The 144,179-nt window shown below is 42.6% G+C and overlaps 2 protein-coding genes and 1 long non-coding RNA gene across 4 annotated transcripts; 1 reads left to right on the forward strand and 2 right to left on the reverse strand.

Annotated features, from left to right (window-relative positions):
* Positions 1–17,814: 17,814 nt before the first annotated feature.
* Positions 17,815–119,728, reverse strand: PAX3 (paired box 3). Of its 2 annotated transcripts, none has more exons than XM_061386289.1 (9): positions 119,294–119,728; positions 117,750–117,985; positions 116,288–116,414; positions 114,986–115,120; positions 51,545–51,750; positions 41,717–41,882; positions 40,344–40,558; positions 19,843–20,089; positions 17,815–19,348 (listed from the first exon to the last, which is right to left on the reverse strand). In XM_061386289.1, the coding sequence occupies exons 1-9, from the start codon at positions 119,376–119,378 to the stop codon at positions 19,314–19,316; spliced, it is 1,452 nt and encodes a 483-aa protein (XP_061242273.1). In that variant the 5' UTR covers positions 119,379–119,728; the 3' UTR covers positions 17,815–19,313. The 2 variants fall into 2 exon arrangements, with proteins under 2 accessions (XP_061242273.1, XP_061242263.1); XM_061386279.1 differs by having other exon boundaries at positions 116,288–116,417; positions 119,294–119,727.
* An 18,975-nt stretch (positions 119,729–138,703) lies between these two features.
* Positions 138,704–142,016, reverse strand: LOC133229667 (RING finger protein 225). The gene has a single exon (XM_061386305.1). It carries the CDS (start codon positions 141,473–141,475, stop codon positions 140,450–140,452), a length of 1,026 nt encoding a protein of 341 aa, XP_061242289.1. The 5' UTR covers positions 141,476–142,016; the 3' UTR covers positions 138,704–140,449.
* A 12-nt stretch (positions 142,017–142,028) lies between these two features.
* On the forward strand, positions 142,029–143,044 carry LOC133229668 (uncharacterized). The gene is made up of 2 exons (XR_009730608.1): positions 142,029–142,459; positions 142,854–143,044. It is a non-coding gene; the product is annotated as an uncharacterized LOC133229668 (long non-coding RNA).
* The last annotated feature ends 1,135 nt before the right edge of the window (positions 143,045–144,179 follow it).

Genomic DNA, 144,179 nt, shown 5'->3' on the forward strand with positions numbered 1-144,179 from the left:
TCATATTTTCTCTTCAGTTCCTATACAAACAAAACGGGGTTCTCACTTTACTCCCAAGAAAAGGAAATGCTTTTATAAATTTCTCGGAAACTGAAATCCTGAGCAAGTCAACCACATGGGGACGTTTCAGATATCTTTTTGTGTGGTTTGTCCCAGATCAGTCCCCTTGCTTGATATTAGTGACCTGGGCTTCTGTGGACACCAGCTTCCTATTGTGTTTTATCAGCACAGCCTCCTAAAGTAAATTGTTGTTCTACAAAGTAGTGAAACCCAATCTTGCCTACAAACACGCTCAAACACACACAAGCCTTCCATCTCTGGACAAACGACAATCCCAGCTGTTTCTGCCTGGGATCCGAGTTCTCGTGGCCAAGCACGCCCTCTTTGAAGTGGAGAGCACCTCTGCTGACCTGCATTTTGCAAACTTTGCACTGTTTCTCTAAGCCTGACCCCTGAACTGATTGTCTGATGACTAATTCACATGCTAAGCTCGCGGTATATCAGTATCACTGGTCTGCCTGCGTTTGTCATTAAGGGTTTGTAGTAAAAAGAAAGATGAAAGGGAAAGGTGTAATATTAGACCAGCAGCCAAACATCTTATGAGTGTGTTTTGAAAATGTGACTTATAAGAGAAATAGGCAACTCATTTTAAATATGTCTTTCAAGTTAGAAGGAAGACCTATATATTTTTAAGTTCCCAAACTTTCATTCCTTTCTTTCCAAACTCTTGGCTACTGTTAAAAGTGTACCTTATGCATAAATAATGTCACTGCTATGTGAGTTTCAAAATTGTGTAAGAAAGTAAAGATTAATTCAATAGTGCTTGCATTTGAAACTAAACTGCCCTTCTGCTCCATTTGTTGCCACCAAAGTAGTCTAACAGAAATTAAAGATGTATATGGATGCCCCTGATTGAAAGAAAAAGCTAAGTGACTTGTGAATTACCAATTTTTCTGAGTTGTTAGGATAACTTTTGTCTTGCATGTATATTCGGAAGGTGAAAAATAGAATATATTTTAACGTTTCATCACAAGAAAATAATTTCATTAAGCATCATTTTGTCCACAAGATTTATGTGCTATTAATACTGTGAAAGATAGTCTGTTGAGACATCTTGGCAAGTGTTGCAATGAAATTCTTTAGAGAAATAGTAGGGCCTCTAACTGTGGATAATGGCTCTTTGAACAGCCTCTGAAGAACCATTTCCATAGACTGGACCGATTCTTTTAAAGGAGTACATAACGAGAAGTCAAATAAAAGGGGTGGGGCAAAATGAGAAGATTAAAAAGAGAGTAAAAGATTAAAAGAGAGAAAGAATATAAGGAAAATTCAAAAGGAAAAAAGATCAAAAAGGGGATTAACCATGTTACTTGTTGTTTTTCAGAAATTAAAAAAGTATGGTGGATAAGGAATTTGTTTCCTTTTGGCCCAAGAAAAATGCCAATTATGGTAGCTAAACGGCCTGGATCACATATCAGCATGCTTTGGAAATGTGAGAAATGGATGGGAAATATAAACATGGAGCAATAGCTTACAGTTATGTTATGAATTAAGCCAGAAAAATATCAAGATTTAGTCACTGAATAAGCTGCCAACGTTAATTTTCCCTGATGAACTTGAGCAAGATCAGAATAGAAGCGATAGCACTGTAGTTCCACGTTTGTGCGACACCCCCACTGCCTTCGGGAACCAAATTCTTCATTTTCTCATCAAACAAACAAACAAACAAAAATCTCAGGCAAAGAGAACACAGTCAACAATAATGTCATGAAATCCCCTTTCATTTCTTGATTTTTATTTGATCAGTGCCCTAGGTTCTGGGTTGAAATCTCTGATACAGTGAAACCAGGTAGCCAACCCTGCCATGTAGAGTCATTTTAATAGTGGTCTTTGTATATTATTACCTTTTGGCTTTTTTATTATGTCATTTTGATATCAGGAGCTAATCACTTAAATTTACTTTAAAATATAGAAAGTGTTTCAGATTGTATTAATTTTATATCAAATTGATTTGAACATCTTAAAATGGAGTATTTAGTATATCATTAAATATGTGTAGGTATTAGACTAGTTGATTTTAGTCCTGGTGAATTCATTGGCTGTTTTTTCATTATGTTTTTCCTGGTCCACATATTTGCTTTGGCTTTTTTGGTGGTTGTAGTTGCTGCTCCTTTAACTTCCGTTAACCGAAAACTAAAGATTTTTTAACCACCAAATCCTAATTGCCAAATACTACTTGCTTGAAAAATACAAAAACTAAGTAACTTAGAAGCTCTAAAAGATAAAACTGAGAACTAGTAAATCATGAAAGAGAAGCCAGGATGAAGAGACAAAATCAAAAAGGTTATTCTATTACCCTAATGCCAACTGAATTCCGATAAAAATACAGATTTGAATTCTAAATCATTTGGTGGAATTATTTAAACAACCGTTTGTGGCATTTAGGTGCTCTAATGGTGTATTTCATATATTCCTTCTCAAACACTCGGGGGCATATATTCCAGCAACACAACTGAATGGGACTCGAAGCAGCAGCACTTTCCCCTCCTCTTTTATGAATGAACTATGTAAAAATTTTCCAAACTTCCCCATATGTTTAGTTTTATTCAAAGTTCTCTTAAAGGCAGGTAGCACAGAATTACAATCCAGAAAAGCACATGAATTTCATATTAATTGCCCTCTTTGTCAGTGGTCAAAAGGAGCACACTGCTTCTGAGGTGGGGTCACTATAAACAAACAGCTTAGGTCAGGAGCCACAACAGCTACTTTACCTCCCGCTGTCGCCATCTTGTGTGCACTTAGGTGGGGCCGTTGGGGTGGGAGCCATGACCAAGCTAAGAAAAGAGGTCAGGCCTCCTTTAGCTTCACTAGAAGGACTGATGTTGAAGCTGAAACTCCAATACTTTGGCCACCTGATATGAAGAGCTGACTCATTTGAAAAGACCCTGATGCTGGGAAATATTGAAGGCAGGAGGAGAAAGGGACAACAGAGGATGAGATGGTTGGATGGCATCACCGACTCAATAGACATGAGTTTGGGTGGACTCTGGGAGTTGGTGATGGACAGGGAGGCCTGGCGTGCTGCAGTTCATGGGGTCACAAAGAGTCGGACACGACTGAGCAACTGAACTGAACTGAACTGAAGCTACTGAAGTGTTGGGACACTGACTGAAAATGAAGTAGCTCACCACAGCAAGCCCATTTCTAGAAATCCACCCTATAGAAACTAAAGTGCCAATATGGAAAGAGATACAGATAGAGACAGAGGTGATAGAGAGATAAACTTACCCCACTATGTTTGTGTGGAAGCTATGTGCTCAGTCAGGGGCTTCCCTGATGGCTCAGATGGTAAAGAATCTGCCTGCAATGTGGGAGACCTGGGTTCGATCCCTGGGTCGGGACAATCCCCTGGAGAAGGAAATGGCAACCAACTCCAGTATTCTTGCCTGGAGAGTTCCATGGACAGAGGTACCTGGTGGGCTACAATCCATGGCATTGCAAAAAGTTGGACACAACTGAGCAACTAACACATTATGTGAAAATGATATAGTTACATCAGAAAATGGTGTAATTAATTAAGATAGATCCACCCTCTCCAGTATTATGCAACACATACACACACAAATAAAGCACAGTAATGCGCCAGAAACAACTCCATATATGCAAATATAGGCTTATACGTTTGTGTAAGCATAAGGAATAAGATTGTCGGGAGAAATATCAGTGACCTCAGGTACGCAAATGACACCACCCTTATTGCAGAAAGTGAAGAACTAAAGAGCCTCTTGATGAAGTGAAAAAAGAGAGTGAAAAACTTGGCTTAAAGCTCAACAGTAAGAAAACTAAGATCCTGGCATACAGTCCCATCAGTTCAGTTCAGTTCAGCTGCTCGATTGTGTCCAACTCTTTGTGACCCCTTGAATTGCAGCACGCCAGGCCTCCCTGTCCATCACCAACTCCCAGAGTTTACTCAAACTCATGTCCATTGAGTTGATGATGCCATCCAACCATCTCATCCTCTGTTGTCCCCTTCACTTCCTGCCCTCAATCTTTCCCAGCATCAGGGTCTTTTCAAATGGGTCAGCTCTTCTCATTAGGTGGCCAACGTCCCATCACTTCATGGCAAATAGATGGGGAAACAGTGGAAACAGTGTCAGATTTTATTTTTTGGGGTTTCAAAGTCACTGCAGATGGTGACTGCAGCCATGAAATTAAAAGACGCTTGCTCCTTGGAAGGAAAGCTATAACCAACCTAGACAGCATATTAAAAAGCAGAGACATTACTTTGCCAACAAAGGTCCATCTAGTCAAGGCTATGGTTTTTCCAGTAGTCATGTATGGATGTGAGAGTTGGACTATAAAGAAAGCTGAGCGCTGAAGAATTGATGCTTTTGGACTGTGGTGTTGCAGAAGACTCTTGAGAGTCCCTTAAACTGCAAGAATATCCAACCAGTCCATCCTAAAGGAGATCAGTCCTGAATATTCATTGGAAGGACCGATGTTGAAGCTAAAACTCCAACACTTTGGCCATCTGATGTGAAGAGCTGACTTGTTTGAAAAGACCCTGATGCTGGGAAAGATTGAGAGCAGGGGGAGAAGGAGATAACAGAGGATAAGATGGTTGGATGGCATCACCAACTCGATGGACATGAGTTTGAGTAAACTCTGGGAGTTGGTGATGGACAGGGAGACCTGGCATGCTGCAGTCCAAGGGGTCACAAAGAGCTGGACACAACTGAGCAGCTGAACTGAACTGAACTGAAGAAATAAGTGGAAAGATACTGTTAATTTGGGGAGCTGGAGGGAGCTAGGCAGAATCTAGACTTTTTATAGAGGTGCCTCTTTCTAGTTTGGTAATAAAAATTATAGAATCTTATATACATATACCAGAGAAGGCAATGGCACCCCACTCCAGTACTCTTGCCTGGAGAATCCCATGGATGGAGGAGCCTGGTAGGCTACAGTCCATGGGGTCGCTAAGAGTCAGACACAACTAAGCGACTTCACTTTCACTTTTCACTTTCATGCATTGGAGAAGGAAATGGCAACGCACTCCAGTATTCTTATTCTTGCCTAGAGAATCCCAGGAACAGAGGATTCTGTTGGGCTGCCGTCTATGGAGTCACACAGAGTCAGATACGACTGACGCGACTTAGCAGCAGTAGCAGCAGCATATACATACACTAATAGATGATCATAAGAAAAATATACTAGCTTTGCTCCCCATCCATTTTTTTAGATCCTTTGTCCTAGAATTTAACTTTTTGAACCAGCCTTTAGGCTTCTGAAAATGACAAAGAAAATGGAAAGTTTCTAAGGAAGGTTTCTAAGTAGGTAAAAGAAACTGAAGGTGCTGAATATCTGGATGATTAATGATCCAACACAAATAAACAGCAAGTGCAGATGTCCTGAGGTGATGGGTGCTTGGAGTGCTAAGAAACAGCAAGAAAGGCAGTGTGATTAGGGCTGAATTAATCGGAGAATTAGAACAAGAGGTTGCAAAGAGATCCAGAAGCCAGATTATAAAATTGAGTTTATATATATTTTTTTCTATTGCAACTCAAAGTAAGAAAAAAGCGTCTGCATCAAAAAATAGCATAGGTTTAGATATACGTACCACACAGAAACAGGCACACACACACAGAGATTACAAACCAGTTTGAAAAACACTGAACTTTGTTCTAGGTGTGAGAGAATATCACTAGATTTGACCTGCATTTAAAATAATCACTGTGGCTGTTGTTTGGAAAACAGACTAGGGCAGAGTGCTAAGACTGGGAACAAAGATCACATTTGAAAGGTATTGAGGTAGTGGTTCAGGCACTGAGAGAGAGCAATGACTGCATTAGATTGTTAACAACAGAAATATTAAGAGGTGATTAGATTTGAGATATACTTTTAAAGCTACTACAATGTGCTGATAATTTGGATGTGCAGCATGAGAGAAAAAGAGAAGTCAAAATGACTCCCAATTTGGGGGCATGATCAACCAGGTGAATAGTGTTGCTGTTTACTGAGATGAGGAGCAGTAACTGTAGATAGAATCAGACTGTAACCAAAGGAGAATAAAGAGTTCGCCTCCAGATACGTTATGTTTGAAGTGAGAAGGACCATGTGACTTGCTTTGGCTACTGAAAAATGACCAGAAGTGTGTCACTCTGATGAATGTGTAAATTCAGGTGGCATCACAATTTACATGGTTGGCAGTGTGTGTGTTCGTCTCTCAGCTGTGTCTGACTCTTTGCGGCCCCATGCTAGCAGTAATGCTATGAAACAGAAGGAAGACTGAGGGCAAGATTTTCTGAATTAATTGTGGCCATAAAATTAGTGTACATTTCTATTGAAACCACGTGGACTACACAGTTATAGGACATACCCCAGATTACATAGCATGGATGTGCTAGATAATTATGAGTTCATATAACAAACTATGAAATTCTGTTTATTCTTGATCAGAAATGGACTTAAGTTAATTGATACATTTTTAATAATGAAAACTATTTAAGATTGGCCAAAAAAAATTCAGGTTTTATACAATAAAATAGAAAAAATGAATGAGAAGACCTCCATGGTATTTATACATTTGAGTGCTTACTAACTCCTACCTACTATTCTAGTACGATTCCATATGAATAATCCTTTAAATTCAAGTTCAGTGACGAAACAGTCACACATAATTTTTATTGAAAGGCCATTAGGTTACAAGAAATTATCTCATTTACTTCTCACAAGACTGCTGTAAAGGATGCATTAATATCTCCTTTTCATAGCTGAAAAAACCAAGATGCATGAGGCTTGAGTTGCCTATTCAGGTAATCAGTGGGATTTAGGGTTGAAAACAAGATCTTTCTGAAGCCAAGACAGGCTTGTTCTTATTACACCACAGTAGTTTCATCGAAGTGCACTGTTAGCACTGCTGTCAAAGGAGGCGATTGGAAACCTCCTACCATCAAAAGGGAAGTGATTAAATGAAATGGTTGGATGGCATCACTGACTCAACGGACGCAAGTCTGAGCAAGCTCCCCGAGTTGGTGATGGACAGGGAAGCCTGGTGTGCTGTAGTCCATGGGATCGCAAAGAGTCGGACGTGACTGAGCAACTGAACTGAACTGAACTAAGTGAAGCATGGTACATACAGCAATGGCCGCTAATGCAGGAGAACTATATGATATTTAGAGAGAGATCTTTAAAAATATGTAGAAATAAAACAATCCAATAACCAAGAAAAGAAAAGACAGAATAGCATTTATTGAATATTCTTGAGTATTCTTTTTGGGTAAAAAAGGATGCATGCATACATCTATATATACATTACATATATTTTTATATGAAGAGAAAATTTTTGAGCATGATATATCAGAGTCTGTAAATAGTGGAGAGGCTGGAATGAAGGATTGGGAGTCTAGGGTAAGACACAGAATTACTTTTCATCATCTACCAAGTGTGATATTAACCCACATTATCATCACAAGAGCTCTAGTTAGAGTAATTTCTTTCCTCCATCTTTTTTGAGATTAGGCTGCATGGCTTGCTTTGGTCAATTAAATGTGAGCAGATATAAAGCATGTCTCAACTGAGCAGAAGTTTTAACAGCCAATGTTCAACTTATCTTGGCCCTTCTCCTGCCCCAGGTTTGTAGAAAGTATGTGCAAAGATAAAACTTCCATCAGTCAGGGCTCCTGAGTGACCACGATGAGCAGAGCTTATTGGACATATAGAGAAAGTTAGAAATAAATCTTTATTGTCTTCAGTCATGAAGAAGAGACTTATGGGCAGCACTGTCCAGCTTCTCCTGGCTGATACGACATCAGAAAGAAATCCTGATGTAAACCTAATAATTACATTAGTTCTTTTTAGTATTTTTAGATGTTTAAGAGAAAAAAAAGATGTGTTTGAAAATATAAATCAGTTCATTTATTAAACTAGGCAAATATTTATTGAGGACCAAATATATCCCAGGCCATCACAGGCACAGGAGAAGTACCATTAAGTAGGAGAGACAAAATCCCCACTGTCACAATTTACACAAACAAATGAGTGAGCAAGAAAATATCAGGTAATCGGGTGCCCTTGGATGAAAATAAACTGCACAGTGTTGCTGGGAGGTCCAAGAGGCCTCTGGGAAGAAACCACGTCAGCTGATGGTTGCCGTTGTGATGACAGTTCTCAACCCATAAGGAAGTTTTCTTTTCAACGTCTTTGTAGTCTCCAAATTTTCTCTGCATTTCATTTCAAATCAGAACAACACCATAAAATAAATAACAGGAAACGGAAGGATGGGGTGATAGAGGCGTCAGTGAGGAAGCCTGGGAAGGACAGCCCTTATTGGGAAAGTGAAGGACCAGATTCAGTTACACCTGCAGATGGAAGCGATCGAGTCCTAAGTGGATGCAGAAGCCAACGTTGGCACCTCTCTAAGCGGAGGAGGCCACCAATGAAAATGTATCCCATAAAACATCAATCAAGATAGCAGTAAAAGGGGTGAAATGTGTACACACGTAAAAACAATTGAAAACATATTTGCCTAATTATGTAGACAAAGATATCAAGATGAGTGCTGAAAGGGGATGAAAACGTAGGAGACGCAGAATCTCTGCTCTAATGGAACCCAACTCCGGGGCTGGTAACACGGCCTCAGGGACAAATGCCACCAATTACAACAACATTAAAGAGTTAATAAGGCCTGTGAAGTGTTTCCAAAGAAAGGAGGATCTGAAAGAAGGAAGCCACAAGTCTGCTTTTATCAGCAATTACTTTTTCATATTTTTGTATCAAGCTAACTTTATTAAATCATTCTGCAAAGGTCAAGTGGGATGTGTCTTTCCTGAACTATTTTCATATTTCATGACACAGACTGAGTAACTGGATAACATACACTGTATTTCCAAAGACTGGAAGACATTTACGCCCAAGTGCTGATTTCCTGTGGTGTGCTATTGGTCACTTAGACAATGGGGTTTTAGGCAGTGCTGTGTGTGTGTAGTAACTCAGCCAATTCCTTTTTTGTGCTTGAAAATCTTCCAGTTACCAGCTGTCAGAAACACAATTTAACTGCTTATCATTACAAAAATGAATTAATTCCAATTCATCTCTGCAGCAGGAGGGCATCAGATCCTCAGGTTGCCATAGTCAACATTTTTTCTTAAATGAAAGAAATTATTTACAAGGCATAATATCCATTTAGGTGCTAGGATAATAATTTATGAGATACCAGAGTTCTCTTCCTCAAGATGTCTGCTTTTCCCTAATATTGAAACAAGGCTTGAGGCCCTAAAATACTGACCAGTCCAAAATAGAACCCCAAAATTTAAATCTTTACAATAATTCTGAAAGTGGCAATGAAACAACAGGGCGTTATATTTGTGTAGAATCTTTCATCCAAAATTTTTGAAACTTTTCACAAATATCTCAATTTTCTTTTAGCCTCCCCAACAAGTAGACACTGTCTGCCATATTATCCTCAGTGCAAAGAGGCTAAGAAAACCAAAATATTACCAGTGGTTATGTTTGGCTTCTGTTTCTCTCAGTTAAGTTCAGTTCAGTTGCTCAGTTGTGTCCGACTCTCTGTGACCCCATGGACTGCAACACACCAACTCCCGAAGCTTGCTCAGATTTAGGTCCACCAAGTCAGTGATGCCATCCAACCATCTCATCCTCTGTTGCCCCTTCTCCTCCTGCCTTCAAAATCTTCCCCAGCATCAGGGTCTTTTCAAATGAGTCAGCTCTTCACATCAGGTGGCCAAAGTATTGGAGCTTCAGCTTCAGCATTAGTCCTTCCAATGAATATTCAGGACTGATTTCCTTTACTATTGACTGGTTGGATCTCCTTGCAGTCCAAGGGACTCTCAAGAGTGTTCTCCAACACCACAGTTTAAAAGCATCAATTCTTTGGGCTTCAGGCTTCCCTGGTGGCTCATCTGGTAAACAATCTGTCTACAATGTGGGAGATGTGGGTTCGATCCCTGGGTTGGGAAGATCCCCTGGAGAAGGGAACGACTACCTACTCCAGTATTCTGGCCTGGAGAATCCCATTGACTGTATAGTCTGTGGGGTTGCAAAGAGTCAGACACAACTGAGCAACTTTTACTTTCTGTTAATTTAGATGGCCTTTTTTTTTTTAATCTTTCTACTTTTCTATGGTTTCTAATTTTTTTTAATGGTCCATTAGTATTTTTAAAATGAAAACATAATTTTTAATGTTGTGAATACTAACAGACATTGCTACCCCTATAATAGACCAGGGGCTTCCAGGTGGCACAGTGGTAAAGAGTCCACCTGCCAATATAGGAGACCCAAGAGACACAGGTGTGATCTCTGGGTTGGGAAGAACTCCTGGAGGAGGAAATGGCAACCCACTTCAGTATTCTTGCCTGGAAAATTCCATGGACAGAGAAGTCTGGTGGGCTGCAGCCCACAGGCCCGCAAAAATGTTGGACACAGCTGAGCAACTGAGCACATACATGTATAATAGACCAAGTAAGGAAAGCAGTAATAGCTTTTCTTTGTTTTACTTTCATCAACCCATTGGCCTCAATGCCACACACACACACAGACACACACACACACACAGACACACACACACACACACACACCTTCACTAAGAAGTAGAGTATCAGGTCCTTTATCTACTCCCAGTGGGGACAGAAAAAGAATTAACATTTCTTGGAAGTTCACTCTATGCAACAGTCTGTGTGGAAACACATAGAATTAACTCAATTAATCTCACTATCCTATGAATTCTTATTCACTTAATTTTGAAAATGGCAGCTCAGAGAAGCTATTGCTTGGAGGGAATAAGTAAATAATTATAGGAGATTGAATCAGTATTGAAATCCACATCTAAGTATTCACACAGGACAACACATGCAAGTTAAGTCTCACTATGTTACCTCCCAAGATCTCCAGTCCTGCATCCCTCCAACACGTCCTCCACGAAGGATGAAGATTAGATAATGTCCTTCCTCTGCTTGAAAGTCCTCAGTCCCTTCCCACTGCATACAGAATCAAATCCAAGCCCCTTACTGTGGCCTATAGGGGACCTGGCATGACCCAGCCCAGGCCAGCCTCATTTTTCCGCTCCGCATACCAGATGAAGGACCTAATTTCAGTACCTCAAACAAGCAAAGTTCGTTCTCAAACCCAGGCCATCACAATTGCTGTGCCCTCTGTTTAGAAAATTTCGCTGTTCCCTTCCCAAGAGTCACTGTTTCTCATTTTCTGCCAGGCCTTCCCTAAAGGCTCAGTCTAAGTCGGTCCCGTTAATCTCTCTTTGCATCTTATTCTTTTCCTTCCCAACACTCAGCACGATTTCTAATTATATGTTTGCTTCTTCTTTATTTATTTCGGCTGCACTTGGTCTTCGTTGCTGCGTGTGGGCTTTCTCTAGTTGTGGCAAGAGGGAGCTACTCTCTAGTCGTGGTGTGTGGGCTTCTCATCGTGGTGGCGTCTCTTGTTTCAGAGCGTGGGCTCTAGGGAGCCTGGGCTTCAGTAGTTGCAGCGATCGGGCTCCACTGCTGTGTGGTATGTGGGATCTTCCCCGACCAGTGTCCCTTGCATTGACAGAAATGGATTCTTAACCACCGGACTACAAGGGAAGCCCTATATGTTTGCTTCTTTATTCGTGTAGATCTACCTTCCCTACATGAGCTTCTGAAGCCAGGAACCACTGTTTGTTGAACAAAACATCATAGACAATAAAACAATTCCTGGCTGGCAGAAGACTCTCAAAAAGTGTTTACCAAATAAATGAACAGAAGGGTTAGAACTCAGATCTCAATGGCTCCCAGTTCACATTCTAACTGTTAGCATAATACTGAGCATTTGCCTCACTGTCATCTCAAGAGAGTGTCAGTGGTATTGCTAGAACCCAGTGATTCTTCCCTCCCTATCTATGCCCTGGATTTCACTGGGTTCTACTGACCCCAGTATCTGACTGCAACACAATTGAAAGAAGTTGGGGCTTTTTCAGCAAAGAAGACAGATGGGAACCACCATTTAGGTAGTCAAACCTGCCCTGGATCATGAGGTTAAGAGTCCCCAGACTTGTGCCTGCAAAAAATCTACTCACACTTTCTCCCCTGACAAATACACATTCCTATAAAATCCAAACCCAAAAGAACTAGAAATGCTTCTCCCGCCAAACCCCTGATATCCCCAATAACTGTTCCTCACTGCCATCATACACTGCTAAGTGTCAGTCTTGCAATGAGATAGCCCTCTGTGTATAAACATGTATTGGAGTCTACTGTCTCTGACTGACCTTTACTGTACTTCCTTTGCATCTTAGAAACATGCCTGTTTTACCATGACGAAAATTGCCCTGATAAATGAGCCATCATCAGTAAGAATTTTTTGGAGCAGAGGTCAGCTTATTATTTTCTTGTTTGTGACTTCAGCCCCATTATTTGGGGAACTCTCAGTGGTAAGAGAGAATCATTTAAAAACCATGACCATATATGGCAAAGAAAAAAAGAAACTATGAATACGTCTGCTCAATAAGTTACATTCACATAAAAGAGCTATTTTCTGACTTCTCTATTCATAGTCATTAAAAATAATTCCTCATTATTTTAGCAACTTGGCTAGGTTACTGTGGAAGTTAAAAGTCCAGGAGCACATTTTATAATCTGCATATTATGACCAAGGTGATTAACTAATAATATCAATAGCTAAAGATTTATTTATTGCCCACCATCTGCCAGGCATGTTCAAGATACCATTTAACCCTCTATAGAGTCCAATAAAGAAATCATCACCATTTTTTGTTCTTTAGAGTAATTTAAATTAGTTTAGAGAAATTAGATGACTTATTAGTAGCACAAATTTTAAAATTGCCCATGGAGAATTTAAAACCTAGGTCTAGCGTTCTTAAAATCTATAGCATTAGGCTACACTGCCTTCAGAAAACTACTTTTAGAGCAGTATGTCATTCTTAAAGACATGAGGATGCTAAGGCATAGGAGAATGGTTTTCTCAGAAGATTGTCCCCTATACTTTGTAACCCTGTCAAGTCTAGGAGCTTGGGGTCCATTGTATCTCTGAAATCTCTAGGCAGAGATGTCATCTCTTCTCTGGTGTGCAGTGGATCCCATTTCAGTTCTCATCACCAGCACCAAACGGCAGCTTTCCAAAATGATCTTTCCAACAATGTATGTCTAATTGTATTTCCCCCTGCTTTAAAATACTACCATGTGTAAAATAGCTATTTTATAGGGAACTTGCACAGGGAGCTCAGCTTGGTGTTCTGTGATGACCTAGGGGAGGGAGGTTCAGGAGGGAGGGGAGATAAATATACATACGGCGATTTACTTCATCATACAGCAGAAACTAACACACTGCAAAGCAATTATACCTCAATTAAAAAAAAAAATCCTAGTCTAGCAGTCTCATAGGTACTAAGGAGGAAGCTCTTAGAATGGCCTTCAGGGCCCTGCAAGACTTAGCCTCTTCCATCCTCTCCAGCAGCCTTTCCAGCACTCATTCCTAACTGGCGATGCCGCAAATGCCCCTAAAAGAACCAGTCCAGTCTCCAGTCCACTCAGTCCCCGTGCGTGAGCCACCAAGCACAGCTGAACAAAGTCATCCTGCCCTCTCCTGGGTGCTCAAGGTTGCTCCACATCCTGTCTGTGTCCCACGACAGGTCCCTCACTGTTGCACTGAGGCTGTTTTAAATGTCTGCCTCTTCCCACTGTGTTCAACTTCAGAAAACACAGAAGCAGCAGAGGTGAACTCCTGCAACTTCATAGTCTCCTCATCCACCCACCAACATGTCTATATTCTTCCTTACTTCCCTTATTTAAGTAGAAAATGTTTTAAAAGCTGCTCTTTGTCCTGAATAAAGCCTGTCCCTAACTGATTCCATTCCTACTATAATTCACACACCCTTGAGGTGGAGATCCTCCTTCAGAAGATCACGTTGGGATAGTTTGAGACACTCTTCATTCATTTATGTATTCAACAGGCAGGCACGGAGTACTCATTTGGGGACACGCATGGGACTAGGTACTTGGGTACCTATCAGAAATACCAAGGAATGGGTCTATGACAAAGAGAGAACTCGCTTATATCACTGGCATTTAGCAAGAACCCTAAACCGAGTTCTTTATTCCTATCTTCTCGTATATCATCTAACACTGACTGAAGATCCATGAGTGCTTGTCCAAGGCCAAGGCTTGTCCAAGACCTCTGGATCTCCTTGCATAAATATTGCCACATGTCACTTTTTGATGTCTGATGCCAGTTCTCCTTACTCCCAGATGGCGCTAGTGGTAAAGAACTTGCTTACCAATGTAGAAGACCCAAGAGATGAACATTGTATCTCTGGGTCAGAAAGATTCCCTGGAGGAGGGCATGGCAACCCTCTCCAATATTTTTTCCTGGGGAATCCCATGGGCAGAGGAACCTGGTGGGCTACAGCCTATAGGGTCACAAAGAATCGGACACAACTGAAACGACTTAGCATGCTCCTTACTCATAAATGATTAAACATCAAAAAACCAGATTCTCAGAATGGTTGAAGCCCAAATCTTCACCCCCAAAATGGATTTCCTTCCAAAGAGATCTCAGTTCGGGTTCCATGCAGCAATTATATAGTTTGAGGAGAGATTCATCCATGGTATGTCCACACAAAGGGCATTAATTAATCCGTCCCGCCCCCATTTAAGTCTCTTTCTAAATTCACAACCAGTGACCTGGTCAATTACACTGGTTCTGTATGCCAACACTAATGAAGATCCCTTCTAACAAAGGATGTTCTCCAAATATCTAAGTGTGTGTAAATATGCATTTTCAAATTGGGCTAATTAAAAGCCTAAAGCAATATGTTTGTTTCCATCACAGGCACAAAATGTGTCAGTTTCTAGGAAAATTGCCAAGGAACGACTCAGCAGTTAACATTCATAATCCACTGTTTAATAATTTTAAGTTCTAAATTTCAGTTTTTACATTTAAGGTTTTTAGATCAAAGTGTATAACTACACGGACAAAGGGGAAGCCCTTCATACAAAGTCAAGTTTGAACTCAGTTGAATGCTGAAAGTTCAAAGTCCTGAGGGCTGCCTGTCCTAGAGGGTGAGAGTAGAGACCCCAACTAGGGTTAGGACTGGGGGAAGTCAGAGCCCCAATACCCTGGAGACAGATTAGATGCCAAAAGAAGTCAGGGGGAAATGATCTACAGAGACTTTCAACATAAGAAATACAAGCAGAGTAACAGATCTCAGAGACATGTAGAAATAAGAGAAGGGCATAAAGAAGTATCAAAAAGAGGTATGAGCCACATATGGCAAGTTCTGAGATCAGGAAGGAAGGGAAAATGATATGTAAGATCAGTTTCTATTGAGTAACCCCACGGCCTGGTAGCATTTCTCTCATGTGTTGGGAGTGAATGATTTTTCCTTTAAATACTTTGTTTTCAACTTGAGTTTGGCATGAGGATAGGTTGACATCAAGAAGTGAGTACCGCAAGCAGGATATGCAGAGATATAGTAATAAAGAGTTCCACCACCAGATTGAATGGAAGTCAAAGTCTGCTTCTGCTATTTCTGATGGTGTGACCTCACCCAAACTAATGAACAATTCTGGACCTCAGTCTGTTTATTTATAAATTGGGGCTTATTTTGTGAAGATTAAGCTAGATTACAAGAGTAGGCATTCAGTAAGGATTACCTTCCTCTCCTTGTATTATTTTTGGAATAAATAATTGTCAGAAAAGGGGAAACATATTGACTTGGAAAGATGGGTGTCCATGCTTAAAAGACCTTAAGGCATTTAAAGAATTTGGACATCTTTATCTACAGGACTATGAGTCCTTGGAGTTTTTACCAATGAGCTCAGGTGGTTTGTTCTCAGGTGGCACTAGTGGTAAAGAACCTGCCTGTCAATGCAGGAGACATAAGAGGCGTGGGTTCCATCCCTGGGTCAGGAAGATTCCCTGGAGAAGGAAATGGCAACCTTCTCCAGTATTCCTGCCTGGAGAATCTCACGGACAGTGGAGACTAGTGGGCTACAGTCGGACATGACTGAAGCAACTTAGCACACACACAGGTGCTTTTAGATCAGTGCTGAACAACAGAACATTCTATGATGGCGGGATGTTCTTTATCACTGCCCAATATGGAAGCTTCTGGCCACACGTGGCCCTTGCACACTGGGGATGTGGCTACTGCAACTGGAATCTGAATTGTATTTACTTTCAATTACTTGTTTAAATTGCCATACATGGTTAGTTGTAGCTTCCCTGGTGACTCCGATGTAAAGAGTCTGCCTGCAGTGCAGGAGACCAAATCTGATGATATTCCTTTATTATAAGGTTCTCTCACAGCAGTCTGGCCTTGGGGAAGCAGAAAGAATGAGTTGAAGCTCACAGGCTCTGAAGTTGGATTGCTTGGGTTTACATCCCAGCTGTGCCATTGGGTGATCTTACCTAAGAGAAGAATGCTAATGACATCACCTGCCTCAAATAAGATGTTGGAAGGAATAAACACAAGTCAATAAAAGTAAGGGAGAAGGCAATGGCACCCCACTCCAGTACTCTTGCCTGGAAAATCCCATGGACGGAGGAGCCTGCTAGGCTGCAGTCCATGGGGTCGCTAAGAGTTGGACATGACTGAGCGACTTCACTTTCACTTTTATGCATTGGAGGAGGAAATGGCAACCCACTCCAGTGTTCTTGCCTGGAGAATCCCAGGGACAGCAGGGCCTGGTGGGCTACCGTCTATGGGGTCGCATAGAGTCGGACACAACTGAAGCGACTTAGCAGCAGCAGCAGAAGCAATACAAGTAAGAGCTTCAAAGAGTATTATGATCATTTCCCCAGTAAAGAGTCCTCATGCTTTACTACAGCCATGTATTTGCTTCTCTGTCTCATCCACGAGGTTATAATTACTGCTGTAACACCAAGGCCAAGTACTTGGCTGGTGCATTTAGACTCTCATTAAATAAGTGTTTAAATAAAGTGTTGAGGGAACAGAGAGAGGGAAAGGGAGGAGGGGGAACAGCACAAGAGGAGGAAGGGAGGGAGGGAAGAAAAATGAATAAAATAGGCAGTAATGCTTTTTCATGAAGAGTAAAGCAAGCTTCCAAAACAGAAGAACAAAATACGAGAGCTTTCAATAAAAACCTCAGTGGACATGACTGCTGGCAATGAAGGTGGAATGACGTTCTCTGCGGGAAAACACGTTTCCAAGTGACTATGAAGGGAGCTGATAGCTCTGAGAGAACCAGGGGGATAGGAAGCTGGCCTCGAAGGGATTGTCTACGAAGAGATTCCACACCTATTAAAATACAAACTTCAGTCCTTAAAAGTATTTTCAACCAATCTTCATCAAGAAAACAGGTGTGGGTTGTGTGACCTTGTATGTCCATGTGGTAGTCTAATCCAGGGGTCCCTAAACCCCCAGACCATGGACTTTTAAGATCCAGGCCTCATGGTGGGAGGTGAGTGGTAGACTAGCAAGCGAAGCTTCTCTGTATTATAGCCACTCCCCATGGCTCACATGACTAAGTTCCACCTCCTGTCAGATCAGTGATGGCATTAGATTCTCACAGGAGCATGGACCCAACTGTGAACTGAGCATGCAAGGGGTCTAGGTGTGCGCTCCTCAAGAGAATCATCCCAAAACCAAGCCCTCTGCCTACCCACCCCGTGGAAAAATTGTCTTCCATGAAACCAATCCCTGGTGCCAAAGAGGGTGGGGACTGCTGGTTTAATCTAAAAGGCAGTAGATTAGAAGTGAAGCATAAGCCTTGATGGTTCCACATTTCCACGTTATTATTAATACTGCATTCACCAGTTCCCCCCAAAAAAATCAGTGTTGGGCAAGTTTTCATAACTGTTTATTCATTATAAATAGTAAATATTTACTGCACTTTTTTACAGGAAAGACATTTTTACAACACATCGTTGTTGGTTGAGGCTGCAACACGAAGATAGCTCTTCTCTCGATCCATCACCCCCTAAGACCAACGTAGGAACTAAACTCAGTACTATGTCTAGTCTCGCTAACTCACTACATCATAGTTTTTAACTCTAAAAGGAATGTATTTGTGCCTACCTCATTCATGGTTCCAAGAATAGAAAGAAATAAATAACACTGCCTTCCACCGTCCTGTTCCTCTGAACATCTCAAAAAACAAATTTATTGACATTCTAAAATGTCACCACACAAACATATGTAAACCTCAGTTCCTATCACCTTTCCATATTGGATATTATTGTATAATTTAAAAGTACATGAGAGCCAACATGGACATCGGTATTGCTGCCCTGCCTTTCATAGAAAAGAGAAGAATGTAAACGTAGTCATTTAAAAAGGATTATTCTCGAACATGTTCTCTCATCAAAAGGGGCAAGCCGGGTGTTGGTTGTCCAGCAAATGGCAAACGTCACTGCATTCTACCACAATGAATCATGGGCTGCGAAAAATAAAGCACCTGCAAAAATAGAATTCTGCTTCTGTTTCTAGGGCCCTGGACTTTGCCAAAGCGTCCGTGAGGTACACAGTATTGCACTCTGATAAGCAGCTGTGGGAATGCACACCACTTTTTCACCCCACCCCACCCCCCACCCCAGGTTGGCTTCCGAATGAAAATAAACTGGGCACATGTCACACACCTCTTCCACACTGAGAAAGAAAACAAGCTTTCCTCCTGGATTTCCCCACCCTCCCGTCCTGTGACAAGACGTGTCCACCCAGGTAGTATATTGACAACCGAATTACAGATGAGGGTAAGATAACAAATAATTTATTGGGGACGTCCTTTACATCTAGTCTAACTTCCTAAAAACGGTGGGACTTATTCTTATATCCATTTCCAGTGTGTCAAAGACTCCTACGTTCCTGCTTCATGGAGCGAGCAGTTTTAAAGTTGTAGAAGTGTCAGCATCGGACGTCAAACTTGTTCTACTTTCTTCTCCGACTATATTTTCAGAACGTTCTGCTTACCCAAACCAGTTAAAATAAATCACACACACACACACACACACACACACACAAATGGAATGTTTTAGCTCCTTGATCATCTGCACTAGAGTTGGGATATTTGATATGTAGCCATGTTAAATCATTGCCTTAAAATGTTGCATTTGTCTTTTATTGTTCCAGATCTTCCTTTTCTCCACTGCTTTTGTTCGACACGTTCAAAAGAATTTGAAACCAACTACTGGAGAAAGAAAATCAATCATTCTCCTTTGTCTCCTGTCGAGATTGCCCCCCCAAGAGGGTAATTTTTTTTTTTTTTTTTTCTGAGAAGATTCTTCATGTCTAGGCCGTGGAGACCGGATACAGGGCCAGTTTACACTCCAAGTGGACAGTTCACTTATGCGATATCTGGCTTGAGATAATGAAAGGCACCTGTAAGGAAACACACGCAGCTTTTCAGGTCAGGCTGGGACAATTCACAGCAAGGGGCAAAATCAGCTACAGGCTGACAATGTCATATTTAATACCGGGGTATCAAAGGATCGAGACTAATATTTTTATTCCTGAGACAAGTTTGACAGAACTCTGTGTCCTGGGGATTATACCCCGTATGATCCTTGGGCTGACCTCATTAAGAACATGTGTTTCTAATGCCAGGGGTTATTTCGTTTGGGCCAACACTTGTGTTCTACCTAGTGGCAATCAGCTTTCACGTCTCAGCAATTAATAACCGCAAGAGGTTGTTGACATCAGTTAAGAAAATAATTATACAAGGAAGCCCTTGCTGGAACGACCAGCTGGCTTTGCCACAAAATTGATACCGGGATGGAAGGCTTAATCATGTTGGCAGCTCCCCTTTCTCCAGGAAGAGTTAAAGTGTTTCACTCTTCCAGGAATAATCACTCCCTAGAAAGTCCAAGGCTTACTTTGTCCATACTGCCCATATTGATAGCCCGTGACAGGGTCCATACTGTAGCCCGTGGTGCTATAGGTGGGTGGACAATAAGATTGAGAGGTCGGCAGACTGTCCAAGCTCTTCATATGGTCTAGTCTCTGACTGCAGCTGGCCGACACCGTGGTGGTAGGTTCCAGGCCCCCAGTGAGAGGCGAGAGCGCGTAGTCAGTCTGGGGTTGGTGGGGTACCCCGCCGTGGTTGGTCAGAAGTCCCATTACCTAAAATAAACAGGCAGATGGGGAAGAAGTGAGAATGCAGGGAGGACCAGACCCTAGCCTGAAGCTGAAGGGATAACTGGAAAAAGCCAAGTTTGATTGCTTTGGAAATCTGCTGTGAGAGGGCTGTCCCAAAGAGGGTAACCTCAATTCAAAGTGGCAGAGCTATTACATCATGCCCAGTGATAACATCGGATTGCAGTTTCAGAAAGAAGGAGAGAGGGTGGAAGAGAGCGGACACCATGCCCCTAGTGATAAGATCAGGCTGGAAATTCAAGGAAGGAGGGACACAGGGACACAAGGATGGAAGGAGGGAGAAATTGTAACTGTTCATTTTGAATACTGTTTAACCATGTTATAACTGGGAGTGTCACGTGTCATTTTAAACAGGCATTTGCTTATATTTTTTTAAGTGACATGAATCTAAATCAAATTCTCTTTGTGTATTTTGAGATCTCTGTCTTTTTTCATAGAGTTCCCTCTCAAGAAAATTACTCTCCTTATGTTGGCCATCCTTCAGTAGTTACAAAAAAAGTACTCCTTCTCTGACATTCCCTTGTGTTTTCCCCATCCTTCTTACTGTGCAATTAATACTTGGTCACCTACTTTGAATTGTGAGTGTTCTGAGAGGAGTGAACTACTGAGTCTTATATTCTCAGCCCCTAACAGTTCTTAGCACTTATCAGGCAAATGATTCTTCAAATAACTTCCTCCATTTACCTAATCCTTTCATTTCTTCTCCAAACTAACATTTTCATAAGAAATGTCAAAAAAAAAAAAAAAAAAAAAGCCTGAAATGCAAACATATTATAAGAAGTCCGTTTGGCTTTTTAAATAACCCTGGAGAGCAAGCGAACTTTTAAAACAACAAAACTGTAATAACAGAACAACTTTCTGATTAGCACGGTGATGAGTTTCACAAACTCAGGCTCGCTGACCCTTACAACACACTGTGATGGAAGCAAGTGGATAATTAATTTTGCAGCTGGAAAACTGCCACCCAAGAGAGGAAGTGATTTTTCTCAACTTCGTACAAGTCGGTGGCAGGGCTCAAAAAGCAATCGCAGAAGAAATAGACTGCTGGGTAAAGAGCTTCACCTGCTCACAAAGTATTTCAACGCAGGGGCCCACCAGGGCACAATACTTCCATCCTAGTCCCGCTGTGTTTTAGGAAGTCTGAAGCATATGGAGATGAAAATGCACAAATAAAAGCAAGACGAGAGGGCAGTAATGGAACTCAATCTTGACTGGAGGCCTCTGTTACCCACTAAGGTAATTCAGGCCACAGAATCCTGGATGGAGGTGCACCAGTGAGGCAGGAGGGAGGGGTGAATCTTGCATTCCAGAAAGCTTCCTAAATTAGATTCCAAAACCAGTGAGGCCACAATCCCCTTTGGGAAGGGTTTGCATAATCCTCATAGCTAAACAAAATCTTCTTGAAACAAAGCTTTAAACTGATCCATCTTCAATTAGCCCCAAAAGACCAAAAAAAGGGGGGATGGGGTAAGAAAACAAAAGAGAATCTGTTCACCACCTTCTATGGATTACGCATTCTTCCTCCAATCCTTCTCACCTCCCTCTTCCCCACACACCCAAGTCTCTGTTCTCCATTTCCTTGTCTCCCTTCACTTGAGTTCTTGTATAAGATGTGTGAGCAGATGGGAAGGGGGGCCAGTGTAGGGCAAGCAACGCAGTTGTTCCCAAATTTTAAAAGACATTCCAAGGGATCTAAATTTTCTTGAGCTTGAGATTTTTCAAAATCTCTAAAATTATATTCAAAAAAATAATTATATGTTTCAGAGCATAGTTCTGTTTTCTTGGGGATTAGAGAAAATGAGAGTCACAAAGTACAGTAAGAATCAATAGGATTCCCAGCTCTAGGAGGATGAAAGTCACCAGAACTTGGGCTCTCATATAATGCTATTTACAGTAAGTTGATTACTTCATTTTCTCATTTAAAAAAACCTAAACATAATGCAAAATGCATTTATTTCCTGAATGTTCTTCCACCTATACTTTTTTTTTTGCCTTTCTTTGAGCTCATATAGGTGATTTTATGGTATATGTTAGGAAAATTTGTAAAGGTCAGTTGACATACTAATTTATTAAATATTTTCTTTCAGCCCAAATTACTAATGTCTATTAGAAGAAAAAAGTCTTTAAAATAGAAGTTGCTCAGTACCAAACACAAACCTTTCAAATCAGGAGTACCTCCCTGTATACCAGCCTAATGGACAAGAGTGGATAAGGAAAATAAAAATACTAAAAATGTACCATTCTGGGGAACCCTCCTACACTGTTAATGGTGATGTAAACTATTACAGCCACTATGGAGAACAGTATGGAGATTCTTTAAAAAAAAAACAGCAATCCCACTCCTGGACATATATCCAGAGAAAACCATAGTTCAAGAAGATACATGCACCCCAGTGTTCATTGCAGCACTATTTACAATAGCCAAGATATGGAAGCAACCTAAATGTGCATGGACAGATGAACAGATAAAGAAAATGTGGTACATATATACAAAGGACTATTACTCAATTATTAAAAAGAATGAAATAATGCCATTTGCAGCAACATGGATAGACCTGGAGATTATCATCCTAAGTGACGTCAGAGAAAGACAAGTATCAGATGATATGAAGAATCTTAAAAAATGATACACTGAACTTATTCACAAAACAGAAACAGACTTACAGACTTAGAGAATGAACTTACAGTTACTAGAGGGAAGTGTGGGCAGGGAGGGATAAACGAAAGTTTAGGATTGACATATACACACTGCTACATTTAAAATATATAACCAACACAGCCCTGCTGTAGAGATCAATACACTGTAATAACCTAAATAGGAAAAGAATTTTTAAAAGAATAAATATAGCTATAGGTATACCTGAAGAATTTTGCTATACATCTGAAACTAACACAATATTGTTAATCAACTACACCCCAATAAAAAATAAAAAAATTTTTAAAGTATGATATTTTTAATGAAAGGGGATTTTAACACAGGGCACAAATATTTTACTGTGTAAATAATCTGTGGTAAGGTTTTTTCAAAAAGCACTTAGGAAAAGCAACTTTGTAACTATATCAAATCAGAGAAGAAAAATATACAGTGTTACTGGATAAAAAAGAAGTATATTTTTAATAGTGTTTTTCATGAAGCTGCTGCTGCTGCTGCTAAGTCGTTTCAGTCGTGTCCGACTCTGTGCGACCCCATAGACGGCAACCCACCAGGCTCCCCCGTCCCTGGGATTCTCCAGGCAAGAACACTGGAGTGGGTTGCCATTTCCTTCTCCAATGCATGAAAGTGAGAAGTGAAAGTGAAGTCGCTCAGTGGTGTCTGACTCTCAGCGACCCCATGGACTGCAGCCTACCAGGCTCCTCCGGCCATGGGATTTTCCAATTCTGTTAATGGTATATCACTTTAAGGAAGAAATGGTATACTCTATGTACCATTACAGTTGAAGTGTAAGAGCAGAATTTTATTCAAAACATGCCCACTCTCCCATGAGCTATATGTACATTTTTGTGATAAACTTTTTTAATCCTCTGCCATATATTTCTTGTTTGCAAAACTCTGAAGGCAGTAATAACTTTGTCCATGGGGAAAAATACATGAAGACCCTAAAAGAGAAGAAATGAGTCCTTCCGAGAAGCAAAATTCAACTAATGCTGTTTATGTACCAACTTATTGGAGTTGCTGAATTAGAAAATATCTTAGGACAGGAAGACCTTAAAACATTATCTACTGATGGATGGAGAAGATAGGGTACTATCTCCAAGGCTGTATTCTAGGGCAAGAGAAACAGAGTTCCTTAAAGGTGCCAGGGCACAGTATCCTGAAGACATCCTGGGTCCTGATCCAATCAGGAGGAGTGGCTGCTGTGTGAATGGAACAAGAAGGATTCTTGTTAGGTCTTCTTGTCGCTATTACCAATGTCACACACCGGAAGCTAGTGACAGCTTCTGTATCAGCAGCTGCCCTTAGCTCAGCAGCCCAATATTTCCAGAGGCTAATGTGAAGAAGTAAAGAGGACCAGAGACCCATTATCCCTTTGACTTCCCTGAGCAAGCCCAAGAGACAGATAGTCTCCCATGAGTTTTTCTTTCCATTGAGATAGTCACACATTGTAACCATGACTTCTTTCTCAGGAATTGTACAAGGATGGAGAAAGAAACACTAATATAACCCTACATTTGCTCTGAAATGGAGTTAGTGAATGATGATAATTAACACAATTAATTTCAATGTTTCATGCTGAGAAAACATGAGATGTATATACGTCATTTTACTAACATATTTAAAAATCAAAAAGGAAATCTGTGTTAGGAAAGAAAAATAACTATATCAATACAAAATGTATTACTTTCCCCTAACATAATTTAAAACCTCAAGTCTCTATGGAAGGGTCCCATTACACTTTTATGTACGTTTCTTTGAAAGCAATTTTGCTATTCCATGTGGTTCAAGGGAAGCTCTGGAAATTTCTTTTTGCTGCACAAAGTTGGGAAAAGAACTTCTTAGAATTCCCCAATATGGCCACAGAATATCTTCCAGTCATATTTTAAAGAATGTTGTCAGGATCTTTTTTATATATGTTTTTCCTAAAGCAAATTGTAGTTCAAAGCCTAAAATAAAATCTTCACTGGTTGCAAAGTGGGGTTTTTTCCTCATAAGCCATCAGTAAGGTATTTCTGCTGCTGCTACTGCTAAGTCACTTCAGTCGTGTCCGACTCTGTTCGACCCCATAGACGGCAGCCCACCAGGCTCCCCGGTCCCTGGGATTCTCCAGGCAAGAACACTGGAGTGGGTTGCCATTTCCTTCTCCAATGCATGAAAGTGAAAAGTGAAAGTGAAGTCGCTCAGTCTCTATTTTTGCCCGATTTTATTTTTTAATTTGAGATAGAAGAAACACAATTGCCTGGTTTTCACAAATAATTTCAAAGGAAAAAAAAAAACTCAGGGCTACTCAGTTCTGTCAATTCAACACCAGTCATATTCTTATTAAATGTCAGATAAGTCCGGGAACTGCAATGAACAAGAAAATTATTCCTTTTATAAAGATATCTGTCTGTCTCCTTGGGAAGGGAGATAGGAGGAGGATATTTAACTTTTAGTTGAGTACAAATCTAAGGTGAAGCGTATAAAAATCTATTAAATATATTGGTAAATATTTCTCAGATGTCATTTCTAAATTGTTTTATGGACAACCTTTAAAAATAAATTCAAACCTTAGAATCGTCAACCGGGACTTCTGCTGGTTCCTTAGTCATTCCCATTATTAGAGGCCTTTTTGAAGATCCTTTTAAACTCATTCTCAAGTTTCAGAATTCCAAATAGGTTGTTTATATCTTGATTGGAAGATTATATGGTTCAGGAAAAACTAACTTTACAATTGCTTCATGCCATATTTCTTGAATTAATTTTAAATATAAAAGATAAAAAACTATGAGCCAAATTAAGATTTACATTTAAAACAATGTGTCTGGAAAATATTTGTCTTGGCTTACGTGTTATGATTTTGCCATCAGTTAAAAGTGCTTAGAGCTTATCAGAAATCTAAAATGATTTAGCATATTATGGTGTACGTCTAGGTACTTCTTTTTTTCCTTAGCAGGAATCCTGGTTCATGACTTTATTTTCTTTTTTGCTCCTAAGTAATCAGATGCTCTTCTAACTTAACATTTACTAATACACATTTAGTTGCATTTTGGAAAACCACTGGGAGTTACAGCTTTGTATGATACAAAGAGGTTTTATTTTAATAGCTTCTACACTTTTCTTGAACTCCGGGAGATGGTGATGGACAGGGAGGCCTGGCGTGCTGCGATTCATGGGGTCGCAAAGACTCAGACACGACTGAGCGACTGAACTGAACTGAACTGAACACGTTTCTTAAAAATCTAATGATTTTAAACTTTTAAAATCTGGATATAATTTATTTCCAGAACCAAACAAAAAATCCAAATGTTTATGCAAGTGTATTTTTCAATACGGGTGCTACTGAAGTTATCTGATAGTTAAATTTCAGCAACTATATTTTTAAGGCTATACCTAAACCTAAACTTGAACAGTGGAGACTTTCCCGAAAATGTTATCTTCAGATTCAAATGCCTTAGGAATTATCCTGCAGTTGATTAGCATCTAAATAATTAGATTTTTTTGCCCTCTCTGTTTGAAAGCTGTAAGAAGGAAGTTGCCTTAAGGCAGAAGTTTCTCTTAAGGTAAGAATGGTGACCTTCTCACCCATCCAGATTTAGGGAAGGGCATGGCTGATCTCTGCCTAACCAGAAAGAAAACTAGTACATGTAAAATGTCCAGCCAAATACATACTTAATGTGTTGGCCAAAAAGTTCGTTCGGGTTTTTCTGTACATTTATTTAAAAGCCCAAACAGAAAACCTCAAATGAAATTTCTGGCCAACTCAATATTTTTCTTTAATGCTAATCCTCAGCTAACATTTTTAAGTAGCTCTGTTTCATGCATGATGAAAAAGTATGAGTGCCAGACAAGTGTGGTTCACATGGTACATACATTTCCAAGATTTATTTGAAAAAAGCACTGTAAGTACTGTATAAGCTAAACTTTTAAGTGTTACATGTGCTTTAATCTCCAACTCTGTGATCAGTTACAGAATGATTTTTACTTTATCAGTTCTGTAGAATACCTCTTTCTCAATAGACCTAAACTGTCAAATGGACAGCAACAGAGATTTCTTTAGACACTGATGACTAAAATATAAATCTAGGCAGAAAATTCGGAGAAGGCAATGGCACCCCACTCCAGTACTCTTGCCTGGAAAATCCCATGGACGAAGGAGCCTGGTGGGCTGCAGTCCATGGGGTCGCTGAGGGTCGGACACGATTGAGCGACTTCACTTTCACTTTTCACTTGCATGCATTGGAAAAGGAAATGGCAACCCACTCCAGTGTTCTTGCCTGGAGAATCCCAGGGACGGGGGAGCCTGGTGGGCTGCCGTCTATGGGGTCGCACAGAGTCGGACACGACTGAAATGACTTGGCAGCAGCAGCAGGCAGAAAATTAACATAGAAATGGCTTGCAAGAGACATATATACATATACACATACATATAGAGTGTATTTCTAGACCATGATGGACAATCATATCATGTCCATCTATTATCAATAAAATAAAGCCCATTAAGAAAAAGCTCATTTCACCTAAATGAACACTTATGGTTAATACAATTGCTATTTGACTATGTTAGACCCACCATGGGCTGTAATAAAATTCTCGTATGTTTTAATTCATTTACGCATGCCTGCATTTAATATGCTTTGTGACCATGTCTACAATTAATATGATTTATGAGAAAAGAACATGTGTGATATTGGGGGGGGAGGGGATAGCATACACATTTTTTCTTCTATGAATGAAAAATACAGCAAAACGGCTCAAGGAAAATTGTGGGCCGTTAGCATATTAAGATGGACTGACAGAGCCCTGAGTAAACTTGAGGGAGTTAATGATATCCTCTTATCTGACCCTGACACATTTGCAGCATGTAATTTACAGAAGCTCTGTCCAGGGAATCTTGACAAATGCTCCTAACGATGTCAGGGCAATGTTCCATTCTAATGTAAAACACATGTGGGTCAGATACCCTCATTCATCACTTAGCACAGAGAGTCTCCCACTCTTTCTAGGAGGAATGACATTACCTGCTGTTAACTCTTCTCCTTTCAGGAAATTTCTCACCACCACAGTAGCCCTCTGAAGAGTAAGTACTCAAACTTATCACTGTTTCAAAAACCTGTCTAAAAAACATGACTGTGGAAAATCAAGCATATATCTTGGTTTAATTTCATGACTACTTCTGGACACGTTTGCTAAATATTAATCGACCTTTTGAGACCTAAGAAACCAAATATAGACAGGGAAAAGCTCTACACCTGGGCATTCCACAGTCCTTCAATGAAATGGCGTTTAAAATTCTAATTGCCTATAAACTATGCCTGCATTCAAGGACATGCAGGGCTGATGCACCCTAATAACCATTCATAAATGCACACCTTACTGAATCCTAACTGCCCAGTTTTGTTTGAGATTCTCGTACAACCTTACAATAACCTAGCATCCACATTACCTTTTAGAAAGAAGGGCCTCAACACTGCCCCCTCTGAAGCAGAAGGATGCTCGGTTATACTACATCTCCAATCCCCCCACAAACTTGGAAGGCAGACATTCCAGGCTACTAAGGGAGGAAAAAGTTGCCCAGCTCAACAACGAAATTCCTTCTTTCTTCCAGACCATGTGTGATGTAGGCAAATATTTTTGTGGTTGCCCAAAGCCCGTGTCATAAGACTCCATCTACTAAATGCCTAAAGACTACAGAAAAGGACCTTCCGATATGGCCTCAGGACAGAGAAAAGAGCCAACTGAAAAGATCAAGTGATACTGATTTAACAAGTAGGTATCAGGGAAACTATTTCTATTAACCATGGGAAAGCAGATCCCAGCCTCAAAAAAGTCTGAGAATGAACTTACCCTTCAAGAAGAGTTTTCTGGCCTGTTTCATAGGTTTTCGTGTTAAGGCAGAATAAACTTTCATTTAAAATGCTTGGAAACTTGTAACAACTGTATACATATGAGACAACATCTGAGAATGCAGTCTTCTAAGAATCAGAAGCTACTATTCCAGTAAGCTAAAATCCTACCTACTTTAATTCCCCCACCTTCACAATGCCAGAGACACTGGACCAATAAAGACATGGTGATGCTTTTTCACATCTAAACTTATTTGTGTCCTTGATTATAATAGGCAGGGGCTAGATATGCAGATGACACCACCCTTATGGCAGAAAGTGAAGAGGAACTAAAAAGCCTCTTGATGAAAGTGAAAGAAGAGAGTGAAAAAGTTGGCTTAAAGCTCAACATTCAGAAAATTAAGATCATGGCATCTGGTCCCATCACTTCATGGGAAATGGATGGGGAAACAGTGTTAGACTTTATTTGGGGGGGCTCCAAAATCACTGCAGATGGTGACTGCAGCCATGAAATTAAAAGACGCTTACTCCTTGGAAGGAAAGTTATGGCCAACCTAGATAGCATACTGAAAAGCAGAGACATTACTTTGCCAACAAAGGTTCGTCTAGTCAAGGCTATGGTTTTTCCAGTGGTCATGTATGGATGTGAAAGTTGGACTGTGAAGAAAGCTGAGTGCGGAAGAATTGATGCTTTTGAACTGTGGTGTTGGAGAAGACTCTTGAGAGTCCCTTGGACTGCAAGGAGATCCAACCAGTCCTTTCTAAAGGAGACCTGGGTGTTCTTTGGAAGGACTGATGCTAAAGCTGAAACTCTGATACTTTGACCACCTGATGCGAAGAGTTGACACATTGGAAAAGACTCTGATGCTGGGAGGTATTAGGGGCAGGAGGAGAAGGGGACGCCAGAGGATGAGATGGCTGGATGGCATCACCAACTCGATGGACATGAGTTTGGGTGAACTCTGGGAGTTGGTGATGGACAGAGAGGCCTGGCGTGCTGCAATTCACAGGGCTGCAAAGAGTCGGACACGACTGAGCGACTGAACTGAACTGAACTGAACTGATGTCTCCTATTGCCCAGGCAACCTGAAGTAGCTGGCAAGATTCAGAGCCCATGTACATAGATAGTTCTTTTATCTACAGAAATGAACTCTGCTCCTACAGATCTTGACAAAATAGAATCTGTGTAATTTAGTGATAAAAAGAATACTCCCCAGTCAGATAACTCAGAATTACTTAAGGTTGTCCTTTACTTTCTAAAACCTTTCTATTGTACCTGTTGTTTTAGCTAACTTTCTCCTTTGCTGGTGAGAGAGTATAGTTCATCAGATTCTCCTGCCTTTGAGGTATCTAGTATCACAGAAGCAGAACCACTGATTTTTAAAAAATGAGTTCATGTCACTATTGCTTGCTTACTAAGTCACTTCAGTCATGTCCAACTCTTTGCAACCCTATGGACTGTAGCCCACCAGGCTCCTCTGTTCATGGGAGTCTCAAGGCAAGAATACTGGAGTGGATTGCCATTTCCTTCTCCAGGGATTCTTTCCCACCCAGGGATTGAACCTGTGTCTCTTGGGTCTCCTACATGTGCAGGCAGCTTCTTTACCACTAGCACCACCTGGGAATGTCAGCATTACATTTCAATAAATCAAAACAAGAATAAGAATAGGAAACAACAAGACAACCCTGTCCCATCCCTACTCTTAGCCCCATGTAATGAAGGATGGTTGCCTCTTGTTTTCATTATAGTGCATGCTCCGTCACTGAGTCATGTCCAACTCTTTGAGACCCCATGGACTACAGCCTGCCAGGCTCCTCTGTCCATGGAATTCCTGACAAGAATACTGGAGTGGGCTGCCATTTCCTCCTCCAGGGGATCTTCCCAACCCGGGGATCGAATCCACATCTCCTGTGTCTCCTGCATTGGCAGGCAGATTCTTTACCACTGAGCCGCCTGGGAAGCCACAGGTGATCTGAATTACTCAAACAAAACTAATTTTGGTACAATGTATGTTGGGGCAGTATCATATCCCAAGTATATTAATTACAATGACTGCATTCTGAATGGACACCACTATGAGTCCTTGGGCCTTTAAAATGTGTAAGTAGAATAACTGAAAATACCCCAGTCACCAAGAAACTGCTTTTCCTTTGATGGTATTCAGCTTCCACATTTGCCTTCTTCATCAGAGACAAACAAAAGTATGTTTTTTTTGTCAGAGGCCCACATGATTTTTTTTTTAAGTAAACAATAATGAAAGCTCTATTGCAACAAACAGTATTATCTCTTGACCAAAATGCATTTAGTTCTTTTAAGTACTATGTTTCTCAGCATAGCTCTATAAGGTGATTCTTTTTCAACACCTTCCAAGTTTGACAAGAGAGTGGAACAGAAGATGAGATAGTTTAAGCAGCTTGCCCCAAGACACACAGCCAGTAACTGGCTGTCAAGTATTGCAATCTAGTGCTTTTGACTCTGGTGTTCCTGCTTAGATCGATGAGTTACACCCACATGGCCATCAATTCACTAAACAGGAATTCTCTGTATTTACTCATTTTCATACCTATCGATATTATTAAGCAGTTTATAGCTTCTTTTCTAAAATTACCCCTTTTCCCCCTAAGGTCACCTACAGAGGACGACAATGTATTCAAGCAGAAGATAATATCAGACGTTAACAGAAGAAACATTCACTGGTGAAAAAAATGTAAAGAACAATTCTAGAAATGGACAAATCATGAGTTGGGTCTCTACTCTCCACTGCTTTCATTCAGCACTTCCTAGAAAATGTTCCTCAAAATTTGGTAGTCTGATACTCAACAAAAGGGATCCAAAGTCAAATTAGAAAATGCCAAGTTAAACATGTTTTTATACTGCAAGATTTGTCAGAGCCTTTAGTAGGCTAACATGCACTGGACTCTGAAAGATAAAGGGATATAATTTGAAATATTTACCAGATTTTTGATTCAAAATCTTTTTTTCCCAAACCACCATTCCACAGAGCCCACTTTGGGAACAAGCCTTTATTATGAGACACTGTTTGGCTTCTAGGCATTCAAAGATGATTACTACCTAGTATCATGCCTCTAGAAGCTCATGGTCTGAGGGGGATGGATATATTATAATACAGTGTGGTATGTGTTTTAACAAGGCATAAACACACTACTGTGGCATCAACAGAGACTAAAGAAATTCTGCCTAGAAGCATCACAAAAGGGTTGACATTGAACTAGAAATTTTCCCATGGAATTGTACATATAGAGGGGCATTTCTTTTGAGGATTTTTACACTTCATCTTAGCCAAAAGGCCAAGAAGTGATACAGACTGTTTCTTTAATCTATAACTATCTAATTAGATTTTTTAATGCAAGCAAAGCAAAATGAGATATCAGTATTTCAAGGGGGGTGGGGGGGAAAGACGGTTATTTCTTTAAATAATGCCTGCATCCTTCATTAGTTTGGTGCTGAGGACTGCCTGCCCAGTCCTCTCACAGCTAAGAAATATTCCCTACAAGTAGGAACAACTCTTTGATTCTACAAAATGCACTGTTTCAAAGGGTCTCCCAAATTTATCATCTTTTCCATTGATCAGTGGAGACAATGCAATCACTAATCTCAGAAACTCTAGTTCACTGAACTCTAGCTAAATGTCAAGAGTAATTTTTAAATATTACACTACACATTGAAAAATATACACCTCTGATGGAACCCAGACTGTTTTGCAGAGACAGATTCTTTAAAAAAAAAAAAGAAAAAACAACAAAAAATAGTACACAACTAATGACTGAATCCAGTCTTCTGCGTCTGCAGTACAAAGCACACATTCAGCCTCTAATTGAATAAATATGCAAGTATTCAGATTTCTGTAGATATTGCCGTTTTGCGAATGCAGTAATAAATTAAAAGCTTTACGTTGCATTCCAACCACATATAAAGGGTTGATTCAGACCGTGGCCTCACACTAGAACCCAGCACAGCTTTCCTATGTTTTACTGATTACAAAGAAAAACTTTTGATTCTAGTAGCTTAATTACAGACCAAGCAATCACACTCAATTTTTTCTCCTCGATGGCTAACAGAATTCAAATGGGCCTAAAAACCATGGGGTTGTTACGTTTGATTTGTTCAATGTACAAGAGAAAGTAGCTGATAGAATTTCTATTTAAATCAATATAATTCACACACACATACAAATTTAATTCAGCAAGAAAGGTTTTCTCGTGGCTCGTTTCAGTGACATGAGTTAAGATTCAGTCATTGGAGGCTGCTGCTCCTTTCTTCTCCTAAAAAGGGAGATTTTGGCCAAGGACTTGTTTCTCTCACAATTCTTCAACTCTGTATAACTAACGCAAGAGGCTGTGGCTAGAACTGATATAAACCAGTGCTCTCCTCATACTCTTTAAGGGTAGCAACCACAGCCTTCGGAGAAAAACCCAAGGCACCATGTCAATTACAGCCTGCCTTGATTCAACAAATGGATTAGCAGCAATGTTTTCACCACCAAGCAGGACATCTTGAAAACCTAATATGGCAAAATGGAAACCTGCAAATGGTCAGCGGCTACTCTGGTGTAGCTGAAATGGGCTTATTGATGAGCATAAACATCCTTGAGCCTTCATAAACATGTAAGGCTTCTGCACCTCACGAATTGCTTTAGAAATGAAACAGAAAGAGGCTGAAGCTTCAGAGAGGTTGCCACTTTCTCTCTCCAGGCTTTGTTTGACACCCAACCAATCTCTTTAATCAAAAGCACTCTTTTCCGTCCACAGATGAATCTCTGGAAATTGTAAAAAAAAAAAAAGAGAGAGAGAAAAGAAGTGCCTCTGTTGGGAAATGAGTTGGTCCAGACCACCTGCTTGCCTGCTCCTTCATGATGATAAAGGTAAGTTGAGGGCAGAGGATCTGCAAACTTGTGTGTGAAATGGACAGAACAAATGGCCTGGCATCAAGTAGCTTCTGGATGTGTGCCCAAAATGTCCAGAAAAATAGCTCTCCTGAAACAGGAGCTGCCACGAGGGTAAGTCTTACTGCTTTCACATGCATCAACAGTACAAAAGAAGGTCAAGGAATTGCCATGCCACAGTGAAAGGGATATTCTTTCTATAGGAAACAGAAGAGTATCCATCACAAGCATTCTTAAGGTTGGTACCCCATTCACATAACAAACTGATCTGTAGTAAACCCTTACACCTTCGATGGACACAGATCCCTCATCTTGCCTTGCAGCTAAGGAATTTGAGATAATTAGGAACACTGTGGTCCAAGAAATGACAAGCAAAATCAAAAGCAGTCTTGAGTTTGGTGTATACATATTAACACTTAAATGCATCTCCCTAATAAGTTTCAGGATTAACAAATGTTTGTCAAAAGAAACTGTGCTGAGCAATTGAAATCTGATTTGAAATGGAACCACGACAGTCTAATACATATATGCATGAAATGGAGAAGCTGCCTAACAGGCGTAGCAGACACCAAATATGCAATTTACATACATTACACACTAATAATCTCAATTTTAATATTATTCTTTAAAAGCAACTGGATGGGTGGTGAAGTTAAAGGGTTCCTTTTGTAAAATGTGAATAAGAACAAAAGTTGATTCTGGCGTCTTCTGCCATTAACCGCAATCTCATTAGTATAAAGATCTATCTGCTCTTTCTTGGGTCTGTTTCAGAGACAGCATCTCATCCCCACAAAGCTGTGATGATTCAACCAGACTTAACAGAGGTATGGTCCATAAACTTGATGAGATCTGCAGACCTACTCTTTGTTCCTGAGGTGCTGAGTGGTGAGCAAACATTCAAGCATGTTGAAGCCTGGTACACAAATCTTTATGAGAATTTTTTTTCTTTCCTCAGTAGATTACCCATGAAATAGGACAGGTGTACTGGTTATTCAATTACATCTTACCCAAGACCTGGACAAAATTTGCAGTGAGGTCTGTGAGCATAGATCTTACCATGGGGATTTATTAATAACAGTTAAACGTTGTCTAAAACAAAACGTTTTTTGTAATTTAAGCCTATTTTCTTATTTTATCATTGGTTTCACTCATAAAACCAGAAACAAAAATCACTCCATCTGTTCTAAACATAAAATGTGTTCATAATAATCCAGATTTATACCAAATGTATTTTTTTAAATATTGCTGAATTGAGAGAGTACTCAAAATTTATAGCCTCTGAGGTTGCAAAGAGGACTTCCTCTTTTTAAGGAAGAAAATGCTTAAAATGAACACAGCAAAGGCTCAGAAAGCTTCTTGGATATCAAATGGCTCCACAGGAAAAAAAAATGTCAATGATATAAGAGTAAATGAATCAAAACCATATGGATCAAATTTTCCCTAAAATACACAGTTTGAAAAATTAAGGAGGAAAAGTGCTTGGCAAAATGTGTTTTAGGTTTTACCAAACCCAAAACATTTGAAGAATCATTTGCAATGGTTGATGAACTCTAAATGCAGCCAAGTTGGCCCATTTTTGCATACTACATAACAACAACCAAAAAAGCTTCCTAGAAACCTGTAACCCACTGATACTGTATTTCACTCAAGAAATCATTAGAAGCTGTCACCAAAAACTGTGGAGTTTTGTAGGATTTGGGTCGGGGGGGTTGAAATGATATAAGTTTGCTCATTTTATTGGCCTTGTTTTGGAGGTTTAGCTATGTGCATTTTGGAGGTGGGGGAGCAGTCAGGGTAGTATTTCTTGCAAAGGAAAGTTAATTAGAAGAACATGGGCCAAATGTTAATTAGTCTCACGTCTCGAGCATCTGGTTGTATTTCCTTGGCTCCATATTCCAGTCGGCGTTCCGTTTTCTCCACTGCACATGCAGGAAGGTGCTGGGAACATACCAGCTGGGTTTGGAGGGAAAATACATGGTCTCTATTTCCCTGTTTTCTTTCCGTGGTGTCCCCACACCAAGAACACACAACTTTTCAAAAGAGGGCGCTACTGCAGGGTATAGTGAGTTGAACGGTTTTCTTAAGGGGTGTTTTGTCATTTGTTATAAAAGCCTCATCTTCTAGAATGGTTACATAGAAATTCAGAAACAGCAGAAAATTTCAAGGAAATTATCCTATTCTCCTTCCACCCAACACTGAGAATCTCAAGATATCTTAACAAATCCAGCTCTGGAGGGAGTGTGAAGCCCAGTCATTCATCTGTGAAGCCTTTCCATTCTTCCTGCTGGAAAACCAAGTTGAATATCAGCGCTGGAGCCCATGGAAAACTTTCTACGACATCATGCCTCTTTGGCAAATTAAATGTGTAATTTGGTTTATTAAAGAACTAGTGAAACTGGAAGAGAGACTTCTCTGGCAGTCCAGTGGTAAAGAATCTGCCATCCAACGCAGGGAACGTGGGTTCGATCACTGTTCAGGGAACTAAGATCCTGCACCACGGGGCAACTGACACTGCAAGCTATAACCAGAGAAGCCTGCACGCCACAACTGGAGAATCCCATGCACTGAAACCAGTGAAGCCCACACACGGCAACTGGGAAAGCCTATGTGCCGTAATGAAGACCCAGCACAGCCAAAAAAACCTGGAAGAGACAGACCTGGCTTTTACCTCTGCCGGTGACTCTGACTGTGTTGCCCTGGCCTCAGCTTTTCCATAAATAAAATAGATACAGTTATGGAGTCCCTCAGAACAAACTACACTTGCCAACAATTCAGTAATGCACAGACACTTTAAGCAACTTGAGGAAGGATATGATCAATGTCTCTAAAAGTTTCCATCAGGATTCTGAGATTCAGAATGTCACACGTTTGTCAATCTGTTGCTACTCTCATCTGACCAACTGGACAGTGACCTTTTCCTCAGTCCCTGCTTTACACCCATCCCTCCGAAAGCTGAGAATTTCTCTGAGGAAAGCACTAAGGGCATCTGAGAAACACCCTTTGACTTATGGCTCTGATGCCAAGCCTTAAAAGAATCTTTGTTTGAGGGAGCAGATAAATATGTTAGAGGCCTCAGAGGAAAATCAACTAAATCCCACACACAAACCGTAAGGAATAATTTGCTTATCATAATGGTGTCTATTAATTCCATTAACTAGAAAGCTGATTTTACAATAGTTCACACACATTCTAACGCATGATTTCCAAGTCTGAAGGACAAATGATACATCAACATCAATGCCACTAGGAAAAATATCAAATAAGATGCACAAATAAAATGGCATCTACTAAAGAGATCTACAATGAACTGATCATAATGACTCAAAAAACTTTAGATCCAATTTCATTTAAATTAGTAGATAAGAAAAGACCTATGATGAAATGCAAAGGCAGGGAAAAGGCAAGATGGAAGCTTACATATTTTATGAAATAGTATATATATACTATCTCAATTATGTATGTATTTTTAAAGCATAACACCCAAAAAGAGCTGGAAGGTAAAATGCAAAAATATTAGCAGTGGCTGCCTAGGGGAATTTTTTCCATACTCCAGAGAAAGGAAATCTTAAAAAAAAAAAAATTTTTTTCCCCATTTTCTACAATAACCAAAAAGTACTTTTTATTACTAGGGGAAGTTAAAAGATTGATAAGAAAAATGCATAAAGCAAAAAAGCATTTAAAGAGTGCATTAGAAATGAGTGTTAATTAACCTAAATGCAAAAGTTTAGAAAACTAGATTCTATAAAATGATTTTAAAATATGAATAAAGTCCCCACCTTTATTTTTTTTTAATCTGTCTTCTCTCCACCCAACTGGGTGCTGTAAGTAATGAGGTTCTAGACGAGGAGCCAGGAATTTTGTCTAGTCCCAGCTCTCTCACTATCAGCAATATGGCTACAAGTTCTCTGAGCCTCAGTTGATTTGTCTGCATATCAGGCTTTCAGCCAGAGACAGGAAGTGCAAGAGTTGGAGAAGAGGAGAAATGGCAGTTGTAGGATTAGTTTCTTTAAGATATTTTTTTTTTTGATGTGGACTATTTTTAGTGAATTTGTTACAATATTGCTTCTGTTTTGATTTTTTGGCCCTGAGGCATGTGGGATCTTAGCAACCAGGGATTAAACTCCCACCTCCTGCACTGGAAGGCAAAGTCTTAACCATCGCACCACCAGGGAGGTTCCCTATATTTAATATTATATGATCCAATATATTAATAAGCACTTCCCTATAACAAGCAAAAAGACTTGGCCATCACCATTCTTTACCCTTTTCTTTAGATAACAGGTAAACTAGCTGTTAAATGTGGACTCTTTTCTTCAATTTTCTTTACAATATTTTTTTAAACTTTTTTTTGGCGTATAATTGCGTTACAATGTTGTGTTAGTTTCTGCTGTACAACAAAGTGAATTGGCTCTATGGATACACATATCCCCTCCCTCTTGGACCTCTGGCCACACCCTGTGTCATGGCAGATCTAGTTCCGCAGCCAGGGATCAAACTCACACCCCCTAGCACTGGAAGGCAGAGTCTTAACCACTGGACTGCCAAGGAAATCCCTATGATATTTTTAATAAAGACAACCAAAACCAGTGGACACATCCCTTTTTGCTTAAATAGAGGCATTCCTGAGAAGTGGTCAGTCTCAAAGGCTATAGAAATCTAAGTCCTAATTCCCAATTCCCCTAATGCTCCTATTCCATCTATTTTGTAGATACGTCTGGCAAGATGTTGATGCACTCAGCTATTTTTCTCCAATTTTGCCTAAGGAAATAAGGAGGAACTTCACATTATTCATCTCTCTTCTAACTCACTAGAGATGCTACAGTAACCAACACAAGTGGTGGTTTGAGGAGGAAATATATGGTAGAAATGCAAAATATTCTGGATATCCGCAATATAATAAGTAAGGAGTTAACATAATGTACAAGAGTATTGTAAAGAAACACAGGAGAAGTTGCCTGAGGAATTTTCCATTGCTTGATAATGGAATCATTCCTGCCCTACTTACTGCCAACTCTAGAATCATAGCCAGTCTTCTTGAAATCAAGGACTAACAGTTTCAAAGTCAAGTGCTAGTACCTCCGCTTAAATAACACAGTATAACACATGTGTTATAACATAAAAGGGTAGACATCTATAATACAAGATACTAGCAGCTTCAGTGTCTTGAGAATACAGATTCGTGTCATTTTTATTGTACTCGACCACTGACAAATGCCAAGAGAATCCTGGGTCTCACCTTACAGAGTTAAGTCTACTTTTATGCAAACTCTCAACCGAATTATGTTCATAAAAAACTTTTCTGTGGCCTCAAACCACTTATGTTTTAAACTGCACAGGCAACAACTACTTCTGATGTTCCTTGTAAACTGTGGGAGAAGCTTCTATGCTCTAAATGCAGGCCTTTAAACATGAATCTATTAATATAAGTCCATGATTTTCATGCAAAACCACATTCACAAATGCCAGTACTTGGAAATTAAGTCTATTAAAGTCCTGTAGGAAGCACGTCCATTGTTTTCATGTTGCTATTTTGCAGCCAAGGTTTAAAGCCACCTCTTAGTTTTTATCCCAGGATGTGCTATAGGAATCTATGAAACTTAATTACATTTACTGTTACAAAAAAGGATTTATGAACTTTTGCCTTTAGGCAGAAATGTTTATTTCATTGCCTTTGCTATTCATTCTTTTCAACTGCAACAGCTTTGAACTTTTCAGCTGCTCAGAGTTATCACCGTTGTGCAGAGCCCAGGAACTCCACTCTCAAGACGCAAACCACAAGTTGAAGAAAACGAAGAAGGCAAAGATATATGAGTCCTTATTTTGGCCACCCTTTGTGCCATTAAAATCTCATTTTCTGCCTATTAGAATGCCCTCTTGGTGCTTAGGCAGTGGTGATAGCCAGTGATTAGTGTGTAATTGAGTATAATTGTCTTTTCACTTTTCATTTGTGTCATTCTGAGCTTCTCTCTGTTTTTCTAACCACCAAGAGGAAAAAGGGGGTTAAGAAAAGATAAAGCTGTTAAAACTCTCACTCTCAGCCCTGAAGAGATTCTTGATTGCAATTATAGATTGCAACCCCTTCGTGACACTTCTCCAAATTTAGCGGGCAGCTCTCCTCACCACCTGGGCCAAGTGCTCTCTAATAAAATCAAGTGATCTGTATTTAAACAACTGCTAATAATGTCAACCCCAGACAGATGCCACATGTAGGAAATTTAACCAACCCTCTGACATGCAATTATCAAGGCAATTTATTAATATAATCTCTCAAGAAAAGCTCATAGTCCAATGCAAATTAGAAAAACAATTACAACATTCAAATTTCTATATATTCCCAAGGAGCAGTAATTCTCCTAATTTTTGCATTTATAACTCATTTATCCCAGAGTTCTGCAGCCATCAGATGGTCATTCTCCACACAACTTGTTAACCTTCTCTATGAAAATTATAGAAAAGCTGTGGTGTTTTTTTATTAAGCATTCTTGCTCACAACCCTATCAGCTGACCAAATACCATTTTAAAAAATATGTGTGAACTTCTTACCCAAAACCCAGAACTACTACATGTGGAGAAGATGACACCTTGACAACTAAGTATAAACAGAGAATCTCCCTGATTATGATAAAAGTCGCTTGAATTTTAAGTCTAAGCTCTAACTTTTGATACAGCCCGTAAGAAGGGTGGAGAGAAAGGAAACCAGAAAACTGAAATCATGTGGCTTGTATAAAGAATACATTATGGTTTAAATTTGGCAATTCATTATATGACTGCCTCGGGGAATTGACTATTTGGTTCTGGTATACAGCAACTCGTCTGTCTGGAAACACGGGACTGACCTGAGGTGAAAGGCCATTGCCAATGGCGGGGTTCATGGGGTTGGAGGGCCCGGATGGAGGCACAAAGCTGTCTGTATAGCTGGAAAATCCATGCCTGGTGCTGGGGAGGCAGTAGGCAGAGCTGCTGTCCGGGTTGGAAGGAAGAGTGCTTTGGTGTACAGTGCTTGGAGGAAGCGGCTGAGGTCTGTGGACGGTGCTGCTGGGGTCTGACACGGCTGCAAGGAAGAAGGTTATCGGCCATAAATCTCCTTTGAAGGCTGGCAGAGAAGGTTCAGTGCAAAAGTTCGCAGTCACCGAGCCATCAGCATATCCACTGGTCAAGTAAATGTAAATTTCATACTGTACTTCTTGATATGTAAGTATAGAACCACTCCTAACAAATAGAGCCACATCTCTTCTGCACGTATGTTCAAGTACATAGTTTATTTATATACTTCCAAGGAACACTTAACCAGAACAGAAATTCAGAAATCACCTTAACAGTGAGAACAAACCTATATTAGTAGTGAATGTTACTAATCAACATAAAGATTAACCAGTGTAAGAATTGCATCTTAAATTTCTTTAACTGTTTTATTTATTTTTTTACTTTACAATATTGTATTGGTTTTTAAATTTCTTATCAAATAAACTTTCAAAACATCTAAATATTAGTGTGAGAGTATAGTTTCAAATGCCCACAATGCTATCTTTTGTAATCCAAAATAATTTAGTCTTCCTATTTATCCCATTCACCTCTATGCACTAACATTTTGTTGCTGTTGTTAAGCTGTGTCTGACTCTTTGCAACCCTGTGGACCGTAGCCTGCCAGGCTCCTCTGTCCATGGGATTTCCCAGGCAAGAATACCGGAGTGGGTTGCCACTTCCTTCTCCAGGGGATCTTCCTGACCCAGGGATCGAACCCAGGTCTCCTGCATGGCAGGCAGATTCTTTAGCACTGAGCCACCTGGGAAGCCCATGCTCTAACACAGAAGGACTCTATCAAAGTTTACCTACCCTCAATTCCTACCCCAGTGAGGAGCCATCAGAACTTCAGTTAATTGCAAACTGGAGTACAAACGTAGAGGTTTTAACAAAGGAAAAGCCAATTGCATGCTTATTTTGGGAGATTGCTTTGGTTCATTGTTTGGTTTTGTTTTAAAATCCTGAAACAATATTATATTACAACACAGTTTAACTAGAGAGATTCAGACATGTCATAGAACAAACTATGTTTCTGAAAGGTGACAGGTATTTTCAGGACAACCTGATATAATGTAACAAACATACAGACAGCCACAGGGACATCACAGAAGATTTCACCCTATAAAGTAAGCAGGGGGGAACAAGACTGGGGATTACATTTTAACCCCTTGACTGCTTTCCTCCATACCTTGTGGAATAGCTGTGGGCTGGTAAGAGGTCTCTGACAGCTGGTACGTTGGCAGGGTCGGCATGGCTGTGGGAGGGAATCCCCCCGGAATGAGATGGTTGAAAGCCATCAGTTGATTGGCCCCAGCCTGCTTCCTCCATCTTGCACGGCGGTTGCTAAACCAGACCTATGGATTTAATTTAAAATTTGAGAATTTCACTGATGAAATAATAGTACATTCTTAATGAATTTTTCATGCTAAAACAGATTAAAGGCCCCTTACTGACAGGACAAACAGACACAAGAGTCCTCTGCCTTCTGGCTTGTATTGTCAGGGAAGAAAGGAAAGTTAGATGTCAGGGGTCAGCAGAGGGACTTCAAGGGCTTTTCAAAGTCTGGCAAGAGCCCCCACATGAACTCTGGGGTGACTGTGGGGAGGGATGGCTGAGCAGAGGTGCCATCACCACTGGCACCCTCCCACCATCATGAACTACAGCACTTCAGGGAGGATCCGGGAGTCTCTATGGCCCCCACCATGACATGTGTCCTAATTTGGCCTTGCCTACTGCACTAACCCTTGTATTTCATAGTCTTATCAATGTGTCTGTATTTCTATGGACATTATGTGCACAGCTCCTAGAGAGTCTTTTAAATTGACCAGAAGGATAAGCGGAACGATTTTTTACCATCTCTTCCAAACTGTGAGACATTATACTGATCTTAATAGAAATAAATGTTGAAGAGGTACTTCAAAAAAGAAAGCATTTTATCTATGAAGACCCCTTACAAAATGAGTTTGTTTTATTATTTCTTTCCATAACAGCTGTAAGCACCTATCTTTTTATCAGAGGAAAAAAGAAGTAGATAAGATAGGATCCCTGAGCTCAAGGAGCTTACTGTCTTTTCTTCAGGGAATTCACAGAGTGGTCAAGGTCACCAAACTAACTGCTCACTAGAGGTAGAAGTTCCATGTTTGGAAATGCAGAGAATCAGGAAAACTTTAGATGAGAGACAGAATGTCAACTCATTTTAAGTTTGGATGTGACTCCAAAAAGCGGTCAGTCCAGATGGAAGAGATGATGCAAGAGACCAGCATGCTTGAGAAAAGATGACTTGATTTCCCCACAGAACAAAGTTAACACTTAAACAACTTAATTGTAAATTTTAAGTCACAAAATTTTTAAAAGAGTGGAGAGAGCAATGTCTCCCTCCCTCCTTTCTTAAACAAGAAAGCCCAGTTTATAATAAATACTTTACCAAGGCATCTGCTTAAACTTTTGCTATTCACTCAAGCATCTGTCTGAAAAGGAGTCTGGTCTTCTCAAGCCATGCTGCAAGATACTGGTAAGGAAAGCTGTTTGAACTTCCTCAGAACACTAACATTTAATACTCCTTAAGTATCCCACAGGAAAAGAAGGTAAGTCAATATTTTCTCAAGTTGATACATAATTGAATTAGAGTTTTACTTAACTTAATAAATTGCCACCTGGGATAATAGAACCAAGAACGGCATTCAATTTCGGTTCTGGATCAATTGTGTTTTCTCACTGGAAGTCTAAGTGTCTGTTACCATGACTCCCAGAGGCATCAGGGCAAAAAAACTGTTTTCAGGGAAGTGCTTGGAACAAGCTGGTTAGTCACACCTGGCTCAAGTGAAGGGCCCTCACACTTATCTTGACCAACCCATGTATAGTGAATCTTCAGCTGCCTAGGCAGGGAGGAGAGTTGAATTTCCAAAAGTTATGATGTGACTTCACTCATTCAGACTTACTGTCACCAAACCTACTGGTGAGATTCATTATGAAGATCTCAGAAGCTTGCCCTTCTGACATTATCAGAGAGTGTCTCCAATCTCTCTGTGCCAACTTCCTGCTGTAACCTTTAGATAAGTAAACCAAATTTGATTTATCCAGTGGGTGGGCTCTGCCTGGTTACTCCATCAATCCCAACCTACTTTTGATTTATGTTCATGATAACTCCTCCATAACCCAATTTTTAAAATCAAAAATGTCTTCATTCAGATAATAAATTAGAAGGAACATCATGACTTTCTACAATTCCCTTCAAAAGATTAAACCCAAAAGGCTAGGTGTACAAGGCTGTTTGGTTTTGTTTCATTTTTCCACAATGATACAAGTAAACACTGATGACATGGAATAAACCCACCAGGAGGTGGATTTATAAGTTCTTATATTTACCATACAGTATATATTATAACTACCACAAAAGACGAGGAATAGTTGGAAAGCAAATCTTTACTGAAAAACAAACCTTTAACAGGAGGTCTAAGAGTTTCCCAAAGGAATGAATTTAAAAGTTGTTTAAATTCAGGCTAAATAAATCCAGAGGGCTATTTCTGAGAGAACCAGGGCTTCTTGCGGGCTGAACTGCCTGTCTCTGGCCAGTTAACCAGAGTTTTCTATCATCTTGCCCCTGGCAGCCTCTGCATCTCCAAGAAGCAGCTGAAACTGCCAGAAGCAGCACTAAAGTTGCAAAATACACTGAAGTTGCAAACTTGGAAATGGTCCTTGCCTTCTTTAGGCTTTGAAACTCATAAAACACACATCTATTTTTAATAGGAAAAAGGTGCCCTTGAAATCACCTTCATTTTAAGTACCCAAGCCAAGCACAATGATTCTAGGGTGCTGTTATTACCCCATCTGTGACTGAAAGACATTCCCCTGGCACTCAGAAGTCCTACCTAACTCTTCCAATATTCTATCACCTAATTCCTAACAGACAATCAAAGAATAATCTACTGAATGACACGTGTAAGTGCATAAGACTGAATAAAATCACTTAAAATGGGTGGAAAGTGAAAGTGCGAGTCACTCAGTCATGTCTGACTCTTTGCAACCCCACGGACTATAGATCACCAGGGTGCTCTGTCCATGGAATTCTCCAGGCAAGAATACTGGAGTGGGTTGCCATTCCCTTCTCCAGGGGATCTTCCCAACCCTGGGATCAAATCTAGGTCTCTGGCATTGCAGGGAGATTCTTTACCACCTGAGCCACCAGGGAAGTCCCAAAATCGATAGAAGGTATTTATGATTTGGTTTTTACAGTGTCTAGAAACTTTTCTTTGTTTTGAAAAGAGTAACAAATAGCAACAATCTGGCCTTTGAGGTTCTAGAGGAGAATATGAGTATTCCACCAATTTCTTAGCCAGTAGGGCAGAAAGAACAAGTTTACAAAGTCAGCTTGTAGTTGCTGTTGTTCAGTCAGTAAGTCATGTCTGACTCTTTGTGACCCCATGGACTGTAGCCTGCCAGGCTCCTGTCCTTCACTATCTCCCAGGGTTTGCTCAAATTTCTGTCCATTGAGTTGGTGATGCTATCTAACAATCTCATCCTCTGCTGCCCCCTTCTCCTTTTGCCTTCAGTCTTTTCCATCTCAGAGTCTGCTACCTTCCTGTTAAATGTCACTTTACAATCTCTAATTCAGTGTGATTTCACTCTCCCCAGCATCACCTGGCCTTCCAATCACATTTCGCATAGTAAGGAAGTAGGGCAGGAGGCACATATCAGTGGATAACTACTATCAGACACAGTTGTTTATAATTGCCTATGCAATATCACACAACATCAGAACCTTCCCTGGCACCAAGTTTTTATTTCGTTTGATGAACTGCAGCCCGGTTCAATTTCACCTGCTCCCTAAATCTTTCCCTGCTTGTATGTCTCTCTTCATGCTTTTGGAAATGATCTTCAGGTCCATTCTGGAGTAACATAACATCCGATGATTTTTTGAAGCAAAATTGAAATTGATTGAAAGATCCCTATTATATCACAATAACTAAGGGGAAAAGATAATCACAAAAGAATAGGTTTTTATAAATTTTCCTCTTCCTGAATAAAATAAGTGACCAATTTGGTCTCAGCAATAAAAGCTGGACAAAAACTCAGTATTTTAAAAAATACAGTCATACTTTACATTCACATGGGAGCGATGCAGGCAAGAGTTGAATCCCAGCTTTTCCTGTCTCTCACTACCTCTGTAACCTTGAAAAATTTGCTTAACATCTGTGGGCCTCTGTTTTCTCATCTACTAAATGGGAGAAATAAAAAACTCCTTCACAGGATTAAATGAGACAACATAATTAAATGAGACAATAAAAACAAAGCTTATAAAAGAATACTATAAAAAAAAGTGTGTTCAGTAAATGTTAGTTATTAAGTAAAAATGTCACATTGAGAAATCCAAGAATTAAAGCCTTTGTTTTCTGAGTTCTGTCTATAGCCAAAGCCTTTCATGCCCCTGAGCAAGCAGGAAAGTGCCCAAATAACACCTCAAATAATTGAAAGCCAGTCTGGCTTGAACGGAGGCTTAGGTCCAAATTGTTTCCAAGTTTCATGGATTAGTGCTAATTGTCCCATGGTGTAAGCCTAATTTTGCTCTCAATAAATTACTGGTTCACATTTTTGGTGTGGTCCTCAAAAGCAATCTAACCTACATTATTCCAGATGGGTTATTTCAAATACAGTTTGAAAAATGGGAAGAGAGTGTAATCGTTAACCCTTAGAATTTACAACAAGATTACAAAATGTTTCATTAACTACCAGAGCTGATACTAAAGTGTCAATTACAGTACTTTCCAAGTAGGTAAATTCAGGACAATCTGCTTGTTCCCTGGAACTTCTTACTCACTCCACTCGCCCAGCCCTCCTACCACGGCTGCTACCCAGCCTTGATCACCGTGTAGAGAGCAGGTTGGGGAGAGGACGGGCCCGGCTGACAAGAAGAAATGCCATGCTGCCGTGAATATCACACATGAGGGCATACACAACTTTATACATCACAAGAGCAAACTGCAGCAGAGTGGCAGGATGACCACATTTTTGCTTCATTATGGAGTTCAGGACCAAATATTTCATACCTATCTTAACTTCTGAACTACAAAGATCTGTTAGATGGTTTTAAACCATCATTGGACGTCCATGAGAATCCCAAATTATCAATGTTAGAAGGGTCCTGAGAGATCATGCATCTTAGGGGCTTTTAATTAATGAAATGATCAAGGGGTGGTGATTTGTAAGAATATGAGGAAAGCTAGTGGCCCTCTCCCTACCTCACACTTGTGTGCACACACACACAGGCAAAAGCAGAACATCTGTGTACAAATGTCAAGTTTCCCAGGTCTCCTGAAATCCATTCATGATTATCCTAGTCATTCATGGACCCAGCCTAAGGTCATCTGATCTAAATCCCATATTTTAAAAATAAAATTAGAAAAAATGAAGCCCAGTAGGATTAGAGCAAAATTAAGTGACTTGCTTGACAAAACCCTTTGGGTAAAGCTGAGACCAAAACCCACATCTTCTGACTCCTAGTTAAATCCTTTTTTTCACAAGCAGCTTCCTTTCCTGTCTTCCATTACCTGGGTTGCAAGAATACTTGCCTGCTTCATACAGTTCTTGGATGGAATATTTACTAAAACGTCTACACATCATAAGTGTTTGCAAGTCATTCCTTACAAAATTGTAGTTTTTGCCATTATTTGCATAACAACAGCTACCAGGGAGGTGAATTAAGCAAATTAGATCTTTGCTGTACAGTGATTCTTATATTGTGTACTCAGATTCAGCCCTGATAAATATAACATAGTTATTGTTCAAACAAATTTTTTCAAATACTGACAAAGTTCTACGTTATTAAAGCTTTAATCATCTTTATCCACAAGAGCTTAGAAATTTTCTTCCATGGAGGGAGGGGAATGTAGACACATTTGGGTTTTTTTTTTTTTTTTGGTTTGGTGTTGGGTTTTCCCAGGTGCCCCAAATTAAACTAACACACTCTCTGGCTATCACTCAAACTGAACTGACGCTGCTACTGCTTTCCCAGATCCTTCTAAAAACTAAAGGATTTTGTTCTGGCATTTTAATCAGTGATTAACTACTCCCTTCTTTTTCCTGCTGGGTTAAGTAAAAGATCCATATGCCGGGTGTTGTAGGGAATTTGTTAGGCTGTAGATCATAGCTGTGGTGCAAGACATGATGCGTCTCAAGGGAACTAATGAAGCCATAAGGAATGTAAAGAGTCACCGGGTTAAAGCCACATTAGGACAGCTGTTAGGTTAATGAGGGCCCTGCTTTGGAGAGGAGGTCACTGTACAGAAAAATATGAACCACTCTTTATTGGTTTGATCCCTTGTCCTCTGGAAGTTAATGGGCCATTCTTACTCTCCTCCACATTTCCTGAACCAGACGCGAGTGCCCGGCGCTGTACAAGCTGCACGCGGTTGGGATGAATTCTGTATCCACGTACTTGTCTTTGGCAAATGCAACAAGGAGGCAGAGGAACAGGGAACACTCTTCTCAGTTTTCCATCACTCTCTTTGTTTGATTTCTTTAAATCCAATGTTTGTTTTTTGACTCTGAGTTCAGAACTGATCTCCAGTCTATCTTAAGGGCAGATCCAGTATGTGGGCTTGGCCAGCCTGGGGGGTTAGGGACCAGACCCTGGGATATAGAGAGCACGCAATAAAGGTTTGTCGAAAGAAAGGAAGAACGAATGGACCTCAACTTCACATTTAAACTAGGTGATCACAGAACTATAATAAAAGCAAACAGATTTGATGTAAATAATACATATAGCATTGTTATATCGGAGAAGGCAATGGCACCCCACTCTAGTACTCTTGCCTGGAAAATCCCATGGACGGAAGAGCCTGGTAGGCTGCAGTCCATGGGGTCACTCAGAGTCAGACACGACTGAGAGACTTCACTTTCACTTTTCACTTTCATGCATTGGAGAAGGAAATGGCAGTCCACTCCAGTGTTCTTTCCTGGAGAATCCCAGAGGCGGGGGAGCCTGGTGGGCTGCTGTCTATGGGGTCGCACAGAGTCGGACACAACTGAAGTGACTTGGCGGTGGCAGCAACAGCAGCATTGTTATACAATTATAATATGTACACTGTATATGTTACTATAAATAATATGATATATTATGATACCATACATTATATATGCTATATAAATATGAGTATATGTTACTATAAATAATATGTGATATATATATACATCATGATTTGTGGTTGAAAAAGTGTTAGTCATTCAGTCATATATGACTCTTTGAGACACCATGGACTGTAATCTGCCAGGCTCCTCTGTCCGTGGGATTCTCCAGGCAAGAGACTGGAGTGGGTTACCATTCCTTTCTCCAGGGGATCTTCCCAACCCAGGAATCAAACTCAGGTCTCCTGTATAGCAGGCGGATTCTTTACCATCTGAGCCATCAAGGAAGACCAGTTTGTGGTTAGAAGTGGTCATTTCTGGGAAAGAGCACTATATCCCAATGTACTAAATACAGGGATTGAATAGGTCCAGCTGCAAAACATTTGTGCTATAAATCCCAGCATATCTGGGACTCTTCGCTGCATGTACCTCCAGCTCACACAATCAGATGCCTACATTCCACCTTCCACAGCAGTTCTCTCCTTTCCATTCCCACTGCCGCTGACCTATTTCATGCCCACCACCTTCAATGCCCTTTGCGTCAAGTTTAGCTGCCTTGCCTGAAACCCAAGCTCTCCACAAAATGTATGTAAGACTCAAAATTTCACTATTGTTTATCCACCACCCCTACAGTCCACAGAGTGCCTGGTACATAACAAGGATCCCTGAAATGGTGAGTGAATAACAAGAATTGACACACCTCTCTATATGTTATGTCTGATAGAATCATATTCTGCCCAGAATGATAACTGAAGTTAAGAATGCACATTTCCTAAGTATCAAAAAATAAACACTAAGAAAAGACCCTGATGCTGGGAAAAATTGAAGGCAAGAAGAGAAGGAGGCGACAGAGGATGAGATGGTTGGATGGCATCTCTGATTCACTGAACGTGAATCTGAGCAAACTCCAGGAGCTAGTGAAGAACTGGCATGCTGTAGTTCATGGGGTTGCAAAGAGTCAGACAAGACTTAGTGACTGAACAAAAACAGCAAGGATACAAAGAAAGCAAACAGATTTCCAATCAGCTTCCTTCCTGCCACCCTACCACTCCCTCTATTTAACCAAACTGAACTGTTCACTGTTTCCTCAACATGACTAGAGAGAAAATGAAAGTTCATCTGACATGTAGCTCGTGTGCGTCCAGCCCTCTGTGCTTCTGCTCATTATTCTGTTACTAAAATGCTCTCCCACCTACCCTGCCCCTTGAATATCTATCTAGACCCAGAAGGCCATCTGATCCCTCCCTTCTTCATGAGCCCCCCTTTTTTACCCTAACAAGATCTCACACCTTCCCTCCTCTCAGCTCTCACTGCACTTGATCTCTCTCTAATACACTTACCATATCAGCTCTGCTTTCAAATTATTTGTGTGTTTACTTTATTACTGCATTAAACACTAGTTCTTTGAGAAATTTGTCTTCATTCATCTTGGTGTTCCTTGACTTTTCTAGCACTGTGACGATCAGATAGAAAGTCAAGCTGAGAAAAGCAATCTGACTTGGCTCTGCAGACTATAAGAGGCTATTCCAGAACAATCTGTGATGGGAGAGATAGTTAGAAGCATAGGGGAAGGTGTCAATCAATCTAGAGACCACACCAACTGCCTAGTTCACTGCTGAGTCCTCAGTCTGACTCTGACTATGAAAGTCAAGTATCTGGGAATAACATGACATTTCCGGATAAGGTAACTTCAACTCCTGGGCCAGTAAAGAATTCCAGGATACCCTGAGGCACTTGTAATCTTTCCATCAGTGCTTTTCTGTGTTGGGGAGACTGTTTATCATTCATAATGAAACATTATTCAATCACTCAATAGAAACAAATTACACCCAAGTAGCCTTTCTCCAGGGTTCAGAACACTTCTAAGTTGAAAAGGTAATTTTACATGTTCTTAAAATAATAGTTACTTGAAAAGCTTCTAGACTTAAAGAAAAGGATTTTACCTTATACAGCTTTGCACTTCATCATGACTGAATGGCTACAGAGAAGAAATATATGGAATCCAATTACCGTGATCACTTACTAGCTACATGACTTTGGGTAGTTTACTTAAATTCTCTGAGTCTCAGCTTCCTCATCTATAAATTGGGGATATTCATAGTACCAAACTAGGTTTTAATTATAAGTAAATGAGTTAATCCATACAAAGCATTTAGAATAGTGCCTGGCACACAACAACGACTCAAAACTTCGTTGTCGTCCATGTACCACCCCCAAAATCTATGCATTCCCTGATACATAACAAGGATCCCTAAAATGATGCATGAGTAACATGAATTGACATACTTCTGTGTTACATTTGATACAATTATTAACACATTCTCCTCGTAATGACAACCAAAGTCTAAAATAAGAACGTACATTTCACAAATACAAAATATACTAAGAATAGAAATAAAGCTAATTAAATAGATCACAGTTTTAAATCAATACATATAAAATACTCGTATCAAACAATGTGACAGAAAAGCCAAATATAGCCATCATATCAATAATTGGACTTACCGAACTATTAAGAGGAAAAAGAACATTTTCTGACTTACGGTTAGCATAGTAAAATGTTGCTGTATCCCACAGACATACCTTGAGGAAGGGGGCAGGGGCTGGGGAAGGGGCAGAGGCGGGGTGGGGGGTGAGGAGCAGTGGCCGGAGGTGGTTGGACCACACAAGTGCAAATAAAAAGAAAAAAGACATGACGATATTGTTATCATGACAAGGCAAAATGTAAAGGAAAGAAACCAGAAAGGGAGAACTTTATAATGTGAGAGGCTACCATTCACAATGAAGGACCATTCCTAACACAGTTACTTTCTTGGTTTGAAATACACCTTAGAGAAGAAGATGCTCTTGTTCTCTGTCTGGGTTTACGCAGGACGGGATGTTGGGACGTCGGTACCTGTACTCGGGCCTCTGTAAGCTTTGCCCTCTGGGCCAGTTCCTCCCTGGTGTAAATATCAGGATAGTGGGTTCTCTCAAAAGCCCGCTCCAGTTCTTCAAGCTGTTCTGCTGTGAAGGTGGTGCGGCTCCGGCGCTGTTTCCTCTTCAGGGGCAAGTCTGGTTCAGAGTCGATGTCAGAGCCTTCATCTGATTGGGGTGCCGAGGCTAAAAAGCACAGGAGAAAAGAAGTGATCTAATGTATGTCAACAAACAAGTCGGTGGCATTCCCTGCTAGCCTCATGGTTAGGATTCTGGACTGTCACTGCCAGGCCCAGGTTTGATCCCTGGTCAGGCAACTGAGATCCTGAAAGCCGCTTGCTGGGGCCAAAACATGGGGGGAAAGAGGTCTGACCAAGATATAATGACTCAAATCCTAGTCTAAAGTACACTGCCAAAGTCCTCCCATGGACACCAAGCCCCTCCTTGCAGGAGTACATTAAATAGTATTCAATCTCTTCCCCAACCCCATCTCCAGGCTCCCCCAGGCAGAAATAATTGCTTTCTGCATCTGTCATTCTAAGTGCATTACAAGCTCTTAAAAAGCAAGGACAGGCCTCCTCCATTTTTTCTGGCCCTCACCCTTAGCATTTAATGGATACTTGGTTCTTGTCCAATATGAATCACATTTCAGTTGGTTCCTGATAAATTTTCACCAGCTTTTAGACCAGGAGAAAATTTGTTAAAGAGTGATTTTTAAAAATAAATATTCCAAAACTGACTTTGTATCTAAAAAGGCAATAACAGTAAACTATCACAGGAATCCTATAAATCTGTGGACTGTACTGCTCTTATTGACATTGTACAGGAGAAGGAATCAAGACCATCCCCAAGAAAAAGAAATACAAAAAAGAAAAAAGGCTGTCTGAGGAGGCCTTACAAATAGCTGTGAAAAGAAGGGAATCGAAAAGCAAAGGGGAAAAGGAAAGATATATCCATTTGAATGCAGAGTTCCAAAGAATAGCAATGAGAGATAAGAAAGCCTTCCTCAGCAATCAATGCAAAGAAATAGAGAAAAACAATAGAATTGGTAAGACTAGAGATCTCTTCAAGAAAATTAGAGATCACGGTGTGATCACTCACCTAAAGCCAGACATCCTGGAATGTGAAGTCAAGCGGACCTTAGGAAGCATCACTTCGAACAAAGCTAGTGGAGGTGATGGAATTCCAGTTGAGCTATTTCAAATCCTGAAAGATGATGCTGTGAAAGTGTTGCACTCAATATGCCAGCAAATTTGGAAAACTCAGCAGTGGCCACAGGACTGGAAAAGGTCAGTTTTCATTCCAATCCCAAAGAAAGACAATGCCAAAGAATGCTCAAACTACTGGACAATTGCACTCAACTCACACACTAGTAAAGTAACGCTTAAAATTCTCCAAGCCAGGCTTCAGCAATATGTGAACCGTGAACTTCCTGATGTTCAAGCTGGTTTTAGAAAAGGCAGAGGAACCAGAGATCAAATTGCCAACATCCGCTGGATCATCGAAAAAGCAAGAGAGTTTCAGAAAAACATCTATTTCTGCTTTATTGACTATGCCAAAGCCTTTGACTGTGTGGATCACAATAAACTGTGGAAAATTCTGAAAGAGATGAGAATACCAGACCACCTGACCTGCCTCCTGAGAAATCTGTATGCAGGTCAGGAAGCAACAGTTAGGACTTGACATGGAACAACAGACTGGTTCCAAATAGGAAAGGGAGTACGTCAAGGCTGTATATTGTCACCCTGCTTATTTAACTTCTATGCAGAGTACATCATGAAAAACACTGGGCTGAAAGAAGCACATGCTGGAATCAAGATTGCTGGGAGAAATATCAATAACCTCAGATATGCAGATGACACCACCCTTATGGCAGAAAGTGAGGAGGAACTAAAAAGCCTCTTGATGAAAGTGAAAGTGGAGAGTGAAAAAGTTGGCTTAAAGCTCAACATTCAGAAAATGAAGATCATGGCATCCAGTCCCACCACTTCATAGGAAATAGATGGGGAAACAGTGTAAACAGTAGCTGACTTTATTTTTGGGGGCTCCAAAATGACTGCAGATGGTGATTGCAGCCATGAATTAAAAGATGCTTACTCCTTGGAAGGAAAGTTATGACCAACCTAGATCAGATCAGATCAGATCAGTCGCTCAGTTGTGTCTGACTCTTGGCGACCCCATGAATCGCAGCACGCCAGGCCTCCCTGTCCATCACTAACTCCTGGAGTTCACTGAGACTCACGTCCATCGAGTCAGTGATGCCATCCAGCCATCTCATCCTCTGTCGTCCCCTTCTTCCCTCCCAGCATCAGAGTCTTTTCCAATGAGTCAACTCTTCGCATGAGGTGGCCAAAGAATATTCAAAAGCAGAGACATTACTTTGCCAACAAAGGTCTGTCTAGTCAAGGCTATGGTTTTTCCAGTAGTCATGTATGGATGTGAGAGTTGGACTATAAAGAAAGCTGAGTGCCAAAGAATTAATGCTTTTGAACTGTGGTATTGGAGAAGACTCTTGAGAGTCCCTTGGACTGCAAGGAGATCCAACCAGTCCATCCTAAAGGAGATGAGTCCTGGGTGTTCATTGGAAGGACTGATGCTGAAGGTGAAACTCTAATACTTTGGCCACCTGATGCGAAGAGCTGACTCATTGGAAAAGACCCTGATGCTGGGAGGGATTGGGGGCAGGAGGAGAAGGGGACGCCAGAGGATGAGATGGCTGGATGGCATCACCGACTCGATGGACATGGGTTTGGGTGGACTCCGGGAGTTGGTGATGGACAGGGAGGCCTGGCGTGCTGCAGTTCATGGGGTCGAAAAGAGTCGGACATGACTGAGCAACTGAACTGAACTGAACTGACTGCTCCTTATAAGAAAAACCATGTTAAATTTACTATCTCATTACCAGGTATTAGGAAATGCTTTAAGGGGAGTTTAGATATTGTTAATGTAAGTCTCAAGAACAGAAGCAGGCATAGTCTAGTGAATTGTTTCTAAACAGAGATTCAGAGTCTGGATCTCTGCTGAATGGATAGGCAGCTGCTCAGAACAGCTGCCTAATTTGAGGCATAAACTGACAGTAAAGAATCTGCCTGTAGCACAGAAGATGGGTTCTATCCCTGGGTCAGGAAGATCCCCTGGAGAAGGGAATGGCAACCCAGTCCAGTATTCTTGCCTGCAAAACCCCATGGACAGAGGAGCCTGGCAGCCTATACAGCCCATGGGGTCGCAAAAAGTCAGATATGACTGAGAGACTTGGTGGACAAACCAGTAAACAATCCACCAGCCAAGTTAAAAAATTAAAAAAAAAAAAAATAGAGTGATACCAGTACTCTAACTTGAGGAACGCAGTGCAAAAATGAAAATGCAGGACCCTATGTTCAAAAGTTCATCATGAATTCCAAGATGGCAGCAACAGAGCATAAAACTAAGCACAGGGCCTCTCTCTGCACAAGCGGGCCTGGGTGACTGAATAGTTCACATGGCCCTGAAGCCAGCATTGCTGCAGCCCCCTCCACCAAAGCTTGAATTTGCCTGTGTATGAGCACAATCAGGGAAGACCTCCAAATTGAGTATGCAGGTGCCTAAGAAAGAGGAGCAGGAGCTGGGAAATTAAGTAGAAGTTTGTGTTCGTGATGCAATTTGGTGTGTGTGACATAACAGTAACCGAGCACCTGTTGGCCAACAGCAGGTTCTGCAGTTTGAGGACGCATCACACAAGGGTTCTCAGTAGGAGAGCAGTCCTCTCTCAGAGTCCTGGACCTCAAGGCAGTGGCAGAGGCTGTCAGGGGGCTGTCAGACCATAAACTCTGAGCACAGCACAGGAGCTGGAGCCACCGTGCTCCTGAAAATATCCAAATGCACTCAGAAAACTCCCCAAACAACTGGGGGATCCTCTGGGGAAAGGGCCTATGTATGCTGCCAGCCAGAAAATTGTAGATTACTAATGGGCTTCCCAAGTGGCACAGTGGTAAAGAATCCACCTGCCAATGCAGGAGATGAAAAAGACGTGGATTTGATTCCCTGGGTCAGGAAGATTCCCTGGAGAAGGAAATGGCAACCCATTCCAGTATTCTAGACTGGAAAATCCCATGGACAGAGCAGCCTGGTGGGCTACAGTTCATGGAGTTGCAAACAGCTGGACATGACTGAGTAGACATACACAATGTCAAGGTAATTCATTTGCCCCCTCAGGCCTGAGGACTTGGGGAAATGCAAGGGGTGCTAGAAACAATCTTAAAATGTAGTATCTCCTACAATACCAATTTTCTTTTCTCTTGAGCTCAAACCTAATTCTGCCCCATAGAAATTTTAAATTTCATTCAACTTTAGAATAAGCTATAATTTGCCCCAAAAATGTACCCATACAAAAGAACTCATAAATATAATTCTAAGTTTTCTATTATTTTATTACTTTTACATTTTATTCACATTCAAATACTATGAAATTAAGAAAGTAAACTAATAATATATATAACAAATTAAAGAAAACCAATTCTGGTATATAAAAGCAAAAGGTAATTATAATATATAATGCTCCACTGTGTGTTGGCCATTATGCTTGGTTTTTCAATTATGTTATCTAATTTAATATAAAATGGTCTAATTTAATATAAATCTTATTTTAGGATATTTTAGCATTAACTGAAAGAAAGAAAAATAGACTTTCTTTAAGTATGGGAGTATTTTACAGGAGTATTAACATGCTGACTGCATGCTGCAGTCCATGGGGTTGCAAAGAGTCGGACTCAACTTAGCAACTGAACTACAAACATTAACTTGCTAAAAAACATGTTGTGCGTTGTGTGCTAAACTTCAAAAGCAGCCAATACAACTTACATGTGTCTACCTTTAATAAATGTGAACCAAATTAAAAGAATAATAATTTGTGCATAATTGTAGGGCAGTGGTTCTCAAACCTCTAGAGCATCAGAACCACTGGATAAACTTGTTAAAACTCAGATGGCTGTCCCTTCGTCTGATTTCATTGGTACAGAAGGGGCTCTGAGAAGTCACATTTCTAAGACATTCCCTGGTGACTGATGCTGATTTTGCTGATCCTGGACTGACACTTTGAGAACCATCCCTATAGAATATTCCAGACTAGTTATTTGCTTCCCCTGCAAAATTCCTGAGTATATAAAATATTTTTCCACCACAATTTATCCAAAAACTTGCCCCTACTTGCCCCTTCAATTATAAATAATATACTCAAGAAACAAATTACTCATCCGCCTAAGAAGAAAATAAATTTTTATAAAAGGTATTCCTTCCATACTTTCAGTTTTTGTTGCCTTGACCTTTTTGTCTAATGTGAATTCAAGTAAAAAACTCGACAGCATTTAAAAACTGACCTAAATCTCTCCTCTGCCTGTGAGAACTTTAAATCTATGCTTGCACTTTCTCTTACTCTGATCCCATTAGGATAATAGTATGTGGAAATTTTCATGTTTCCTTTGGGAGTCTCTGGGGCTATTAAATCCTCCCAAGTAAATATGATGTGCCATGCACTGTCAGGTCAATTAATCAAAATCACCGCTAGTTTCTAGAGAAAAATGGCTGCTTAGATGTACAAGAACCAGCCAGAGCTAATTCTGAGGGTCAAGACCACTGTTTCAACTTAACAATTAATGCCCGCCCACCTCTACCCCCCCAGAATATAAACTCTGTGAGCTTAAGTCCCTTCCTTTGACTTGTTCATTGCTAGAACTACTGCTGAAACATAATATGTGCTCAATAAATACATGCTGAATGGCTAGAAGTACAGGAGAAAAATTCAGTTTTGAACTAAAATTTACTTCTCTGCCATCATTTTAGATCTTTAAAATGGAAATTCTGCTCTTATGAGTCACCCACCATTTAGATGAGCTTTGAGGGTGGGAGTTTTGAATCCTTAAAAATTACTTGAAAACTGTTGCAAGCATATGAATGCAATTGAATTTTTTTCTGAAGAATAATTATCAATTCAAAGAGGATTGTGATTTAAAAAAAAAAAAAAAAGGTGAGGAACTATCAAAAGCCAGTGATGAAAAAGACTCAGACTATCTAAGAGCTCAGTAACACAGCCTTCACCATCAAAAATAAATTTTTCTTTAACAAGTTAGCAAATTACTACTTTTACTTCTAGACTATATATTCAAAAGCAATCCAAAGGTTCCATCTAACTAGGAAAAACTCCAAACAGCATAATTTCAAAGGCACTGAGGAAACGATTTGCCTGATTTTTCTGCTGGAAAATTATCTGAACAAACTGATCATTTTTGACACTGTGAAGCCACAGTCTTACAAGCTAATTCTAACTTTTCCCCATCTGTGAATTCCAGAGGGATGTGGGCTTTAAAAAATGTTCAGTGAACCACCCTAGATTAATCTACAAGCTAGGAAATACTAGCTCTTTCTAAAGACAGAAATACTACCATTTCTTGTATCACTCAACAGAATTAAAATGTATTAGTCACACAGAACATGGTTTGCAATAATGTCCTGAACTTGAATCAGTTTTTACCAAAAACAAGTCTAAAACTTAAATCCCATTTTGATAGCACAAACTAAATCATTCCATTGAAGTTCTAGTTTACATATTTAACTTTGTTCAAAACTGGAACAAATTAGATACTAGACACCAAGTTTCTAACCTTGCTAAATATTACAGCAAAGTAAAAACAAGACTTTTTTTTTCAGACAGCTTGACAGAAAGAAATTATATATATTTTTTCTGTGTAGAATATTTAAGCTATGACTTTGAAACTACAAGCAGCATTAACAAGATGATAATCTAAATGTTCATAAATTGCCAGGCTATAGCAACTAGATTAAATATAATTTCTTCAGTCTACTTGTACTGTCTGGCCTTAATACTGAAGGGAGATGTTCGTACATATAAGTTGCTCTATCACATTCTACACCTGCCTTCACAAAGTTTGTTTTATCATTCATTACAGATACTATCCCCCAGTTTGAAATTCCAGAATGGTTCTCATAAGAAAATCCGTATCGATACATAATATAGTTTTTTAAGTGGAAATTTTATTATTTTAAATTGTATAAAAACTCTCAGATTTTATCCCAATCCATGTTATCAGACTTCGAAAGTTTTGACCCTATTACCAAAACCTCTTCACAACCCATTCTCTGATTTACACGTTAGTTTAACTCAATGTCACCAATGAACCTGGAACAAATCTTACCAAGAGGTTGAGAATTTCTCTCCTTTCCTTATGTAACTAGACAAAAATCCTGTAAAGTAAATACTCACCCCATTGCACAGGAAATGGAAAGACTTAGAGAGGTTATTCAGATCATACAGCTGGTAAACTAGAATTTGACCCAGGTTTATAGGACTTCAGAGAACTCTCCCTTCTAGCCTGGAACGTCCTAAATAGGTGTTGAGTTCCTCTCCCTCTCTCTCTCTCTCTCTCTCACACACACACAGTCCTTTTGAAGAGGAATACCAGAAACACACGAAATCAGTAATTCCAATATAAATCATTTAGCTGATTGCCACCACCATTCTCATTTGTCTCAAATTTTCAAAACTTAGACTCAAGCAAAAATCGACAGAAATACAACAGTTTGACAGTTAAAGTGTGAAAATGTTAGTCATTCAGTCATGCCTGACTCTTTGTGACCCCATGGACTATATACAGCCTGCCAGGCTCCTCTGTCCATGGAATTCTGCAGGCAAGAATACTGGAGTGGGTTGCCATTCCCTTCTCCAGGGGATCTTCCCAACCCAGGGATTGAACCCAGATCACCTGCACTGCAGGCAGATTCTTTACCATCTGCCAGGGAAGCCCCCATACTTTGAATATACAAAGAATTCAATAAATATTTGTTGAATTAAATTCAATTGGGAAATTGATAAATCAATTGAATTTAATTAACAAATATTCATTGAGTTCTTTGTATATTCAAATAAAGCACTAGGAAACTAATCAATTTTCCAAGATATTGAATCAATTTAAGAAATTAAAATTGTCTGACCATTTGCAGTCTCCATTAATAATCATCATAGACCCTTGGTCCTAAGTAAGATCCAGGGTCAGGCTGGAAAATATTATTGATCACAAGCAGTTGAACTGATCACTCAGTTTATATCCGTATTAAAGCCTTCTTTTTTATATTAAAGGCACCCTGATGAAAGGATATCAAGAGCTATAAGGTAACCTCAAATTCTTTTAAGACAAAAAGAACAGGAATAAAAGTTTGAAATCTGTTGGGATATTCACAAGTTATTCAGCAGAAACCTCAGTGTGATCGCTGGAAAATGTCACCTTTCACCAGATGCCTAACTATTTCAACCTTGTGTTTTATTCTTAATTTTGAAAGAAGTTCATTTCTTCTTTTTCTATGTCCAGCTAATTCTAAGTGTTAGGAGCAAAAATTTTAGTTAGTTATCCCAATGATCTCACACTAACTCCCAAAACCAACCTTGGGAAAATGGATATTTTCAGCTTAAAAAAATAAAAAAGGTCAAGCATAGGCAACAATCATACCCCACAGGATTACAAATTCTTCCTTCAGAAACAAACTGGGAGGAGAAGGCAAAAGTCTTACCACCAGCGACAGACCATGAAGTTTAATTAAAGAAGGAATTACAGAATTAGAGAGTATGTCTTTGTCCGTTAACCCCTTGTGACCTCTTCTGTAGCCTCAGGAAATATTTCATCCTAGTTAACGCTATTATACATGAGATCTTACCTCAATTTTATAGGGATTTAGTCATGTGGGATTCTATAATTACTGGTTTCCAGACCAGTATAATTCAGAGATGCGAGACAGGCAAAAAATGGAGAAACAAAATAACTCACAAGAGTGCATTTGGCACTGTCTTTCTTCTCAGCAAGACCTTTCATTTGAATAATTAAAGAATCAAAACATGACAACCATTTAAACTCTATGTTTGCCCCTGATATAATACAACGCGATTTACAGACATGGGAGGAGGCCCTGCAGGTTTTGAGGCTGAACTTCCTTGGTCATAGGTCATTTCTTCTTAGACGGCCTCAGACTGAATCACGCGGTCCCGGTGTTTTTACTAACCTTTTGGAGCTAAACCTGTCAGCACCGGTCCTCAAATCTGTGTTTCACTGATGAAAGAACAAAATAAAAATAAAAATGGTTCCTGAGAGCCCCACGAGGTGGTTTCACCCTGTGTTCAACACTGAACGGGTATTTCAGAGTTATATCCCATGAGGTCTTTAACGGGTCAACTTGAAGTTGGATGCACTTACTTGGCATCCAATCCTAGAACGTCTCGTGTGTTTGTGAGTTTCACTATTCAACACAGGAGGAGACAATGGGACAACTAACTGTTTTCTGATCTGAAGTGGTCCTTTTACACTGAGAGAGATGTGAATGACCTCTCTCGTGTTTACTCGGGTGAAAGCCAGGAAGAGTCTGATATTCCCTCACGGCCCCAGAGTAAATGACAAATGACATTTTCCCTTTGTGATCTTTGGGATTTTTGTTGACTTATTTGGAGGCTTTTGTTGGATCCCCAGAAATGGCCTGTGGCCGAGGCCTATTCTACCGATTTCCACGCTCCATCTGTGGAATCCATCAGCGGAGCGTTTACCCTCATTCAGGGCTCTGACACCTGCCTGGCAGGGAGCAGCCGACACAAAGAAAGCCGGAGTGGATGAGAAAGGGGAGGTTGGGTACTTTTTTTTTTTTTTCCAGAGGCGGGAGGAGGGGGAGGTTGAAATGGACGCACAGTAGGGGTTAATCCAAGCCAGTAGAGAGACTTCAGCACCTGGAAGCTTCTCTTCCACATTAATTCACAAGCTAAAAAGTAATCGGAGATTTTATTTAATGTTTAAAATTGTATATACGTCGAGAGAAAAAAACTCCGCTGAAAAGAACAAACCAAAGTTTTACAACAAAATCCTAAGGTATCTAAGATCTAGCCAGTGTGTGTGTGACCTAACAAATTCTCGAACTTTCCAGAATTCCTAATTCAGAACTAGAATTTGAGTAATTCTGACTGTGTTCGTTGATAAACTAGGAGAGACGGTTTAGTCTATAACCTGATCAGCGGCTTCGTGGGCGAGATGGGCGGGCAGAGGTCTTGTTTTGCTTTTACAGCCACTACAATTTCTCCCGCAAAATGTGCCAGCCAGCCCAAAAATCTTTAGCAATTACAAAAAAAAAAAGCAGGACAGTTTATGGGAAGGATATTCTGGGCTCCCTCGGAAAGGTTCTTTTAGAAACTCTCAATATAATTAAGACCCTCCGGCCCTTCACCTACCCTTGTTCCCGCCCAGCAGTGCCCCCCACCCCCACTTGGGGGCTGCAGAAACGTAATGCCGGTCTCCTCCCCTCTGACCCAAGCCCTTCCCTCGGAAGCTGCCTTCTCACAGCACGGGGTCATTAGAAGGAAAATAAGCTCCTGCCAGGTTGGTGCTAATCAAAATAGCACAAATAAACCCTGACACTCAACAACTCCCGGAGTCCCCGCTGCCCTGGGAGGAGAGTACAGATTGGTTATGAATATGGCCGGCCGCGGGGGCAGCCCAGAAGGGCCGCGTGTGCTCCGGACCCGGGAGTCACTTGAAAAGGACAACGTGCACCATTGGGTGTTTATGTAAGATAAGGGCTGCGAAGCAGAGGCTGGCTGTACAACCTAGTTGCCTGGCCCACAAGACCCCCCTCCCCACCCATCCTGAGGTTCCAGTAACACTGAATTTCACGTGCGCGTGAGGTCTCCATCCACTTTACACTAAGGAATCGTATTGGGGGTGGAGCTCTCTTCTCACAGCCACTACCTGACCATGAGTCACTTACAAGGCCTCTTTTGTAAAAATACAGGTTTATTTCTCTCATCCATCTCAGCCCTGCTAGTGATTATTTTTAGGAGCTTTAGAAATGATTATTTTGTATTCCTTGATATGATGAAGTAAAAACAGGCTTCTGCCCTTTCTTTTCCCCTGACACAAGCAACATTTTGCTTAAGGGAGCTACAAAACCCCAAAGGAACTGTTTCCGTATTTCCCTCCAAAAGTATAAAAAGGAAGAACTGGTTTGGGGGGACTCTGACAGTGACTCAGATGAACCCAGTGGCTTCTTAAACCCTTTGAGACTTACCTGGAACAAGAATTCTGGAAGGAAATGAATCTCTCTCATGGAGCAAAGATGAAGTCACACCTATCTGCCCCCTGCAAATGATTTCTACTGGCACATTTTTTTTTATTAATAAATTGCTTCTTTAAATTCTGTGGTAACCAGACTATTTCAGCCACCAGAGTATTTCAAAGAGGAAAAGAGATAAAAGCCCCAAGAAAATGTATTGCTATTCAATTAGGAAAACTGATTAGTTAACTAATCAGCTAACAGCTTTCTAAGAATAGTCTCCCTTGATAAGAACTTTCCTCCCTCAAGAGCTTAAAAGTCAGTCATAATTAAAATTAAGAGCCAGAGCTCCCTCTCTGCTGAAGTCTCTGAGTCTCAAAAAACAGTAAACTAGGTTTTGCTTTACTGGGATTGGATTGCAGGGAGCAAAGAAAGGTAATTTGCACACTGAAGGGGAACAGGAAAACAGTAGTTCTGGTGAAAGGAAAAGGGCCAAGTGACTTTTATTTACAATTGCCAAGAGAGAGGCCATTATTGACCATATGTGCCACAATTGCCCTCTTATCACAGGCTGGCCATCATGTCCTTTGGGAGCTGTTAATGAACTGGGTAATTGAGCTGCTGACATGTGTTACCAAAACAAAACAATAGGAAGAAGAGACAAATGAACATTTTATTTGCCAATCAGAGTAGGTTCAGCTTTTCACTGAGCCACAGCTAAGTAACTGACTGAATACATAAAACAGTGCATTGAAAGCAAGCAGATGCAGACACAATAATAGTTAACTGACAGCTTATGGCCCATCTGTGCTTAACATTTTGTTAAAGAAATTACTTGACTTGCTAAAGAGACAAATCATACAGCTGCCCCAAGTGCTGCATTATAAGAGATAAATCATTGGCTAAACTGTTTCATGCTTAAAATGACAATGCTTATTAACAGTTATGTGGGGATATTTTGTCATCACAGCTTGACACAGTTATTACTTACTAAAAATGTGACAACTCATAGGTATTCAACAGAATTGAGTCAGGAAAGAAAAGCTGGACACAGCAAACAATTCGAAACAACAAGAGGCATTTTTCATCTCTCGGGGTTAACTATGCATTTCTAAGATGTCATGAATGGAAAAATAAATAAATAAACCCAATGAAACAGAAGATTGTGTTCCCTATGGTAATTATATCTCTTTCTTCCACTTATACCTTATTCATTCAGAATTATAGAATATTAGAAATGCTCTCATTCTGGGTTGCTTACTATTAATATCACCAGTGATATCAGTTTAAGAAATACTTGTGTCAAGCCCTTTTACTCTCCCAAACATACTCACTTTCCTTTCCTCCTATGGAAAAATATTTCTTTAATAGGGAAAGAAAAACCATGTCACAAAACACTCTCTTTATGAGGAAATTTAGCTTATGTTTCTGTTCCTGCATCTGAATTGAAACCACATTTTTTGATCCAAGTGTGGTTCATCCACTGCAATGTAGAACAATTTAATTCTGAAATCATTTCTGTGTCAACTGGTTAACTAGAGGCAGAACATGGATCTCTCAAAGACCTTCTTGTGATCACTTCTTCAAAGTTCTGGGCAAAATCAACTCAATAATAATAATAAAGATATTCTTAAAAAGCTGTTATTCACTGATTTGCTGACAGCTTAAGATAGCCCACCTCTGCTTCTGGCATTCTTTATGTGCATATTCTTTCAAAGTTCCCGAAACCCCGTATGAGTACTGTCATCCCCATCTTATAGATGACAAAAAATGAGATCTCAAGAGTCCTGTAACTTACCTGATCCATGAGAACTAAGATAAGCTGCCTAAATATTAGATCTTAAATATCAAATATACACTTTTATTAGCATTGTCTTTTGAGGAGTAAGTTGGTTCAACCAGTGAGGTGGGCTGAGAAAAAGACTGGCCAGTATCGACACATTTTTTCTTCCTGGTCACAGTCAACTCTATAAATTCGTTGTGAAAACATGACCATAAAAGGTGAGTGATATTTTCCATGGTGGTTGGTGTATGTGAAATTAGTTACGTGCAGTCACTAAGAAAGAATTTTGCCTATGAAACTCAAACCTTAGCCATATTTACAGAGCTTTAAATAAAACACAATTGACAAAGAATCACCCTGCCTTAAATCATGATTTAAGGCATGATTTAATCATGCCTTTCCATGATTGAATATTTTTGATATTATGTGCATTGGTCATTTAAAAGTCAACAAATAAACTAAAGTTGAATATATAAAAGAGGTGACAAGTTACACAGACAGCCTTTCAGAGGGCAGAAAACAAAAGAACGCTGTTGCCACTCTTATTAAGACAAGACAACCTGCTGCTGCTGCTGCTGCTGCTAAGTCGCCTCAGTCATGTCCAACTCTGTGCGACCCCATAGAGGGCAGCCCACTAGGCTCCTCTGTCCCTGGGATTCTCCAGGCAAGAACACTGGAGTGGGTTGCCATTTCCTTCTCCAATGCATGAAAGTGAAAAGTGAAAGTGAAGTCACTCAGTCATGCCCGACTCTTAGCGACCCCATGGACTGGAGCCTACCAGGCTCCTCCATCCATGGGATTTTCCAGGCAAGAGTACTGGAGTGGGGTGCCGTTGCCTTCTCCGTAAGACAACCTAGAGATGCACAAAACCTAAACAACCAAACTTTGTCAGGATCAGCATGACTGAAGATGTTTGGAAAAGAGAAGAAAGGCAGGTTTAAGAAGAAAGTTAAATACTGCACTTTTGGTGCCAGAAACCTACCAAAGGAGGTAAGAAGATAAATGACTAAGAGACTTGAAATACAGAACAAAACACTTATAGAATTACAGAATCATCAGAAGAAACTTTAGGATAATCCTTTCATTCTGCAGCTGAAGCTCAGAGAGAGCAAGGGGGGTTGCCTCAAATCACACATCTTTCAGTAAACATTTACTGAAAGCCTAAGGTTTGTCTGATATTGTCCTTGGCACTGGGGAGGCAAGTATGATGCTTAAACTCAGAAGGTAAAACTTAAATCACCTAACTCGCACTCCAGTACTCTTTCCACTGAATCCAAGTCCTGTATCAGTATATACGGAAGGTAATACAGCCATGCCCCGAGGCAACAGAAAGATTAAGTGGTCTCTCAAGGCTGAAAAACTCAGATACATTATTTGCTAAATAATAGAGCCATAGATTCTGTGCGGCTGTGATCTTTAATATAAAGATCAAATTAATACATAAATGCTTTAAGTGACACCCCCCATATGGCATTTCAAGATTGTTTTTTTTGCTTTTCGTTTTCTGTCGGGTTCCATAACGAAGAAAAGAGACAGCGCAGGAAGCTTGTTTTGAAAATCCAAATCTTATCTGGGTCAATTACTGCTTGTTGGAAGATAGGAAGAGGTAATAACTGAATATAAATGAAAGAGGAAACTTCCTGGAGGCAAAAGAGGGAGGCTGAGCTTAATTCTTGCTGGCAAAAGCATTAGTAGCAACATCAAGGTCATCATCAGAAAGCACTCATGGGAAACCTACTGTGCAAGTAGTACTTTGCCAGAGGCTGGGACGAAAGGGATAATGAAGAAGAGAGTGGGGTTTCTCTCTTTCATCCTGCAAAGGTATGATCTCAGGCTTGGAAGGTTGGTTTCCAGATTGGTGTCCTATCCCACCAAAACCCCAGGAGGAACTGGCAAACCAGTCAAGATGATTAAGTAGATAATGTGAATGATTTATCACTATCCTTAGTTAGATAGGGATGGCTGGTTTATGAAATTTTCTCTTTACATCTAAGCAACAGTCACCACTGAGTTCAGAAGAGATGATACCAAAGGTATGAGCAAACAAAGTGGGCAAAAAAAAAAAAAAGCTATGGTAAAAGACCTCCAGTTCTAGAGAAAAGTCAATCTACTTCAAACGCCCACCTGGCCACTTCCTCTCTGATTTGGGGCCAGCTGCTTAAGCCTCTGATTCAATTCTTTCATTAGTAAATGTGGTTTTTAAACACCTGCTTCATAGGCTGGTTTTAAGGAAAGAAGAGTTTCCAAAGCACACAACAGCTCCCAATGCACAATAGATCCTCCAAACATGTAGCCCTCTGCATACCTTCACCTTCATATTATCCAACCCCCAACCAGGCATTAAAAAAAAAATTAGCATGAGAAGAATGCTATGTTCTAAGACTGAGGGAGAAAAATGATCACCAAAACTTCGAAGATGTTTGTAGAACTTCCTGAGTTTGTGAAATAAGATCATCATCCAATCTCCCATCTGCTTCTCTTCTGAAGATCCTGCCCACTATCAGCTAGTATATATGTATCTGCTTTAAAAGGATGTTCAGCTCTGCATGAGAACCTACTACATAGCACAGGTTAACTCTACTTAACGCACTACGGTGACCTGAATGGGATGGAAATCCAGAAGAGAGGGCATGCATGTATAGGTATGGCCGATTCACTTTGTGATACAGTAGAAACTAATACAGCATTGTAACACAAATGTACTCTGTTAAAAATTAATTTTAAAAATATCTAAAATGTAACCCAGCGCACTGTACTCATCCTGGCCCAGGACATGCATCTGTGCTGCAGAATCAAAGATTAAGGTAGCTATGACAGTAAATAAATTCTGTGCTCCCAAATATCTCAGGGCTTAAGCAAGAGGGCTGAGCTTAATAAACATCCAGCAAACAGCCTAAAATAAATGAAGGACACTTGGCCTCTACTCTGTGCCAACATTCATTTTGGTTTCCATGGGGAAGAATTTCCACAGGCAAATCCTCATCTTCATTTTTGTCTACTGATATGAATCAACATAGGTAAAATGAAGTATAGCTTTGAGCAATTCTCTATCTGCTCATTTTAGTGTCCCTGGCCAATGTGAATAAGTCAGGCTCCCATCTCCACGAGAGATAAAATGAAGAACTCCTTCAAAAGCAGGCTTCCAGGTGAATTTTTGGGCCACTGCATTTCCTCTCAACATTCTCTTTCCAGAATTATCTTGCAGAGCTGAAAGGGAAAGAATGGAAGTACTAGGTAGGACAGAGCAAGGGAGGGGAGGAGAGAAGAGGAAAGAACAGAAGAGGGTCCCCTTTCTCACAAAGAAGAGTAATAACACAATAAGTGATTTCAGAATTAGAGGGTTGACCCCAGGCACTCCTTTCTCCAATGGCTCTGATGACAAGTCTTATTGAGTTAGGAATGCCTGCTCTGAGGGGTCTGGGGTTAAGGGTCTAAATGTATGTCTTTATCTTTGGCATAATTCTTGAATAAATTAAGGATCCTGGATGACCTGGATGGACCAAAGATAGTCCTATTCATCCTTCCTACCCACACCAACCAATAATGTAACCGGAAATCATCCCACTGACATGTCAGTATAATGCCAACATCTAAAAACTATGTTGCCAATTTAGTTCAAACTGAAGCCCTACTCCTCATCACCCAATTCTAAGTTTATTCCTAAGAAGTGTTTCCTGGACAAAATACATTTCTTATTTTGTTGTATATTTTTGTTTTTACATTATAAAAACACATTACAAATTAAAATTTGAGCAGTATATAAAAATAAAAAACTATAGTTCCAGATTTCAAAATAATCACTATTGATTTTAAATTAGGGAATAGATTATATAAATGGATGGATGGATGCATGGATGGATAGATGGATCAAGAGAGAGAGATGAATTAGTCAAACTCCTTCATGGTGTTTCTTTCCATTCTTTTGTTCCATGTATACTATTAACAAAATGTAAGTTTTTAAAACCTTCCTCTTGATTAGCTACACAATTAAAAAGTAAATAAAATTCTTTCCTCCAGTAAGTATTCAGTGAATTTGTCTCTGTTGTTTTAGTAATAACAACAAAACTGTTTGGTAGTATTGCTGATACATGAACATTTCAATTCAGCTCTGAGATTACATAGGGTTCTTCCAATTTGCTCATCTATACTTGTATATATATTTGAATGTACAAATACAAGCATCTGCCCATCTCTATACATGAAGACCGAGATAAATGATATGTACTCATATTGCATTCACATAAAGCAGTGATATAATTAATTCAAACAAGCACAGAAGCCACTCTCATACATCTCTCTACTCTCATAATAAATAAACCACAGTTTTAAGAAAGTCTGAGACATCAGAGATGGTTGTCCTTGCTAACCATCCTCCCAAATCCTCATTTCTAATCATGATTCAATTAAGTAAGAGGAGGCCCTTAAAATGCTTTCTTCTTCCTGGTAGAAGAAGCCAGAGCAAGATCCGTGTGTGAATGTCTGAGTATAAGATGGGCATGAAGAGAGACAGTGGCTACAGAAGAAAAGCAACTGATACAGGAAGGTGATGTTCCAAGTAACTAATCATGTAAACTACAGGAGGAAAATATCAGGAATATTGTTTAAAGTATTTTTTCAATTATTGGCTAGAGACGTTCATGTGTGTGTTGAGTGCATGCTCAATCACCCAGTTGTGTCTGACTCTTTATGACCTCAAGGACTGTAGCCCACCAGGCTCCTCTTTCCATGGGATTTTCCAGATAAGGATACTAGAGTGGTTTGCCATTTCCTTCTCTAGGGATCTTCCCGACCCAGGGATCAAACCTGCATCTCCTGCTTGGCAGGTGGATTCTTTACCACAGAGCCACGTGGGAAGCCCAGAGATGCTCCTGTTTTGTATTAAAATGTGCTGCTGAACACAGAAATTTAAAAGCTGGAAATCACAGCTTTTAAAAATCATCAGACCATGTTTTACCTTACATATAAAATAATAACTGAGTTTCAAATGGATGAAATGATCCATCTATCATCTGCCTTTTTAGTGGCAGAGTTAAATCTCAAATGTAGATCTTCAAATTCTAAATTATTCTTGTTTTTCAAATGAAGATGATACTCAGGGTGTTTAAAAGGACCCAAAGTCTCAGGAAGCCAATGAAGTATCAGAACTAAGAAGATAATCACCGGTCTTCACTCTAAAAATGCATTAAAGTGATTTCTAGATCATCTATTTCTTAGTATCATTCTCAAATTTCTTTGGTCAAGTAACGTGATTATTCAAATACCAACCACTAATAACCAATTTTTATAAGAAATAATGATTCATATATTCCTGAGTAAATCAGCTTTAAAAATTAGAAAACTATTCATTAACATGAAATTGAATGTGTACATGAGTATCTGCGAAGAGTTCACTGAGTAGAGTTTAAAGGTTTCATTCGACTGAAACAAACCTACTTCCCCGAATCCCATGTATTTGCCAAAATGGACCAAGGATTGGTCATATCTTGACCTTTCCACCTTAACCCATTATCTGTTCTACCTAGAATGCCCTTTCTACCCATGTCAAAGGACTCAAAAGCCCATTCCACAAACCTTCCCCGAACCTTCCAATCCTATACACCCCTCCTTCCTCTGCACTCAAGAGCACTTCATCTTTTGCATTCCGCCAGCACTTTTCCTTCTTAACTGAACTACTGACTAAACTTCCAGATCAACTCTTTCACAACCACACATTTCTCTGATTGAGCACATCCTTGAATGTGTATAAATTTAATTATGTGTCCCAGTGGTGCTTTTTCATTTAAAAGGTCAAACAGTCAGAGGTCAGCGGTATGTTTTTACAGACAAAGCTGATGAATGCAAACACTGCCTTACTAAGAGTAGGTTTTGAGGGAACTGAGTTCTTTGCTTGCCAGTCGAGTAGTTTTGCAAGCAAAAATTAGAAGCCACTTGAAGAGAAGTAAACAGTTTTGTGTGTCAAAGTTCAATGGTTATTTTGACTGTCCCAATGCTGAAGAATTCACAAAAGAAGAGAAACTGACAGGTGTCATGGTTTTTATCACAAAATAAGGGAAAAAATAGGTGCTTGCCTAGTGGCTCAGAGGCAAATAATCTGCCTGTAATGTAGGAGATGTGGATTCAGTCCCTGGGTCGGGAAGATCCCTGGAGAAGGAAATGGCAACCCGCTCCAGTAGTCTCACCAGGGACTCCAGTAGTCTCCATTGAGACAGGAGCCTGGTGGGCTGAGTCCAGTAGTCTCCACTGAGACAGGCAGCCCAGTGGGCTGCAGTCCATGGGGTCGCAGAGAGTTGAACACGACTGAGAGCCTGGGCACACGTGCACGCAAGTAGAGAATAATTACAAAGACCATAGAGACCATTCCATCTCAATCTTTCACAGGATCCCAGTTAATTCTGGAGGCATCCAAAGACCATAAATAAAGAGATGCTTTCTTGGCTTCAGTGGTTACCAATGAGAGAAAGTATGTGAAAGTGTTTTATAAATGGTAACATTCATGTAACATATGTATTTTTATCATCATCATTACCAGCATTTCATCATCATTATTATAGCAGATAATGCAGCACTAAACATTATCAGCCAGTATCAAATTAGACAATATATGAAGCATTCAAAAATATGAGTATATGAGGTTCTTTTCTGATCAGCTTAAGATACCTGCCCTTCTTTTTCTCAGACATCCTGATTTTTCTTTTTTTCCGGAGGTGGTGGGGTGGGGAACACAGGAAAACACCAACAATGTCATTCCTCTCTCAGTTTCATGCCCCTTTCCCTAAGAAAATCTTTTACATTTTCTTCAGTCTGAGGCCTTAAGGAAGATTTACTCACAAATCCCAGAATCCTCCTAATCTACCAACAAAGGTGTTTTTCTTCTCACCTTCCAAAAAGGTGTAAGTCAGTCCCAGCCTACAAATACAGAGCCTGAAGCAGATCCATGTTTTGTGGGGTCTAAAGCTTTTACAGTTTAGAAGGGCAGAGTTCTTTAAAAATAACCCAGTAAACTAGGTTATTTTTGCATATTTCACAAAATTGCAAGACCACATGACACAGTTTGGGGGCCCTTTGCAAGGATTTGGAAAGGGGGTTCTGAAGTTAGCTTCACTGTAAATCTACTTTTGCTCATGAACCCCTGACGAAACTAGAGTCCTTAAGTGCAATGAACAAAAGAAAGACACTCTCTTTCTACACTTCTTACCATAAATATAGTGCAAAGATCCCTAAACAACAGCAATGAAGCCCAGTTTACCCCCCAAACAGCAGGGACAGACAAGTCAACCAATACTCATGTTTGTGAACTTCCTTGAGTCTTTCATGGGGACATGGGGTTTCTTCCTCAATCCCAGTAAAATCACCCTTCGGGGCAGCCACGTCCCCCACCTATGAGCAAAACCCATTCTATAAACTATGATAACTGAGTTATAAGGTCACAGAGAATGCAGAGAAACTCATGGCAAATAAAGACATTCTGCTTTGTTTTCAAACCTTAAAGAAATATCTTGGGAACCTGGGACATGTCCCTACCCAAGAAATGCATGTTTGCATTTAAAGAACCACTTAGTCCATCACTTCAGTTGTCTCCTAGAAGTGTTCCACGTAGTGGATATAACCAGTCTCCAGTGAATGAGGAAGTACTGTTGACACCCCATCACATGCTTTGCAGCAGAACCAGCAGTGGCCAACAGAACTCTAATAATGGGCATCTCCACAAGCACAGATGTGGCCCTGTGCTGTGCTGTGCTCAGTCGTTCAGTCATGTCCAGCTCTGTGCAACCCCAAGGCTGTAGCCCACCAGGCTCCTCTGTCCATGGGGATTCTCCAGGCAAGAATACTGGAGGGAGTTGCCATGCTCTCCTCCAAGGAATCTTCCCAACCCAGGGATCAAACCCAGGTATCCTGCATCACAAGCAGATTCTTTAACATCTGAGCCACCAGGGAAGCTCACTAGGCAAATAAGACTTCCAAACTGAAGATGTGAGAGTCTATAGCAGAGGTCAGCCAAACGTGACCCACTGCTTGTCCTTGCATGTCCTGTGATCTAAGGATGGTGTTTACACTCTTAAATAGTTGAACAAAATTATAAGACGAATAACATCAGTGCATGAAAACTAAATGAAATATTCAGTTCAGTTGCTGAGTCATGTCTGACACCTTGAGACCCCATGACTGCAGCACACCAGCCTTCCCTGTCCATCACCAACTCCTGAAGCTTGCTCAAACTCATGTCCATCGAGTCAGTGATGCCATCCAACCACCTCATTCTCTGTCATACCCTTCTCCTCCTGCCTTCAATGTTTCCCAGCATCAGGGTCTTTTCTAAACAGTCAGTTTTCCCCATCAGGTGACCAAAAGTATTAGAGCTTCAGCTTCAACATCAGTTCTTCCAATGAACACCCAGGACTGATCTCCTTTAGGATGGACTGGTTGGATCTCCTTGCAGTCCAAGGGACTCTCAAGAGTCTTCTCCAACACCACAGTTCAAAAGCATCAATTCTTCAGCACTCAGCCTTCTTTATGGTCCAACTCTCACATCCATACATGACTACTGGAAAAACCATAGCTTTGACTATGTGGACCTTGTTGGCAAAGTAATCTCTCTGCTTTTTAATATGCTGTCTAGGTTCATCATAGCTTTTCTTCCAAGGAGCAAGTGTCTTTTAATTTCATGGCTGCAGTCACCATCTACAGTGATTTTGGAGTCCAAGAAAATAAATGAAATATTAGTGTCCATAAATAAAGTTTACTGGCACATACCCACATCTATTCATTTATGTATTTTTATGGCTACATGCTTGAAGAAAATGGCTCCCATGGACAGAGGAGCCTGGAGGGCTACAGTGGGGTCATAAAGAGTCAGACATGACTGAAGTGACTTAGCACAGAGCAAGCACATGGCTACATGCTACAAAGGTAAACTGAGTAGTTGTGACAGAGACCAGTAGTCCACAGAACCAAAAATATTCACTATATAATCCTTTATTAGATAAAAAAATAGCCAACATTTTATGAGTACTTACTATGCTCCAAATACTGTGTGAAACATTTTTACTTGCTTTTGTTCATCTAATCTGCAAATTAAGACTATTCTGGACTTTATGGGTGAAAAATCTGAGGCACAGAAAGAGTTACTTAAGTAGTATAGAGTGGAAGTAGGTTTGATATAATAATTTTCTCATACAGATGCTCATGTTTATGAATTCTGTGCCAAATTTCTTCTTCACATCCCCTATTACCATCCAAGCCCACCACCACTCTCATTACCCAGGGGTAGGCAAAACATAAAGCCCACACTCTCATTTTTCCATAGCATGGTTCAAGTCCCACTCGTTCTGCACTGTGGGTGGAGGGCTCCTCATCCTGTCTCCCGCTGCTGTCACTCCCTGTCTCCAGGCATGAACGAAGCCAGAGTTGCGGCAGAATTTTTTTCCCATGAGAGCCCAGGTCCATGTGATGTTACTCAGCTTTACAGAGTTGAGTGCCAAACCTAATTCATGAATTAATTACATCCAAAACCAAAGTTATTACTCCGTTTACAAGGAGATAGAAAACGGAGAAATTCTTTTAATTTGGACAACAGTTTCCCAGGTGACCTCAAGTCTTGCTGCTATGGTTACTTTAGCTTAATGTTCACCTTGGCTTTGACTTTAGAGCCTCAGATTGTCTTGGAGCTCCGTGCCATGAACTCAGTGACCTCTGACACAAGCCACTGGCCTCACGTGCAGAAGTGCTAGAACCACGCTTGTCCCCTGCCTCCCCAGTCCTGTGCCCTGATGCCCCACACACCACTCTCATCCTTTTTATCTAAGTGGCCACCACCAAGGCAGCAAATCTACCTATTTTGTAAACAAGGAAGTTAAAAATAACATAAAGAACTAGTATGCTACCTCTAGGATTGTATTCTCAACCCAGACCTTCAGATGGACAAACGGTTGCCTAAATTGTATCAGTCTTAGATATGCCATCTGTTAAGGAGTCATAAAAAGCCCACAGGTGATTGTAAAGAACAGATTTACAGAAGTATGAATAAACCTTGAAAAATGTAGAGGACTGTAGAAATGTAAAATAAAAGTAATCATTTTCAAGTATAAACTATGTATCCTGGTTTACATTAGTGTGCTAACTTTCTCAAACACTAAAGACATTCTAGGCTGTGATTCAGGATCCAAATTTTAATGCTAATCAAGGCCTTATTTACACAAATAACCCTAAATGATGCACCACCAGAAATAGCAATAAAACAAGTTGGCAAAGATATAACAAGAGTCCAGACAACAGGACATAATCTACCCATACACACGTTTGGACATATGTTTTCCTTTCCAGTAAAAAGAGACTGAAATTTTAAATAACCTCATCACAGAATTTTTCTCTAATTCCTCATTTATTTATTCACCAAATATTTAGTGCCTTCACTAGGTCCAGGTTTATCCAAAGCAGTACCTGCAGAAAAGTGAACAGAACAAAGCTCAGAGTTGAGCAAATATCAAATTTTTAAGAATCTGACATCCAACCTCCAGGAAACGTCAATTGCAAATTTTTTTATTGGAGTTTCACTTTAAGTTTTCAGTCAGACATATTAGATGGTTTACCAAATAATAGTTGGACTTCTAATCCCACTTTGTGTGCGGTGGATATATTATTTGCCTGGTTGGGGGTGGTGGTGTGGTGAGTAGCTGTCACAGTCTTTTTTCACTTTATATTTTGTCAGTCTTTTCTCACCTTACATTTCAATTTTGTTGTACTGAAATATGTTTGTCTCTTCTGACATACATCGCCCCACCATAAGTACTGTCAATACTTCAGACATATATGGTCTCAGAAGACCTTTGGAAATCTGGGTTTCCCATAGTCTCAGTGTATTATTTTATCATGAAGGCATCTCTGAGACCCATCTCAGGGTCTGCCCTCAAACTTACGTCTCCATCAAGGCCAAGTTTATTTAGGATGTAAGAAATTATTGTGGCTGGCTGAGACCACTTGGAGATCTCTGAGATCTTTTTTCATATTATTTTCATGTCACTTTACAGTGTATGCATGTCAAACATCTCAGTTTATATCAACATGCATTTATCATATACTTAAGATTTACTATCAAACTTCCTAGGCGATGGCACCCCACTCCAGTACTCTTGCCTGGAAAATCCCATGGACAGAGGAGCCTGGTAGGCTGCAGTCCATGGGGTTGCTGAGGGTCGGACACGACTGAGCGACTTCACTTTCACTTTTCACTTTCATACATTGGAGAAGGAAATGGCAACCCACTCCAGTGTTCTTGCCTGGAGAATCCCAGGGAGCCGGGTGGGCTGCCGTCTATGGGGTCGCACAGAGTCAGACACGACTGAAGCGACTTAGCAGCAGCAGCATTCTCAATTTAGCCAGTTGGGCAAGTTGCAACATTAACAGAATTAGAGATTTGTTCAATAGTCAAACTCACAAATTTCACTAAGGATAGAGGGAATGTGTGGTGTTTAAACATGTAAGTCATGGGATCTGATTTTAATACTGAAAATGAGTTAGTTTGTGTGATAGGAACCTACTCTTGAGGTTATGAGATAGGAAGTACCTGCCCTGCCTAAATATGGTCAAGGAAGACAGAAGGAGGACCTCCTAGCTGGAGAGGCCCCATTAGGTAATTAAGCCTTCAAGCTCAGTCGCTCAGTTGTGTCTGACTCTGCAACCCCATGGACTATGGCCCACCAGGCTCCTCTACCCATGGAATTTTCCAGGCAAAAATACTGGAGTGGGTTGCCTCTTCCTACTCCAGATAAAGTCTTAGCACTGCTATTAAATGGGGACATCATGCAAGTCATCTACCAGTATAAGCATCAGAATCACCTGACATGTTTGTTAAAAATGATGATTTCTGAGCTCCACTCCACATATGCAAAATCAAAATCACTTGAAGATGGTCCCAGAAATATTCTCTTATGCAAGAAGCCCAGAAATCAATTATAATAATATTAACACTTATCTAGCACTTACCGTACCAAAGTTCTGAGAATTTTTTTAAAGTATTAACTCATGTTCTCTATGTATGACTCTTAGTTTCTGTGAAGTTGGACCACCGGGCTAGGTTTCAGAGTAAAGCGCACATGGAGTTAAATCCTGGAACTGCCATTTTCCCAGCAGTGTGGCTGCCAGCAGTTATTTAACCTCCCCCGCCGCCACCCCAGGGAATTCAAGGGTAAAACAGGGGCAATAATTCCTATTTTGCATGGTGTTGTGATGATGGAATTTCTAATTACACATAAAGCACCCAACAGGAGCTCCCTAGAACTCTGCTGAGAGCTGATCGGGAGCGTGGGGTCTCACAAGGCGCACAAGTACCCTTAAGGAAAGTTCCAGCCTTGAGCAGCAATGACAAGGCCAGTCGGTTGCACTCTTTGCTGGTGGCTGTGAGATTCTACCTTGAGAATGAGCAACTTCTTCTCTATGGTTTAAGCCTGACCCTGCCCTGGGAAGCCTCTGAGCTCCTGGGCTTTTTTTTTTTTTCCTTCTGGGATTAGGCGTGTGCTGGAATCAATCACATTCCAGGAGGCAGTGCTCTTAAGTGTTTTTGGAGTTTCCACGAAGTACTTTTCTCTGCTCACAGAAAACCATTCTTTCCCTTCAACCAACCCCCAAGGACTTTGCTCACCGTTGCCTGGAAGATGCCTTGATCTGAGCAGGACCTCCTCGCACAGCTAATACCATCCTCCTTCTCAGAACCCCCTGCGGTCCCTCCTTGATCCCTCGGGCTCACACCGAGGCAGGCACTTCCTGATCTCTCCCTCTCCCCCTCCACTCCCACTGAGACAATCCCCCGGGCACAAAGACCCCCTAACCTCCTCCAGGCCCTCCGCCCGGGAGACTCGGAAACTGCGCTTTGATTTCTCTACTGCAAGGAATTAACTTTTCTTTTCTAGTAGCCTGGAAGTCTCATTTTTCTCATGAATACAAAATTAAATACTGTATGCAACGGCGCTGTTTAAACGAATTATCTTTTAAATTTCCTTTTCCTAAAAAATCAGAAAGCGAATATGAATACGGAACTCTTTAAGTTGGGCTTCAACGAGGTAACTTGTTTCAGGGAACGTAACTTGACTCCACCTCGGAAAACAGGCGTGGAATTTGATGGATTGGTTCTCTCTCCATTGTGAAATGCTGCACGATCCCTAGACGGACTCCACCTTGAAAGGTACAGATGTGGCCACACAGGTCTAAACTTCAGTTCAGTCTGAAAGGGGGGGAAGTGGACTCTGCGATTGTGAGGTAGTTTTGTTTATGAGGTAAATTGGAAGCAGTATAAATGACTACTGATAGTTGAATATTAGGTATGGCCTATTGGTTAAATCTAGAAAATATTCACAGAATGGTCACACACAGGTTCACCATAACACAGGCTCGTTTTTTTTGGTGAGGAAAAACTACCAAATGGGGGGGAAAAAAAAACTTCCATGTAGATGTATATTTTGCTTCATTTGTCTACATGTGCTTTCTCTTAACAAGGAAACACAAAAAGTTTGTTGACTAAAGGGCTCAGCGTTTTTAGACCTTCAGATAATATCTAATTCCTCACACTCTCTGCCTGACTATTGATGCTATGAGGTCATGGTAATTCAAGGTGTACACTGTTTCCCTTTACTTTTTACTTATACAACTAAACAGCCAATTAATAATAGGCTTTTATGTTTTAAGCATTAGTAATTTGCCAGAACAATTGTTTTCTGCCTCTGCAGCTACCAGAAAAATTAAAACCAGCTTAATCTGTGAATTGTTTTAATTACTATTGGAGGTTTTACCACCCTAATTATGGAGACTTCTGCTCTCAGCAGCTTCCACTGGGAAACTATTTCCCAGACATTGGTTCCAAAACATCCTTCCTTTAGTGAAGAAACAAAATAATCATTATCAACTAACTGTCTTGGTTGATCTTTTTGAATCAGATTGCCTGTAATCACTGGTCCAAATGCCCTCCCGAAATATTTTTCTAAATCAAACAAGAAGGGCTGCTGAGGAGCGAAGGGCCATTAGCATCTGCGAGCAGCGCAGGCGTTGGGAGGCCGGGCCTCCAGAGGCTTTTGTGTCCTTGGGGCCTCCCTGCACCATTGCTGGTGCCGGCCGCTGCCACTGCCGGTGTCCCTGTACAGCTCAGAGTCACCACCAGGACTGGCCGGGCAATGTCCAGGCAAAGGACAAAAGGGGCTTTGGACCGATATGGACAGCAAACCCTTCTGGGGAATGAGAAGAAAAAAAGAACCGCTTCAAGGAAGAGGAATATTTAAGAGACATTTTCCCTCCTAAAACCAAGTGTGCTTAAGAACATTTGTATTTTATGATGAATCAAATTAGGACTAAATCAATATCACACCATTCAGTTTTGGGGGGAGAACTACAGTGGCGGAAAGAACAGTATATTTACATGCCCCTATGACCTTGGGGCTTTCCTGGTGGCTCAGACAGTAAAGAATCTGCCCTCAATGCAGGAAACCTGGGTTTGATCCCTGAGTTGGGAAGATCCCCTGGAAAAGGGAATGGTTACCCACTCCAGGATTCTTGCCTGGAGAATCCCATGGACAGAGGAACCTAGCAGGCTACAGTCCATGGGGTCGCAAAGAGTCGGACACAACTGAGTGACTCTTAACATAAATGACCTTAGAAGAAGTGTTTCAATTATTTCATCTACAAAGTGGGAATAATAATATATACCTCACACCATTCTTTTGAGGATTAAATTATATAATGTATGTGAGGCTTTATTATTATCATTACTTCATATTTATTATAAGTGAGAACAATTTTTCTGATTTCATTATTAAATGACATTTAATAAACCAAATAGGTTAATTTTGCAAAATACTGAATACCTTGTCACAAATTTAAATACAAAGCTTATATTCAGAATCTGAATGATGACCCTCCCCCCACCCTTTTCATTGACCTAGAGATAAACTTTGACCTGTTGTTTGATAATCACACTTTTTCTGAAGATGCCTTGTTCCTTTTAGGCACAATAGCTTGACCCCAGAATCTGGAAACTGACATGCATCAATATACCTCTTTCCTCCCTCTTTCACTTGCCAGCAAGAACCTTTAACCTTTGGACTTGATTCCTAACCCTTGCATATTGTTTGCAATTAGGGAATATTTGGGGCAGATGGAGGATTCTTTTTAATCTGAGTTTTACTGGGTACTGACCCTATCTTTCTGAAGTGTGGATCTGCAATTCAGTTCTTAAAAAAAAAAAAAAAGTAGTTCTCTTATTGATAATGCTGAGATATTTTCCCCCTGGGTCTTATTCTCTTGGGTCAGATCTGGGATTGAGTGCATGGCACTGATTTTATACACACTATAAAAATCTCAAACCCTGAGGCATTCTGTGAAGTGAGCCACTAAACTGACCTCAGCAAGGAAACTAGAATGAGAAAAATTCTTCCTGCAGATTTGCCCCTCAATGGGTTCCTTTTTAAAAAAATTAAAGTTTTAAATTTTCCTAAACCTAATTTATTCTATATTTTATCTCATCTACAGCTGCTGAGATCTACCTTCCAAGAATGGCTTATTGGGAAAGGAAGAACCTATTCTTACTGTTTTTAAATGAACACTCACACTTGTGCACAAGCACACACACAGGGCAGGAACCAACACACTGTATCCAACACAACATGGTTGTTGAATAAACCCAGTCCCCACTTCCTGATACATTCTAAAATGGACATTCCTGATTCCTGTCATCATATTACATTAAAGGCAGGAATTACATTGCTTCTGCCTGTTTTATATCTAGATCAAAAGGTTAAGACCAAAAGATTGTACAAAACAAATAAGCATTTTGCAGGTACTATGTGATACATCAAATATAAAGACCTGGCATAGCGTTATACCAATCAACATCTATTAAGAATATCAAAATACAAGGGTTTATAACTACTAGCCCAAACAGAGAAATTCCACTGGGAAGTAACACTGATTGTGTTTAGAGAAAGAAAAATACAAATGCCTATGTTTTTTAAAATACTTCAAAGCCAGAGCTGATGCTACAGAATTCAGCATTTTTGTCCTTTTAGTTTTAATGGAACAACTCAAAAGTAACTTTTGCCATAGAATCTGAACTGCAGTATTCTGGAGTCATTCTCTCCCTTTTCTCACAGATATACGATAGGAATTTGTTTTATTTAAAAGTAAAATGGCCTCAGGAGAATGAGGTTTTCAGGCTGATTCTGCTACGTACTCCTAGCTCAATGACTTCAGATCGACCACTTCTCTGAGGCTCACTTTCATCTCTGAGGTGGGGAAAGCCATGCCATTCTGCAGCACGTCACAATATGAAGTGGCAAACAAAAACTACATGTAAAGGAACCGCAGAGAAAAAAAGCATTATAATTATTTGCTGAATGGTGTTAGTTTCACTGAACTACATGCCTATCTAGTCTTTAACTAAGAAATCGAAAAACTAATGTTCATTTACCTGTAGCTATGTTTCAACACCATAAGGTCTTGGTTGAGGAACGAAAAAAGTATTTCTGGACACACAAAATTTAAAAATGATGCTCTCAATGTAAGAGAGCATTAGCAAGAGCCACCTAGACTTGGTATGATTACAATGAACTCAAGTAGCCACATCCTTCACTTCTCAATGTAAAATTTCTAAAATGACTTAACTGATAAACTTTAACATTGGATATTCATCTCAATATACAGTTTTTAAAGAGTAACTTGAAATAAGCAGACTTTAACCCAAAGCTTCCAAAATTTAGATCAACGAACTGAACTATTTTGGCAGACCCGGTATGCACATGATGAGCTGCCAAGAGTTTCAAGATAATTGATTTTAACAGCATCCCTCAAAAAATCAACCTTCTACCTGTATGCCAGGTATTAGTGTGTTGAATCCTTAATTATATTTTAAGCTCACTTTCATAATGCTCACATCGACTTAATAAGTGTTAAATGTTCATTTTATTCTAAGTGTTAGAAAATGGATAGGACAAACACACTAATACCTGGCAAACATATCATTCTGCATAAAACATAAGGACATGGCAGTCAAAGTTCACTGGAATTTTGCAATGAAGTTCTAGACTCTAAGGAAAAGATTCCAAGAAGATTGTGACATCTTTCTAAGAAGCCTCTTCTAAAGTGGGGCAGAGGGTGAATTTCTTTCTTCCTTCAAACCAGAAAAAGAAAGCAAAACTTCCTATCTTCTACTTCCCTTCCTGAGTTCTTGGTGTTCTAGTTTTTAACTCACGGGACGAAGACTTGCCTGGAAACCCCATAATGCTGCACATTTGCAAATGTTTTGAAAGGACCCAAAGGCCTAAAACTGTATAAATTAAATAAATGATACACAAGCCAAGGGCAGGTTGACCTGTTCTTCATGAACATACATTAAATGTTTTACGTATGCCTTCCTTGAGACTGAAACTGATTCTGAGTGTTGCGTGACCAATTCAAAAAGCAGGTTAAACATATGTGGTGTTTCAAAGTTTATCTCTCATGAAGACCTGACTCTGCTCAATTTCTCTGACTTACAGCCAACCATTTCACTAAAACTGAGCACTTTACATAGAGGAAGAATTTGTAATAGAATGAAATCTGCAATCTGATAATTTCATTAATTTTGCGTGAAATAAAAATAGACTTATTTTATTTTCACTCGCTCCTTTCCAAAACTATTCAAAACCAAAACAAATGCCTTTCAAAAAATTAATTTGCTCCCAGGAGGAATTTTCATAGCTATAAGATTAGCTATAGTGAAAGTGTATGTGGAAAATCATTAGAATAGCTAAAAGCTATTTTGAAAAAGAAGTTTAGAGGAATCATATCACTGAATTTAAAGAATGACTACAAAACTATAGTGATGAAGACATTGTGGTACTGGCAAAGGAACTGGCTTATAAATCAATGGAACAGAATACAGAGTTCAGAAAGAGACCCACACAAACACCACCAGTTGATTTTGACAAAATGCAAGCACAATTCAACAGAGAAAGAATCATCTTTTCAATAAATGGTGTTGAAACATTTGGACATCCGTATGCAAAAACAAATAACCTTTGCCCTAAACATAAAACCACATGCAAAAATTAACTGAAAATGGACCACAGGCCTAAATGCAAAATCTGATATATAGGAGAAAATCTTCATAACCAGGGCTATGCACAAGGTTCTTACACATGATACTAAAAAGCACAACCATAAAATTTTAAATCGACAAACTGGACTTCACTGAAATCAAAGTATTCTGCTCTGTAAAAGACACTGTTGGAAGAATGAACAAACAAGCTCAGATCAAGAGCAAATCACACATTTGACAAAGGAGTTGAATCCAGAATAACAAGAACTCTCAAAATTTAACAATAAGAAAACAACATAATTTTAAAATGAGCAAAACACTTGAACAGATATTTCACTCAAGAGAATATATGGATGATAAATAAACACATTCAAAGGTGTTCAGTATCATTAGTCATTAGGGAAATGTGAATTAAACCATGATTAGATATCTCTAGACATCTATTCAGAATAGGTAAAATTTTAAATACTGACAATATTAAGGCTAGCACCAACACAGAGCAGCCAGACCTCTTATCCATTGCTGGTGGAATGCAGAATGGTATAGCCATTGTAGAAAATGGTTTGGCAGTTTCTTATAAAGTTAAACATACATTTAATATATAACCTACCAATCCCACACACAGGCAATTTACTCAAGAGAAATGAAATTCTGTGTTTGAACAAAACTTTTACACAAACATGTATGCCAGCTCTATTTATAATGAACAAAAACTGGACATAATCTAAATGTTCCTCAACAGGTAAATAAATAAACAAACTGTAGCACAACCAGTCAGTAGGACAGTATTCTTCAATATGATTTTGAAGGATACATGCTCCCCCATGTTCATTACAGTGCTTGGCTACAGCAGTAGCCAAGACATGAAAGCAACCTCAATGTCCATTGACAGGTGAATGGATAAAGAAGATGTGGTACACATATACCACGGGGTACTACTCAGCCAGTAAAAAGAATGAAATAATGCCATCTGCAGCACCATGGATGGACCTGGCGATTACCCATAATAGGTGAAGTAAGTCAGAGACAGAGAAAGACAAATATCATATGATATTGCTTATATGCAGAATCTTAAAAATGATATAAGTGAACTTATTTACAAAACAGAAACAGATTCACAGACTTAGAGAACAAACTTATGAGTACTAGGGGGGAAAGGGGAGGGATAAATTGGGAATTTGGGATGGACATGTACACACTGCTATATTAAAAACAACCAACAAAGACCTACTATATGGCACAGGGAACTCTGCTCAATATTCTGTAATAACCTAAACAGGAAAAAATTTGAAAAAAAATACATACATGTATATGTATAACTGAATCACTATAGCTACATACCTAAAACTAACACAACACTGTTAATCAACTCCAAACTAAATACTTCAAACTAAATACTAATTCCAAACTAAAATAAAATAAATGTCAATTTTTTAAAAAGAAATGAAATATTGACACATTCAGTGTCTTGGATGAATCTCAGAATAACTATACTGAGTAAAGGAAACCAGTCTGAAAGAGTTAAATACTGTATGATTCCATTTATAGGCTATTCTTAAAAGGACAAAACTGGAGAACATACCAGTGGTTGCCAGAAGCTGGGAGTGGGAGGAGGATGTCTGTTCAACGGGAGAGCATGAAGGCATCTTGGGGGATGATGGAACTATACTGTATACTGATCGTGATGGTCGTTACATGAATACATACATGTTTTAAAATTTTTAAAAAGAATAAACATATGTATATACAAGTTCACAGAAGTACTATTCATAATAGCCAAAAGGTGGAAACAGCCCAAAGGCCCACCAGCGGATAATTAGATAAACAAACAGGGGTTTATGCATACAAATGGAGTATTATTCAGCCATAAAAAGGAATGAAGTTCTGACACACGCTACAGTGTGAATGAACCTCTGAAACATGATGCTAAGTGACAGAAGACAGACACAAAAGGTCATATGATTCCGTTCACATTAAATAATCAGAATATTTAAATCTACAGAGACAACACAAACTGGTAGTTGCTGGGAGATGAAGGAAATAGGGCGCAACTACTTACTGGGTACAGGGTCTCTTTTTCGGGGTGATGAAATGTTTTACAACTAGGCAGACCTGGTGGTTGCATTACACTGTGAACGTTCTAAATGCCACTGAATTGCTCACTTTAAAATGGTCTGTATGAATTTCACCTCAACGCAAAAAAAAACTAAAGTCTATTTTACTATATGACCATTTCAAAATATCATTTTAAGTCACAAAAAGAAGGAATCTAGAAAAAATAGAATTTGTAACTCAGATCACCTCCTTGAACAAAGTGTAAAGGAAGAGTTTGAGTCAGGCTGTTACATTTCCAAGGACCTCACTTCTGTACATCAGGCTCTATTCTTCCCAAAAATGCTCGTCAAAGTGGTCACTCAGAGTGGAAGAATGTTTTGGTTCCATTAAAAAACAATGCTCCTCAAAGTGGTCAGTTAGAGTGAGAAAATTTTTGTCCTGTTTAAAAAAAAAGAACTGAAGTATATGGAATCCATTTTCTTTTCAAACAACACGTAACAATAAATTTTAGAGACATATTTTGATATGGATGGACACTTGAAAGCATCATGCTAAGTGAAATAAGTCAAGTAGAGAAAGATAAGTTCAAACTCTCCCTTACATGTGGAACCTAAAAAAAAAACAAACTTACAGAAACAGAGACCCAAATGGTAGTTAGCAAAGGGCTGTAATGTGGGGAGAAAAGGGAGATCTTGGTCAAAGGGTACAAACTTCCATTTATAAAAATAAGTTCTGGAAACCTAATGCACAACACAGTGATTATAGTTCAGTTCAGTAGCTCAGTCGTGTCCGACTCTTTGCCACCCCATGAATTAGCAGCACACCAGGTCACCCTGTCCATCACCAACTCCCGGAATTCACTCAAACTCATGTCCATCGAATCGGTGATGCTATCCAGCCATCTCATCCTCTGTCGTCCCCTTCTCCTCCTGCCCCCAATCCCTCCCAGCATCAGGGTCTTTTCCAATGAGTCAGCTCTTTGCATCAGGTGGCCAAAGTAGTGGAATTTCAGCTTCAGCATCAGTCCTTTCAATGAACACCCAGGACTGATCTCCTTCAGAATGGACTGGTTGGCTCTCCTTGCAGTTCAAGGGACTCTCAAGAGTCTTCTCCAACACCACAGTTCAAAAGCATCAATTCTTTGGCGCTCAGCTTTCTTCACAGTCCAACTCTCACATCCATACATGACCACTGGAAAAACCATAGCCTTGACTAGATGGTCCTTTGTTGCCAAGGTAATATCTCTGCTTTTCAATATGCTATCTAGGTTGGTCATAACTTTCCTTCCAAGGAGTAAGAGTCTTTTAATTTCATGGCTGCAGTCACCATCTGCAGTGATTTTGGAGTCCAAAAAATAAAGTCTGACACTGTTTCTACTGTTTCCCCATCTATTTCCCACGAAGTGATGGGACCAGATGCCATGATCTTCGTTTTCTGAATGCTGAGCTTTAAGCCAACTTTTTCACTCTCCTCTTTCACTTTCATCAAGAGGCTTTTCAGTTCCTCTTCACTTTCTGCCATAAGGGTGGTGTCATCTGCATATCTGAGGTGATTGATATTTCTCCCAGCAATCTTGATTCCAGCTTGTGCTTCTTCCAGCCCAGCATTTCTCATGATGTACTCTGCATAGAAGTTAAATAAGCAGGGTGACAATATACAGCCTTGATGTACTGTACTCCTTTTCCTATGTGGAACCAGTCTGTTGTTCCATGTCCAGTTCTAACTGTTGCTTCCTGACCTGCATACAAATTTCTCAAGAGGCAGGTCAGGTGGTCTGGTATTCCCATCTCTTTCAGAATTTTCCACAGTTTATTGTGATTCACACAGTCAAAGGCTTTGGCATAGTCAGTAAAGCAGAAATAGATGTTTTTCTGGAACTCTCTTGCTTTTTCGATGATCCAGCAGATGTTGGCAATTTGATCTCTGGTTCTTCTGCCTTTTCTAAAACAAGCTTGAACATCTGGAAGTTCACGGTTCACATATTGCTGAAGCCTGGCTTGGAGAATTTTGAGCATTACTTTACTAGCATGTGAGATGAGTGCAATTGTGCAGTATTGTGTGAGCATTCTTTGGCATTACCTTTCTTTGGGATTGGAATGAAAACTGAACTTTTCCAGTCCTGTGGCCACTGCTGAGTTTTCCAAATTTGCTGGCATACTGAGTGCAGCACTTGCACAGCATCACCTTTCAGGATTTGAAAGAGCTCAACTGGAATTCCATCACCTCCACTAGCTTTGTTCATAGTGATGCTTTCTAAGGCCCACTTGACTTCACATTCCAGGATGTCTGGCTCTAGGTGAGTGATCACACTATCGTGATTATCTGGGTTGTGAAGATCTTTTTTGTACAGTTCTGTGTATTTTTGCCACCTTTTCTTAGTATCTTCTGCTTCTGTTAGGTCCATACCATTTCTGTCCTTTATCGAGCCCATCTTTGCTAAGAGAGTAGATCGTCAATGTTCTCACCGCAAAAGAAGAAATACTCATTATGTGATATGATGCAGGTATTAGCTAACATGCAGTTACAAGTGTATGTTCTGGTAATCACTTTGCAATATACAAGTGTATCAAATCAACACACTGTACATCTTACACTCACACCATGTTAAATGTGAATTATATCTCAGTAAAGCTGCAGGTAGGGAGAAAGCAATCTATCTAGCCTTTTGAGAATGGTGTTGTGTTACAGAGTATCACTTGTTCACTTTCAACAGTGGAAAGATGAAAGGGGGTGCTTATTTTGCCTGTTAAGACTGAGTGAATCTGGCAACAGGACCCCTTGTTGCCTTCAGCTGCTTCCCAGTCCCTAGGTACACCGTGGGTCTGACTGCTCCATGCCTTTGTCGTCCATGCTGTTCCCTCTGCCTGTAACGCCTTTCCTCGAGTTCTTGTTCTGATCAACTCCTGGTCATCCTCTAATGCTCAGCTCTGACATCTTCTCTTCCGGGAAGCATCTCTGAACCTGGAGATGTCCAGATGAAGGGTTCTCCGCATTTCCTTGGTGCCCTGGACTTTAAAAGTGTAGTTGGCGCTGATTGTTGTATATTTCTCATAAAACAGTCTGAATTGGTTTCTGAACAAGTGCTGGTATCTCCTTACTCATACAGGATCTGTTACTCTTGCTTTAAAATGACTTCTAATTCCCTAGGTTCTATACTTTCCCAGTTGTTTTGAGTTAGCCTCCTATGGACTCTTCATACTGAAAGCAAGATTTTTCCTCCATCTCTCTCAGGATATTGGGAATTAGAACATTAAGCTAACTATACTTCAAACAATTCCAGAGTAGGACAGTGGTTTTGACATCTTAGTGCATGTACATAGAATCTGATGGAACAGATAGAATTCTCAGGTAATGCCTCTGAATAAATCAAACTCTTAACTAACCCATCAGTAAAGTAACCATTTCCCACTCAGGCCTACCCTGGCTCACTGGTGCCTGGAGAGGATATCTCTCCAAAGGCCAGCCCAATAGTATGGCAACACCCAGTAGCTGATCCAGGTTTGGCAGGACCTTCTTAAGAATATAAATTTACAACTACAAAAGCCAGGTACAAAGGAAGTATTTATTTTGAATGGGAGAAAAATTACAGTAAGTTATTACTGGAGTTACCTGTTGTGTTTACCTCTCAAGGCAGTTTAGTAGGAATTCTTACACAAAAAGTCATCCTGATTTCCTGTCCCCACCCAGGACTCTAGCACCTTCAGGGGCTCATGGACCTAAAAGCCCTATACTTGAAGCTTTATTTGCTTCCTGGGAACTCACCTCTGAGCCATAACCCACAAGTAAGATGACCAAAAACAGTACTTGACACTTACCGAGGGGCACTTATATCCCTGTGTAGTCTCTCATATAATTTTTTTTCTCATAAAATTTTTATCACAATTTTGTAAGGCAAATATAATTATTGGCCGGACTTCATAGACTTACCAGCTGCCAGAGTTGCTAGGCATGCTCCCTGAAAACAGACCCCCTTCTCAGTACTTTCTTATTGTCACCTGCCTTCCCAGAAGCCACAAGCCAGTAACACAGTGGCAGTTCTGGATTGCAACGAACCTGGACCAGCTGGTCCAAGCCCAGCTCTGCCTATACAAGTGGTGTTACTCTCCCACTTCTGTATCCTTAGACAGAAAATAGGAATACATTTATATTGCTGCTTTCTCATTACCTGTCTGGCCCCTGGAGAACTGACTGTTGATCCAAGGATAGGGATAAATTCTGATTTGGGGGAAATTATTAAAACCACGAGATCCGAAAGATCATACAGATACTAGGAATTCCTCATGTATCTCTAGGAAGCAGCCGAGGGGATGACAGAATGGAGTTCTTTGCATTACACACCTATGAAAGGATACGGCATTGAACCTGAATGTAGCAGGGGCTGTAAGTGTAGTAACTGCAACTGGTGCTCTGTAAGCTAGACTCATCCATTTCAATTCAAATTCTCCACAGGTATAAGAAGAGCAAATGATAAAATGTATCTTCTCTCAATTCCTCCCACCCTCTCCTTCCATCTCCTGTGTCAAGCCTGTTCTCTATGTCTGTCTCCATGTTTCTATTCCGGTCCTGTAGACAGGTTCAGCAGTACTATTTTTCTAGATTCCACATATATGCCTTAATACATGAAATTTGTTTTTCTGACTTACTTCATTCTGTGTAACAGGTTCTAGGCTCATCTACCTCACTAGGACTGACTCAAATGTGTTCCTTTTTATGGCTAAGTAATATCTCACTGTATATATGTACCATCCATTCATCTGTCAATGGACATCTAGGTATACATTATCATATGTAAAACAGATAGCTAATAGGAACTTGTTGAATAACACAGGGAGCTCAATCCAGTGCTCTGTGACAACCCAGAGGAGTGGGATGGGGTGGGGGCTTGAGGGGACGTTCAAGAGGGAGGGGATATATGCATACTTATGGCTGATTCACAGTGTTGTATGGCAGAAGCCAACACAATATTGTAAATTGATTATCCTCCAATTAAAAATAAAAAAATTTTTTAATGTATTGTCTTCAGAACCAGTCTCCTAGAGACTGCACAGGATTCTGAGTTCAGGAAGGGTGGGCAAGGTTAACACAGGAAACAAAAGGGAACCCAAATTGTTCTTCACCACTATTCTCCAGCCTTCACTTCTGGCAACAAAACTGGGGGTTTGTGTGGGGAAAAGAGGCTAGAAGGGTAAAAGTTGGTGAAAATCTACAAATCACCCAGGATTAGGAAAAAGACAAAGAATAACAAAGATGTCCCCAGTCTTTCTTCCCACTTTGAGCTGATTTTGATCTGAAAGTTATATCAGTTTTTAGCATTCTAAGATGATGGACATTTCCTAATATGTCCAGATACCGTGATTTTTTAAATCATCCTGAAAAACATAAAATTGAGCTTTAAATTGAGTAATTTTAAAACTAAAATAAAACAATTTTTCAAAATCTGTCTGAAAAAAATTTCTCTAAGTGGAAAAGTTTCCACAGTTTTTTATTGGTGAAAATATCCTAGATTATTCTATTTCTATTGCCTGAGTTTCCCCTTCTGGCTTTGCTGGTGGGCTAGAGGGTAAAGAATCTGCAAGCAGGTCACCTAAGGAAATTTGTAAATTCAGTGAATTCCAGTTTCTTAAGCAGCTACTGCTCTCCATTTGAACTTTGTTTCCAAGTAGAAATGCCCCTTAAGCCCCCAAACATTGTTCCATCCTAAGTAGCATTACACAGGGCAAGAGAGAATTTATGTGTTGACACTACTAAATAGCTGAAGTTATTAATATATTCAAAAACTGACCATATAATTTGTTTTCCTAGCTCTGTTTACAATTCACCCTGGGTGACCTTCAAATCAGATTTTAAGAAGGCAGTTTTCAAGTGCCAGGACTGGTGTGTTAAAATGCCAAGCAATTGAGTACTTAGTTCAGTAATGGACTTTTTACAAAGGCAGAAACTTTTATATTAATAGATACATTCTGGAACAATATGTCAAAAAGCTGCATAACAGACCCTTCAGATCTATTACTGTCCCTCCAAACAAAACCCATTATGCACAAAGCCAACATCAAACAGCAATCCACAGCAGCCCGTTACAAAGGATCCGAATACAGTCCTCAGCGGCCCCTTTAAAAGATGGCCACATTTTGCAATTCGGAGATCAGTTCGACCTATCTGCAGACATTCCAACGGGGGCTTGGGGTTTCCCGCTCTCTCTCACCCAGACACCCCTGAGGGAGTTGGAAATCTTTGTAAAATCAGTTTGCTCACACCATTCAAAGAAGCGTGTGGTTGATGTTCTTCTTTTGTTTTTTACAATGACCCCATAAAAGTGGAATCCAAAAATATCCTTCCTAACCCTAGGAACAGAAACCCATTCTGCCTCCAATCAGTCCTCCAGTCCTGCCTCCTCCCCTCGACCATCTACTAAGGTTAAGGGCTTATTCAGGACTTTTCTTGCAAGAAAGTGTCTCAACAGCCAGGCGCGGAGGGAAGAGCTAGGGTCCCGGTGGCGGCTTCACCCAGTTTCCACGGAGGCAGCAGGAACGCTCAGCCCAATCCTTCATATTATTTGAGCACAGCTTTTGCAGGTTAAGTTTTTTGGTTGTTTTTTTTTTTTTTTTTCCATGAAAGAACTTTTCTTGGATGGCTCAACGCGTTTGTCTTTAAGGGTTGTGAAAGGAGAAATCATGCATATTTCAGCCAGCTCCAGATGAAACGAGTTAAGTGATTCTCCAGCATGCTAATGTTTGAAAATGCCATATTTGTGCCATATTTGGTCCTTTGACTAGGAACACAACTTCAACGCGACCTCCTCCCCCCTGCAGCCCCCTTCCACCTCCTCCCACCCCCTCCTACTCCTTTATGTATATATGTTGCATAATTATGGAGCAGTGAGTATTTATCACCTTTTCTGGGCAGTAAGCAGAAAGAAATACAATACCATTACTTCCAGTTACTGCCTTTCCCAAGATAATTAGGTAACACAGTGGAGGGAGCTCCGATCGCCTAACGCTGTTCAAGTTAAGTGATTGACATGGCTCTGTCTGGCTGCTCTATTAACTGTTTCATTTTGTTGCTATTTGCAGTTTGCTTGGCTAATACTCCGAACAAATACAGACTGTTTCTTTAGCCCTTTTTTTCTCTTTGACCTTCTCCTGCCCATTTTCTTTGACTCACTTCAAACTGTCTTGAAAAGGCCTGTTGAATACACACAGTCCATCAGAGGCCCAGGTTCATCCCTACCCCTGCCCTGAATGCCTTACTTCAAAGATGGGCCGCATTCTTTAATTGCCCTTTGAATTAATATCAAAGGGTCACAATGCGAGTGCCAAAAGAGAAAGGGGCTTTAATGAAGCAAAGAGCTACCATTCATTTGCAGATAAGCACGTTTTTATGCCTGAACGGTCACCAAGCTACAGGCTTCAGGAAGAGGAGGCTGTCCGTCCTGAGAGGACTATTTCTTCTTAAGTAGTGATTAGTTCAAACAAACAAGAGTAAACAAATAAAAGAAAAAGTCTACAGACAGCGACAACATACAATAAATAATAAGACGAAAATCAGGAGCTGCACATCCCCCTCCCGTACTTCCCTTAAAAAAAAAAGCTGCACCGAATTAGCAAACCCATTCACCATTTTTAATCCCATATTTCAACCTGAAATTCCAAGGACGAGGTTCAGTCACATGCCTGAGATGAAATACTTTCAGTCTGAAATTTTGCACCACGGGTAACACAGAGGGACAAGCATATGACTTTAAAATGCAGGAAAGAAACAGTATCTTTCAAAAATATATCCCAGTGCTCAAGACATAATTAACTTTCAAAGTGAATATTTGTGCTTAAATAATTGATTCTTCATGAACACTTTCAGTACAGAGACTGTCGTTTGCATCTAAAATAGGAAAATACCTCTGTGTATCTTTTTATGCATGAAGGTCATATTTTCCAACTCTCCCAGATAAATCACCATTTAGTGGCCATTGTCTTCATGGTGGCCCCTGTAATACTGTAGCAGCAAGTCTAGAATGATCCACTAACAGCACCAGAGGTCACTGTAAGGTAAAATACAGCTCAAATCATAAATGATTACAGAGTGAAACAGTAATCTATGCTTCCCCTCGTCATCACTCGCCTTTTGGAGAGCTTGGTGATTAAGGAAGGATTTCAGTCCTGGTGAATTATCATCCTAGCTGAAACTCAGACAACATTCTTGGTGCCTAGCTACAAAGTACATGGCTGGCTTCTGGTAGACATAACATTTGGACCATTGCCTGGACATTTCTCTTCCGTGGATGCCTTGGTAAACAGAGTTTATGTTACTCTCAATGACGTAACAAGGAAAGTCCTTGTTCAAATGTTCCAATCAGTCTCCAAAAGTGACTTGCCAGTTTTGATCTGTGCACACACACACACACACACACACACAAATTGCCACAGCTATGTTAAAAGAAAGAGAGAAAGAAAGTGTTCTCCCTTATCTTTGAAGAAATCAAAAGCATCTTCTCTTCACTGGCCTTCATTTCCATGGGCTTGTCCATCTGGTTCAGAGTTGCCAAAACAGTGAGAAAAGGGCAGCAAATAAATGTCAGACAGGCAGCCAATCTGCATAAATCTCCAACTCCTTCCAGAGAGACTCCTTCCTGACCTGCTGGGCCTTCCAATTTTGTGACATGAGCCAACGGGCATCGGAACAATATGGAAATCAAAAAGACTTATTTTGCACAAATCCAAGCCTTTGAAGCAGCTTCTCCCATACCACTTTTCCACTAGATGTACACCAGTGTGCCGCTCTGCAATAAAGCGGAATCATCCCAGCAACCAGGTCCCACATGTCCTGGATATAGAATTATTTCAGGGTATTCTGGACTGACCACAGGAAGACCCACTTAATTCTTGTTAAACTGTACCCTAAGAAAGCACATTAAGGCAAATGGACCACCAAACCTTCTTTCACTGAATACAAAAGCGATGGGTAGATTATAAAGAAGTAACTCTTTATACTTGCTCAGAACTTGAAATGTATTCAGGGCCACTAACACATCACAACAATCCTTGGAGACAGCAGAGCATCTTACTATCCACCTCACTTCAGAGGAATCCAACTCGGAATGGCTACTAAGTTTCCCTTCATCACTCAGCTAGCTAGAGATTGAACTGGGACCTAAAGCAAAATCTTTTAACAACAACAAAAAAAAATCCTTCATAAAAACCACAGTTATATCTGGTGCAGAACTAGATCAGCAGTCCAACTGTGTGGGTTTTTGGGTTTTTTTTTAACCAAAATCCACAAGTGGAATAAACTTCAAGACACTGCAGATCCAGGTTCATGAGCCACAGGAAAATTGTTTGGATCATGTATTTCAATACTTCCTCAGGATGCTACAGTCATACAAATACAACCATTGAGAGGCTCCATTCAAACATGGTACTGATACTGATGATAAGGGTACTGATGATCATGATGAAGTCTTGCATTCCTCCAGGGCTTTAACTCTTTCATATCCACTATTGGATGGAATTAAATAATTCTTTGACATGAGAAAAAAAAATTTTTTTTCACTGTCAAGTGCCAAGGAATACAGTAATATAAGTCTCTTTACTCAGCCATTAAAAAGAATACATTTGAATCAGTTCTAATGAGGTGGATGAAACTGGAGCCTATTATACAGAGTGAAGTAAGCCAGAAGGAAAAACACCAATACAGTATACTAATGCATATATATGGAATTTAGAAAGATAAAAAAATAAAGTCTCTAATATGTCAGGTGAAGTGAAGCAATGTGAAGTTTTTAAATCAAAACAGCTTAGTCACTGAAGCTACCCCAGTCATAGGTTTCTTATCACCTCTGTTACTCTCAATAAAACTAAGGGGCACTTGGTACCCAAGTAAAATTTGTATCCCCAAGGGACAAACTGTTCACGATAGAGTTCTTTTCCAGCCACCTACTCTTTTGCAGCTTCTGAAATTCAGGTTCACGGAAAAGACCCCTATCTGAAGCTTAATTTGCAAGCTGAAAAAATGCAACAGGAAAGGTATTGCAACTTCACGAATAGCTGTTTTATTAAAGGGGCTTTCTAGACTTAAAGCCTTGTCCAAATGCAAGCTATATCTCTCTCCCAAAGATTTCCACTTTCTCTGCGTCACCAAGTCTTAACCAACAGCGCCGCGGTTTTGCATGCAACCTTCTAGGCAGACAATGTTGACCTGAGAGCTGATGATGACTATTAATAGTTTAGGAAATACCGCATAGCAGTCTCCACTGTTTATCCCCATTAGGCATTGAAAGCACACTTGGAAGACTCTCTCACCTTGAAGAAAAAGCAGAGTAGGCTGTCCTGAAATCTGGAGACTTACAAAAGTGGTATTAGCTTGACTTCTTTTAAAATGTCAGTCTACCTCTTCTGTTCTTGCTGCCACTTCTCCCAAGAAGCAGCACGGTGCCCAAGTAAGGAATAAGTGTTATGTCAACTAAAGAGGCTTAAAGGGGAAGAAAATGTGATCTAAACAAACCTCCCTGAGCAGACATCCTGCTGTAGGCTTCAATGGGAAACATTTGTTATGAAGTAATAAGAATTTGCATAATTTTGGGGAAGACTTTGTTTTCAAAGTAATTCTCTTTTTCACCTGCTTAGCCCTTTGCCGTGTATGGCTTTGGTTAAGTTTTGTTGATGGAGGCTCATGTTTAACCAACTGTTTTTAATTTACAAATTAAACTTGTCAGAAGTAGAAATCCTTCCCTTGGAACTCTTCCAATATGTCAAGAATTAATTCTAATGAAAACGGCATTGCCTAAATGCAGGATGGCCAGCCACTTATTTTATTTACACAAAGTCCTTCTCAGTTTCTTTGATAAAAGCAGCTAAATCTTTTTCCTCTTTCATGTTTTGTCAGCACTTGATTCCTTTTGTCCCTTGGCTATTTGCCTAGCTGTGGACAATAAGGCAGGAAGAATAGAAGCAGATTGTTGGAATGGCCCTCAATAAACCTAATTATGACATGTTGACTGCCCTCACCATGACACAGTCAAGGGACCCAGGCTTATTCAATTACCCTTGCCAGGTTTCTCTTTCAGACCTAAAGTTATCCTTTGACTGTTTGTATTTCTGAACAGTATTCATGTTCATTGTGAAAGAAAATCCCCTGGACTTTGAGGGGTTTTTAAGTTGATGCTGTTATTGTAGCTAATTTTTATTAACTGAATGATAACATGATAAAGAAATAGACTTTTGTTATGTAATAAGAACAAATCAGTGTGTGCTTAAAAGTTACACCTCTCTTTCCCTTCTCTTCCAACCAGCCTGGCAGGACATGTAACCTGAATTAATAAACAAAATAATTTCTCCAACCTGCATGTCCCTTTCAACGTGATACTGAGTTGAGCTCCACAGATCGGCACTGTTGCTTCAGAGAGTCTTCTTAACTTAAAAAATAATAATCACATAATTGGGGGTAGCTTGGAGTTCTGTTTTTTGTTTTTTTTTTAAAACCACCAAGAAGGTTCCTTGCCGTATTAACCCCAGAGAACATAAGTTCATTGGTACCTTTATGCCAACAGCAATTTCTTCAGCTGTTTGAGATAGACGGGATGCACAGTATTTAATTAAAACGCTGGCTGCTGGTTGGAGGAGCCCTTTCCTCCTCCGACAGATTGTTCAGAGATCATGCCAGTGGTTCCTGCAAAGCCAGTGTATAAAAGCTGCGTGTCAAGTGAACAAAAGAGTGAGAAAATGAAGGAATGCCAAAAATCAGCTCCTGATCCATCCTAGCTTTTAAGTCAACTAGGTCTGATAGAATCAATAGTCAATTGCATTTAAAGCTATAGGAAGCCTAGCAGGAGAGACTGTTTTGTAAGTCGCAGCATCTCTGGGTAATTTCTTTTTCTTTTTCCTTTCTGTTTTCTGTTGAGAAACTCATTGTTCTCTTTAAGTAATTTGACAGCTCTTGGGACTATAATAGAGTAAAAAAAAATTCAGCCACAATATAACAAAGTTGGTGCTATAATTTCTTGAATTTGTTCCTCAGTTCACTTTCCTCATTAAAAAATTCCCATCATTTGAGTAAAAGCAAATCTAAACTGTTTTCCATCCTGCAAGTGAATGTGGAGTTTGGTGGGGTTTTGTTTTTCACTTTCTAGGGAAATTATCTTTTTAATCTTAATGTGAGAAATCAACTTCAGGAAGGACTCTTCATTCTGTATATAAAGACACAAAATCCTTAGCCTCTGAAGAAGAAGTTTAAATATTCCTTTTACTTCCCTAGAACGTGTTCTCCTCTGTGGGTCCCTTTCCTTGCAAATAGTAACAGTTTCAATTTCTCCAAATCCTAAAGGGATATTTTTCCTCTAGAACATTCAAACGGAATTGTAGAACAGTCTTTATAATTATTATTAATATAAATACTTAATGTATATATTATTATATGGCATATATATTTACTTTATAGAATGTCATCTTACTGTTTAGTTTTAGCATTTGTTGATTTCATTTTCTTTCATTCGTATACATTTGCATTCACATTGACTTTCAAGAATTGTCCCTCTGAACAATTACAAAAATGATCATAATGGTACTCTATCTATAAACAAATAGAAGCATGGAAAACATTAAAAAGTCTTACCACTAGAAAGTTGAGTGTCCTTCCAAAGTGTTCAAATTACTTTAATCAGCAAATGTAACCTCATGTATAAAGTTTTTAAAAGTCTGCTTTTGCTACTTTAGAGTGGAAATGTTATTAAAATATCCAAGATGTCTCAATATTTTAACCTGAAGCATATGTATTTTTGCATTCCCTAAAATGTTTTAATGTTTTTATATAGTTAAATAGAATAACAAGTCTTCTTAGAATCTCAACTAGCACTTCCCTAAGAAAACATGAAAAAAAAATAAGTACAAGAAATCAAATACTCAGATCGAATACTGCTCACCACCCCAAACCTGGCATTATAAATGCCTGCCGTTTTAAAAGTTATAGTTATCTGGCTATTCAAGCTATGTTAAACAAATGGATGCCATAACTCACACAAATTCAACTTCTTCAAAGTTGATGGAACTCAATTCACGTGGCAGTGTAAGTCAGAAGTTTGCTTAGGGATACAGAAAAGGGAGTCAATAATTTGAATTGTTTTGATTTGTATGGAGTTACTCAACAAAAATTCTAATGTTGACTAAAAGTAGCTGAGATCAGATTTCCTCTTTAATCTATAGGTCAAGTAGTGACTTTCTCTCCTATCAAATAAAAATTTTAATTTGTGATTCAAAGTTCAAAATTGCAATACATTTGATCTGAGTACAGGATAATCACTAAGAAAAACAGAAACAAACTCTTTCATATGGTAAACAGTAGTACTTATTATTCTGAATGTATAAAGGGGTACAGTTTCTCTTCCTGATATTCTCATTTTATAATGTTCTGCTTCTATTTTTAAAGATTGGTAGATACGTTGTAGCGGTATTGGCTTACAAAATCTATTTGCTTAAGATAAAACTACAACAAAATTAGAGCCACATATTTCAGAAACATAAGAAAAGTTATAAATGCAAATATTAGATTGGCTATTTTATATACTCTAAAAATTCCTCAAATAAAAAATGACTTTTCACAACACATTTTACATTGTTAATTTTATCATTTGGTCTTTGTAATTAAGGACTGTAGCATTTGAATGAACCATTGTCTATTTTCAGAATATATATTAAAAAGTTGATAAGTAGTATGTGTTGACTTCTGAAATAATTATCCTCCACAAAAATAAAAGTAAAAAAGTGACGGGGAAAAACTTATTGAAATCTTCCCTTGTTAGGCTAGGACAGCTTGCTCTGAACTGTTTTCAATGTAACAAAAAATACTTCTTACATCCTCTCCAAGTTTCTAAAACGCTTCATAGCAGAGTTCTCAAAAAATGATAAAAGTTTTTAGATGTGAATGATCTCCCATTTAATCTTGAGTTTCCTCACCAAATGTTTGGTATGGAAATTTTTAATTGATTCAAATATGATTTTTTAAATTTGTATGTGTGTAGGCATGTATTATAACTCAGAAACAAAAAAACAAATCTTGTGAGAACTACGAGTGAGGAAGCTAATTTAAATTTAAGAAATGACAGCAGAATTCGATGAAGTGAACGCACCATTGTCTTGATTCTCTCCTCAAGCCCAGGCAGTTTCTAGCTTTGACCTCGTGGGCTGCCAGAAATCTGTGTCCCTCTCTGGGTGTTGGGGAAAATGTTGAGGCATAGATGATGTGAAAGAAGGAAAGTTACTGTCCTGTTTAAGCAACTCCAACTTAAAGCAAAGTTCTCTAACCAATACCCCCAGGCCTTTCCAGCCTCATCTGCAAGCTGCAGCTATGAGAGGAGGTCCAAGAAAGCAAGCGTTTCCCCACATGGGGAAAAGCCAGTGTGTCCACCTGCTGAACAGTACAGCAAGGCCCCACTGCCGCTATCCTTTCCCTGAGACAGAAAACAGGCAGGAGCTACTCACCTTCTAAGACATTGAGGGCCCACAGGCCTCTCCATTCTTGCCCTGATTCCCTGACTGCCTGAGGCCCCACTGTTTCCTCAAACAGCTGCCCGGGCCTTCCCAAAGTCTATCAAGAGCTTCATGTGACCACAGCTGCCACAACCTGCCAGGCTGAGAAAGACCATCACCTTTACCTAGCCTATGCTTCCATCTTCAAGAGCAAGGGAGAATGAGGTCCAGAGAGGGAATATGACCTGTTCACAGTGATAGTTGTAAAGACCTAAAAGAAATATCTAAAAATTGCCAAATACACCTTAACAGCTGAGGGCACCAAGCCCCCACCCCATCAGAATTACAGTCATACCCACTGACCTGTATGCAGTGAGTGAATGGAGGTTCCTCCAGATTGATGGAGCTGGTGGTCTATGATCCCTGTAAGGGTCTCCACGCAAGGATTGAGAATACTGTACAGTAGAAGGGCCATGTGGGTGAATTCTCAGCACCTCTGGATTGCTAGACACAGACTTTGGCTCCATAAATAAACAAGGTAGGGCATAAGAAACAAGGAAACATCCTGGAAACTTTTAAAGTCAAAGATACAAGTGGAGGGTAACTGAGTATCAGAATTATTATTATCATCATTGCTTTGCTCTCAAACACAGCTGTGCCAGGCCTTTACTGTATGTACAGGCAGCCTCTACCTTTCCCACACTAAACTGAACAAGGACAAGGCTAGATGCAGTTTCATGAGCCCCGAAGCTTTTATAATTCAGAGAGCCCCTGTAAGGAACACACACAGGTGAGGGGCTCTGGAACTGAAGGTTCATCAGCTCTGTGGCAAACCCACCTCTGCCCAGGACTCCTCTCTCATCCTCCACTTGAGAGGGCCTGGGGGCTGTTTCTAGGTGCTCGTATGCACTGTTGTTAATACTTGCAAAACATTAATCAAGTCTAAGTGTCAACTTTGGGGGCTCAGCAGTAAGCCAAGATCATCAGAGTCAACAAACTTAGCAGGATGTTTCTGAACCCCATATATCACAGGTGGACCAAATGCCAGGGGTCCCTCTGGGACCCTAGTGGCTTACATCCTCCAAAGCCACATGTTTCTGAGGCTCTCCAGAATGCCAGCACTGAGACTTCAGGAAACTCTTGCGTTCCGGAAGACTCCTGGAAGTGCTTCAGAGCACTTTCCAGAAGCTCTCCTAGCCAGTGGATCCATCATAAATGCCCCTTGGGCCCTACCTGTTTTGAGGAGGAGAACCTCACTTCCTCTGACCACTGACAATTATCCAGGCACCACTAGAAGCACGGATACCCAAATCAGATATCTGCTTCCTGGGAGGGTTGTGAGCACAGAGGCAGGATGGGCCCCAAAGTGCCCTCCCTGGCTCCAAGCCAGAACAGATGCTGTACGTCCTTCCTCTGGCCCTGCTTTTTGCCAGAAAGCCCAAAAGACACAAGCCAAGGCCTTGCCCTGGCATCCTGGATGTATCAGAAATCCACCTGCAGGGGAGAATGCTCTTGAGCCCCACCTGGCCCTGCCTCCCCCTGAGTACTCAGTGGGGTACCATGCCCTGGAAAACCAAACTCACCAGCAAAGAGCTTCCTCAGAGCAGAACTAATCCTGCCCATTCACAGTGAAGCTGGTATCTGCTGGAGTGTGACCTGAGGGGCATCAGAAACCTGCCCCTTGCCTCCACCAAAAAGCTGTCCTACATGGGTACCTGGAATTCTGCCACTGGAGGTTCATTCCTCTATGCCAGGAGACCAGCTCCCAGGGGCCTGTAGGTGTGTGTGGAATCAGGGTACACAAGTGGAGAGTAAACCAGGCACAAAGAAGCGGGATGGCAGGGAGACAGGAAAGGAGAGGGAACAGCAGCTAAGACTGACCTCCCCCTTGTTACCCAAGGTCAGCCCCTAAAGCCCTTTGTGAAGGGCAAGTGACAAAAACATTTTCAAGGAGTTTGGGAACAGAGGATTGAGGGCAGGGAGATTATCAAACGTCCCTGTAAAAAAACCCAAACTTGGGACTTCCCTGGTGGTCCAGTGGCTAAGACTCTGAATTCCCAATGCAGAGGATCCAGGTTTGTTCCCTGGTCAAGGAACTAGATTCCATATGCCACAACTAAGAAATGGTGCAGCCGAATAAATGATCTTAAAAAAAAAAAAACCAAACTTGTTCCACTAACATCACTTCTTATTAAACTATGGTCTGAGTGACCATCTTCTAAAGTTTTTCCAAAAGGATTTTCCAAGAACCAGAAATGTCAATGTGAAAGATAGTCAATGTCTTCCCAAATGAATTTAATTTGAGCTTTCTATTTCAAAAATAAATAAATAAAAAGGATTCATTTCAGGGGAAAAATCGTTACTTTTAAACAAGTAACATTAAATTACAGTAATTCAATAAAATGATGAAAGTTCGCCAACCAGCAAAATGAAGACCAAATTCAGCTCTCTATGTCATTTGTATTTTATAATAAGGAAATTGTTCCTCTCCTTATCTGCCCAAGGTATCTGCTAGGACTCCACTGGGAATAAAAGCTTATGCAGTGGCTGTTGGTTTCAATTTTTCTAAAAAGACAAACCACATGACACAAAGGTGTGCCAGGGAATGAGTACTTGACCTGAACACGATGTGTTTGTTTCCACATCCATTTATTGAACCTCTGATGAAAACAAAATTAGGCAGCCTTCCCAGCCCCCAAAGAGCGTTATGCTCATGACGACCCAAGAAAACCCACTTTCCACAGGCAGGATGAAGGCAGAGATTAAGGCTCAAAAAATTCAGACAAAAGCCCAGGAGCTAAATCCAAAATAAGCCAGGGCTTGAGTTACCATCCAGGCCCTCTACCGGGAACTGATTCCCTGTAGAATGGGAGAAATTCCCTGAACCAGGCATCCCGCCTCACCCCTGCACTCTTAGCCAACCAGGTTCTTCACGAGGTTCTTCATCAGCCAGTTTCTGATCCGATGCTAAGTCCGCAGTCCTTCATTTCCTTTCTTCTTTTACACAAAACTTCAGCGAGATTTCCGGGCTTGGCAGGGCTAGCCAGTCACCACAAGCAGACATTGGCTTCTAGTAAAAGACTACACAATTTGCTTTTCTACAGGCCCCTGATAAATACGTGTTGCGTGCACACGAGCCCCAGATGTGTCCTGTAGGAATAAAAGTTAGGGCAAATCTACTACCTGGAAAGTTTCCATCCTGGTTAGTTTCCCAAATCCTATTCAGCCCTGGAATCTTACAGGTTCCCCAGATGCATCGAGGAGACCCAAATGCACTGTGAGGAGACCCAGATGCACTGTGTAGCCAGAACGGCAGGTTCCCTGGATGCACTGTGAGGAGACCCGGATGCACTGTGTAGCCAGGACTGCAAGTTTCCAGGATGCACTGGGAGAGATCCCCATTTATCTGCTCAACCTCCTGACATGGGCTATCATTACCCTTTAGAAATAGTATGAGAGGCTGTAGTAAGTTCTAAACGTTATCAAAATATATCCAATAATTCCTGGCACTGAGATCCCAGTCACTTGGGATTCTTACAATGGAAAGTTGAAGCATTTCTCCAGATGAATTCATGGGTCTCCTTAAAAGTTATAAATCTAAAATTCAGAGGGGGCAGCTCTCCCAATGAAATCCCTGCTCCCTAATATTAAGCCAATTCCCCAGAGAAACCTCAGCCTGCTACCTTCTTCACCACTGTGATCAGAACAACGTGAGGATATGTGGAGAATCTAAAGTATGGTTACTCTGCTGACATGGACCCGAAAACCACTGATTTTATATGGTCTAAATTTCTGTTGAGAGCGTCACAGCAAGCTGACAAACAGGTCAACAATTTTCCTCGTTGGGATTAACCCTCCTAAGATCCTCCTTCCTACATGGAGGGCTGCATACTATTGCAGGTAGTAATCAGATGTCACAAATTATGGGTCTGATTCAATCCAAATTATGCACAGAGCTGGGAGAGGGGAAAAAAGCTGCTTTTGATTCTTCTCAGCTCTTTGCAGATGCTCTAAATGCCAGGCCTGTTTACATCCCCAACTGACTCCTTTGGAGTTCCATAAGCCAGTTGGAGGGGAAGCAGGAAGAGAACCAAGGCATCCAGATAGCCGTTTCTATCCAAGCACAAATAAAAGCTCTAGCGTTAGGAAAACCCACTTTCCTGCCTCCTATCTAGTAGAACACTGCTACATGCTGTGGGGCTGGCTGTAGGAACAGTCAAGAAAGAAGACCTGTGTTTGTTTCTGTTATTTTAAAAAACCGAATCAAGATTTTGATTTTCAAAAATAAATTCTGAACATTTAACTTGTTCTCCTGTTTCTGAAAGGCCCAGTCCTAAGAAGGAATGACTTGAAATATCGACCTTAAAATATTTATTGGCATTCACATCTCCAGCTTTCTCAGAGGGCTTTGGAGAGGGTTGTTTTTCTCATGTAGTTGGAGCACAGTTCTTTCTGGCTCATTCTGCAGATTCAAACTTCCAGCTTAGGTAAGCCAGGTACTCAGCAGCATCAACAACTGAATTCCTGAGCATCAAATTTAAGGGAAAATGGGCTGAAATGATTTGAGGGAGGCAAGGTATGTGCAAAAATATAAAAAGTCTGTTGTACCTAGAAGGGAATGGATACATACCCCCTTAAAAGTTCTTAAAATTAAAAACTAGCCTTTACCAAACTCAAGAAAACCCTAGAGAATCAGGCCAGCACTTTTTCAAAAACGAGAAATAGAAGACTGCTTTATTATTCATAACCTGCTGTCTTACCAGTTCAAACCTAATTTGGTAACCCTGAGAGTCAACAATTTCTCTTGTAACTAAATAATCAGAATAAGTTGTCTTTGAATTGTTCTGAAAACTACCAATAATTTTTCCAGTAAAGAAAGAAAAATAAGTGCTTAACATATGTGTACTAGTTTCGATGGAGGCAAAGTGAAATAAACAGTAGATAAAAATAGAATAAAAAGAGGCACCAATAAGTCAAGGCAAAAACCTTTCCTTGGATTTAGAGAATGTTCCATTTGGAGAAATACCAAAATACTGGAGGAATTTCCAAGCAGAAATTTCAAAACCTATGTTCCTACCTACATACAGTGGTAGAAGCAAGCGTCTCGTACAAGGGGCCACAGGCAAACCTGCACACGCTCCATGTTGACTAAACATTCCTTCACCATTTGTTCTCAACGCAGAACCCAAATTCCACTAAAGCTATCAAAATCACTAATGTCGTTCCCTTTTTCCCTACCACGGAGGAATTATTTTACAAATAAACTCACACATGTGCCAAATGGTGCTGTGGAATTGGAAACACTCTAAATGCTGGTAAATAAATCATTTGCCAACAGGATGGAATACTATGCAGCTATACAAACAGGCTGAGGAAACCCTCAGCCTCTGATGTGGAGTGATGGCAGAGATATATTCGAAGGTGGGGGAAAAAAAAAAGCAAAGTGCAGAAAAGTTTCTACAGTGGGCTACCATTTGTGCAAACAAAGGAGGAGAGAATATTTTTAAGAGAGAAAGAAATACAATTGCTTGTTTATACAGGCTCTCTAGAAAGACAATCAAGTTACTGAGTGACTTGGGTGAGAGGAAACTTGTCCCTGTACACCCATTTCTATCTTTTGAATTATGTACAGAGTGAAGGGTTTACCCAGTCAAAAATAAATGTGATTTAAAAATCTGGGGACTTCCCTAGTAATCCAGTGGTTAAGATTTCATGCTCCCGATGCAGGGGGCAGAGGTTCGATTCCTGGTCGGGGAACAAAGATTCCACATGCCACGTGATGCAACCAAAAAATAAACAATTAAAAATTAAAATGCCATCTGACAAAGCATATATTTCACTTGAGTGTTCAGATGGACAAGAGGGCAATCCTTGGAATAAAAGATCGCTTCCCTTTTGAGGCTGAGCATTGGCCCCCATAATCCTGGAGTCCTCTTGCCTCTAAAAGCCTTCAGGGGGCCAGCACGGTCCAGAAGGAAGGCCCAGGGCTCGCCAGCGAATTTTTTATCAGTTCACTGGGGGCCGACTGGCCAAGGAGCCGGGCTGCCTGCTGAGACGCCTAAGCCGTGACAGCTGCATAAACTGGCGGTGCCCCAGCCTGACCTATTTCAGAGACAGGTCAGCCCAGTGCATGCGAGGATAAGAAAACAACCTTCCTTCTCTCCAGTGGCTGCATTGGCAAGCTGCTCCAGCGGGGGAACCATGGGGCAGGAGCTCTCCAGCCGCGCCCCTCATCCCAGTCTTACAAACCAGGCTACTTTCTTTTCACCCTCACATAGCACCTCAGTCACACAGAAGTCCCCAGCTTTGGGGACTAGACAGAGTACAACTGAATAGCAAGGTCACTGAAATGTATCGCCACCCCCTAGCTTAACAAATGCTATTTTGGAAAATTTCCTTAATATTTCTGAACTCAAATTTTAAAGGAGAGAGATTAAGAATCATGCAGAAAGCTTTAAGAATGCACACCATCTCACATGCGGAGCCATAAAGACATTTTAGAACAAGGAAGCAGGCTGAAGAAGGGACACGATGAGGAATTATACAAACACAAACAAAGGATTGTGCCAGGATTTCAGGAGTAAGAACGTATAGACGAGATCCATTTTCAAAATGCAATTTATTTGTCAGATTACTGGGGGGAGTGAGGGAAGACTTGTGCAAATACACAAAGAAAACAAAGTTTGATTTGGAAGAGTTTTCACCAACCAAGTTAGTCTAAGAGAGAAATAGAAAAAAGTAATTAAGAAATATCTTTGACATCCCAGCAAATGGTTTTTGAATTTTGTTATTTTTCACATCTATTAAATCAATACAGACTTTTCTATTAAAGAGTTTCTTATAAACTCAATTTTTTCTGACTCAGTGAAAGTGGATTTTGTGGTGTGCGTGAGTGTGTGCATGTATGTGTACTGGTCTTCATTGTTGCTCCTAAGCCTGAATTAAGCTTTTATCTGCCCTTGGGCAGAGCCCATCTGCCAGCAGACTAGTCACTTTCTGCAAGTTCAGAGTTTTTTTCCCCCTACAACATTTTGAGTTTTCCTATGAGCTAGGTATAACTTGCACCTTCTCATTTCATTCTCATATCACTCTGGGAAATTGGTACAGTATAATATGCCCCCATCTTACCAGCTGTCAAAACTGAAGTTCAAGGGATCACACCCAAAATGTGCTTGGTCTCAATTTTAGAGCAAAATTAGTGATGTAAGACAGACTACTTTTACCTTGGGTGCTATGCTCTTAAAGGCAAGCAAAGACATGATAAAGGACTTTGGGGTATGTTTAAGTCAGACAAGAAACACTCAATTGTATTAGTGAACCTCAGTTAGGAAACCAGCCAAGTGGGGATTCAGAAAGAAGGAACCTGTTGCTTTTTTATATAATAAAATGAATTGGACCAATTAATTTTCTTTAGTTCAGGTTAAGCTCAACCATGATAATTGGGAGACACACACCCTGTGGCCAAGATTTTCTTAATCATGATAATATATTTGAACACTGGAAGAATTTTTTAATATGTGTTTGAAAATAGACTCTATGGGTCTATAATTGTTTAAAAATAAGATTTTTTTTTCAAAAAAAGATAAACCCTATAAAAGAAACAAAAACTATGCTAATACCCCCAGACAATGCCTAAGTGCCTGTTGACTGGGTAAATTAATGCTTATATTAGGGCTTGCCAAAAAAAAAAAAAGATATAAGTATGGTGGCTGTACTTCTCCTTTATCTGTGTACTTGTAAAAATCATAAGCCAGGCTTTCTGTTAAAAATGTAAATTTGTACATGACCATGTAAGCGTTGACTGTGAAAGTGTACAAAAACCAATTCCATGTTGTAAGGTAACTTACACAAAGCCATTAACTTTCCTTTCTTAGCTATTCTATCCTAACATACTTATTGTTTCCATCTAATGACATAAGGCCAAGCACACTGAATTCTGCAGTTGTTTCCAGAAATATGCCTACCATCTGATTATAAAATCTTTTTAAATTTCCACTTAAGCCTCCTTAGCTGTACTATTTGAATTCCAATATGATCCTGAAAATTTTTAAGGCTGAAAGTCAGTGGTATTTCCTCTCCCCCAAACCTATGTTAGTCGGCCAAGAATAGTCTCCCACTCTTGTCACAAAGCATTTTGATCAGCTATTTTAAAACAGATCTAATGGAATCAGATCCAGAATGAGTGGGAAATTGGTTCCCAAAATCAAAAGTTTATATTAATATACTATTGTAGATACAGTAAAGCTGGCCAAATAAAAGTACATAAGAATCAAGAAATCACTAAGTGAGTTGAAGGAGACAAACACGGCTGGTTTGCTATTGCCTGTCATGAGTTCCAATTTGTTTTACGGAGGAAGATTCGTTTCCCAGCCACAGCAGTAAAAACTCAGACTACCTACTTTGACCGAGTTGCTTCATAGAGAGAAGGGGTTCTTTGTTGTTTGGGGTTTTTTTTTTTAACTTAAAATCCTGCAGCTAAAATTTAAATGTTATGAACTTTGTTATATACAACATCTAAGGTAAAACTCTTCCTCAGGAGTTTTTTTCTAGGACAAATGTACACCAAATCAAATTCTAAATTTTACACCATTATCCTTTATTAAGATGCAATTACTTCTTTAAAGTGAAGTGGCCATTGCCGTGGCAGAAATTATGTCAGTCTCCTTGGTCTTTATCAGGAAGAAAGAAAAACTGACTTTGACAATAAAAATTCATAAAGCCTTTTATTACTCAACTGTCTTCAACAACTATTTTCCATGGTTTTCATAATTCCCTTTGACAATGGTGAAACTTCTAACTCATCTGTCTTAAATAAAGGTTTTATAATCCTAACGGGCATTTTGATAACTGCATGTTCCAGATACAATCTGGAAAGTATATTCTGTTCAGTTGAGGGCATAATTCCATCACAGACAATCTGAGAGGATGCTTTCTTAGAAAAGAGACAACCCCATTCCCACAAAAGTTCAACACTACTGGAGTTCAGCATTTGGCCCAATACCACAACATAAAGCTGAAAGCTGAACTGTGCCACTTTCCACGCAAGACTGGGACGAATGGGGTGAGGAAACCTTTCCCAGCAGAGTAGAGAATGGTCCTCTGTCGCCACGTTGGTGTGCATCTTCCAAGAGAATAGCAACTTCTGAAATTCCCTTTCACTTTCTTCAATCACAATTCTCCAGCTAAGGCAGCCAGCACTTTTCTATTTCAACAATAACATAAAATATTTTTTCTAACCTTATTGAGACATAATTAACATAAGCCCCCTGTCAAAGTCAGTAATTCTGCCTTGGTACTGAGGTCAGGCTCCACTCAGAGTATGACTCTGTGTCCCCCTGGCAGTATATGAACACATAGCCTGATATCCAAGACAGGACAGTCACTTTCACTCCACATGTATGTGAAACATGAAATACACATATACGTGAAAAATGTAGCAAAGAATTCTCTAGCATTGCATCTGGATCCAGGACAAGGCAGTCATAATCAATCTGCACTGACTCACATTTCCAGCTTAATCTATTTCAGGCAGTTGTCCCAATGCCCAATGATTGGGACTATTTCAAAGGACATTTGAGCACAGATAGATTATTAATTAATTGGGAATTATAACAGAAAATGTTAGAAACACTAATGATTCTGACTCTGTCAAGATTCATCTTGCTCAAGAGTGAATGACATAGTAAAATAAAATCAAATGAAATAAAAATAAGTCTCTAAGCACAATTATTTAGCAGAGAAATGAACAGAGAAAGGGCTTCAGAAAATCTCCCCCACAGGCAGATTCATGATGCTCAGTTGAATATTCAAAGCTGAATCTGGCATAAATTTCACAACCTCAGTTAGAGTGATTTGTTGGAATTTGCAAATTAAGCACAGAGATGGTATTTCCAAAAGAGCCTTTGCAGGAATTTTAGCTCTCATAATAAAAGAAAAATCTTTCCAAATATATTGAATTCTTAAACCAAAAAAAAAAAAAAAAAGTCTAGCAGTTCATCGAAAAATCAACAGTCCAAAAAAGTCATAAAATTATTCAGGGAAATATTTTTCCTAGCATTCAACAGCAGTGCTGAGTATGAATTGGGAAGCTGTGCTGTTACTTCAAATTCTGATGACTCTAGAAAGTGTAATCCACAGGACAAATAAACCTTTCTGTGTGTGTGTGCAACGGGGTATAGTTTACTGCCAGCATAATTCATAGTGACCGACTTATAAATAAACTCTAACGATGCACAAACTACACACACAAACAAACACATATCTGCTCCTACATTGTAGGAGGTTTAAAAATATACATGGGACTCATCTAACCATCCATAAACAGAAAAATTGTGGAAACATATGTAGGGAAATGCAGTTAATCTAACTCTCAGTTTCCTGTGTATTTAATTATTCCCCACCTAGTTTTACATAAAACTCTGACATCTTGCCTTTGCATCATTCCAGCTTGGAAAGCAACTTCAGTAAAACTTCCATATTTAGAAATTTAGTGGACACTGGGATCTTAGCTTCCATGCCTCCCACCACCTCCCGGCCAAGGAAAATCTATTTGATGATAAATTCACCGTCTTAGCTTAAGTTTTAAACAAGAAATCACCATAGGATAATTAAAAACACCCCATGAATCTCTTCTCTACAAACCTAGGACATGTAACTGGTTTCGGTTCCTATTTCTTAAAGAGAATTCGGTCAATCCTCCTTAGAGGTTTCAGAGGAAAAGGGGGATTTTCCAAGACAGATAAGTTGAAATGATCCCGCTTTGATCTCAGTGGTTAAGAATCCTTCACAATGGAAGATGGCCACTGAGAGGCCGCGATCCTGGCCTTTTAATGCGTAACAATGGTATCAACAAACAGCTACTTAATCAATATTTGGCCAGAGTTGCTGAAAACTTCCTTTTCAGATTTTAATTCCTTGTTGTAAAACAACCCCAGAGCAGCCAGTGAGATAAGGCATTAAACTGACTGCTTAATTGCCTTTTACTGTCTTGTTAGTTATATATGTACATTCTTAATGGTTCTTTAATCTTTATTTACCCGCATAAATAAATTACCTGGGGTGGGACCCCACCAAACAGAACCTCCTCTGCCCCCAAGCCTGGCGAAAGTCTCACCGTGTGTTTGTTGCTGTTGTTGAGGCTTTTAACATTTATTGACTATCTATGTACGTTAACATTTAACCTCGTGGTTACGAAGGATTTTTGTTGTTGTTCTCAAAATACAAAATACTCGTGAAAGTTGAACCTGAGTTCGGCGGCAACACTGCTATTCACCTGATGAATTTCCGCATATTCCACCCCTTGAACCCAGGCGCACTTGCTGGTTCCACCTCGCCGCGCGGATGGGTTTTATTGCATAGCCCTGGGGACTCTTAAATGACCCTTCAGTAATTATTACGCACTTGAAGCCCCAACGTCCCCGTTCCGGTGCTATCACCCAGCAAATCAAACTTCAAAATAAACATACAATTTCAAGCATTAATTAGAAAATCTGCATGTTTTCAATAAGGCTATAAAGTAAGCCGACAGCAGTCAACCAGACAAAACCAACCAGCGAAAAAGAAAGCTACAATCTGATCTTGGTTGCTTCCTTTCAAATCGGTCCAACGGGAAAATCGTTACCGTTACCTCTTCGAAAAGAACACAGCGTGCTGTTTCAATTTAACTCAAGTTCTGGTATTTCCCATAGATTTTTAAATGGGTGATATTTCTTTGTTGAGTATTTTAAGCGCTGCAGAAAACATGAAATTTACCCCCCAAAGACAAGAGACGACATTGGGGTCAAATTCGTGATTCTGACAAATGGAGACAGGGCTGTCCACTTTAATAAAGGTTCCGATGCCACAAACCTAAGATCTTATAGCTCATGATTTTAATCTGTGGGAAACATTTTCCCCCTCCCCCCGCCCCGCCCCCGCCTGACCCCCGCCCTTTGCCTCGCGCCAAAAAGTCCTTCCCTGCTAACTGGTGGGGTGGGATAGAGGGGGAGAGACACGAAACTGCCTTCAGTTCCCCTCGATTTCAGTAGTGCTCCCGTTAATGATAAAATGTTCATGATCCCACAGGAAACGAAATCGTTCCAGAACCTTTAAAATGTCAGTACGTGTTTAATTGTTTTATCGTATGCCCGGCTGAAAAGATGACGTCGTCTTCGTTACTTTTAGAAAAGCTCACAAGTTTGCAAACTTGAGCAAAGCTTTTGTCACTTTTACTTTCTCAAATCCAAAACAAAAAACAAAAAAACAGTGCTTTTCATAAATGTCAAATTGAAAGGGATCGATATAAAAGAAGGGTAAGCTCCAACCGACTATGCTTGGGTCTCTTGGCTCAAACTTTGAAATTGTTGCAAACCTCCCACGCTAGCTGGTGATTCTTAAAAAGGGTTAGGGTCCTATGAAAGTGTATCTCCAGCCCCAATCAAAACATCAATTTGGCAATCTGGCCTCTTTCCCCCTGCACCCCCGAGCTGCCACTTCAAAGCTGCTGCAACAAGTCAGTAATTGTAACTTTGCATCTAAATATTTAAGCGAGAGTCTTGCAGTCGCGTGTCCATTTACAGTCCTCATCTGTCCTCTAATTCCATTACGGCACAAAGCAAAAATGTTTCCCAAAACTCACAAACAGGAAAAGCGTCACCCTGCCGCTGGTGGAGGAGGAGGAGAAGGCTGGGGGGAGGAGCTGATGAAGGAGCAGTTTCTATTGATTAGTCACCGCTTTTGTGTTAAGGGCTTTCTTTAAAATAAGAGGGGGAAAAAAAAAATAGGGGGAGGTTGCAGAAATTTCACTAATGTGAGCCTCAGGCAAGGAAGGGGGAAAAAAGAGGAGAAGAAGGAGGGGGAGGCGGGCTGTGTCTAGATGAAAGTGAGAAGGACATAAAGGAGGCAATTGAGTCGGCTGCAGCCCGGCGAGCTAAGCTTCGAGCCGGCCAGAGCGCAGGGGAGGGGGCGGCGCGGCGCGGCGCTTTGGCTCAGGGCGCAAGAGTGGGGGCCGTGCCCATTGTGGCGGCGCCCGCGGGCCCGCTCCGCCACGCCGGGGGAGGAACAGAGGCGCCCATTGAGTGGCCGCGGCGCGGGCCGTGCCCAGAGCCCCCCGTTGCCGCGACCGGGGCTGGGTTTCTCCGGCTGCGCCCGGTCGGCTCTCGGTGCCGAGTGGGGAGGGGAAGGAAGGGGAGTGAAGAAGGTCCTGGGAAGGGTGGGGGATTCCTGGCCGCCCAACCCTCTCCTTCCACACTGGCAAAACAGCTGGAGGTGTAGATCCAAGGAGGGGCGCGCAGTCTGTTGCGTGCCAGGGCGCACGGGCCTGCGCGCACCGGGTCGGTCAGCCACGGTCGTCTTGGATGGGGCGAGGCACAAGGCAAAGTTGGGAAAGTGAATGGGGCCATCTAGAACGCGACCCTGGGGAGAAAAACGAGAGCTGTTCTGACCTCTTTCAGGGTGCCTCTCACCCTATGTCCTAGTCTCTGACAAGTAGAAAGATGCACCCGAGAAGAGCCAGTCAGCAACAGCCGGCAGGCCGAAAAGGAATCTGGAACCTTCAGAAAGCGCGCGCCGCCCTGCTCAGGACGCCCAAACGGCCTTCCTTAGGCCCGCCTGGGAGCTCAGACCCCTTTATCAACATTCATTCTATTTTCCAAGCCGGGAAGCCTGGGACTTTTGCTGCCCAAACGACCGGGAATCTTTCTTTTCTTTTTTTTTTTTTTTTTGAGATTTCTAAACTTCCCTTCCAACTCCACTCCACTCTGTCCTTTCTCTGGGCCCTCTTGCCCTCCAGGGCTCATCTGGAAAAGGAGCTAGAGGCGCTGAAGAGACTGACGCTGCCTCTTGCTTGACAACCCCAAATTAAATTAGACTTCAGCCTCCGAGTTGTGTGTATGTGTGTGTTTTCAACGGTTCAGCCCCGCTGGGGAGAATACTCTGCTTTTAAAAATGGTAGCAATTGCCCTTGAATGGCAGCAGCCCCAGCTAGACAGCCCGAAAGACTAGAAACATTTTGTAGGTGAAATGGCCACTTTTTCCACGGCTGGAGAGTCCATAAAACTTCCTGGCGCAGCAGCTCTTGGGGCTCATTGAATAATTCATCCCTCATTGCAAGCCCATAATGTCTATTCTCAGCCCTTTGTGGGGCTGTTTTCTCTTCTTTTCTCCTTGAATTATAAAAAGGTTGCCTTCCTTTGTTCACATCAAGCTGCTGCGAGCGGGAGCTTTGTCTGGGCCGAGCTAAAGTGTGAGTTTCAATGGACTCTCCAGGCTTTGTCTCCCAAGTTCATCTCCAAGTGTAGATTGTGTAGAGAAGGCCTTCTTTGTAAAAGCTGGAAAAGTTGTACAAATGTTTGACCAGCTCATTTGGGGCGTTTTGTCTCCTGGGCCCTCGGTTGCCGGTGCGGTGAGGGAGCGATGGAGCTGCGGCGCAGGCGCCTCCAGCAACAAGTAGCAAAGCCTGGCCACCTCCACCCTCCTTCCCAAGCCTCCCTCTGGGTTCAGTGCCTACAGGGGCCCATTGGGTTTGGGGTTGGCTGGCTTCTCACCTTCTTCCCTCCCCAGCACCTCCAATACAGCATGTAGACCAGGACTAAAAGCCAGGCATCCTCTCAGAGACCAGGGCAGAAAGGCACCCCTTCAAAAAGAAGGGCTTACACTAAGTCTGTGTGAGACCCCTGCTTCAAAGGAGGGAAGCCACAGGGTATGTGTCTTCTTCACTCAACCTGCCTTGGGTTTTTATGTCTTGATTGCCTGTGTGTGCCAGAGCACCTAGGCATCGGTTTAGCCCTACAAACTGTGGTTTGGATTTGTAACATCTAAGTATGTGTCTCTTCGAGGTTGTGTACAGATTTCGTATTGATTTGTAAAGCTGTCGGCTCCGGAGGGCCAGTGGTCTGCGCTGGAGTTGAGCAATGAAAGTAAAAAAAGCGACCAGTTTCCCGAACCACAGTCCTACCCGGGACACCACTGGCGGAGGGCTCAGATCCAGTAAGTCGAAGTGGTTGACCGCTCCAAGCCCACCTGGAGAGCCGCCTGCCCTTCTAGGTCAACTCAAAAGTCCACTCAGCCTCAGAAGTCTCAGCCCCCAGCAAGGGAAGGCCATGCATGGGTGGGGACACCGGGCAACTCCTGACCCTTTGGGCCTTGGAAAAGGTGCAACCATCCCCCAGGCCAAAAGTGCTGAGAGGCAGAACTTCGGAGACTCTCCTTGTGCCAGGATCCCTTCCCAGTTCAACTCCCACGGGGTTGACTTTTTCCGTGGGGCTCTGAAGAAAACCCCAAGGCTACATGTAAGGCTCCACAGGGGAGGTTTTTCTCTTGAGGCTGACAGATTTGCCAAGGAGAAGACACCCCTGGGAAGAGAAAGTGCGCCCACATTGCGAACCCGAGAACCCAGAGCCCCTCGCTTGTAACCAAGATCTTAGGATTGTTTTTCTTCCCAGACACACACAGTTCAAACCCTACCGCACTTGAAAACCAATTTAAAACAAAGGAAAAACCACCGACGTACACATATACATTTATAAGGCAATCAGTGTGACGCAACTTTGAGAACCTACTGCCTTCAAGAGTTTTGAGTCTCTCTTCCTCTCCCCCGCCTACCCACCCCCTCAACCAAGGAAGCTCTTTGGAGACTCTGGGCCTTTCCTAAGGGCACAAAATGTTCCTTTAACCTCGGGAGGCTCAAAGACTGCCCCCCAGGCCCCAAACTGCTCAGATTCAGTCTTGCAAGCCTGCGGGCAAGAGGGTAGCCCCTCAGCCAGACTGCAATTTGTAGTTCGAGATTCCGAGGGACTGTGAGTGGTGCGGAACAAAGATTTATAAAACAGAAAAGAGAAAGAGAGAAAAGATTTTTGTATTCAGTGAAAGTGCATCTCGGGTCTTTCTCTTCAATGCTCTTACCCGGGTGCAGTGGATACGAGTGAGGAGGGACCGTGACATGAGCCGGGGAGGCGCAGCCCGTAAGCCTCCAAGGTCAGAGCGCGGAGTCCGAGAGGCGCTGGCCCGCAGGGCGCCGCTCAGCGCGCCGCCGCTTACCTCGCTCGCTCAGGATGCCGTCGATGCTGTGTTTCGCTTTCTTCTCACTCTCCTCGGCCTCCTTCCTCTCTAGGTCGGCCTCCTCCTCTTCGCCTTTCCCGAATTTACTCCTCAGGATGCGGCTGATGGAACTCACTGGGGGCGGAAGGAAGAAGGGGGCGCAAACGACTGAGATTTGCAGGATCGTGCTGGAAGGGGCTCCCCAGCCCCTAATCGGAGTGGGGGTGAAGAAGGCCTGCCCTGCACAGTTTGCTTCTGCCCCCTCCTGCATCTTTGGGCATCCTTGTCCTTCTACACCCCGCCTCACCCTCCCACTCAACCTGCCCCCACCCCACCCCCATTGTATGATCGTCTTCTAGGATCTCGGAGACCGCGGCCTGGAGCTCACACCTCCGGGTTAGGGGCCGGGAACAGCCGTACCGGTCCTCTCTCCCCGGTAGGAAGCCTCCCTCCTGACTCCACAGACGGGTCTCTAGATCTCCAGTCTCAGAGAATTCTCCCGCCAGCCCACCCGGCACACCCCCACCCCAAGCTGAAGGCCTTGCGCCCCGCGGTTCGCGGTATGGCAGGAAGAAGGAGAGCGGCCCCATCCCCTGCAATTCGACTTTTTTCTTTTCTTTTGCGACCATAAAAGGTTTAAATTTCAACTGCAGAATCGTTTCCTATTGTAAAAATCAAAAGAAAATGCACTCTTCCCCGTTTATTTTTTCCAGATTCCAGTCTGGTAAACAAATCCATCCTCTGAAATATCTCGTTCTCGCAGGGGGGGAAAGGGAGTTTCCTTCTAATTAAAAACAAACCGTGCGCCCTCGCGCTTGCCCTGCTCTCGCCCCTATTCTTCCTTCGCCTCTCCCTGGCCGCCGGGGGCGCCGGATGGTCCCTGGGACTCTCCCGTAAAATAATCTCCCGGCCATTGCCGAAGCCTCCCCTCCCGTGCGCGCACGGAGAAGCCTCGGCTGGCGCGGCCCCATCTCCCTTCGGTTAGGGTTACCAAAACATTTGTTTCTCTTTAAAAGGGAACATCAATATTAATAAACGCTTGGCCTCCGCCTCGCGTTTCCTGCCCTGCCCCTTCGACAGAAACCCTCTTTGGGGAGCCCTGAGCGGCGATCTCTCAACCCCAGGACAAGCAGCTGATCACTACCTCCATAAAACGGCTAGTTCGTAAATATTTCAGAGCCCCTGGAGGGACCGCCTCCCGATCATCCAGATCGATCACTGGGGGTGGTTATGGTTCAGATGGCCCGCCCGCGTAATAGCGACTGACGCCTAGCCTTGGGAAGACGCAGACGAGCCTGGTACCTGAGGGTACGGTGTTTCGATCACAGACCGCGTCCTTGAGTAATTTGTCTCGAATTTCCCAGCTGAACATGCCGGGGTTCTCTCTTTTGTATTCCTCTATTTTCTTCTCCACGTCAGGCGTTGTCACCTGCTTTAAGAGAACCGGCAGACCGGCGTTGGTACCCAGTTCTCTGGGCCGGATGTGGCGGCCTCACCGCCTCCGGGCCTGGCGGGATGCTCCTTCTTGCGCCCCGTGGCAAGTTTCCCCTGGTTAGCAAAAGGACCCCAACTCTCTGAGCAGTGTACTTTAGAAAAGGGCAGAGAAAAAACCATCCCAACCCTCTCCTCCCCACATCAGGTCTCACAGTTGGGATAAAATAAGAAGAGGTATGACCTCTTGGAAGGGGTGTACTTTCTGATCCGTGGGAATAAAGAAAGGCAACCCCTTATGCTGAATCAACACGAAAACGAAACTAAAAAAAGTAAGACTTGAAAGAGGAGCAGAAAAAATCAGGTTAGATCTGTAACTTGTGCCTTTTCAAAGGAACTCAAGGTTTTAGCTCAAGTGAAGAGCAAAATGAAACGCAAAAGTTGAGTGTCCATTAAAAATCAGAGTGGTAGCAAATATGATTAATCGGAAAGACAGGCTCTTTATTCCACCCCACCCCACCCCCCAAGAAAAAGAGTTTCCAGAGATTCTTAGAGAGGTTGCAAAGCGGGCTGGCATGCGAGGAAAGGCAGTTGTCTGGAAATTTTCAGTTTACCAGACCCCTCCTTTTGGTTTTGCCCTGTGGCAACCAGAAAATTATATTGGATTTTCCCCACATCCAGAAAAAAGGGCAGCTGTAGGCAATCCCCTCCCACTCAGCCATAGCCAGTGTGATTCTCTTTCCTTTTGTAAGGAGAACCAAAATAATTTGAGGATAGCACCAAACTGCCTTTTAAAAGCCAAGTCATCGGCTCATTACAAAGAAAGCAAATCACCCTAGCTTTTGATTCCTTGAAGACAATTTGGACTGGAGGCAATAGGGGAGAACAGTTGGAAGTGAAACCATTCAAAAACCCAGAGTGGCTCCTTGGATTACATTTGGAATGGGCAATGTAGTCGCTGGGAGCTGGGGAGATACTTGGAGAAGAAACCAGCAACAGGTGAGCACGTACAGCTTGGACGCTTTGGGTGTCTGCCTATTAAAACAATTTGATGAGAATTTCAGGATTCTGAGGCATACAAAACAAAGGCTTTATCTCCTTTGCAAAAAGGCTAGAGTTTTTCCTTAGCATTTATCAAGGAGTACCAGCTCAAACAGCACTGTAGACCCTTCTCTTCACCACCACCACCCTCCCCAACACGCACACACATACACACACCTTCCCAGACTTGGAAAAAAACACCTCAGAAAGTCCCAGCTGGCAGTCCTTTCCCGCTGCCCACTCTGCCCTAACTTCAGACAGGAGGCCCCCAGGGCCAGGCCTGCGAGCTCACCTTGGGCTTGCTGCCACCAATGGCACCAGGGCGGATGGAGCCAGTCTCCTGATACCTGCATAGGATCTTAGAGACGCAGCCATGGGACACACGCAGCTGGCGGGAGATGACGCAGGGCCGGATGCCATGGTGGGCCATCTCCACGATCTTGTGGCGGATGTGGTTGGGTAGTGGCCTGCCGTTGATAAAAACACCTCCAAGCTGGTTGACCCGGCCCTGGCCGAGGGGAGTGGACACTGGGAACAGAAGTCAAGAAGAGAGACAAATGGAAGATCATTTGGGGAGAGAGGAGAGCAGCCCAAAAGATGAACCCCAATTTCACACTCTTCTGGCCAATCGGTATGTTACAGCCTTAGCACTGAAATTGCTCCATTCGGGCTCCCAACCTGAGACCCTACTTTAACCACACTTGTTCAAACTATTAAGCAATTCAAGGGCACATAATCTTGTGTGAAAGGAGCAACCAGGGCAAAATAAACTCGCTATAGTGAACCTGTCTTCCCTTTGGACCCAAGAAAGGGGACAATTTGCAGGGGCAGGGGGTGGGGTGGGGAGACCTAGAGGCTGGTGAAAGAACAGCCTCCCTGCAGAGAGAAGTTCACCCAGGCCTTCTGCGGCTGGCATTAAACCCTGTCTAACTGGGGGGCCTTTCTTTCTAAGAAACTTGGAGGAGTTGACAACCCTTTGGGTTTTGGGCTAGGAGTACTGCAGCCAAAGGTCAAAGAGGGTACTGAAAGCAAGCCGCAGGTGTCATCATGAGTCACCTGTTACACCTCGGGCCAGAGACAACAGTCCAGTCTGCTCACAGGCCCCTCGCCTCCGCTGGTGCTCTGATTATTATTAATAATACATCCTATTTCAGACTGAGGGCCAAGCCCAGGCACCGGCAGGGTCAGCAACCCGGCTCGGGCGACCAAACCTCGCAAACTGTCTAGAAAGTCCGAAAAATGATTTGCAAGGTCTCCTGCCTCCCTGGAGTCCAGAACCTTCACTCTAACTGAAAGACAGTCCCCCAAATGGATTGTGGAAACTTCCAGATGAAGCTGGAGATAAATGGGGCCCTAATTAAGGAATCAATAAATACTAAAAATTCCCCAGCATGATTCTGCACGGGCATGCGCCACCACAACTTCGCACCCCCTAAGAAAATCCTTCCAGAATTAACAAGAGTTTAGCGAATACAGGAACAGCCGGGGTAGTTTTGAGATGCCTTCGGGGGCACAAAGTGCTGAGAAGTTGCTTGCTGGTGCTCAAAAGCCGGTTGATCCCTGCCCCACCAAGGCATTTCCAAAACAACAGGGAAAAGCATACCCGCCCAGGAGCAGGCCTGGCCACCAAGCTCCGGCAGGAGTTACAGAGAAAAAGGACGCTTCGTTTACCCAGAGAAACTCGAGAGGGGACCTCGCCCAACTGTTCCCTCCTGATACGGGGGTACCCCGGGAATGCGCTCCTGGACGCGCCGAAGGAGCCCGTGGAGACCCCGGCTGGGTGGAGCAGCCTGGCCGCGGATCCACGATCTGGGCGGCGCTGAGGCCCTTTCTTACCTTCCAGCGGGAACCCGCTGCGCGGGTAGTTCTGTCCCGGGCCCGGCCGCATCATCCTGGGCACAGCTCCGGCCAGTGTGGTCATCCTGGGGGCAGCTTCGCTTGGAAATTATATCCAGGTGAAGGCGAAATAGATGAGACAGGCTCTGGTGACCCCAGGCAACTCCCCCGAGCGTGGAGAGTCCCTCCCCAAAAAGGCTGGAGAGAAAGGAGGGACCCGGGAAAGGGGAGCTGCTCGCTCTTAGTCCAAAGAGAGGCTCGAGGTGGAACCGGGGGAAGGGGGTGGGCAGGGAGGCCCCGGAGTCCAGGATCCCGAGCCCAGGGCGGAAAAGTTTGGTGCGAGTCTGGGCCGGCGGCCCCGCGGCTAGGAGCGCTGGGGAGGGGTCTCGGAGTTCGGCAACTAGCCGGGGAGGGGGGGTGGGGGCGGGAGCGTGGCCGGCCTGAGTCTCCTCCCGTCGTGACACCGAGTGCGGGGATCTGGGCTCGGGAGCATTTATTAGTTCTTTCACCCAAAGCTTGGTCAGGAGCCCTGAGCTGCGATTGGCCGACGGGGAGACCGTCCCGGGTGGCGGAGATACGCGCTGATTGGGCGACAGCGGCCACTTTCTCTTCCCATCCCCGGCGGTGCCCAAGCCTCGACCGGCCCAGAGAGGGACCCGCGCTGCGCCTCTAACCTGGGGAAAGAAGGGTAGACCCACGGAAACCCGGAGAGACAGTACCGAGGCGATGCCGAGACTGAAGAGGGATCCGTGCCTCTCTGTCACTCCATGTATGTCTCTCTCCTTGACTTTCTGTTTCTCTGTCTCCTCATCTCTGTGTATCTCTGTATGTCTTTCTCTCTGACTCGTCCTCTCATTCTGTCTCTCTGTGTGTCTCTATGTCTCTGTTTTTCTACCTGTGGCTCTCCCTCTCGCCCATTCTTCTTGGCTTACTGCCAATGAAGGGGGCCCAGTTCCAAGAAGAAGGCATTGGAGCCCCCAGACCTCTTTAGTCTTCCTTCCTCTGGCCCATGCCCCTCGGCCTAGGCTTATTATGAGGGTCTTCCCTATGGGGTTCCTCCCAGAAAGAGCCCAGGATGTGCTGATAAGTTCTTTTGTCTTCACCGTCTGGCAGCCAGGACACTGAAGCTTACTTAGGTAGTGGCCGGAGGCCCCAGTCCTGGTTACCCGAAGCCTGGGAAGAGGAAGAGAAAGAAAATTATCTCCTCTTCTTGATTAAAAATACCCTCTCTCAGAAGCCCCAGCTCTAAATCTAGAGGTACAGATCCCCCAGTGCTTCGGCAGAGATTCATCTATATGTTAAAGTTTTGCCCGGCCGCAGCGTTTGTTCTCAGGAATTTATTATGGTATTCAGACTAAACTGCTGGAAAAATAAAAGGAGCAAAGTCTTGGCTAGGAGCTGAAGTGTCCCCAGCAGGATATGACGCCAGGAGTGTTGTAAAGACTGTCTGTCCTTAGAGAAGGTGCTATTGTGCATAGGCTTTTATTTATAACTTGGTAAGTGCCAGCGAACTCGCCTCCTTCACACCCCCGAGTGCCAGCCCCGCGCTCTGCACTGCGCTTTATTCGCTCGAGTCTATTCAGAGACTGTCACTCTGGGCCTGCGAGGTATTCAGGGCCTTAATCAATCAAAAGGATGAGAATCGGGCAGGTTTTTCCCTTTGAAATAAAGGAAACAATGACTTCTGGGCTTCAAGTTCCCCCTTTTCCTTTTAACTCATTTGACAGTTTTTACATGAACTCAGCCCCCCCAACCCCAACTCTCCACCCCCTAATTAAGTCAAACTAAGAAGGCAAGATGGGGGGTTGGGGGGAATATAGCTGCTCAACTGTGTGGGAGCCGGCTTTTTAAAACTCCACTCGCAAGTGGGAAAAGTAGGCAGCTTTCATCTCACCCTAAAGTCAAAAGGGTTGTTTGACCCTCTGAGCAATGGGAGATGGGCAATGGAGACACCAGAAAAAATCTGGACACCCCCTCACCCACCCAAGGGGGGAGGCCCTGTGCACTCACACTACTCTGGAGGGATGCTGCTTAGCACGCAGTCCTGTTTAACTTGGTTTTACACAAAATGATTCAGTTTGTCAGGGGGAAACATTCTCATTTCCTTCTTGCACACTTAAGGGCCACCAAAGCCTGTGTCTTGTTTCCTATGCTACTTCTCAAGAGCTGGGCTTTTTCCAAGTTTTCTGCCACTAAAGTTTGAGCAGTGCAGCCAGAGCACCTTCTAGGGTCCCTGGTTCTTGTTGGAGGAGGGAGGTACTCAAATGCAAACTCAACTCGCAGTTAAAAGGAACCCAGGAACCACTCCCCACCGCCGGTAATGACGGTGTGAAAAACTTAAAGAACGGCCAGGGCTGAGGGCTGTGTCTCATTTGTTGCAGAGCCGAGGGCTCGGGCTTCAAGCTCTCCCCATGGACCCAGTGCTCTCTCCCTGGGCGTTCTCTCTCCCCAGGGCCCGTGGATCCGTGAAGGGACACGAAGCCAAAGACTCACTCTCCCAGGTTTTGCATCCTCCTTGCAACCATAGAGCCGGCAGGACACTTGAATGGGGATACTGCCGATTGAAATTGATTTCGAGTTCCCATAAGTGCCTGGCTAGCACGCGCATCCATAAACCGAACACCCCTTGCTATGAAAAAGTACAAACGGAAACCAGAGAGGGTGAAGTGGAGACCTGCGGCCCAGGAGTCTCTCTTTCCCGGACTCCCCCACCCCCACCCACCAGAGCGCTCTGGAGTTTATATGCCACCAGTTAACTCGACTCTTCTGCACCCTGGCAACAGCTAGAGGAACCTGAAGACCCAGAGATAGGTGGGAGGACATCCTCGGGTGCTTGGGCCCATAAGGTTATGGGATCACTTCCAAATTCCCCAGAGTCCAAATTCTCTGAGGTTGGTAGACCCAAAGTCTGACTCGGGAGGGCCAGGACAGCAATGTTGCTTGAGACTCTCTGGCTGGTGGTGCCCACTGCAGTCAAGTCAGACAGAGGGGAGGGGGAAATGTCTCGCATCACGTGAGCAACTGGTCACCAGAGGGCGGAGTGGTTACTGGTTTCCTACCTGGTTTCTCAAGAAGGCACCTGATTCTGCATTCCAGCCACTCCTTCCCTGTCTTCAAAAGCTTTGGCCTCCCCTTATTTCTTTCCAAAGTCTCTCTGGAAGCCAAAGCTAGCCCACCCCCTGACTCCTGCAGCAGAAAGCAAGTCTCCTCCAGGCCCCACCCCTGCCTGGAACCTGTAGGCCACGGAGTCCCCATTCTACTCATTGGCAAAGGAGTGACCCTGCAGTGGGCTTGGAAAACGAATGCGCCTGCAGCCCTGAATCCAGGTTTGGAAGGCAGCGTCATTTCTGCTGACAAATTACTCAGAAAGCAGCCAGAGAGTCTGTAGCTCAGTTTTGTGAAGGAGGGTGGTGTCCACCCGCACTATCTGTGCATACGCAAGATGAAACTGGAGCCTTGAGGACAACAGTAGGATAATTCAACCAAAACAGGATCATAACTTACCACTGCTTCCTCCGCCGGCCCCCCCACCGCCCCCCTAGTTTCAGAAGCCCTTCAGGTGAAATAGACAGCAGCTTCCCCTCCCAGCTCTGGGGGAGGGGAGGACAATGCCCAGCTCCTAGAAAGCTCTCCCTCCGGGCAGGATTGGATGCAAGGGTCCACAGTCAAGTCAGGTTAAGTGAAGTCTGCCTGGGCCAGGTGACACCCAGAACACAGCTCCCGCACTTGTGGGCCCCAGGCTACAGTCTTTCATGACCTATGGACTTCTCGGGCCTCTGAGAGATGACGACCTTATTCTATCCAGATACAGACCTTAAGAGGAAATTATGAACTATATGAAATAATGTGCCTGAACTAGAGGGTCCCTGCCACCCAGATCTTTTTTTGCCTTATCTGGAGGGAGTAGCCTCTGAGGGAGGCATCTGACCTCCCGCCGGGTCTCAGGCATCTCAGGAGGCAGCCCTAAGGCTTGAGCAAATGCAACGGGAAACCGTCAGTTTTTGAGAAATGTTCCCCAGGAAGAAATCAAAATGCCAGATACTGACCACGCATTTCTTCCGGGCACCAGATTGGTGATTGCTTGAGGCCTATCTCAGAGCCGGACTTAGCAACTGTCATCGGCTCCCTGCAGTCTTTCGTGAAAAGCTGTGGCGCCTCTATTCTCCCGAGTTGGAAAATTGGTTGGGATGGGGTCCGATTTAGGGACTAGACGGAAATGTGGGCGTCTCACTGAAACATGGAGTGGATCAGCTGCAGTGGTTTTGCCCCTGTAGCTGGGGGAGCCACCCCAGAAGGGGTTCTCAATAAAGAACATATGGTTTGTGAAAAAAGAAGAAAAGGAGGAAAGGAAAAAGAAGGGAGAGAAAGAAGAGAGACGTAAAAAAGTATTTTTTGAAAGGTGGTGAGGGAAGGAGAGAATGAATGTCACAGCAACTGGTCTCCTATCCATGTTCATTTGGTTCTGCAAAAAATTATTTTTTATGCAAATAAGGAAGGCAGGATGCCAGAGCCCATTTGGGGCTGGGGGCAGGGTGGTGGGTGGGGGTGGGGAGTTCAGGAGAACAGTCTTATAGAATACTACCTTAAAAAAATGTCCTGCCCAAATAGGAAAGGGTGAGTATGTTGGGGGCTGGGTGGGAGGTGTTGTTGAAATTTAGAAGAGAAATTCCCGGTAACTGCTCTGCTGGTGTGTGTACGAGATGAGAACACAAAAGACCTCGTATGAAGGGATCCTGGTGTTGAAGGTAAAGATTGAGGGATCTTGGAAAGGGGGTATTATTGGGAGCAGCCTGGGTCTTGAGGAAGAGAGGAGGTGAGCAGGCCAGGTTGGGGGTCTGAAGTGAGTTTGAGAGCAGAGCTGGGAATGTGCCCATGACCGCTGGGGGAAGCAGGAGGTCTTGGGGTTTCCTTGACATTGGGAGCAGAAAGAAAGGCAAATGACCACACCTGGAACTCCTGCCCCAGAGTGCCTGGAGGGAGTGCCTGGACGGTGAGTTCAGATGGAGTGGTGTGGGGTACAGTGTCCAGTGGGGGGTCCGGGGCAGGATAGGAGCAGAAGGGGTGGGCAGGGAAGGAATGGAGCAGGGTGGACTAATAGGCCTTTCTCTTTGATCAGGCCAGGTCTCTCTCAGACTCCACGCCAGCACGGTGAGCCACCACTGCCTCTCGACCTGAATCCCTTCCAAGCCCACAAGCAATTTCTCTCCCGAGGGATTTCACAGGGAGAAGAGGGAGGCGGGTGACACAAGGAGCAAGAGAGATCCAGCAGGCTGTTCAAACCCAGGATTTCCAGCTGAGCCACAGTGAGGTCCCGGGAGCCTACCGCAGGGAGCCTAGGGCAGCCGAGGCAGCTGTGAGTCTGGGACCTGTGGTCCCTGGGTTTTCAAAGCCAATCGAGGGGTGGGGACTGTGCTGCCAACTCGGCAGAGGAAATGCAACAGGTTGGGGAGCTGGAAAAGGCCAGTCTCGGGGATTTGACTAAAGCCCTGAGGAGCACGGGTGGGGACCAAAGGGAGATTCTTAGGAAGTTTGCTTGCAGTCTGCCTCCTGACCACCCCCATCCCTTGGAAGCTCACCTGGCATGAGGGGAGGGGGGTTCCTCATGCTGGGGTATGGCCTGATCACCCTTCCTTTCAAAGGTGGAGGAGAGGAGGAAGAGGAAAAGGAAAGAAGGAGGGAGGAAGAAAGAAGAAAAAAACAGAAAAGGAATTCACCACAACCCAAACCGGTTACCTCAGCCCTTCAGATCTCTAAATACTACGACGGACACCAAGTTCCTTTCTAGGTCTTAAATTTGCTCTCCATTTCTCTTCCCTGCTGGAAAACACCTATTTCCCTCTTCTAAACAAAGTTTCTCTTTCTGGAGACAACCGTTAATCTAGCCTTGGGTTTGGGGTCGAGGAATGGAAGAAAGCCTTTGATTTAGAAGTATAGAGTCAGAAGAACCCTAAGGGGAAACTCTGAAAAGACGAAAACTAATCATCTCATACTGTGAAAGCAATGGAAAGGAGGCGGCCAGAAGAAGTTTGAGCTGGAGCGAGCGTTCGATAGAAGTGCAGACCTGGGGCTAACAGACTGCCCAGAGTCCTATCACAGAAAACTGTCCCGGGTCCCCTGGGGGCCCCGCGCTCAGGTCACCCTAGTGGCTTTTCTTTCCCACCCCACCCCTGGAAAATCCTGCAAGAGGCATGCTGGCCCCCAGACCCCCAACGCGCCCTGCCCAGGGCCAAGAGTTAAGACAAGTAGCCCCAAGAGAAATGAGCTTCGGAAAGCCTTTCTTCTTCTTTTCATTTCTAAACGAAATCTAATACTATCTGGCTGCAAAAATATATATCACTGGCCCAGAGTCTGAAAGATTAACATTTGGATATGTAGGAAATGTAATCTGCATGGCTAATTGATTCCCAGCGTATCAGTTTAAAGGATAAAGATCAATATCTACATGATGGATATTATATTAATAGGGACATAAATAAAGGCCGAAGAGTCATTCCCCAAACCTTTGAAGCCGCTTCCCGGCTCCTGGGCCCTCCACGCGGCCACTCGGCGTCCCCCACCTGCCGGCCCCCAGCCCCTGCTGGGAGGGAACACTCCCCCCGCCCCCCACCACCTCCACCAGGAGGAAATAAGTTTCCGGCTCAAGCGGGAGGGTTTTAATGCAGCGAAGCTTGAGAGCGAGAGGCGGCACTGTTTTCCGGGTCTGTAGCAGGTGGACAGTAGGCCGGGAGCGGGGCGGTATTTTAGCAAAACCTGTCGCTAAGATACCTAGAAACAGACATAGAAGACCCCCACGGGGACACACACAGTCACAGGTTCACACACAGGTTTGAACACGCACAGACACGTAGAAATCCACACATGGGCATACTAGCCATACAGATACACAAACATCCATCTCTAGATGCGTTTACACGGTGATACACACTCACACACGCATATTCCCACGCAGGGGTGAATTCCCAGCATTTTCTGCGCGCACTTGGCCTTAAGGATTCGGAACTGGTTTCTTTCCCTCCCACAGCCCTCTCCCTGCGGAGCATCGACAGAGCCCAAGGATCAGCGATCCCGGCTCCTGGAAGTCCTCTCCGGACTGGATGAGGCGGCACCGCCGGGAGCGAACTCGGAGGAGCGAGAGAGAGGCTTGCCTGTGAGGTCCCAACGCATCCTTTGAGGGAGGGGAGGGCCACTTCGACCTAGAGTGGCTGCAGCCTGAGGAAGCGGGTTGTTGAGTCTCGGGGAGCACGTCCCCGAGACGGCGCGGTGAAGGGGTACTGGCTGCGGGACACTTCGATCCGGAATGAGAACGCCTCTGTCCGGGGGTGGCCTGGATACCAGCGGCCCCCTCCACACTGCAAAGCCCGCGCCGCTGAGGGACTTTTCCAAATGCCAGTGAATCACCCTTCGCTTCCTCCTCTTCATTAATTAAGAGGGATGTTTGGACAAAACGGTCGTAATCTTTATTAATTACTCAACCCTCCGTGTGCGGTCGCATCCATCAGGCCCGAAGCGAAAGTACCGGGGACGCCTCATATCTTCCCACAGCGCCTCTGGGGAGCGAGCCGAGGAGCCGGCGTTGCCCGCCGCGGGCGCACCTTCCTCGGCTGGCGCTGCAGGGGCGGCCGGAGGAGACGGGTCCTCGGGGATACGCCAGGCCTCCCCCAGAGCCCAGAGCCGGCTGCGCGCCGGGTTCCTGGAGCCCCGACTGAGCCCCGACGTCCCCCGCTTCCGTCCCTCCCGCATCTGGGCACTCGTTCGTTTACATACACACAAACTCACAAGCAGACTCATTCGAACACATCGCCCGGCCCCGGGTTCTTCTGGCCGCCGCCTCCCCACACAGCTCCCCGCCCTTGTCTTCCATCGGATGCTTCCAGGAGCAGCTAAAATCCATTTCTGCGGAGCCCCGAATACTGGCTGAGCCGTGTTCCAGGAGTGGGGTGGGGGTTTATTTACTCCTGGGTGAAGGGACAGGGATGAAAAGCAGAAAACCCAGTCCAGTGGCCCCAAGGACGTACCCACTCCCCGAGAGAGCTGCCCTGGAGGGCGTGGCGGGAAGACCCTAGAAGCCTTCCAGGAGGCCAACTCCCCCAGTTGCGGGGCGGGGGACGGGGGGTGGTGGTGCAAGAGAACGCTTGCTTTGCATAGGAGGGGGTGGGGGTGGAGAGGAGGCTCTACTTCTTGGCTGGGAAATCAGGAAAACTCCAAGCCTCCGGGTCCCTTGTGGGAAAGCTGGCTGGAGATGGGGGTCGCCAAATTCAGGTTCCTTCCGGGCAGCCCTACAGCACTCTGTCCTCTGAGGGCAGAGACCCTTGGGCTCACTCAGGAAAGAGTCCTGGGATAGGATGTCTGTAGACCACCCCCCTCAACCTGGTCAGGACCGGTCTCTTGGTCTGAGCTCCTCTCACCCCCACCCTCACCCCTCCAACACCACGCTAAGCAGGTCCCATACTCTCTGCGCTTTGAACCTGCACCATCAGGGATGAGATTCTTCTACTGGAGCCCCTTAAAGAGATTCTGCCTGATTAAAGGGGAGGGGGCCAATTCAGGGCACAAATCTAATAGGGTAATTATTTCCAGGGCCATAGCAGGTGAGGTGGGTGCTACGCAAGCCCTCTTCGTGGCCTCTCTGGGCTGGAACAGTGAAGATCTGACCTCAGGGAATGTAGGGTGCACTCTTAGCTGCCTCTCTTGGTTTTTGCAACCTCAAATCTGGCGTGGGGGTTGGGCACTCAGCATACTATGCCCTAAAGGACTGGTCCATCCACCCTTGCATCCTTCAGCGTCCAAGGCCAGCAGGCTTTTTGGAGCTTCCCCAGGAGGCCGAATGCCTCTCCACGTAATCCCAGCTTTTCTCATGATTACGGTGCCCAAAGCTACCAAGCCGTGGCCTGCGCCCTGGGGACGTGAAGGCCTGAGGAGAAGGGGAACATGCTATCCTGCTTTGGGCCGCACTGGCCAGGCCAAGAAGTGCAGGATGCGGTGGCTGGCGAGCACTGCCCTCCTGGCTTAAGCTGCACCCTCTGAATGCATCATCTCCTTCTTTCCTGCTGCTTCCTCTGTGCGGAGGCTGGGTACACTCCGTGTCCCACAGTCTCTCAATCATTCCTTCCCTCTTCTGAAAAAATTTTCATTAAATGTGCGGGTGCACACTCCAGGTCCCACACTGTCTTAATCATTCATTCCCCCCTCCAAAAAGTTTTTCATTAAATGTGGGGTTCCTTTACCCACTGGTCACCCCCAGGCCCTGAGACACTTGCAAGTCTGGCCTTTGAAGCCTTTCCCTGGGGCAGTTTTGATTATCTTACTCTATGCACTGAATGGTTGGCTTGTCCTCTGGCTGAGTTCCCAGAGCCGCCCCAGAGCTTTTCGTTTATTACACACATACTTACTGAGCTTCTACTATGTGCAGTTCCAAAAGCTAGGGCTAACCTTGTGATGAAAACAAACGAGAGTCCTCATCCTGGCAGAGCCGAAGTCCCAGAAAATAACCAAAAAATAAATAAATAGATGCAACTTGTCAGGAGATTGACTGTAAGTTTGCAGCTCAGCTCTGAAGAAACTCAGAGGACTTGCACGGAGAAGGGGTATGCAACCCTGGGGTGAGATGGGGTTGCCGCATTGCTATTTCAACAGAGTAATTTTGAGCAGGCTCAGTAGAGGTAGGTTTCTGCAGAGAACTAGGGTTGGAAGGAGTGATTGCTAAAGGAAGGAAAAGGGTGAAGGTGAAAAAACCCAGTAGATGAAAAAAAAAAGAAAAAAGAAAAAACCCAGTAGATGGACAACAGCTTAAGGAGCTACTATTGCCAGTGGGTGGGGCGTTCTGACGTCCTGGAGAACTAGGGGCCGGGGATCTGACCTAGAAAGAGGAAACTTTGGGGGCTGCAAGTCACTCCAGATGTTTCCCACTGTCCTCTTTCCGAAGACACTTCATTCCAACTACTGAAGGAGTGACTGGGGGACTGAATCTTGCCACCAACAAAGGGAGCTTTCCTTGGAGCCATCCCTCACCCCACCTCTGAGAGTAAGGTAGATGTCACTGTTGTGGGTCAGGAGATTGAGATTTCCCTGTCGCCTCTCTTCCAGGTGTCCCTGGCTCTAAAATCCAGCATGAGCTTGAGCGTCTTCTTCTCGATGTCCATGGTCCAAAAATTGAATTTTTATTTGAAAGAAAATGGGGACCCAGATGTCCAGGTGTCTTGGTGTCCAGGTCCCTCCAGTCATCTGGACCTGTCATTCCTGCTCCCTAACTAGGAGAAAATTCCCTGCAGGCTGGAGAGAGTTGGGCAGACTACACATGCCCTGCTTCACATGGCAAGTATGCATGTTCCTCCTGAATGATTCCCACATTTGCTACCATTCGGAGTAGAAAGGGAGAGAAAGGACTCCGGAGGAGGAGCCCAAGACCTTAGCAAACCATTCATCTTTCCCCAGCCTTGTGAGGTAAATGGGAAAAAACCAGCAGGACCATATAGGAGAGAATGTCTTCACAGGGCTTTGTACATTATTAATAGAAAGGGTTGGTAGCTCAGTCGGTAAAGAATCCTCCTGCAATGTAAGAGAATGGGGTTTGATCTCTGGGGCAGGAAGATCCCCTGGAGAAGGACATGGTAACCCATTCCAGTATTCTTGCCAGGAGAATTCCATGGATAGAGGAACCCGGAAAGCTACAGTCTATGTTGTCAGAAGAGTTGGACACAACTTAGCGACTGAGGCACCACTGCCCCTGTGAAGGTCTGGGATCAAGGGAACCAGCAGATGCAGTAGAGGCAACAGCAGGTAGCACTCTGTGGGGGTCTGAAAGAGGGCCATGGTTTTCTCAGAACAGTAGTGGACATACTGCTCAACAAAAAGGAGCAGTTCTTACTTGTCAGAAAACGATTGATAAAGCAAAGTCCTACTCGATTGTGGAGCTACTTGATAGGGGAGAACTCTCCCTCCTAAAGGAAATCAATCCTGAATATTCATTGGAAGGACTGATGCTGAAGCTGAAACTCCAATCAATACTTTGGCCACCTGAGGTGAAGAACTGACTCATTTGAAAAGCCCCGATGCTGGGAAAGATTGAAGGCAGGAGGAGAAGGGGACGACAGAGGATGAGATGGCTGGATGGCATCACCGACTCAATGGACATGAGTTTGAGGAAACTCTGGGAGTTGGCGATGGACAGGGAGGCCTGGCGTGCTGCAGTCAATGGGGTCCCAAAGAGTCGGACATGACTGAGCCACTGAACTGATCTGATAGGGGAGAAAAACAGAAACAGCGTGAACCTGCAGCAGAGGTAAGAAGGCCCATGTGGAAAGGGAATTCCTGGGGCATCTCAGATCTGTTTTCTATCTCCACAGCAGGCTGAGGAGGTTCTCAGACAGCCTGGGTTGCTGCCCTGTGTAATGAGATCCTAAGAGTCATCCTTGTAATAGAAAGGATCATCACATGTCCTCCAGAGCAAGGTCATGTTTCCAAGTAGGGGAGGTGTGCAGTGCACTCTTGTCCTCTGATTAATGAGGAAGCCGCAGTATCAGAAGAGCAAACAGTGTGGTTTCATTGGGCAGGATGACCAGGGGAGTGGGAGCTAGATCCTGGGGGCATGTGAACTTTTGAGAGATTGGCAAGTCACTCTGGGAGGGGAAATCAAAGATCTCTGAGCTCAAAAAACAGGAAAAGACCCTGAAAATCGAAGTTCTCAGAGACAGACAAAAGAGAAGAAATTGAAAAGTCCTGGAAGAGAAGAGAATTGCTTTAAGATTGAAAAGGGGAGAGGGAGAGAAAATGACAAAATACTGAAGAAACATGATAAGATATTTCTGATTTTGAAAGTTCTAATTGACATTAGTCAAGGTGGGCTCATAGGAGACAGCACAGAATGACTGTTTCTGATTTGAAGGATACATTTGTGCTGGGAAAAGTGACCTGAATCCCCATTTCACTGTTCCAAAACACATGATAGGAGGGATAGTTGTATACTAGGGGACAACAGGATACAGAGGGTTGTGAGGAAGAAAAGGATATTAGGAAGAAAAATACAAAAGTGATGATCCTTCTATGTGCCAGACACAGCACACACATCCTTATAGTATTGACTTAAGGATATGTCATTTAGTCTGCTCCCATGGTTTTATAACTCATTTGTGTTAAAAAAAAAAAAAAGACAAGGAGAAATAGAGATTGGACTTTGCCAGCTCACGCATTATACAAGTGCAGGTTGATAGGAGAAAGGATGCATAAAATCAACACTTGGACCAAATCCTTTTAAGGGTGATTTAGTTGCTAAGTCATGTCTGACTCTTGTGACCCCGTGAATCATAGCCCGTCAGGCTCCTCTGTCCAAAAGTACCAAAGTAGGGAGATGAGGCTTATCTTTTACACTGCACAGCATGCAGGATCTTACCTGACCAGAGACCGAACCTGAATCCCCTGCAGTGGAAGCACAGATCCTCAACCTCTGGACCACCAGAGAAGTCCTACATCAGGCTTTTCTGATGCCATCATTCTCTCGCCACCACCACAGGTGGTGGCTAAGCCATTTCTCCATCACCTGTCACAGTCTACCTTCCAGGAATCAGACCACACTTTCCAGAAGACTTCTCAGAACATGCCTGGTGTCCTGGGGTTGGGAGAACAAGTGCTCAGAAAGCCTTACAACTCCTTGGTCCCGAGGCTTGGGTTCCCCATCTCGAATAAACTATCTTGGGAGAACAAGGGAAATTGTGCAGTGACAATAGCACTAAATAATTCTCGCACATGTTCATTTATAATGATGTAATAGTAATATAATACTATCTAGGAGTAATAGCATATATGTATTGAGCATTTCATAAGTACTGGCATCTTCAGCCCTTTGCAAAGACGAATTTACTTGCTGTTTAAAACCACTAGATTGTATCCAGTTAAAATGAGAACAAAGAGGACCAGCGAGTTTACTTAACTTGCTCTAGGTCACACAGCTGCTGCTGCTGCTGCTGCTAAGTCGCTTCAGTCATGTCCGACTCTGTGGGACCCCATAGACTGCAGCCTACTAGGCTCCCCCGTCCCTGGGATTCTCCAGGCAAGAACACTGAAGTGGGTTGCCATTTCCTTCTCCAATGCATGCAAGTGAAAAGTGAAAGTGAAGTCGCTCAGTCGTGTCCGACTCTTCACCACCCCATGGACTGCAGCCTACCAGGCTCCTCTGTCTATGGGATTTTCCAGGCAAGAGTACTGGAGTGGGGTGCCATTGCCTTCTCCGAGGTCACACAGCTAGCAAGCAACAAAACTAGGATTTAAACCACAGACAATATGGTGTTGTCACTCCTGTTCAATCAGAAGCCCAACAAGTTTCTAACTCTCCAATCAGACCTCCAAAGGGATGGGATCGGGGAGTTGGCCAAATACTTTACCTCTCACTGTTTGCCCTGTTCTGTAAATAAATTTCAACAAGTTACCTTTAATGCCTCTGGGAGGCACTGATCTATCTTATCTCCATTGAAAATAATTTGGAAATCTACTCCATTTCAGTTCCCTTTTAAAACGCTTCCAGTAATATAATCCCACTTTAAATTTTTTGCTTATTTTAAACAATCTTTTTTTTCTTACTCCCAGAGTTTATAACTCTGTCTTCCCAGGTGGAGAAGAACCAGAGACGCTTAACATCATTAAGCCGCCTCTAATTCGGGTTGGAGGACACGTGGCAGGCAGCCGATGCATGTTTGCAGAAGGAATCCAAATCTTCGTGCCTCCAGCGGATCAGCGCTCTATGTGGAACGTGTCGTGGGCCGGGCTTCTAGAACTCCTCATAGGCACCTAGCCGGGTAGTGAACCTCGCGTAGGATGCGGGCAACGCCGGTGCGGCGAACCGCGAGGAATTTCCAAAAGGAAATCGAACACACCAAAGGTACTTCCAAGTCTCCATCCGTTGGTGTCCACGTCCCGCTGACCCGCGCGGGAACAACGCGGTGGTGGTGGGGATTGCGAAGGCCGCGGGGGAAATGGGAAAGACGGCTGGAGGCTGGAGCGGGTTTTTGGCTTCTGTTATTTTTAGGAATAGATGCGAATGCAGGACTTTGGGACGGGCGTGGGAGGGGCCGGTGGACTTCCAAGAATGGTAACGACGCCACCCGATCAGACTCTGAAATCCGGGCGTCACAAAATCCGGAGAGTAAGGGTTGAAGGAAGACCAGTTTCCATACAAAGGCAAAACAAACAAGCCTTTAAGTCTCTTTACTGAGTGGCTAGGTTGACAGGATACCGCGCCAGCGGCTTCCCGAGCGCTCTACCAGTGGGTTGGCGACAGCGTTGTTGTGCCTTCTGCTTCACCCGGGCCCGCGCCTGTCCTTCGGGATCGCCAGTGTAGGGGTTGCTGGGCTGGGGATTGGGGTCGGGGGCTGCAAAGAGATCACGTTTGTGTCATCCCAGTTGTGCTGGGACCAGCCCGTTGCCCCGGGCGGTCTCGAGTTCTCTTCTTCACCCGAGGCTGCGCGGGTGCGGGCACAGGCCGGCCCCAGGAGGCAGACGCCATCCCACCCGCCCAGGAGCCTCCCCGGAACTTGTCGCGGTGGCTGCCCCGGCCCCGGGTTCCCGCGGAGGGGTGAGCCACCGCTTTCCGCCCGAGAGTCCGTGAGCTCAGCCACGAACCATCTCCGGCGTCCGCGTTCAAAGGGGGAGAAATCAAGGTAATCCCCCCGCCTTCCACCGCCGGCCAGCCGCCGAGTCTCAGCACAAATCCCTTTACACCTGGGTCCCAGAGCGTGGAATTAATTTGCACGCTGATCGGCTACTCGGAAGTGTAAAAAAAAAAAATGTAACTCTTCTAGCAAATATTTTTAAACAGGACTCTGAGCTGGATCTGCTCGCAGGTCCACACCTGTCGGCGACCAGCGGCTTCGCCCTCAGCTGTCATGGTCGATGACACCCAGAGCTGTCAACCGGCCAGGTTTTGTTAATTTAACCTCTAGACTTTTCCTGGTTATCCACATAATCCGCCCTCAAATCCCCACGTTGTCACCGAATTTTGATGACTCGCGGGATTTGGAAAAGCACACACTTATTTTGAGGGGCCGAGGGGAGCCCACGGAAAAGCCTTGGGGAGGCGCAGCTTTCATCCCCACCACATTAGGAAAGACCACAAAGCGAGCCAAATTGGGCTGCAAATATTTACCTAACTTTCCTGGGAAGACAAAGTCAACACAAGTGTGTGAGTGTGTGTGTGTAGAGAGAGAAAGCGATAGAGACACAGAGAGAATGTCAGAAAGTAGAGCAGCAATCAAATAGTTATTCAAATTATGGCCACTTCCAAAAATCCAAGCATTTGTCCACAATCTCCCAGTTTCTAAGAAACGTGGCGGCCTTTCGTTCATTAAAGTGAGATTAGGGAGAACGTCGCATTTCAATAAAAAACGTTGTGAAGTCTAATGGCTTTCAAATCTCGCTGCCCAGTAGAATCAGAATCACCTGCGGCGCCTTTTAAAAATACTGATGCGCCTGCCCTCCCTACCCCCATCCCTACTCCCAGACCAATTAAAGAAACGTCTCTGGGGGCGGGACTGGTGCTTTCGCTTTTTTTTTTTTTTTCTTAAGCGCTCTAGGTAATTCTAACCTGCGGCCAGAGCCAAGAACCTCTGCTAAGGCTCCAATCAGGAAATAAGTTTGTTGTGTGTGAATTTAATAAGAAATTGGCTCTAGGGACAAATCTTGCAGAGTTCAGTTCCCAAGTTTCTTCCGGACAAAAACTATCTACTTCACAACTTGAAGTTAATCCTTCCCCCAAGCTGCAAGTCAGGTGCAATGGTTCTCTACCTCTCAAGTTTGACTGCAAACTACTTTTAAATACACGCACACTAGACATATAAATCCTATCAAAGTATCCTTTCCATATGATAAGGAGTTTCATCATTGTGGTCAGAGATAGCTGAGTCATTCAAATACAACCAGACCATGGTTCTTGAGATAATAATTGCTGAAATAAAAGTGTTCTGTTCTTGCAAAGATTAAATGCTTTCACTCCCGTTTATTTTGGAATGTGTGTTTGTAATATTAGGGGTTAGGAGAACTTTTTTGCACATCTTCTCTACGCTCTTTCTTCCCACATCAGCATTTCCCTTCTTCCACCCTGTGGAGATCTGGTATTTCTAAACCAAAGATAATCCAATTTTACATGCAAAGACAATTTCTTCTAAGGGAAGTGTGCACATTCTTCCTGAGCTCCTAGGAATATTCTTGGAAATTGAACATTAAACACTCTCATTTCCCTGAATATATTTCAAGAATGATAGTGAATTTATGACAGAAAAAAATTTGCCTCTCGCCTCAGGTATAATTGATGGATAGAAACAATGCTAAGGGTATGTATTACAAAGCTTTCCTTAAATGAACAATGAGAAGAAATCTAGCAAAAGATAGATAAAATATCTCATGATTTCTTTATTCACATAACTCAGAACTAAGATCTGACTGCAGTCATTTCTAATACTCATTTCAGAAATATTTACTGTAGCAAATACTATTCTGCAGACAAACTCACACTATAACATATATAATAAAAACATATTATTTCAAAGAAAGAAGTATGCAATTTACCTTTAACAAGGATGCAATTCAATGCCGAAGGCATGAACATAATTGTCTTTGTATCATAACAGAACTTTAAAATACAAATATTAGCTAACGGGAATTAAGTGATTAAAGAGGATGAGTTGGATCACAGACTAATGGGGGATTACTCAGCTACTGAGATTATAAATTTAGCCAGTCTATGAAGGATAATTTATGTAAAGTGGCAAAGACTGAAGAATTAATAACACAGGGGGTAACAAATAATGAGAAATTTGATAGATCTTAATATAAATGTTGTGAGGAAATTTCACTGCAATGTAAACTTATCCCAAACATGTAGGTGCTGCTGGCTTTGGAGTGGATGGTTCAGACATGCTTATAAAGAAGGAAGCCAAAAGGCATCACATCTTGAAATCTTGCAGTGCAGAAAATGATTGGAAATGGAAGCCAAATGTCTTTTAGTTTCTTCAGTGTCTACTTTCACTGACTATATTGCAATTAGAGTTTCATTGTGCGTGAACTGATTTTTATCAAAACTCAAGATGCTTTGGGGGTATATTTTTTCACCTTTGAAAACTCCAGATGAAGTTGGGAAAATCAATTGTTTACCTAAGTCCCCCAGGGTTTCAGGAGTTACTGAGTGGCAGTGTGCGTAAAGGGAGCCAAGGCATCTAACATTTAGTACAGGGTTTCCCATTAAGGCAAGTCAACAGACTAGTTAATTGTCACTTACCAAATACCTAGAGCTGGTTAAGGTTTTTGTGGATAGAGTGAGTGACCAGACAAGTTTTCTCCGCTTGTTTCCATTCTGGTTACAGGAGATTGAGATAAAGCATATAACAAATGCAACCACTGCAGATAGTAGTATTAAGAAAAAAGAGAAAACTTCAGTAGATATTCCCTTAGGAATAGAGTGGTGAGGGTAGATCTCTCTGTGCTGCTGTGCTTAGTCGCTCAGTCGTATCCTACTCTTTGTGACCCCATAGACTGTACCCACCAGGCTCCTCTGTCCATAGGGATTCCACAGGCAAGAATACTGGAGTGGGTTGCCAGGCCCTTCCTCAGTGGACTTCCCAACCCAGGGATCGAACCCAGGTCTCCCGCATTGCAGGCGGATTCTTTACCAGCTGAGCCACCAGGGAAGCCCTTCTCTGGGGAGGTGATATTGGACCCTTGCAAGCCTGAACGAAGCAAAACTATAGATCCACATAGGGATTGTTTCCAAAGTATTTTCACCTGTATTCCCTCTTTTGTATACAAGGCCTTATATCAATCCCGAAAGGAAAGGAGGGCTGATCCTTTTTGTTCCCATTTTGTAGATGAAGAGCCTGGGACTCAAAGAGGTTAAATGACTTGCCAAGGTCCTTCCAAGAAAAGAGAAAGCCAGTTTTCAAACTCATAACTCCTGATGATGTTACTGATTTTTAGAATCCAAACCGATGTTCTTTATGGATGTGGACCCTGTTCACCAAATCATATTACATTCATAGGCCAAGTATTTAATCTATCACTCCAAGATGAGTTTCTTTCACTTGAAATTTAGATGCTATTGAAGCCTCATGATAATTCTACCTAATCATGATAATTCTACCTAACAGTCTCAGAACGTAAGCAGAACCTGGACGATGGAAACCACAAGTTCTTGAGCATGTGTGCAGCCCAGACCAGGTCTGGCATTTTGCAGTGACTTTACTGGTGGTTCATACTCAATAGCTAGAGATGTGCTCAGGACTGAGTTACTGCATTTTTATAAGAAAGGAGTCTTCCACTTTGACAGGAGTCCTCCAGACATCTACTTGGTCACTTCAACAATTACTGCTAAATTCATGCTCTAAGGTGATGGAATTCCAGGACTTTCCAAAGGAGATGGAAATGATGAGGTTATATCTGCAAAATGAGGGGGGATGGGCACCTGAATGCCAGAAAACCACTTAAAGTTGGAAAAATGTTTTCGATCACCTCATCCTGCCACTCAATTCCTGATAAAGAACTCAGAAATTAGCACTAAAACAAAGCAAAAAAAGTTAGCGAAGAAAAAAACAATCTCTCCATGTTCAGGTACTGAGCTCCTAATTGTATCTACTTGGTTTTAAAGTCTTCATATTTCTCATTATAAGAGCTTTACATGTATACAACCTATGAAAGAAGTGCAATGTGGCTTGTATTGTGACTCAAGCAACTCAAAGATCTCTTTCTCATTTATGAGCAATAATTCAGTTTATGTCATTGTTGTACCTTCCTCTCTGGAACACAGATTCAAGCAAGCTGGTCCCCAAGTAACTTTAGACAGACTTCTAGGTTGTCAATTTGAGGGAATGAAATAGCAAACACATGGGCGTGCACACATGTGGATGTACACTTGGTTACATCCACAAAGCCAAGTTCTGTTACTAGCACGTACTATACATATATGTGTAGTTGCACTTGTACAACTGAACATATGCGAATGCTAGAATCTCAGCACTGGAGGCAAACAAAATATAAAAGATAAAAATGAATATAGAAATTCAAATAGCACAAGTAACTTGGTGGAGGTAAAAGTAAATTAAAACCAACCTCTGGAATGTGATTGTTCATATTAGGAACCTGAAAATATTTTACAGAAACTGAGAACAAAATCTGACAACAGAGTTTCATTTTAGGGGAATTTTATAGTAGTGGGTGGGTAAAACTTTAAAATACAACAGATCTCACTTGGCCTTCAGGAGTTTCAGTTATTCCATGAAATGTCCTTGTAGTGCATTCCCACACGTGATTTATCTCTCTCTAAGCCCTATTCAAAATGTGAAATTAGAATCTGGTTGAGGATATGTGTATTTCAGAAAAGGAAGTGCGGCCCCAATAACATGGAGCAATTTCCCCATGAAATAAGTTTCATGAAAGTAGGTTTTTCTAGAAATGCTTCTTGTTTTTATTGACAGTGCAGACATAAAACACATCATATTGCAATTCCTAAATTGCAGCCATACCACACTATCAATGGCCAGTAAATTACTTTAGGATAGATACAAACGCTCCATTCAAGTTCAGTTAATAGAATAGCATTCAAGTTCAGTTAATAGTCAGGATATCATGCAGACAGCTTGCATAAATACATGAGGAATAACAGCATACCCTCAGTAGCTTCTGTGGTGTTTAGGCATGAAAACTTTATCTTATTCCAAACTTCAAAAGATGGAATAAAGAATGTTTTCATATAAAACACATTTGGAACAACTGTTTTTTTTTTTTTAAAGCATCGAATCCACCTGCAACATACACTCCAATTCATCTTTTTAGTTACAAAACCGGATAGATATGTATTCTTTTTCATCTAATGTGATAAGAAGTGAACATTTCATTGATTTCTAACAATATCAAACAGCTACATTCAAAATAATATATATTTGTAATCAAAGGAAGAAAGACTTGGTATCTGATTTATCGGTTTCGTCTTTGGGCAGTATTTTCTTTTTTATCAGATAATTGAAAGTCAGTTATTTCACAGTATAAAATCTTGAATCAACTACCAACACGCATTTATTGTATGCCCCTCATTTCGAAATGTACTCGGACTAGAGGTACAGGAGAAATATTACTGCTTATCAAACAACTTTTCCAGAAATTTTAATGCACAAAATTTCCAGATTTATATACTCTAAAATAAATTATTTTAAAAATGAAATTAAGAAAAAAGGCAGGGGAAGCCTACAGTTTCTATTCTGCGCGAATAGCTTTCAGTATCTTCCAGGTGGGGGCAACAGTAAGTCAGTTTTGAGAAGAGAAGGGAGAACGGGCTCTTGAAGCTCCCTGAGTCCAGTTACAGAAGATGAAATGACTTCCTGGTAGCAACACCGAGAATAAAGCGATCACAAGTTTCCAGGAGGTGGGACTTCTTGGACTTTGTCGGGCCACTAACAGAAGGATCCACCGCCCATTGCGCTCCACCACCATTCTGCTCGAAATAATCTGGAGGCAGATGAGGGCGCGCACGCGCGCTGAGCACCTGCTCAATTGTTCACAGATGCTGGGCGGTTGTTCTTTCCAGCCTCCCCACGCGTGACGCCCCCGAAGGTTGTACATCACTCTCAGCGATCCGGCTCACTCACTCTCCAGGACCTCCAGGGGGCAGGAAGACCTTTCTCTCACGTTCACATCTCATTCGTTCTTCCTCAGGACAGCTTAGGTCCATTCACAACTGCTGCGGGCTTGCGCGCGCGCGCACCCATATCCTTAAAGAAACGCCCAAGTCACGGCATTCAGAAAACCAGCTTCCAGGCCAGGCGATGGGTGTCCCACTCCTCTTTCCTCCTCTTTTTGCAAATCTTCGCACTCCGGAGAAGGATGATTTTGCATTCTGGCGAGGATGAGGGCGGTGCATGGAGGGGGCTGACCTTGAACAGTCCACGGAGATGTGACACCCCACCAGCATCCCTGCCTCTTCGGTTTCCCTCTCTGGCCCAGCGCGAAGTGGACGGTAAAGGCCAGAGAGGCGGAAAACCGAGGCTCCTCAGTGGCCGGGTGGCGAAGGGGTGCGCGTCCGGGGTCCAAGGGGAGAGGGCGGAGAAGCTCGATCGCACGGGACCAGAGGCCCCCTCCACTTGGGCCACGCGGGGCTAGAGGTGCACGAACGAGGCCAAGCGTGCGGCCCCGCTACGTACCGCTCCTGCGCGCACCGCTAGCCGCTGCCACCGCCCGCGCCCTCGGGCCGCCACCGCCCCCGGCAGAGCCCGAGGCGGCGCCCTCGGGCCGGTACTTGAGCCAGCAGATGATCCAAGTGATGACGACCGAGAAGAGGGCCAGGATGCTGGCCACCGACAGGCAGATGGGCCCCACGGGCGAGGGCGAGGGCGAGCCGGCTGCCGGGGCTGCACCAGGGGGCGCCCCGCCCCCCGGGGGGGCCCCGCCGCCGCCGCCGCCGCCGTAGTGGTTGACGAAGATGAGGCCGGTGAAGAGCAGCACCACCATGGAGAGGAAGGAGAAGACAACGCACACGCAGCCGGCGGTGAGCGCGGCGCGCTTGCAGTTCTGGCAGCTCTCGTAGTTGCCCGGCGCGCGCAGGCCGGCGCGGGCGCTTGGTCCTCCGGCCGCGTCCTCTGAGGACGGCTGCGGCGGCGGCGGGGCCGGGGCCGCGGCGGTCGACGGGGCCGAAGTGGGCGCTGGGCGGCGCGCGGGCAGCGGCGGGAGGCGGTCCTGGGGCAGCGGGTCGTGCGCGGCGCGGAGGGCCAGCGGGAAGGCCTCGGCGAGCTTAGTGTTGTTGGGCAGGCCGTGCACGCGGCTGTCGGGCAGCGGCGTGCGGTGGCGACACACGGGGCAGGCGATGGCGCCGGGCGGGCCGTGCCAGGGTGGCGGGCGCGGCGTGCGCTCAGGCGCGGCGGTGGCGGCGGCGGCGGCGCGGAGCTGCAGCTGGCTCAGGCACTCCTGGCAGAAGGTGTGCAGACACGCCAGCAGCTTGGGCGCGCGCCGGTCTGCGTCGAAGTAGTTGTAGCAGATTTTGCACTCGTAGTCCTCGAGCGGAGGGAGGCCGGGGACCGTCACCGCTGCGCTCCGGGCTCCCGCGTCCCCGCCGTCCCCGGCTCGCGCCGCGGTGCCCCCCGCTCCGGTCGAGCTCCCGGGGCTGCTGGTTGGGTTCCGATCGCCGCAGCCGCCGCCGCCGCGGTCGCTCGCCGGTGTTGCCATGGCATGATCCGCCCCTCATCGGGGGCAAGGTGAGGCGCCTTGCTGCCCCTGCGCCGCCGTCTCGGCTCCAGGCGGGGAGGAGGCGCTTCTGCCGCCCCCGTCCGGCTGCTGTCGCCTGGCGGGGGAGGCACCGCTGGCTGGGCCGGGCGGGGGCGCAGCGGCGGCCGCCTCCCCCGCCCCCCCGACTCCCCCGAGGAGGAGCAGGCGTCGCGGTCCCTCCCAGTCCCCGGGAGCCTCTCTGCCCAGTCCCCCTTGGACCTTTCAAAGCGACTTCCCTGGCTGCTTTGGATGTCAGAATTGAGTCTTGAGGACGGGTGGGGAGTTGGAGGGGGAGCGATGCGGGAATGAAATTTGGGGTGCGGCTGCTTAAGGACCAGAAGCCAGTGCAACGCCCTCCTCACATTCGGAGGGGTAGTGGGAAACGTGGTCCTCCTTTTTCCTTCTCCTCTCCCGCTCGCCCCCTCCCCCTACATCCTCGCTGCTCTGTATTTATCCTCTGGAGTCAGGGGATACGACCCTGGCGGAGCCTGCGCTCCCCCCACCCCCCAGGAGCTCACCGGTGATGTAATACGGGACCCGCGCTGGGAGAGGAAACGGCAGACTCCGCGGTGGCGGCAGCTGCGGTTCTTTTCCTTCGTGAAAACCGTGATCTCATTTCTCCGTCCAAGGGCGAAAGCCAGTCATCACCAAACCATTTACACTTTCCGCTTTTATTAGCAAAGCCCAGGCGGCCCTGCAGCGTTCTTCTCAGAGTGGAAGCCGAGAGATGGCATTTTCCTTTTAACCATCTAGAGGAAAATTTGGGAGCTGAAAAGTACGTTTTCCTCCCCTGAAATATCACTTCCTGAAGGAGGCATGAAGACAGTCGCTGATTTCCTGACGTTGACCCTTAGGGATGGAGGTCGCTACTTGGAGGCTGTGCATATGTTTACAGACCAGAGAGGGGAAATGTTATTGGCACAGAGAGGGTCACAGAATTTCAAGGTACAGCTTAAGTCTACCCCTGGCATCACTCCCCACTGTGGTCGACTTAAAGTTTTAACACACACATGTAGAGAGCTGAAAACTCCATGATTAACAGGAGAGGTATCTTCTTGATGTTATTAATTAAAACCAAGGGAAGCCCATGTGAGCAGTTTAGCAAGAAGTAGCACTTCTTGAAGGAACACTCAGGAGGGTACAGGAATGGAGGATGGGCATCTGAGGGGCGATGTTTAGATATTCCTAATAAGAAAGTTCTGTTCTTCTGTTTCTCCAGGTTGGTCCTCACTCTATGAAGAGAAAACCTCCCCAGCCCCAACAGGGAAGGGAAAGGGGAGAGCTCTCTGGGTTCCCATGAGATGAGAATGTTCCCACTTTCTCTCTGGATTCTCTGCAGCAGAAAGCAAGATACCCCAGGGGATATTTGTGGAAAGGATGAATGAATGAGAATCAAGCTGAAGGAAGAGAGAAGCTGAAGGAAAGGAAGACACCAACAAACCACCAATGTACAGATCAAAGATGGAATTATCATAAATAACTATCAGGTTATTTCTCTGACACTTGAAAATAAATAGACCTTTTACTCTATGTGAATAGAGAATGTGATTGACATGGTAAGTTTGAGAGACCTTAGGTGAGGCTCATTAAAAACCGTGAGCTTTCCATTTCCTAGTTTAAATTTTACTTTAAATTAAAAAAAAATTATACTTAAAAAAAAAAACTGTATCATTTTGTGATGGAGGCTGTGACAAGCAGAGGGCAGGGTAATGAACATCGTCAGAAGAAGACCCTAGTCTGGCCTTGGAATAGTACAAACTTTCACAAACCAACCTATTGTGGACAGAGTTAAGTTCCTGTCCTCGCCTCTCTTTCCCTCCTTTATCTGTTTGATTGTGAAAAGCCTCTGAAATTGCATTTAAAGCACAATTTTAAACTGGTTCTTCTAAATACTTTAAGCCCTGAGCAGCCCTAAGCTGAGAAGATAGATAATGCTGCTATAGGGGAAACTTTTCTTTTTAATTTTATGTATTTATAGTTTTGACTGTGCTGGGTCTTTGTTGCTACGAGGGCTTTTCTCTAGTTTCAGAGAGTGGGGACTAGTCTCTAGTTGCGGTGGGCAGGCTTCACTTGTTGTGAAGCAGGGACTCTAGGTCATGCAGGCTTCAGTAGCTGCAATATGTGGCTCAGTGGTTGCTGCACATGGGGTTTTAGAGCACAGGCTCAAGAGTTGTGGTACACGGGCTTAGTTGTTCCATGGCCTGTGGGATTTTTCCAAATCAGGGATCGAACCCGTGTCTCCTGCACTGGCAGGCAGATTCTTTACCACTGAGCCACCAGGGAAGCCCAAGAAAGAAATTTTTAAACAGGGCACGGGCAGAAGAGAAATTCGGAAACATGAGGGCCTTGTGTGCATTTATGTCCTTGTCCATCCCACCACCCAGTTCCTAAGACACTGGCAACCTCCGTGCCAAAGGGGACTGAAAGCGTTCCGAAGATCTACATATTCACATGTGGTGTGCATTTGGACAAAATGTTTAAGATTTCAAAATGTTACTCTATTATGCATTCTCACCACTGAATGAAAGAACTGAGGAATGGAGCATGTGGCTCCACCAGGGTTTCTCAGCCTCAGCTATTGACATTTTGAGCTGGAGAATTCATTTTGAGGGTGCTGATGTATGCATTGTCAGATGTTGTGCAGCATCTCTGGCCTCCATGCTCT

Source organism: Bos javanicus, chromosome 2, assembly GCF_032452875.1.
Source record: "Bos javanicus breed banteng chromosome 2, ARS-OSU_banteng_1.0, whole genome shotgun sequence".
NCBI lineage: Eukaryota > Metazoa > Chordata > Mammalia > Artiodactyla > Bovidae > Bos > Bos javanicus.

Bases quoted from the DNA above. Each gene is read 5' to 3' on its own strand.
- PAX3 (XM_061386279.1), bottom strand. From the start codon at position 119,378: ATGACCACACTGGCCGGAGCTGTGCCCAGGATGATGCGGCCGGGCCCG. The intron at 20,090-40,343 runs GTCAGTCCCGTG...TGTTTATTTTAG, and splicing joins GCAATGGCCTTTCACCTCAG to GTAATGGGACTTCTGACCAA. The intron at 19,349-19,842 runs GTAAGCCTTGGA...GTTTCCTTACAG, and splicing joins ATATGGGCAGTATGGACAAA to GTGCCTTTCATTATCTCAAG.
- LOC133229667 (XM_061386305.1), bottom strand. From the start codon at position 141,475: ATGGCAACACCGGCGAGCGACCGCGGCGGCGGCGGCTGCGGCGATCGG.